The 144,179-nt window shown below is 40.5% G+C and overlaps 3 protein-coding genes across 4 annotated transcripts; 2 read left to right on the top strand and 1 right to left on the bottom strand.

The window, feature by feature from the left end:
- Positions 1 to 45,276: 45,276 nt before the first annotated feature.
- On the top strand, positions 45,277 to 53,658 carry fam83fb (family with sequence similarity 83 member Fb; the record flags this gene model as incomplete). The annotated part of the gene is made up of 4 exons (XM_083974094.1): positions 45,277 to 45,798; positions 51,983 to 52,150; positions 52,445 to 52,566; positions 52,866 to 53,658. The coding sequence occupies 4 exons, from the start codon at positions 45,277 to 45,279 to the stop codon at positions 53,656 to 53,658; spliced, it is 1,605 nt and encodes a 534-aa protein (XP_083830220.1).
- A 2,028-nt stretch (positions 53,659 to 55,686) lies between these two features.
- Positions 55,687 to 67,429, bottom strand: cyth4b (cytohesin 4b). The gene is made up of 13 exons (XM_083976756.1): positions 67,322 to 67,429; positions 65,178 to 65,260; positions 64,984 to 65,048; positions 64,148 to 64,214; positions 63,327 to 63,445; positions 63,123 to 63,203; positions 61,668 to 61,780; positions 61,248 to 61,396; positions 59,526 to 59,637; positions 59,019 to 59,095; positions 58,417 to 58,488; positions 58,127 to 58,281; positions 55,687 to 56,933 (listed from the first exon to the last, which is right to left on the bottom strand). Exons 1-13 carry the CDS (start codon positions 67,338 to 67,340, stop codon positions 56,852 to 56,854), a joined length of 1,194 nt encoding a protein of 397 aa, XP_083832882.1. The 5' UTR covers positions 67,341 to 67,429; the 3' UTR covers positions 55,687 to 56,851.
- A 1,889-nt stretch (positions 67,430 to 69,318) lies between these two features.
- rac2 (Rac family small GTPase 2) lies at positions 69,319 to 103,555 on the top strand. 2 transcript variants are annotated; one of them, XR_014595641.1, is made up of 8 exons: positions 69,319 to 69,471; positions 76,998 to 77,069; positions 78,008 to 78,125; positions 78,485 to 78,547; positions 79,212 to 79,371; positions 80,292 to 80,425; positions 80,575 to 80,728; positions 103,441 to 103,555. XR_014595641.1 is itself a non-coding variant. In XM_083979419.1 (7 exons), exons 1-6 carry the CDS (start codon positions 69,437 to 69,439, stop codon positions 80,420 to 80,422), a joined length of 579 nt encoding a protein of 192 aa, XP_083835545.1. In that variant the 5' UTR covers positions 69,319 to 69,436; the 3' UTR covers positions 80,423 to 80,425; positions 80,575 to 81,214. The 2 variants fall into 2 exon arrangements, 1 of the variants encoding a protein (XP_083835545.1); XM_083979419.1 differs by lacking the exon at positions 103,441 to 103,555 and having other exon boundaries at positions 80,575 to 81,214.
- The last annotated feature ends 40,624 nt before the right edge of the window (positions 103,556 to 144,179 follow it).

The following is a 144,179-nucleotide window of genomic DNA, read 5'->3' as shown; positions in this document are numbered from 1 at the left end:
AAACAACTGGCTATCAGATACTTTGCACTTTCTATATATATTACTAGAACTAGCTCCCACTGGATATCAAACCTGCCCAAACCTCGGTCATTTTGGTTTATTTATACCACTATTATCTTGCAACAATGGCAGAAAGAGAGCCTGTAAACAACATAATAAGCCAAACATCGTAATGTTTATGGCCAAAATACTCTTCTTTTTGGCCAGTGACCAACCTCTGCCTAATAGTAAACCCACTGTTCAAAAATGATAATAGTGAAGCTCTCTAAACGACATAAAAGAATATTTCATTGTCCTCTAACATCGATGTCCGTGACATTTCATTTGCTGCTGATTTTTTTTTTTTTGTCCTTCAAAAACTGATTCTGTCTGTTTAGAGAATACAACCGACAGCCAACTTCTTCTGCTCTCGGCCTACTTGCATTTCAAGCCAACCAACAATAAAGGGCAGTGAGTTATGAGCAAACACAGGCACTTGAAACATATTACACTCCACAGCCAGCTAAGCAAAAGACATATCTGGGGATGGAGCCAAATCTGAGTCCATTGTTGTATTTCTGTTTGCCAATAAAGGTCGATAAAGGAGAGATGGATGAGTTTCTGCAAATTTATATGGTAATTCAATCAGATTTTTTGCAAACACGGACGTGAAAATGGACTTCCATTGTCATCACTATCTCACATGTGGGAGGCCTACAATGACTTGGTGCAACAGTCATAAAATGTGTCTCACATCTATGACAAATATCCCAAAACCACAGGAGCTTTAATTCATGGTTGAATTTTCCCACCAACAACACAAACACCGTTGCAGGTGATGAACTTGCAGTGTAGTGTCAGCACACTGGAGCGTGTCCACTCCCTCTCCACTTCTTTATCTCACACACAGAAACACACAGAGAAGCACAGCGGTGGTGACAGCGCGGTTTATCAAAATCTTATTGGATTCCACCTTATTCCCCTCCGCTACTGCAAACACAACAAGGAAGGTCAAGCGTCCCCGCGAGACGCCGGCGAGCAATCCCACCCCGCAGGGTTCGGACCGGTCGTTGTGCATCTCGCTCACGTTCCCACTGTCCGCTCGATGCCCACTTGTCTCTTTTCACATCAGGTCCTCATACATACCGGACGGACGTTGGACCACAGGGAATAGAAGAAGAAGGTACACCACTGAAACACGGAAAGCAGCGCGACACGGTACAACACACCCCGATTGATTTTTATTCTGCGCACAGGCTTGTAAACTTGCAAACGTAAAAAGGAGAGGAACAGAAGAGAAGGCTAAAAGGAGCCAGTGGACAGGGCTTTGAAGGTCTAAAGTACAAGATCCAGAAAAAAGAAAAGATGTCAAAAAAATTTCACGGTGGGAGCTGAAGACCTGGTTTTTAAAGGGATAGTTCAACATTTTGGCAAATTGGCCCGTTGCCATAGTCCCTATAGTTTTAGGAGTAGGTTCGTTACCTTTAATTGTCGGTGCAAGCAATTTTTAGAACGGCGGAGCAGAGCCGCGAGCTGCTCAGAGCTACGGTACGGAGGCTAATGGGATTTCTTGGTTTCCCTCATCAAACTCATCAAATACACAATCCAACAGCTTGTGACTCTGCTCTGCCGTTCTAAAAATAGCTTGCACCGACAAATAAAGGTAACAAACCTACTCCTGAAACTATAGGGATTATATGGCAATGGGCCAATTTGCCAAAATGTTGAACTATCCCTTTAAGAGTAGTTGGTTTCTGCCACAGCTATCTCAACCTTCAACTGAGTCATCAATTAGCACCAAACTAAACCTATACTGATAAGAAACACACACACTCCCTCTGAAAAGACGATAAATCATCATCACATCGCTGTATACATAAGATGACACGTGTACATATGATAAACACGCACTGGAAGAAAATCTGAAGGAAGGTGTCTGAAATGGTTATTTAAATATAGCTGTATGTCAAAGTGAGAGCAGCTATTTTCCGTCTGCTCTTTCTATATTGAGAGCGACATTTACCAGCTTTTCTCGAGTTGCTGACACTGTCAAAAAGTGGGCTAACTGAAAAGAGGATGACATGCTTGGCAGTTTTGTTTCACTCAGGCGAATGATGACAGCCAGCCGGTTAATTTGGACCGAGATTTATCCAAGCTACGTTTAATGAGCTTAAAATTAATCAAGGTTAATGTTGAAAAAAAAAAATCAAAGGGAAAGTAATTTGGCATCAGCAGCAATGGTAGAAAATCTACTCATCCGAAGGCCTACTATGATAAGTGATGTACTGTAGATGTTTTCTTGACGACCTCTCTCAACTTTGCCACGTGTATTAAAAATATTCCAGCAATAGAAAAGAAAAACTGCTGATTGCACATAAAGAAAGCAGTTTGTCCTCCACCGGGTCACCCTTTCACCCCCCCTGCCCCTCGACTATGTGGCTGCCACACTGTCAGTCAGAGAGCTCAACTAGACAGGGCTTTTATCACAGACAGAGGCCACTTTGGTGCATCACCTTGACTCAACGGAGCCAGGTTTTAAAAGACTCCTCAGTTGTTGTCAAGTGCCTTTAAAGGGATAGTTCAACATTTTGGCAAATTGGCCCATTGCCATAATTGCTATAGTCATAGCAGTAGGTTCGTTACCTTTAATTGTAGGTGTAAGCTATTTTTAGTACAGCGGAGCGCAGCAGCTGGCTGCTCAGAGCTACGCTATGGAGGCTAAGGGAATTTCTTGGTTTCCCTCATCAAACTCATCAAATACAAAATCCCAAAACTCCACAGCGCTTTTGTAGACAAGTTGTGAGCTGCACAACCACCACGCTATGAGATAATGACGGAACGATACGAAACGGAGCCGTTTTCGAGGTAAATTCATACAAAACCGCTGATGCACGTTGCGTTCAGGGACAGTTTTTCAGCAAGCAGTCTCCGTATTTACCCTGTATTTACCTCGAAAACGGCTCCGTTTCGTATCGTTCCGTCATTATCTCATAGCGTGGTGGTTGTGCAGGTCACAACTTGTCTACAAAAGCGCTGTGGAGTTTTGGGATGTTGAATTTGATGAGTTTAATGAGGGAAACCAAGAAATTCCATTAGCCTCCATAGCGTAGCTCTGAGCAGCCAGCTGCTGCGCTCCGCCGTACTGAAAATAGCTTACACCTACAATTAAAGGTAATGAACCTACTGCTATGACTATAGCGATTATGGCAATGGGCCAATTTGCCAAAATGTTGAACTATCCCTTTAAGTGTGCTGTGGTTCTGCAGTAGAGGGTCTGTTTTCTCCACTAAAAAAAATACATTTTAACTTACAAAACAATGAGTTTTTTCTTACCTGGAAGGGAGCAGCTCACCCCATGTTGCCAGATGTTGACGGTTGCCGGCTAGATGTGTCAATGATCGGCCTCAGCAGTGGGAGGAGAGGGGGGGGCAGGGGGGTCCATTTCAGCTCACTTATGGCTCTGTGTCAGGGTGACCATGATGTCGCAGTCCTCAAACAAACGTGCCTTGTCAACTATTAAAAAATAATAATAATAATAAAGAAATGAGATAACTTGGAGACAAAGAGATGGGTAGGGTCCATGGCAACAATTCAGAAAGGCAAATCACAGCTAAATGACTTCCTAATATCATGACCTTTCTGGCACTTAACATATCGCCCCAGGGCTACTTATGTATTCCAAACCATGCTGGGACACAGTACAAACGAGATTTGCGTCATATGAAGTGATCAGTCAAAAAATAGACTTTTATCAATGTCCTTCTGACTGAAAAATCTATGATGATTAAGTCCTCCCTCCCCCCAAAAAAAAGAAAAAGCTGATACACTGTACATGCATCAGTGCTTCAAAGGTCAGCTATCACTCTCAAAAACTGCTCTGAAACCACAGCGAAACAAGACAGATATCTGGTCTAAAATGTCTTTTGTAATGGTTAAGCAGTCAAGAGGATAAAACTACCCGAAGCCGTGGTTAAATGATGATGTAAGGTACTTTAAGTAGCGGTGCTCACTTCGTTGTCTCTGTTCCATCTGTCACAGCTTCAGCCTCTGGTCCCCATCTCCCTTGGCCGTGTCTGGTTGGAGCGTGGACATGGCCGCAGGCTCAGCTCCCACTCGCCTGTCTGCCATCATCTTATCAAGCCTGCAAATACAAACACATCCACTCTTTATGTCCACCTGTCGCTGGGGTTGTCTTCCTAACCTGTCCTCGTCATCACCTCCTAAAAGCCAACTCCTCGACTCCCCTGCCTGGCTGCCACAACAAACCCACTGCCTGAACAGTCTGTTTTATTTAAGCAGAGAGGAAAGAGAAGAAAAGGAATTAAAGAGAACAAATGATTGAGATAGAGTGATATATTCCAAAAGTGTGAGCAAGTTATTTTAAGTAAGTACATGTGCAAGATTTTCTCTGACCTTAAACTTCCTCATATAAAAGCACCAGTGAACTGCCACGTATCCCATCGTTAATGCAGCTTTGATATCCATCACTGCGGTGGAAATGAGTTAATTTCATACAAGTCATATTAATTAATTGTAAATGCATAGGATCAACCTCGCTCCATGCCCTCAGCTGTAATATGTCTCTTCTTTTTTTATCGTACCTTCCCTTTCCCCATCATCACTCCAATCTCTAATCCCCTCATCAATATGCAGAGAAAGAGAGAAATGATGGTTCTTTTAAAAGGACACAGTGAGATACGCAGCTACAGTAGGCTACTCAGAGAGAGAGAAAAAAAGACCTATTGTAATGGCACCAATTATGTAACAGCAAAGAACCTAAATAATAATTTGAGCAAGATAGATTTTTATTTTTTCTTTCTTTCTTTTTTAAAACAAGTGTTTCTTTGTTACAGTCAAATTGTAATGACTGAAGTGTTTTGGTGAAGCAAGAGAAAACGGTAACTGCATACGTGTCAAACTATCAGGCATAACTGGGCTGTATATGTCTTCTATATAAAAAAAAAAGACTACATTCACATGTCTTATCAACCCATATCAAAATGGCTTGTCAATCCAAAGTGGGGAGCTCAAGAGGAAATGCATTTCCGTCCCAACCTCATCCAAATCACACAGGTGACACTTTACGTCTTCCTCTGGAGACTGAATGGACGTGTCCTTCCTTTCTCCAAGGACAGGACAGTGGACATGAGCATGAACAGACCTCTAAGCCTGCTGATAGTGCTCTAACATATTGCAATACTGTTGTCAAATGTGTAAAAAGTATACTAATTTCAAATTAATCTAACCCGCAAAACCCTGCTTGCATTAGCCTAATTCATTTGCTCTACAGTCTGATGAACTAGCTAATACAAACTTTTGATTATATTTCTGCATTAAAAAAACACATTTTTCTGTAGTGCCATGCTGGTATAGTGAAATTAAACTAAAGCTTTGTAAAGTGCACTGGTGTAAAACAAGTCTCACAAGACATACAGACAGGCTACAGAGCTTTTTCAAACATGTTGGTTAACTTAAATGCACTTTGAGGCTGCTAGCTACATTTTAAGCTAATTTTCGCAAATGTAGTTAGCTAGTAGGCTAGTTCATTGTATTTTGAGGCTTTAGGTGCTGATGTGACCAACAGCATTTTACCTACTGTAACAGTCTTTGAGGATAGTAGACTACACATCGCGTAATCTGTTTTTGACGTCTTACTTTTTTTGACCTACCGTAAATTTCGTGTCAACTCGAGCAGTTCCTGGCGTTTAGCATGCGAACTGTGAACGTCTCCAATAAGACGACGACGAAGAAGAGGTAGCAGCTAGTAATAGTAGAAGAAGAACAAGTAGAGGAGGAGGAAGAAGGTAAATAAACAGGTAGACTCGTTTTTTTTTTTAATGTAGTGAGTCAAAATCTCAGCTCACTCACCGACCTGTTGGTGGATGAAACGATCACTCGAACCCGTCTAAACTCCGTAATTGAACCCGCTGGGACACTGCTGTTTACTTCCTGCTTCTAAGTTTATAAAGGCGACCAAACAAACAAAAACACAACGATTTCTTCCCAGCGGAGTGATGGATTAAAAAGAAAACACTGATGCCTCTGCAGCACAGACAGGATAAGACAGGTAAGACTGTCGTTTTTTTTTTTTTTTTCGTTTTTTTTTTTTTTACAGCCAAAACAATCACAATGTCTTACGTTTCAGATGTAGCCTGGTGGTCAGTCATTGCTGTGTGTCTGTCAGAGTTATAGAGGTAGAACGCCTTTATATTAGTGCCATATTTCTGTATGGAAAGCAGGTCATGACCATAGACTGTAGCCTATAAAAAAGACATAGCCTAGAACCTAAGTCTTGTTTACAATTGAGAGTGAGGAGTCACGTGCCGATTTGAGCAGCCAGTCGGCCATGATGGAAGGAGACGCTATCGGTTGCCAGGGGCAACACATCAGAACAGCACAGAGACGGACTAAATTCTAGCTCTTTTTTGCGCCAACAGATGAACAAATTACAAGAAAGAATAAGGAGAAAGTAAATCACTGGAGCAGTTTTTAACACAGCAGTGATTTCCGGCATTGTAAAACAGTAAATTACGGAGTAGACGATTTTGTTTTGCCCATAGACTAGTATGGCTTTTGCCACCGGAATCCTTCCATCATGGCGGAGAAGGGGGGCGGGGCTCTGACATGGATGTATTGGGATTCTGAGCTGTGACGACAACTCCTCACTCTCAATAGTTTGTTGTCACTGTGTATTTTATGTGGTACTGTAATGTAAAAAAACTAAAAAATGAGAATATTTTACAACACCATTTAAAGTCTTATATCACTTTGTGATATTTCAGCCTTGTTTTCATTAGCTCTAGTTTGGATGTAGTAATAGGCCTATCCCTCATGCTGTGTTTCATATTGTCTGCTTCACTATCCAATCAAGCTAAATAGATCTACATGTAGTGCTTAGTGTTTTCTTTAATAGCAAAGAATGTAACCACAAAAATACTGCAGTCCTTACCTGTCCAGCTGTTTGCATTAGGCCTACATACAGTATAGATCTGCCATACAGAGGCAAGAGTTTGAAACTCACATCTCCTCCCTTCTCTTGCTCTCTCTCTCTCTCTCTCTCTCTCTCTCTCTCTCTCTCTCTCCCTCTTCGTCCTCACTGTCCCTTGTAATGACACTACAGTGAGACCATTAGGTAGATAATTAAATGTGAGACACATGCATCTCCCTGATGCTCTCCAGGCCCTGATGGTAGGCTACATGTTCGTCTGCATGTGTGCATGTGCGTGCGTGTGTGTCTGTTCTTTGTCCATCTGTCTATCTGTGTGTTCCTTTGGAGCCAAGTTGCTCTTTCTTGCAGCGGGGGGGGGGGGGAGGAGGACCAAGCTGCAGGAGAGACAGCAAACCAGTGGCTAAGAGCTGATGCAGTGATTCTCTCCTCTGCAGAAACACCACACGAGGTCAGGCAGAGGTTGGGGCCACTTTTTTTTTTTTTTTTTTTACTTTTTTAAAAAAATTATTCTTATTTAAAGGTTGAATATGTAGAATATTTATTAAAAGCTATATTTTTTCAAAAATAATACATCCATGGGGCCTTTAGAGGGGTACAGAATGAAAGTATTGCTTTTCCATAAAAAAAATTTTTTTAGTCTGAATTATTATTTTTAATTTTTTTGACGGGCTCGACAACTGACTATCTGTCAACGTTCTGTTTACATTCGTACCTGCCTGTAGCCGACATGTGGCTCAGTTCTCCGCTGTTTTCCTGCCTCCTCCCGGTCCTATGCGTTTGTTTCCAACCAAGCCTTTTTAATAATCAATCGGTGGATCAATGGATTATCATAAACTTGTTAGGATGGGTGTATTTGTGTAGTCTTATCTGTCATAAACACGTTTATCGTCGCGGACTTTCGGTGCCACGGAGCTCTTTTTTTTTTTTTTTTTCCCAACTTGACGAGAGCAGTGACAGCGGAGGCTCTGAGCAGCAGCGGTGTGGAAGGCAGAGAGCCTCCACTGTCCCTGTAACAAGCTACAAGTCATTTATTCTGCTGTTAATGACGGTAAAAATGAAACATCAGGTAAATATCCTGCTTAGTTCTCCTCCTCTGCTGTCCTCTGATCAGAGCGGAGTCCCTAGCAACGGCCCGTTTTACCTAGCAACGGTCTGGCAATCGACTGCTGGAATTCTTTTTCTGTTGTTTTTCTTGTAATTCTACATAGTCAACCTTTAATAAATAGCCTACATATACGTATGATGTCAGCTCAATAATAGAACTTTGTAGGGAGTAGCTTAACGGTCCTGTTGCGGTAGAGATCTCACTCATATTTAAGACACTTAGGAGACACTGTAGAGGGATTAAACATCTTTAAATCGGCCCATTTCCGATTTTTAATGTGTCTGCCAGAAATGTTATTCTGTGCAGAATAATCTTTTAAAAACCATCATGATCTCACTGGACTCTTTACCATCTGAAAGTCATTGGGAAGATAGATTTTATAGAGTGAGCCCTCTGCAGTGCAGCCGTTAGTTTGTTAATATCAATCTCACATATGGATGATGTCATGTTTAAAGGGATAGTTCAACATTTTGGCAAATTGGCATTGCCATAATCCCTATAGTTTTAGCAGTAGGTATGTTACCTTTAATTGTCGGTGCAAGCTATTTTTAGAACGGCGGAGCAGAGCTGCAAGCTACTCAGAGCTACGCTATGGAGGCTAATGGGATTTCTTGGTTTCCCTCATCAAACTCATCAAATACACAATCCAACAACTCCAAGTGGACAAGTTGTGACCTGCACATTCACCACGCTATGAGATAATAACTGCTAATGAGCAGCTTGCGGCTCTGCTCCGCCGTTCTAAAAATTGCTTGCACCGACAATTAAAGGTAACGAACCTACTCCTAAAACTATAGGGACTATGGCAATGGGCCAATTTGCCAAAATGTTGAACTATCCCTTTAACAACCACGTCTTCAGCTCCTACTGCTGAAATATTTTGTGAAATCTTTTCTTTTTCTGGATCTTGTACTTTAGACCTTCAAAGCCCTGTCCACTGGCTCCTTTCAGCCTCCTCTTCTGTTCCTCTCCTTTTTACGTTTGCAAGTTTACAAGCCTGTGCGCAGAATAAAAATCAATCGGGGTGTGTTGTACCGTGTCGCGCTGCTTTCCGTGTTTCAGTGGTGTACCCTCTTCTTCTATTCCCTGTGGTCCAACGTCCGTCCGGTATGTATGAGGACCTGATGTGAAAAGAGACAAGTGGGCATCGAGCGGACAGTGGGAACGTGAGCGAGATGCAGTGAGCCCTCTGCAGTGCAGCCGTTAGTTTGTTAATATCAATCTCACATATGGATGATGTCATGTTTAAAGGGATAGTTCAACATTTTGGCAAATTGGCATTGCCATAATCCCTATAGTTTTAGCAGTAGGTATGTTACCTTTAATTGTCGGTGCAAGCTATTTTTAGAACGGCGGAGCAGAGCTGCAAGCTACTCAGAGCTACGCTATGGAGGCTAATGGGATTTCTTGGTTTCCCTCATCAAACTCATCAAATACACAATCCAACAACTCCAAAACGCTCTTGTGGACAAGTTGTGACCTGCACATTCACCACGCTATGAGATAATAACGGAATGTTACGAGACAGAGTTGCTTTCGAGGCAAATGAGAGTGCTTGCCGAAAATCTGCCACCGACGGGAACGTGCATCAGCGGTTTTGCATGAATTTACCTCGAAAACAACTCTGTCTTGTAACATTCTGTTATTATCTCATAGTGTGGTGAATGTGCAGGCCACACCTTGTCTACGAGAGCGTTTTGGAGTTGTTGGATTGTGTATTTGATGAGGGAAACCAAGAAATCCCATGAGCCTCCGTAGCGTAGCTCTGAGCAGCTCACGGCTCTGCTCTGCCGTTCTAAAAATAGCTTGCACTAAAACTATAGGGATTATGGCAATTTGCCAAAAAGTTGAACTACCCCTTTAAAGAGTGTGTTCATTCAGATCACAAAGAAAATATACTTTTACAGTTGTCTCTTTAAAAAAAAAGTCTTTAGTGTAACATGGCACAACAAACATCCAAAAAAGCTCCCCCTGCTTGCAGACGGCGGGGATCACCTCGGTGGGACCTGTGTTTGCCTTTAGCTGTGTGAGGCAGAACGGTTCAGATAAAGTACACGTGGGTTTGGGGAAAAAAAAAAAAAAAAAGTGGAGGTTGCCTTAAGATACAAGATAATTCGTGTTTGCATGTGTGTGCTGAAAGATTTCTGTCAGTGCTTCCTTGAGGGGGAAACCGGCTCCGCCATTCAAAGTCAGAGAGAGCTGTGATAAGTGAGCGCTTTGCTGCTTTAGAGCTCCGTCACTGCTTCTTATAGCAGTTATGATAATTTGGTAATGTATCAGTGAGGCAGATAATCATTCCTCTGATGTCAAGAATGTGCAGTGTTGCCTGGATGTATTTATATCTTCTGTTTTTTTTAAATATATATTTATCATTGTGGTTTTTATGAGCGAGGTGGATTAGCCTGCTTCCCTCAGTGTGACAGCTTGTAATTCCAGTTATCTTCTATAGATAGAGAGATGGATCAACAAGACACACTCGATTCACTGTGATGCCTAAATGGACACTTGTACTCAAATTTTGCCCACACAGATACACCACATGTAGCTTCACAAAGTCCTGCCAACTGCAGACTCATCAACACCTACTGCCTTGGCCTACCTGGATGCGTGCACGCGCTCTGTGCACACATGCACAACCACACACACACACACACACACACACACACTGAAACGCACACCACAGTTAAATGGTGCTTTGCAGTATTGCTGGCGGGCCAAGTGGTGAGGTTGCTCTGCACTCAGCAGCACTGCATTTTTTACTGACTGCCAGCCAGTAGCTCAGCACTTCTCCCCTCTGTGTGTGTGCGTGTGTGTGTGTGTGTGTGTGTGTGTGTGTGTGTGTGTGTGTGTGTGTGTGTGTGTGTGTGTGTGTGTGTGTGTGTGTGTGTGTGTGTGTGTGTGTGTGTGTCCGTACGCACTCGTTTGTCATTTAACACCTGTCAACATACACATTATCCAGCACACGTGTGAGTTGACAACCGAGCATCTGCGGGCTGGTGCATGTATTATTCATCATGCCAGATGTGCAGTTATATTGTAAAGAAATAATAAAAAAAAAAACACACACACACAAATATGTGAGTAGCTGCATTATTAGTATAGTATTAGTATGAACACATAATGCTTCTCTTTGTCCAGTTTTGAAGGAGCTGGACCCACTCCAAGGCTGTAGCGGCTCACATTAGTGGCCCCTGACTGTGGGTTGCGATGGCAGTGAGAGCTGCCTCATCGTCAGAGAGCTCCAGGGAGGCTGCAGCCTCTGAGCTCCAGTAAAAAAAAAAAAAAAAAAACTCACACTGTATCTATCTCTCTATCAGCGAGCGGGGAGAATTATGCGCGCTTTGTCCTTGTGATGATACTTTGATGGCCAATAACGACGGGAGCGCGGGGCTTTGGTCTCATCTGCTGAGACCTTTTTACAGTCTATGGCTGAGACGTCCTGACGGCTGATGGCGTGCACACACAACAAGGCCGCAGAGCCTCTTGTTCCCCGCGCTCGTCTCTCTCCTCCTCTCTGCTCTGCTGTAATGGACGTGTGCTGAGGCTACACCAGGATACATTTACCAGACTAATGGCAGTCATTTCACTTCGAGTTGGTAAATTAGATTTTTCTATGAATAAACTTCAGCAAAGTCACGATTCAACATTTGAAAAGTCACCTATAGGCAGACAGAAAAGGCTGTGTGACTGATGTGGAAGGTGAACAAACAATGAAAATGAAGCTTAAAGGTTATATTTTATATTTTTTTCATCAAAATGATTAATTTTTCAAAAATAATACATCCACAGAACGTCTAGAGGGGTGCAGAAAAAAAGTATTAATTTTACAGAATTGTTTTAGTCGTATAGACGGGTCCAAAATGTATAAATATTTACATCTGGTTACGTTGGCAACGTCGGCATGGAATGATCTCTGCTCAGGGGTTGCCAGATCGTGATAGCTCTGTGGAGAAAATGGTATCGTGCTAATGCTAATGCTAACTAACGGTCAGCTGGTATAACGTTTCCGGTGCAGGTGTGATGCTGCGTGTCGCTACCCGATCTGCGACGCTACCGGATCCGTGACAAAACTGGTCTGCGCATGCGCAGACCGGCCGCCATCTTGGACAGCTGCCTACGGCAACTCCACTTGGACAAACTTCATTTGGGCACTGCCCGATTTGCGTACATGCTTTAAGTTCTGTGAATTTAAAATACGGTACTGTGAAAATGATTAAAAAATAAAATAAAATAAAATAAAAACCGCGTAGGTCCGTCATAAGACAGCCGCGGCAGACTCGTTTATTCAGTGAGTGTTGTGGTAGTTGTGATTGTTTGTGGTTGTCATGGTAATGAGGCCGGCGAGAAAAGAGGACAGTAAACATTAAAAGTCCGCCTGTGTTCCTGTTTTCTGAGCATCAAGATCCAGACCACCACAACCAACCCTCAATTTACATTACTAATAAAGTATTTAAAAAAATAAATAAAAAGATAAACCGTCTCTGGCGACGCACATAGGGCAGTGATCCTAATCCTGCGTGTCGCTACCCGATCCGCGACGCTACCGGATCCGTGACAGCCACGTACGGCAACTCCACTTGGACAAACTTAGTTGAATTGACTTAGGATCACTGCCCTATGTGCGTCGCCACAGACGGTTTATCTTTTTATTTATTTTTTTAAATACTTTATTAGTAATGTAAATTGAGGGTTGGTTGTGGTGATCTGGATCTTGATGCTCAGAAAACAGGAACACAGGCGGACTTTTACTGTCCTCTTTTCTCGCCGGCCTCATCACCATGACAACCACAAACAATCACAACTACCACAACACTCACTGAATAAACGAGTCTGCCGCGGCTGTCTTATGACGGACCTACGCGGTTTTTATTTTATTTTATTTTATTTTTTAATCATTTTCACAGTACCGTATTTTAAATTCACAGAACTTAAAGCATGTACGCAAATCGGGCAGTGCCCAAATGAAGTTTGTCCAAGTGGAGTTGCCGTAGGCAGCTGTCCAAGATGGCGTCCAGTTTTGTCACGGATCCGGTAGAGTCGCGGATCGGGTAGCGACACTGCGGATTTGTCGGGTTCGTCTGCAGGTTAGTTAGTGTGAAATGATTCAGATGTGTTTCCAGTCCGCTGTCAATACCTGAGCTGCTGCTCGTTAAATACAGTTAGCGTTAGCTTAGCTTTTGCTACTAGCCGCTCCCTATAGGCGTACCTGGCAACCAGTAGCCTACCTACAGTTGAAGGTTGGAGCGAGAGCGGGCAAGTGTGAGTGTGACATTTACTGGCCAGGAGGAATTAAACTTGTAGCTAACACCATTAATATGATAATTATAAGATGTTATAAGAATGTATTTATTTATTATTGCCCTTGGCAACAAGACATCACATTATTCATTTCTGAGAAATGCTGCTACATACAGATGGATTTTTGCCAAATTTAAATTCCATTGTGTTGTTTTATCAGTGCAATGACAGTAAAGTATCTTGACTCTTGGACAGAATAATCCTTATTATTACCATTACATTAATTATCCCAGTTTAGTTGCTGTATAGGATGCCTTTTTTAGTAGCACTGTTTGTCTTGATTATAGGTGGAAGTTCCTGCAAATATTTAAACAGCTTCAACTGAGTTCACGTTATACACAATTTGAATTTGCAAGATATAAAGTGGCCTTGAAAGCGTAATTCACTTAGTCACTTTGTGCAGGTCAGCATGCACCATGATTGTTTACAAACTGCTGACTGGACTGAGCCTTCGGTGTCTATAATCTCAAGTTTATTATTGATCTTGAGCTAATTGAACGGGCCGACAAGAAGGATGAGAATATAAAACTTGCAACTTGCCCTCACTTCAAATAGGATATAGTCTTTGGTAATGTGATGAGAGCTCTACAAGCTGCACCAGCACCCGGGGTAATCTGCAGCTTCTAACAACCCCAACATGAGACTGGGGGATGTTTGTTTCATTGCTTTGGTCTTTGTCTCTGACTCGTACCAACCCTGCTGACCACAGATCAGCTTGGACTGAGCATGCGCAGGCCACGGGCAGTTTACAGATGATTCTGAGCACTGACATCAACAGAGTTGCACATGTGGATTTCATCCATGCAGCTATGTTTCTCATTTTCATACTGAAAAGGCCACCCTCTCTGTTTCTGTCAGTAGGACCAAGTGTTTCAAAGGCATCCTGCCAGCTTCACACAAAAACCTGTTGCTCTCTCCTGCTTCTTTTTTCCTAAAGGGAAATCCATTTTATAATCTCAAAGTATTTTATTAGATTTGTCTCTTTTTGGTTCTTTCTGCACCTTGTTTTTCACAGTTAAACTGAAGTAAACTTAACCTTCAGGCTGCCTCTGTCTATCCACAGAAACGCTCTCTTCTTATCTGCTTTAACCTTTTGCTCTCTTTCTTTCAGCCTCCTCGGCCTCTCCTTCTCTCGCCTCTCAGTGCCGTAAATGAGCTGACACGGAGCCTGAAGTGAAGGAGACTGAGCTCCAAGCACCAATCTGGTCCTGGCTCAAATGTCACCCACTTTAACACACACAAACACACACACACACACACAACAAAACTTCCTCTGCATACCCTCCATTCTTCCACTTCTTTCCTCTTCATCTATTTTTTCCTCAACTTTTCACCTCCGTCCATCCACACATCCTCTTCCTCCCTCCCTCCCTCTCTCTCTCACCCTTCCTATTCTTCCTCTCTTGACATTTAAGAGTCTGCGCTCGTCTGCCCTGTAATTTCTTGTCATCTCCAGCAATCGAGCTATCTAAAGGGAGGTTAAGGATGGGGAGTTAAAATAGACAGGACGGGGTCGAGATAAGTGACGGTGACATTTCCCGGCGTGTTCACAGCTGCTGTAAACCGAGCAGATCTTTTGACGGAGCAGAGCACTCATTAGATCGCTGTACTTTAAACCAAGACATCAGTGAGCACATCATCCCTGCGTGACGCTGTCGCAGCTTCAGGTCCATCAATCAGAAATAATCTCAGCGCAAATAATTATAGGAGCTTCGTACTGTTGGCCTGTCTGTCACTGCTGCTAACTGGTGCTTTTTTAATTCCTATTTAACCACTTTTGATACTGGTGGTAATGTTACACCAGGGTTACTTATCTGTGTTGGCCTATGCAACACAACTCAACCATGTGAAGAGTAGATGGACTTTGAGAACTGAAGCAGTTCCAATCTAAATCAGACACTAGAGCCAAGAATAAGTAGCAAGGTTATCAGGGGTCCAGACTACCTTTTTTTTTTTTTAAGTATATTTTTTGGCTTTTTGCCTTTATTAGATAGCACATAGTGAGATAGACAGGAAAGGGGGAGGCAGAGAGAGGGGGAATGACATGCAGGAAAGGTCTGCCCGACGCGGGATTCAAACCGGGGACGCCTGCGTTGAGGATTGTAGCCTCTACAGGGCGGCCGCCTTAACCACTGCGCCACCCACCGCCCCCAGACTACCTTTTTTTACTTGGAGCACAGTGGCCCCTAACTTAAAGTTTTAGGAGTGCAAGTAGAAAATTTAGTGGTGCACGCTGTAATTTCACTTGCAAAGCAAATATTCACATTTCGCCTTGTTACTGATAAATACTTTAATGATGATCCTCATGATCCTCTACATCAGGATTTACCTCTGATACACTAGGGTTACCAGGGAGAAAGTATGCATCTATTGTTCGCTTAGCCAAGATCTAAATGACTGGTTGCACATACACCAGTACTCTAGGTGAAAAATTGACTCAAATTTTAGGGGTAAAATGCCCCCATTTAGAGGCAGTCTGGAGCCCTGGTTAAAGGTCTGATGCTGCATTCGATGGCAGCCTTTAAGTTCAAATAGTCTTTGCTTTGCTTTTGCTAGGTTTATAGGTGAAACAACTGAGAGTTTAAAGGAATAGTTCACCAAAAAATGAAATTCAGTCATTATTGACTTACCCGCATGCTGATGAATACTCGAGTAGTTTTTTATTCCTTTAAGTGCATCTGGAGATTCATAGTCAACAGGACTGTTTAGGCTGTAAAAATGTCCTAACTTACTTTGTTTCGAGTAAACTCTGGACTATATCCCTTCAGGACACTTGGATTGCAGTGGACGAGCAGTATGGAGGAATATTGATGCACTTTGAGGAATAAAAAACTACTCCGGAGTGTTCATCAGCATGAGGGTGAGTCATTTTTTGGCGAACTATTCCTTTAAAGATGGTTAGAGCTGGAAACATTGGAGATGTTTGATCCATGTTTAAGGTCACTGCAGTTCCCAAGTAGATACATGGTTAATGAGTTTGCACAGTTTCCAAAATTGAGGGAAACTACATATTCATCAAGAATACATTTTGGTTACCTGACTTATTAAATGTTAAAATTTAAACTTTAAAAATCCAATTTGCAGAAGGGAGAATGGCAATAGTGACTGAACACAATGCAATGATTCAATTAGAAGTCAATTTAATTAACAGACTGTGAGATCAAATGGAATTAAAGGTGCGTACACGCATGTACTGTAAATCTCTGGCTGCGCTAAAGTCAATGAGAAAATCCCCCAAATCCTCTCGAGAAAATACAGAGGAAACATTTTCCCCCACAAAAGATTAATCTTAACAGCAAATTTTGCGCTGTAATGTAGAGTAGAGTGACTTTTCTTTTTTTTTCTTTTTTACTCATGCTATTCGTCCATAAAGAGCTATTCAGGGTTTAAAGTGGAGTGTGCTTTGGGGGCATCTTTACCTTCATTAACAATCTCCCAGGATATAACACTGAAAGCATAAAGGAGATGTGAATATATTTGGATTATTGAAATGTATTACCGCACCGAGCCAAGGTCTCTCTCGTCATGACTGTAGTATCACACAGAATGCTTCACATTTCATTTTGCAGGTGAGATATCGGCGCTGTCAAAACAAAGACACAGCGCTGATATCATGACATGAATTACTTTGACAGTAAAAAAAAAAAAAAAAAGGTGGTGCAAATGAAAACACTCCAGATGACAACACAGGCATCAAAATTCAACAGTTGGCTGGGTTTAAAATACACATTTAATTCTACATGTAAATTCAGGATCGGTCCTGTGTGTGTGAAGTGCGGTGGCGTGGCGGAGGCGGAGGGGGGCCGAGGGCTGAGGAGCCAAGTGCTTCTCAGGGTGGGCAACCGGTGTTGTGCCATTGAGGGGGGATGGAGGTCTCGTGGGCAGGCCAACTCCTGCGGGTGGACCATCTGGTGCCCCTGGCAACCAAGGGCAACCGTGTGACCTGGACTGTGCAGACCAACATACAAAACATGATTCGCCGAGCAGCAACAGAGGGAAGGGTACAGACTAGTGGCTATGGGGGAACGCAGATTGGATTCATTGATAAAGATGAGCTTTATCTGATATGATGAAGAAGAAGGAGGGAAATATATGGTTGTAGGTCTGCTGAATATTTGATCACAGCAGCAAAGAAAGAGATCAATCAATCAATCAGGCTTTATTTGTATAGCACTTTTCATGCCCACGGCAGCTCAAAGCGCTTCACATGATAAAAACAAGGAACATAGGGGACACATGTTTGGGAGACACACATACATTCACATTCACATACACATACGCATTCACACAATAATTTTAAAAGATTGGATTTTAGAGACATTGAGGAAACGCTACAGTATCTTACACTCAATCATTTGCAAGTAAAATAGATAAAATGAGAAGAAAAAAACTAGATAAAATGAAGTAAAATAGATAGGTGTAATAGGATAAAATAGAATAGAATAGAATAAGAATGAATGAATTAAAATATAATAATAATAAATAAATAAAATTAAAGGGACAACGAGGAGTTTTGGAAAGCGAAGTGTTTTCACACTACATTTACCATGAGCCTTTGCGCGCACGGTGAAATTCTTGGACCGGCGAAAGACATTAAGCTGAGACTTTTTTATAACCAAATACAAACTCCTCGTGATCCCTTTCATTAAATTAAGAGCTTATTACCAAAAATAGAAATCAAACCCAGAAAATGCATCCTTTATGTTTGCACACAGTGGGGTGTGGTCTGTTTGGCTCGCTGGGCAAATAATACAAAGCACCGTCCAGGCAGCAGCCCTGAACTTCTCACTCCACCGCCGACCGGTGAGCCTCTAATGGACAGGTAGTTACGCTCAGTGAGAACCTCCTGACCTGCTCATTGGTGGTTTACACACAGCATCCATCAAGAGTGACCGCCAGTGTGAGCGTGAGAACGAGTCACAGAGAAGAAGGTGTGTGTGTGTGTGTGTGTGTGTGTGTGTGTGTGTGTGTGTGTGTGTGTGTGTGTGTGTGTGTGTGTGTGTGTGTGTGTGTGTGTGTGTGTGTGTGTGTGTGTGTGTGTGTGTGTGTGTGTGTGTGTGTGTGTGTGTGTGTGTGTGTGTGTGTGGTGGCTGACAGGTGTTGAGCAGCCAGCCCACAGTGTGACATCATCACTCTGCCGTGCATGTGTCTGATGGACAAGCTAGCTTCCTCTTTTGTGTGTGTGTGTGTGTATGTGGGGACCTCAGTGTTGATTGATTGAGAGTGTGTTTGTGTTCACACTTCACACACCTCCTCCTCTCATGCTCCAGCAACTCTGCTCATGCTCCAGTCTTTGGCGCTCCACTGCCCCCTGCTGGCCAGTGCCGGTCGTGCCTCCATCAGGATTCACTGCATGGAGAAAATATTTGATGTTATTCTGCCTCATATTGAATCTCATTTTGTAGAATTCACTTCCCAATCATCTCTGTCCATCTGCTTCTTTTTATCCAGATGTCCGCTCCTCTGATTGGTGGAGACTTAATGGGTGGGGAAGAACTTTTTTTTTAAATTCAGATTTACCTCCAGGTATATTATACATGAAGGGAATAAGGGTTAGGTTTTATAAGTGTGGGTGCATTTTAATCTAAATTGGCTCATTGGCTACCGCATAGATATTCATTTAACTTAACCCCTTGCATGCTGAGGCTTACACAGTATATCTCTTCACTCCATTCCCCATCCAATTTAAGAAGAACAGGACTAAATCAACTTTAGCTGTCGGCATTTGAATGTACAAGTGGAAGAAGAGAACCTTTTTTTTTTCAATGCCGTAAGTTTGGTTAATAAAATGTCAGCAGAGAGTTCCGCACACACTTCTTTGACATTTATTCCTTCCTCATCTGATGGGGGTGGGGGTGGTGAAACTTTTTTTTTCTGCATGGATGGTCTCAGATTGCTGCTATTTACAGCGGGAGACAGTTTTTTTTGTCAAACACTCTTGCTGTGGCTCGGCCAAAAATGGCAAAAAAAATGAGGCTTTTGTCTTTAAAGATTTGAGAGCTAGAACAGACAAATGCTTAGTGGCCCCAAGGGAAAAAAAGGACCCCCTGATGGCCCCTCATTTTGTCACATTTTGCAATGACAACCACTTTAAAAACCTCTTAAGTCTCCCCTGATGGTAGGTGCTGTAGGAGCTCGTGTCTACCTGTTCCTACACGTGTGGTATTCAAGGAACATCTGTAAACTTGGTCTGCATGTGAGGCATTTCGGGCACATCTGTAAATTGAGTTGTCTGCCTATACAGTATAGTCTATATGTTTCCTACAACTTTTGTTGCTTTGCACCAGTGTTTTGTTCTCAGTTTGTTTTCTTTGCGCCTTCTATTCCCTCTGATCACACACTCCAAGCCATTTTCCTACTGTATGTGGAAAAAACATGTGTAGCTGTGTTTGACATAGAGGACCGGTTTGTTTGTGCTCGGCCTGGCTGACGCTCTGAATGGTCTGATCCGTGCAAACCGACTCTTAATAGGTCCTAATCTGTCAAGAGTGTGTTGCCTCACTGGAGGATGTAGCTCACTGACAGTGTTTACTTTAAGAGCGAGTGAGATCAGCGATTACACGAACTGTTCGCTGTGGACCGGAGAGCAAGAAACTCGTTAGGCTTCCTCTCATCCTCGTTTTCTCCCATGCAGCCTCTTTCTGTCACCCCAATTTTCTGTTTCCAGTTTCTTGCTCTCTCTCTCTCTCTTTCTTTCTTTGTGTCTCCCACTGTATAAACCAAAAGCTGCTCTAACAAGGGTTTAAACCGCTCTAACAGCAACTAATTGGCACACAGTCCAGTCAAACAGATGGTGATTTATACAGGTTAAGTGGTTTCGCACACGGGGCAAAAAGCGTCGTGGTGATGAAAAGGTGCAGCTGCTCTCTCCGCTGACACACGGCGAAAAGTAAAACCGACAGGAACAGACGGCGTAGCTTTCAGAGGGAACAGCGAGGAGAGACGGATTATTCTAGTCTAGTGGATCTTCATTCTGATGCAAATTAAAGATGTGTTCAAAGGATAATGTCTATATTTTTGTCATAGTTGGCAGGTCCAATTAAAAGAGCACAACCAACAATGAATTGATCCCTCTAGGTAAAGTAGTTCCTGTGTAATCAAAGGCTGATTTAGCTCATACATCAGTGCCAGACAGCTCCGTTATTGTCTAGGTATAGAAACTATTAAAGACACATCAGTGATCCAGACTGTCGCACCGGGGAACAGGTTCCCTCATTACCAAGAACACAGGCTCTGCAGTTTACTTTGAATCGATCCCACATACACCGTCCTCATCATGCTGCCTGCAAGCACTTAAGTTAATTATATAAGGGATGTTGATTATCCCCTTTTTTTTTGTTTCTTTGTACTCTTGTTTGATAAGTGCTATTTAAATTAAGTTTATTATTTTTATTGGTTAAAGGTCCAGTGTGTAAAATGGAGGGAAAACCGTGATGTCTAACGTTCAGATTCTAGTTTGCAGCGCTCACTCCCTTGCACTTACCCCTCCCGTCGGCGAGAGTGACGGTGGCCTCCGAGGTAAAAAAATTTGTTTACCACGACTGGGACGACTGGAGTATTTCAGGAGCATGGAGCGATGAGGTGAAGATCTAAACCATTTTACGATATGTCTGCTGTTTCCTCCTCCTTCTTCTTTCCTTCCGCCTTTTTCTTTGTTGGTTTATTTATGAACGTGAAAAACGCTCTCTGGTTGGCTGGATTTTCCGTTCGGGCCGCCGTACGAAAATAACGGCGCAAGATGGCGACACTATAAAGCAAGACCCTTGCTATATAAAAGAATAATAACCAAACAAATATTATTTTAAAGTGATTATACACTTATACAAATATATCCATGGGTAATATATTCAATTTTGCCAATAAATATTGCCAATTACACACTGGACCTTTAAGCTGTGAAGTATACAAGATAATAGATTTTTTAAAAACCCAAAAAAAATAGATCAAAGTCAACTTTATTGTCAGTACCACAATACGTATATACACAACATACAGGGGATTTAAATTACGTTTCTCTCCACCCACACATTTTACTTACTGTAAATATATAAATATGTCCAATGTAAAAGATACACAAATTTAAACTATACAAAATATTAAAATGTGAAAATATATACTGTATATAGTGCAATGGATGAGAGCAAATTTGGGTGAGACATTTTGTTTCCAAATGGATACAATTATGGATGTATGCTCACTATAAATAGACAGTTCACATTGGAATCCAAATGAAAGCTATTAAAAGGCCACTATACAGCACTCTACTTTCACTTTTGTTTCTTTTGGATACTGGCAAAAACACACGACAGGTGTCCAGTAACAAAGCAAACTCCTGAAATCTTTATTTTTGACTGCTCAGGATCTGAGGATGGGAATGGATGGAAGTAGAAGAATAATCACAACAATGAACCTCAACTTGTCAAACACATGACAGACTGAGCAATACATTTTAGTGGGAGACTGACAGCGTATACTCTCCACACACCACTGCCCTCGGTAACCCCTCCGTGGGTGTGTGTGTTTTGCACGCTGACATTTTCTCCTATAGAAACTCTTTTGTCTGTGCAGCAGCGCCTTCCTTCACCCCTTCATCTCCGCTCCTCATCTCCACCTCCACCCACTCTGACCCAGTCTGTGTGTGTGTGTGTCATCCAGAGGAGATGAATATGCATGGTATTGAAATGAGGGGTCATTTCAGCACTGTTTGCAATAGCAAGACACTCATGGGAAACTGTTGTCATGGTGAGGGGAATTTAATGCGGGCTGACCCGTAACGTGAACTTACATACATATATTTTACATTTCCAAGCGAATTTGAATGAAAGCTGTGAACTTTAAAGGACAAAATGACACCTTAAATACATTATTGTCCATGTTTGATTAATATCTGGTGCTCAGAGGAGGGTCGCTTTGAGGGAGATGCATAGCGGTACTGTTAAGAGCTTTGGAACAAGAGGGAAAATGCAACGAGATGACCCACCCTGACAAACCCTCCTGAACTGTCCCAGCATCTTCCTGAGAGTCCTAAATCCACTTTACTTGATGGACTGTTTCTACGGTGTCACCCCACCCTGCAGCCCAGACACAACCATTCATTTCACAGCCGTTTAGATCCAACGGCACCATCAGCGTTGTGCGGAATGATGCATGGATATGAGCCCCTGATGTACGAGTTCAGTGGATGGAGGTGAGGTATGGACTCTCACTGACGGAGACGGACGAGCTCTTCATCCGTCATCATGTCCAGAACAAGGCCAGAACACTGACTGGCAGGAGAGGACTACTAATATGTGGTACTTCATCGATTCCTGAGGCAAAGTTATCGTTTCGCTTAGGCCCATTTTGCAAGGGTGGGTGGGGGGTGTCAGGGTCAACTGGGGGAGCTGTGGAGTTAATGCAGTCAGGCTGCTTCAATAGGGTCGATGCTTGAAACCTGGTCTTCAACAGATGTTCCAGTGGACCTTCTCTGGTGGTATTGAATGTCAAACAGGACAGTTTCTTGAACTTGGATTCCATCCATCCATCCATCCATCAGTTTTCCTGGGTTTAGATGGCGACAGGTCAAGCAAAGTCGTCCAGATGTCCTTCTCTGAATTCCTGGAGGTTCCTGAGATGTTTCCATGCCAGATCAGATATATAGCCAATCAGTTTTTTATGTCAATTGGACGTTCCTAGAGGGCGACACCTGTTTGATGATGCCCAAGAGTCAACTTTTTAATGTGAAGAACCAGCGAGTCCAGGACTGAAGGCCAACTTGCAACGGAAAACTCATCAACAACAGCCTCATTCTTGCAGACACTACCCTAAGCTTGTGATCAAAGTTTAGGGTGTGACAAAGGTCCAGTTCAGGCTCAGCTCTTTACCATAAGAGTTCAGTACAGTATGCTTACTTTTTTTTTTTTTGGACATCCTTGTGCTCCATTCTACCCTCTACCCCCCCTGCCCTTGAGAGTAAATGGTCATTTTCCGGACCACTGGTTATAACTCATTAGAATATATTATGATGTGAAGTATTGAAGGACTAAGCTTAACCCCCACTAGCCTGTGGGGTGCAATGCTTCTAATGAATGCTGGGTTTTAATTATTGTCCGTCAATTCACATCTTAGCACAAAGACATAACACACGTTTATATAATTCAGTGTGATTTACATTATCATAGATGTTCATTAGAAATAAATTCAATCAGTCAATCTACCTAGTTATGCAATAAGAAGATGCATCAGAATTTGCATGAGAATTGTCACATTTTAAATCAGTTGTCTGTACCCTCACGACCACATTGCAGACACAAACTATGAATAGCTAATTCTGCATGCCTTTGATTGTGCCAGTATGTTGATAGGAGAACAAACAGAGGCTTATAAAGCCTGGTGATTCTCATTTTTTGAAAGCAACCACATTGTTGTCATATGTTTCCATCTATGGAAACAAACTCCGACACCTTCTATAAAATACAAGCCATGCTGGAGGAGGGGTTGATGAATTACGAGAGGGACTATTTGCCAAAACATAAAAGATAATTATGGCTGTAATTATTAATGGACTCGGGGTAAAAAAAAACAAAGCATAAAAAAAAACATCCACACCAGCCAGGATTCAGTTGTGATTGGCAAAGATTTAAAAAAAAAAAACATCCCACATCCCCAAGAGAAATAAAGTCCAGATTCAGCTGTTCACTGGCCCAGACAACATCTGAATGATAACACCTGCGTTTTGAGCAAGCATAATTTACACACTCATTTGTTTTTCCTGGATAAGGAAAAGCAGACAAATGAGAAACAGTAATTACCACACCTCTTAATATTGTACCCTAATTCCAGATTGATTGTGCTTTTAGGTATGATGGAGTTGTTTTTTATTTTATAAAACATTATTTTACATTTCAGGTCTCTTATTTGTTTCAGCATGGACATATTACTCTCTGTAACAGGTTAATGTATAGTTCGATGATTTATCAATAAATAATGGGCCCAATATTTTATTCATCAGCTTTTGGGCCTATCGGTCATCCAATTTAGCACCCACTGTTTTAATTAAAGTAAAAAATGTGGCATCTTTAATGATTTATGATATTTAGATTGTACGTATTGACTGGAGCTTGTTTTTCAGTGTTAGAAGAGATTCTATAGCGCTAAGATCGTTGGTCTTGCTGATTTCAATTCCCTGCAGGATCTATTTATTTATTTAGGCTATCTGTTTATTCTTCTACTGTATTGTCTTGTTAGATTCTCAGAAAGCTGTTTTGTCAAAGAACTCTTTTCCTTTCTTCTTCAATTCCTTTCATTCCCTCAGACTTGGACAGAGGTTTGGGAGAAGTGGGGATGAGCAGAGTTACGTGAGGTGAACAAAATGAAATGTGATGTTTGCTCACAGAATATTTATCATACATCTCCGTCTCTCCGTCTCTGCCAAACTCATTCGTCTTGCGCTCAGTCTCTCCCTCTTCCATCTGCACTCACTCACTCCTGTAGAGTTTGAAGACCCTCGACTCCTAAAAAGATGCCATTGTCAATGTGGCAGAGTGTTAACACGCGCGGGCGTGCGTGCACGTAGTCGGGCACACGAGCCCCGAGTTAATGGGCCTTTTAATGCAGAATGGCAGCTCTGCATTGAGCCGTACAGGAGTCCTCTCCACCTGTTTAAACAGAGGTTTATGAGCTCTGTCATGAAGCTAGATGGGATATTTCACAGGCTCAGGACATTATACACAGTCAACAGTGTGACACACACACACATACACACCACAATACCTAATCTGAATAGATACACCTGTACATATTTTGTTTTTCCTGATGCTCCATAATCGGCTGCATAACAATAGATGCACGTACAACTGTAGGTCACCTTAGCAACAGGCATCAAGAGGTAGGCTAAATGATTCTTTTGGCACTGTAAAAAAACACACACGCATACACATAACTACGAGGGTACATGGAGTTCATTCATCAAGCCTCTCAGGGTGGGAATGCTGCTGCTGATTGCTTGAACCCTGTATCACCATTTTTTTTTTTCATTCAAATCACATTTGCTTTTCAGCCAAGTCTCATGATCAGTTCCCCACCAAACACCACATGTGGATCTGAGCTCTGATGGCAGAGGCAGAGACAGACAGAGGGTGTTGCTGCTATCAGTATTTGCTGCTTCACCTTAACACCTCCTGATTCTCTCCCATGCTAATCCCTTCTGTATCATTGCCTGTTTTAGACGACTGTGAGGCTCTGACCTCCACCCCCTGCTTTCCTTTTTACTACATGTCTTTTACAGAACACTGTACTTCCTTCCTCTTTCCTACTTAAACTCTTCCTCCTCACCCGCTCTCCCCTCCAGCCATATTCTATATTTATGTTTCTGTTACATTATTCACTTGACACTACAGGTGTGATCAAAGTCACAGTTTTTTTTCTACTTCACGGGGGAGAGCATGTTTTGTTTTTTCATTATTGCTACACGTTAAAGAAGGTTTTAAAGCCAAAAATCACAAGTAGCCTGCACAAATTTATAGAAAACTTGTGATTTCATGTTTTCATGTGATGAATGAAGAGGTGAAGAGCATAGAGTGTAGAATTTGTCAATCTTTGCATTTGTATATCATAATATTTGTTTCAATTTATATTTATTTATTGATTCACAGTACATATTTTAATTGAGGAACTATTAATATGCCAAAAACAGATGAAAGTGAAAGTCCTTTTATTTTTTGGCAAACTTTGGCAAACAAATTAATACTTGATGAATAGAGAAAACTTATTTAGAAATCATGTCAAATTCCAATAGTTTTATTCTGCATGTTCATTTGTAACTTTGCCCACAGTGACCCAGTGCATCTGAGCTGCCACTGTATAAATGACACGGTGCAGTCTTACTGGGGCCTTACCAAATGTTCCAGACATGATATATGACCATTGTAGATGGTGATGATGGTCGTAAACGTCCATCCACCATTCCAGACCGAAATATCCCAACAACTTCTGAAATATGGTGCATGTGTATCCACAGTGTATCTGCTGGCTTTTTCATATAGTGCCACCATGTGGTTGAAGTCGGAGTTCAATGTCTTTACAGCCATTGGATGGATTGCTGTGACATTTTTGGTTCACAGATTCATTCTAGGGCTGATATTTAATCAAAATCTAAATTCTGTTTTTGCTTCTTCTGTGCCTTGTGTTTATAGTGCTGAAAAGAAATTGTTCTTTTTTGTTCTGATGATATTTCAAAGGACTGATGGAACAGCATCTTTCTCTAATCTTTGGTTCAGTGGCATAGCTGCTTTATTTTAGACAGTTCTGATTTGTGTTTAAGTTTAATGTTATCTCTTTAACGTTTACAGTAGCACAGCCCTGCAGCCTGAGGGGGAAATAATCCATTGCTCATCCTGGAGGTGTTGGCTTTGATGCACTTACATCACCTCCCCGAGAGGACAGATGAGCTGTCAATGTGTGGACAGGGTGAACAGAGTCCCTCGCAGTGGCTTCCTGCCAATGTCTCTCCTGACAAATGTCCCAAACAGGGAGGTGAGGCACTCTGAGGATTCTCTCTTCTGCCCTCGCTGTCTTTTTCGCAGGGATCTTGCAATCGGCTGCATCACAGTTCCTGTACCTGATGATGAAGATGATGTTGGGCAGAACGCTTTAAACGGGGCCCTAAGGGCTCCAGCTTCAGGGTTGTGGCTAGATGGAGTACATGATCTGCAGGAAGTGACGTAGAACCTCACCAAAAATCGTCGAGAACTCCCGACTGGTTAAGTTTAGTAAAACTGACATGTACAGGTGTAAAATAGGGGGAAAAAACCTAAAAGTAAGTGAAGCCATTGGTTAAGTTTAGGCACAGATAAGTAAAGTTTGCATGGGTTATGCAACAAGTTTCCAACAAGTTTGTTAAAGTTTAAATACCAGGAGAGGTTGGTGGTGATGATTAGTGTTGTCAACGCACCGGCCGACTAGTTCATCCAGCTCCTTGCCATAAGCTGTTTGGTCATCATCGGCTCATCAGCTGATCAGTTCTGCTCACTCCAAATGCCCCAATGGCGGAGGAGATGTTTCTATTGCAGCTTTACAGCTACATTTTTGTCACTGCCACATGTTGTTTCTGTGTAAACAGTAGCAACTCGCACCTGGCAAACAAGTTGTGTAAACCACATCAGAAATGTCATCTTTACTGTAGAAGGCAAACTCATTTTGTGTTGACAGGAATTCAAACTTCCTGTTTTTATCACCACTGATACAATCTGATAACTACACAGTATCATTAGCATCGTTAGCCTCAGTGAGGTGGGTTGTTACCTGCTGGAAGATAAAAACTTTTAACTTTAACCCTTTAAAAGTTCCCTCAAACCCGTTCAACCAAAGAATAGGCTAGTTAGCCAGCTCATGTTAGCATTTAATGTGTGTGTAACCATGGTTACCACTACTGTTGTCACAGGAGTCACAAAATGTTAAATCGGGAGTGAAACTTTCTTGCTTAACGTGGAAACAGATAAATGAGTCAGTGTCTGCTTCCCAGCTTTTTGTGGAGGCGTTGACTTAGTGTGAAGTTAGCAAGTGGAAATTTCAGGTGTTTTTTTTTTTTTTTCAGTCACAGTTCCTTGTCTCTCTACACATGAAATGAAAAGTGACATATATAGGCCTACCTCCCTGTCAGATAATCAGTGAAATACGACTTTCCATGACAGCCCTTGTTTCCATGTGGATGGTACAGCACATGTCGTGCCCTTATCTGTTTTGTACATCTTTATACCTCCACATTTGGGTGCGCTCATGTGACGGTGCAAACTGGTCAGCACTGAGCAGTGATAGGCAGCGTGTTTCAGCAGCGGCTGCAGTCTGACTGCGCTTCCTGTGAGTCGGCAGCAGGACTTCTCTTTGTCAAAAACCCCACGAGCTCTGGGCTGCAGAGGGAGAGGGAGAGCAACACACACACACACACATGGTGAGTACTGTAACAGTGTTTCTTTCTCTCTTCAATGAGGCACAAGCGGCAACAGATTGTCGTTTTGAATTATGGTTTGTCGGGGAGGGCTGTCAGTTAGGAGCTCTCCACCTACTGCACTGACTGCACTGACAGCGCTGCACCTTAGATCCAATTGAACTTCCCGTGAAATAGGGAGTGTGGATGGAGCTGGTAGTGATAGCTTATTGATTTCTTCCGCCAAATCCTTTTTTCTGTGATGTGTGTGAAGTAAAGAATGAAAAGGAGGAGACAGGTTGTAACACTTTTTTTCAGGTGTTTGTGGCCTCCAAATAACAGGAATGTGTGTTTCTATGGATAAGAGAGACAACAGGACATATTTACTACACTACGGCCAAAACGCCTGGTGTCATCCTGGTTAAACCTGGGTTAAACGTTTAGATGAAACTGCTGTTGCTACTGTATGGTATTTACAGCCAATGGGGCTGCATGTACAGGAAATGAAACAGTTTTCCCACTCTTTCTTTTATAGGTCCTTTACCATGGAAGCTGTAGCCAAGTACGACTATGAAGCCACAGCTGATGATGAACTCAGCTTCAGAAAGGGAGAGAAACTGAAGGTGCACACACACACACACACACACACTCACACACTCACACACACACACACACACACACACACACACACACACACACACACACACACACACACACACACACACACACACACACACACACAGATAGACCAAACATGCCTTGACCTTATGCATAGTTCCTACTTTGTGTTTTCAACAACCCACCTAACCCTAACCCTAGTTATCGATAGCCCTTGATATGGAAACACATTCAAATGCGGAGTGCGTATATAGTCCCCCGGCAGCGTTTTCATGTAAATCAGTGTCAGCTGGTTGGGTGAACATTCAAAACATCTATACAACAAAAGCTGTTATTTGTGCGACTGTGTAGTAGTTGTTGCAGCTGGTTATAAAAAAATGTGTTACGAAACTGCATCCTGCTGCTCAAATTCAAGTTTGTTTCCTATTTCCACAGAACAGTGGTTGCAATGTTTATCTCTGTTTGAATTTTTCACAAAAAGTAAAAGTAAAATAGGTGTCAAAAAACATATGAACATATAAATATATACAAGAAACACAAATATTCAAATATGCATTAGATATCAATATCAACATTCATTCCTGTGTAGCGCTGCAAGTTGTTCCAAAACAGATTGACCTTGTAACCTTTGTTGAAAAATGCGATCTCACCTCTCATCCGCTGATTCAGTCGCTCTTGCTCAAGAAGTGTTTGTCTTCCTCTTAAGTCCAGTGGTGTTTACAGACCTTCAGTCTTAATTAGTGGTGAATTTAGTTACAGTCTAATAGGACCCAATGGGACATGTGACGTGTGTTAAAACACTAAGCCGAATGACCCAGGTTTCATTGCAAATGACTTTATCCCTCATGTGTTTACAGTATCAGTGGTGTGAAAGAGAGGTTTGCTTTACTTCAGGTTTACTGATCGTCTGTTCAATTCACAAATGTAGGTGTGTGTATATATGTGTGTAGATGGCATGTATGCTTGTTTGTTTATGTATAGGTACTGTATATACATATATTTACATGTACTGTATGGTTTAAAGATTAGGGCATCTATAAGCTTGTAGCTTCAGCCCTGACCCTTTCGATCAGCCTCATGCAGCCCTGCTCTTAGAGGGATGTGTTACAGTTTTTTTTTCTCTTGTGGTTCTATTTATTTTTTTGATGTGCTGCTGATTGAAATAAACTCAAACTCACACTCAAATAATAAGGCACTTTTGTGGTTTTGGTAAGGTATCATGGTTTTGGACAGGGAATCATTAGCTTTGTTCACTCTCTAAGTGCCAAATAAAGACTAGAGTTGCTGTTTACTTTATATAGTTTTATCTGGGTACTTATCAGGATTATGCAAAAAGTGCTGAGCCGATTTGTGCCAAACTTATCGGAGGGATATATGTTGGACCAGGTGAAGACACCATTGGATTTTGGAGCAGATCCAGATCATCTATTGTGATTTTTTTGTTTGTTTCTCTAAAGCCGTGGTGTACATGTACGTAGTTTGGCTTTGGAGGACATCACCTCTCTCTGAGCTCCTCTCTCTACTGTACTTGTTATGTGCTGATTTAATTTCTGCTGCACCTCCAAATCAGTATCATGGGTGAATCAAATTCACCTCTCGATGTGACTCGATGTTTCAAAGTCCGTCTTTCTCATGTGATTGTGTCAGATTTTGCAGACCAGCGGGAACTGGTACAGAGCAGAAGTCAGAGGGGTGGAGGGATTCGTGCCCAAAAACTTCATCAACATTCATCTGCCCAGGTAAAAAACAAAGAAAAACACATATTAACACAAAGCTGCAAGAGGAATAGACGGATCAGGAGAAGAGGTCATCTTCTCACGAAAGGAAACGCTGCACAGTGTCATGCGAAAACCATTCTTTGTTTAATCGTGTTATGTAAGTTCCACCTCTGGATGGTATGGTGAGATTGAGACGGTGGAAAAACAGTCGTCACATGATAAAAGAGTGGCCATTCCTCCTGCTTTATGCTCCACACATCTCTGGATGAGATGATAGATATTTATCTGACTATATGTTTCCAGGCTTTTAGCAACGTCACTCCTCCTTGTTCACCCTCGGTGCATCTCTGCATGCGCATTTGAATCACTAATAACCTTCCTTGTCTCACCCTCCGTCGTTTCCTCCGTGACTCCAGCTGGTACCAGGAAGATGCCAGTCGCAGTGACGCAGAGGAGAGGCTGATGTCACAACCTGTGGGGACCTTCCTGATCCGAGGCAGCCAGAGCGCAGGCCTGGGCGACTTCTCCATCTCTGTCAGGTGCACCCAGTGTGTTGTCTGTGTGTGTGTGTGTTGCCCTATAGTCTTAAGGGTAGGTTCATTAGCTTTTTCGGTGCAAGCTGTTTTTAGAACATCAGAGCAGAGCCATGAGCTGCTCAGAGCTATGCTACGAAAGCGTACAGTAATTTTGCTTTTCCCTCATCAAACTCATCAAATACACAATCCAACAACTCCAAAACACTCTCGTGGACAGGTTGTGACCTGCACATTCACCACGCTATGAAATAATCATGTAACATTATGAGACAGAGTTGTTTTCGAGGCAAATGCATAGCCGGAACTACATTCCAGGCATGGCTGCTGGACGGAGTGACTTCAAAACGCAAGTATTTGCTTCATGTGTCGAAATGTTACATAATTATATGTTAATATTTCATAGCGTGGTGAATGTGCAGGTCACAACTTGTCCACAAGAGTGTTTTGGAGTTGTTGGATTGTGTACTTGATGAGTTTGATGAAGGAAAGGCAAAAGTACCGTGGGCCTCCATTGCGTTTGCTGAGCAGCTCGTGTCTCTGTCCTGCTGATCTACAAACAGCTTGCACCGACAATTAAAGGTAATGAACCTACTCCTAAAATTATAGGGATTATGGCAATAGGCAAATTTGCCAAAATGTTGACCTATCCCTTTAACGTAATGCCAACAGACAGTAGCTCACAGCTACTGACAGTTTCAAGTATCCTGCATGTACCGGCATATCATGCCGTGGACAGGGACGGTCTGTGGCGTTTGAACGCACCTCCAAACAAAAATCATCGCGTGGTACTTCTTTTAGATGTTTATTTTCCAAGCAAGCAAAAATCATAGAAAAAGTTGAGTTCATAATGATAACAAATTCCAAAAGGTAACGAAAAAACCATCCAATCAACGAAATTGGTAACTTAAAGGTTGTAAATCAATAGTTGTGGTCAAAAACTATATGTAACCACAGTCTATCCACCTGTCCGACATTGCTCTGACTTGCCCCGCCCCCCAGTGACGTGTATTCAAGTAATGTGATGCTACAGTGACGCAATAAACTTCTTGTTTTTGGACTGAGGGAGGAAGCTCACAGGAAACCCACACAGTGATGAGGAGAAGATGCAAAGTTCACTCCGGTGCCTCAGGCAGCAGGAAGGTTCAACCCCATAACTTTACTGCTCACCACTGCCCCACCAGGCTGATCACATTCATAGCTAGGTAGTGCTAAATTACTATTATCACCACTATCCAACTTATCACACTTAGAGATTTCACTGTTTTGGTTGATGCCATATGTTTTCAATATACAGTAGTGCAGGCAAACTTGATACTGTGCCACTGCTTATGATGTTTTCCTGCCTGCAATTTTTCTTTTTCTTTCAAATACTCTAAGATTTTGTTTCAAGGTTGTCCATTGTTTTCACTTTTCCTACAACCTTTTGCTTTTTTGTGTTTGGTTCCTTTCAGTATCATCCCACTTCTTCTTGTTTTGCACTTTCAAATTCACTTTTGCACTTTCAAGTGTCCAAATTAAATTTGCACACTTGTAAAGCGCAAAAGTGGCTGGCAACACATCTACCTGTTATACAAACCTACAAACCTTTGTTACTTTCAGTCGATGACAGTCACTGGTACATTTTTTTTATAGATAAGGCCAAAATCACAGTGTGACTTTTGACTGTAACTCATGCTTTGGGTGATTTTTGTGAAACAAGGTTTTAATTTTAGCAGCAGCAGCAGTGGAAATGGCTCGGAAAAACAAAAAACATGTAAATGAGTTTTATTGGGGAAACAATGTGCATGTGAACACACACACAGTGGGAGATAAGCAAACAGATAACCACCTGAAACAGAATGCAAATTGCTTACAACACACACACACACACACACAGTCCAGCCTTATATTATGTTGTGACTTTGTCATGTTTGTATTTATAACCACCTGAACTCACCACTTCCTCCTGCAGACACATTCACAGTCTGAGAAACCTACAGCGGTATAATAACACTGTTACATGTTGTAGCTGAAGCCTGTAGCTTCACATTACTGGAGGAGATGCTTGTTAAAGCTTCCAGGCTTCCTGTCAAACGTGTGTGTTTAGTGACTCGAATAGGAATGGTTGACATGATGAACGTTACACAAACTCATCTCTATAAATCTGATGTTACAACTCTGAGTTAAAGATACAAATATGCTTTACAATACTTTACTAAGACCTGGAGACCACAGAGAATTATTATAATAACAGTATAAACCAGGTTTAATCTATACATGAAGACAACAACAGTAGCACTCAGCCAAATCTTGGTGCACAGGTTATATGAGTAACTACCAACGACAACAACAAATATAAATAGCTGCTCAGTCTGAACCAGGCAAATTGAATTTTAGATGTGTTTGATTTTTTTTTTTTTTTTTTTACAAGATCTTCAAATTAAATAACAGTAAGAGGAAGAACACAACCGGCCTTTCACAGGAGATTCAAAAATGTGATGAAGCCACTTTATCTGAGTGAGAGGGAGACGGAGCAATGCTCCACGCTGTGTGTGTGTGTGTGTGTGTGTGTGTGTGTGTGTGTGTGTGTGTGTGTGTGTGTGTGTGTGTGTGTGTGTGTGTGTGTGTGTGTGTGTGTGTGTGTGTGTTGGAGTGAGAAAGAGCTTTCCTGACATTATCTCTGCTGGGAGGTTTTCATGCCAGTGAATGTATTTTTGCTTTACTGGTTTTAAGACTTGTCAGGATTTAAGATAAAAAAACAAAAACATCATATCATCATAACATATGAAACTCTTGGCTCAGCTTTGCAAAACTCTTGTTCTGTTTAGCAAGATGTTACCTAGCAACCCGGACAACTCTGGGCCCCAGGAACCATATTTTATGATTTGTTTCAAACAGAAACACGAGGTAAGCGTTAGGTCTAAGTGTAAATTAACGACTGATTTGATTTGACTGATTTCATTTGATTGCACATGGCGCTTTGGTGCCGCCGGGTCGACAAGGAACGCTCAGTGGCTTCTTCCCTGTTTAATGTTGCTGACCTATGCACAAAACAAGTATTTTTCATGTTGATGTTGTAGAACATGTAGATGTTGTAGATGTTTTTCATGAGGTATTTTATTGTTGCTCTTTTTAAAGGTTGCCCTTTACAATCAGGTAGAGGGACTAACGATGAAAACTAGCTTTTTAGCTAACTCGGGTGCATTTACATTTGTTTTGTTTTTTACAATGTTTTAGTAATGTACACTGTCCCTTTTCAAATAAACTAAAAGTGAAAATGGAAAACTGCAACAGTTTAACTGTTTGAGAAAAAACTGTTGTCTTAGCCGTCTCTTTTTTATATATGCTGTTCCATCTGATTGATATTTCTTATATCTCCTTCTTAGAGTTTAATAGTCTGCTCAATAAGAAAAGACAGACAGAGATCGTTATGTACAGTATTAGAGAAATTGTAAATTTGTGGAATTTGTTCTTTTTTTATTTCACTCTCCTGCAGACATACGTCGGATGTACAGCACTTCAAGGTGCTGCAGGACGGGAGAGGACAGTATCACCTGTGGTCCGAGAAGTTCCCCTCTCTCAACCAGCTGGTGGAATATTATAAAAACAACTCTGTGTCCAAACAAACTCAGATATTTCTGCAGGAGACGCGACAACAGGTAGGAACCACAAACACGAACACTATTGTAACACCCGTCTCATGTACCTATGGGCGGGACCTGGGTTAAACTTATGATATTCCCTTTTTTGTTATGCTTAATAAATAAAATATGAATTGAGTAAATGAAAACCACACACAATAGCACTTTAAATGTAAATACTTTCTTTAGTTAGAGGATTTTTTAGTTCAAAATAGAAAAATAAAAAATATGAAATAACCACTTGGGTTCAGTGACAATAAAATTAATATTCAACAGAAATGATACCCGTTTTGATCACTTTAAATACTGGCAATCACTGGTTCTTCACACCAAATATCATGAAACATAAAGCGAGCGAATAATGCAATGAACCCACACACACACACCCACACGCACACACCACAGTCCACAACAGTCTGGGAAAAGCTACCCCAAAACCCTGTTGCAGGCCTGTTTCGTTGCTCGTGTGCGTTGAGGCCCAAAACACACTGGCCGCTTCGCTCTCTGAAAGCAAAATAAAAGGCACGTGCAAATCAACAGTTACTCACGACTCCCGACAACAGTCCATGCGCTCCCGACAGTCCGTGGGGAAACGGGGGATGAGGGGGGAATGGCGGCTCGCCGGCAGGCGCAGCCGAAACTCACAGTCCGCTCGTTAACGATTCCGTCCGACAGCTCTCGTCCACACCGGAGGGCGCAGATCCTCTCGACAGGGCACAAAAGTCTATATTATCCGGTAACAGTCCGTTCACCTTAAAACAAGAACTTTCAGCCTCTAAAAAGTCTCAAAACTTCGACGCGGTTGGGCTAACTCGTGTCTCTCTCTCTTTTCCTTTTTTTCTTCTCCCTGCTTTCTTCCCGGAACCACAACACAGTCTAAGTCCCACCCCCTCACGTCAGACTGCTCACGCGATTGGCCGGAGTCTCCGAGCTCTGCACAAGCCAATCACAGCAAAGACTTTTGTGATAGACACCTCTTAAAACAAATAATATTGTGTAAATAACGTAATTACACTTAAACACTGTCTCAGATGAACTTACTATTTTTTCTGTTAGGACACGACATGGGATGACATGAACTTATATTTTTAACACATACTTCTTGTAGATTTTTAACTTTTTTAACCTTTGTATTTTAACCATATTTCTGCATTTTTAAACATATCAATACACAATAAACTTCACATGAATTATGAATCTGTACATTATATTGTTATCAAAATGCAAATACACCCATTACTTTAGCAAGGGCTACATCCTCCCCCATCTAAGTGTCTGGATGTCCTCATCAGACCCAAATCAGTAGTTCAACACTCTACCTAATGTATCTGTATGGCGTCTGGGTCATAGCTAATCTGGATTATCATGCCTCGAAAACTAATAGTCACAGGTCTGTCAGTCGGTCGTCCAGGTTCATCATAACTGAGGCGTAGGACAGGTTTCACTTTCCTTTTTGCAGTAGGTTCACGGCGAGAGTCAGCATCCACAACCGAGGTGCTAGGGATAGGGACGTCTCCCTCGTCTAGCTCTGTGTCCACCACAGAGTCTCGGCGTGTCTGTGGACTTTCTTCCATTTGCTCCTCTGCTGCTGGAAGTTCATCTGCTGGTTCCTCCGCTTCAGGTAAGTCATTGACAACAAGATGATCTCTCACGGGTCTGTCGTGCAGGTCCGGAGCATCCCTTTTTTCAGCCTCATTGCTCTGAGAGTCTACACGGGCACGAAGTGTCAGTGGAGGTAAGTAGTATACATGTTCCTCTTCAGACTCTGAGTCATAATCATCTTGGCTTACATGTCTTGTGTTTTGTGTCTCATCTTCGTTTTCACACCTAGTTTGCTGTGCCCTGGTCACCGGTCTCTTGGGCTGTACTGTCCGATCTGATGGAGCAGACATTCTCACCAGGTAACCAATGGGTAGCAGGTGGTCTCTGTGTAATGTTTTTACTACACCCGTTCCTCTCTCAGGTTTTACACGATACACGGGAAGATTGGGCAACTTGGCGACCACTACATAGGGTAGGGAGTTCCAGCGATCCTGTAGTTTGTGTTTTCCTGTGATGCCAAGATTGCGAACCAATACCCGGTCTCCTACCTCCAAGGTCTGATTCCGAACTCTTGTATCATACCGTTTTTTGTTCCGTTCATGGTTCTTGGAAGCTGCATCAGCGGCTAGCTGGTAAGCGTTCCGTAGCTCCTTTCTCATGTTGGCCACATACTGATGATGTTTCAAATCATCCTCTTCCTCGGATCCAATGCCAAAACACAAATCAACTGGTAGCCGCGCCTCTCTTCCAAACATAAGGAAGTAGGGCGAGTACCCAGTGGCATCATTTCTTGTGCTGTTGTAAGCATGCACTAGCTGACTGATATGCTGGCTCCATTTTGGCTTCTGAGCTGGATCAAGCGTGCCAAGCATTGCCAGAAGAGTGCGGTTAAACCGCTCAGGCTGAGGATCACCCTGAGGATGGTAAGGTGATGTTCTGGACTTGCGGACGCCGAGTAGGGTCAAAAGCTCTTTTATGAGTCTGCTCTCAAAATCTCGGCCCTGGTCACTGTGGATGCGGGCAGGCAACCCATAATGCACGAAGAACTTTTCAAAGAGGACTTTGGCTACAGTAAGTGCTTTCTGATCTTTTGTGGGAAATGCTTGAGCATATCTGGTGTAATGATCAGTGACAACTAGCACGTTAGCTATGCCTTTTGAGTCTGGCTCAATGGAAAGAAAATCTATGCAGACCAGATCTAGAGGGCCACTACTTGTGATCTGCTGTAAAGGGGCAGCTTTCTGTGGGATAGTTTTCCTAGCTACGCACCTTCCACAGTTCTGGATGTATGTCGCGATTTCAGAGGCCATTTTGGGCCAGTAAAACCGGTCCTTAATGAGCTCTGTGGTTCGGTCTGTACCGAGATGACCAGCATCATCGTGCACTGATTTCAACACCATCAGCCGATATTTATCAGGTAAGACAAGCTGACTCACTTCTCTCCCAGAGGGTCGTTTGGTGACTCTGAACAGAAGGCCACGCTTTATCTTAAGTTTGGAACTTTCTCTCTGCAGCAAGGTCACGTCTGGGTTAGGATGCTTAGGAGCTGGAGCACCTTGTCCTCGCTCAACTTGAAGCTTCACTACACCTATGACCGGATCAGAGTCTTGAGCTTCTGAGAGCTCCTTTAAGCTCAACTGCTCCAGTGGGCTCATTTCAATCTGAGTAAGACCAGCATACACAGCAGGAATGGCGTCAGGCGAAACACCTAGCTGGTCAACGAATCTGGTGGTGTGTTGGTGGGAACCACCTGTAGTGATCCTACGACACAGGGCTTTGATGCCAGAGGGAGGTATATCCACCCACCCATCTCCTGTCTCCTGCAGACTCCTGGACAATAAGTCAGCATCAATATTTTCCCGGCCGGGCTTGTAGCGGATGCTGAAGTCGTAGGTGGAGAGCGCCGCTAACCACCGGTGGCCTGTCGCGTTCAACCTGGCCGTCGTCAAGACGTAGGTAAGGGGATTATTGTCTGTTCTTACCGTAAACTTCGCACCATACAAATAGTCATGGAACTTATCAACGACTGCCCATTTTAGAGCTAGAAATTCTAGCTGATGGACTGGATAGTTCCGTTCGGCTTGACTCAACTTGCGACTGGCAAAAGCGACTGGGCGGATCCCCTCTGGATACTCTTGATTAAGCACAGCTCCCAGCCCGTTTAGACTTGCGTCCACATGCAAGATGTAATGTTTAGCCGGGTCGGCAAAGGCCAAGACCGGTGCATGTGTGAGTTTGTAGACAATGTTCTGAAAGGCTTCATCGCAAGCTGGAGTCCAACGACTACCAAAAGGCTCAGAGACTTGGAAGTAAGTCTCTTTCTTTCCTTTGACGACATCCTTCCTGCTCCTCTGTGCAGGAGGATAACCTTTGGTCAGTTCGGTGAGTGGGCGGACGATGGAGGAATAGCTCTCAATGAACCGCCGATAGTACCCACAAAATCCTAGAAAGGATCTCAGGGACTTCAAGTCGGTGGGTTTCTTCCAGTGGGTCACAGCCCTCACTTTCTCGGGGTCAGTGGCAACTCCAGAGGCCGAAACAATGTGCCCTAGAAACTTCACCTGGGGCTGGCAAAATTGACACTTGTCAATGGAAAGTTTGAGGCCACATTCCTCTAGCCTATCCAGAACCTTTAATAGTCGCTCCTCGTGCTCCTCTAGGGTCCTACCGAAAACAATGAGATCATCAAGGTACACGAGAACTTGTATCAGGTTCATGTCTCCGACGGCTTTCTCCATTAACCTTTGGAAGGTTGCAGGAGCACCAGTGATACCTTGAGGCATTCTCTCAAACTGAAAGAAGCCAAGAGGACAGATAAAAGCTGTTTTTTCTTTATCTGCCTCTGACATCTCCACTTGGTAATATCCACTTCTCAAATCCAATACAGAGAACCATTTGCTCCCTGTCAAACAATCCAGTACATCATCTATGCGCGGCATAGTATACTGATCAGGAACAGTTCTGGAGTTCAGCAGCCGATAATCAATGCACATTCGCACTTTGCCACTCTTTTTTCTTACTATGACAATCGGAGATGCATACGGACTCCGCGACTCTTTGATTATTCCTGCTGCCAAAAGTTCCTGAAGATGGCGGCGGACATCCTCAATGTCGGCTGGGGCGATCCTGCGGGATCTCTCCCTGAACGGCCTAGCGTCTCGCAGCCTTATGTGGTGAGTCACACCTTTTGCTAGACCGACGTCCCACTCCTCCAATGAGAAGACATTGGCTCTCTCTGCTAGCTTTGTGGCTAACCTGGCTTTCCACGCCTCAGGTATGGGAGAATCCCCAAAGTCAAACAGCTCAGGGTCAATAGACTTCTCTTGGACTGAGGTCTTCTTTAACTCAGTGACCGTGTCTACCAGGTACACTTGGGCCAGCACTGTGCCAGTAGGGACAGCGGTCTCCTTTTGGGACTCATTTCTTAGCAGAAGTTTGAAACCATTGGTATCCATCGCAGACGCTGGCAGTACAACAGGTGGAACCAGTACACCAGCTGGGAGGTTTGCTGTTTCATCTACCTCGACCATCAGGATACTTTTACCCAAGGGCTGCTGCTGCTCCACTTTACAGACAGCATAACGCTCTCCCCCTGGGGGAATGGTGAGAGACCCGGGGCCTTGCCACTTCACCTGACCAACCACGCCCAGTGGTAAGACGCTAGGTGATGAGAGGTGTTCTGGTGTGAGAGTATCTATCCTCAGTGAATGAACCTCACCGTTACCTTTAAACTCTCCACAGTGGGTGAGCAAAGAATGCAGTTTCTTTGAGTTGGTGCCAATAATGGCGGGAACTGGGTCTGGACTCTTTGGGTCGGGACATACTAGAGCCAAGATGGAGACTGCCTCTTCAGCTCCCTCTGTGTTAGGGGGAAACCCCAACTCAACGGCCACATACCCCTTGTATGGGTAAGTAGAGTCACTCAGGCCCCATATGGCGAGGTCTGTGAGCGGAAGGATGGGCACATCGGGGAGGTAACGGGAGTACCAGCTCTCGAAAATGATGGTGACTCGAGAACCACTGTCTAAAAGAGCTCTACATGGCTGCCCTTCAATGGTCACATTGGCCATCATGGATGGACCAACCAGCCCTTCTGGCAAACCACTGAGTGAAGGTGTGTGCACTGAGCTTTTCCTGACTGAACCAACCCCTTTAGACTCAGCAGAGCCTTTTGAAGCCCCCTTCTCCTCCTTACTCTTGCGCAGCGCTCCGAGCAGTCTTTGGATTACTTTGGCTGTGTTCTCTGGGGCTATGCAGTGAGTGGCGATATGGCCGTTCTCGCCACACCGGTAACAGAAAAAACTGTCAGGATCTTTTACAGTGTATGGTTTCGAAGCTTTGCCGTATCTAGCTCCCCCATCTTTCCTTTTTGTGTCTGCTGAGGTTGCACCATGTGATACAGACATGACAGTTAACTGGTGTTGTAACTGTTGCACTTGCTGCTTTAACTGCTGGACTTCACTTTCTGTTCCAGTATCTGTACTTTTCTTGGTTGGTTTTTGTGTTAGCTCAGCTTGTGTGTCTTGTCGCTGGTGTGTTAGCTCTTTAAGCTGAGAGCGTAGCTCTTTAATCTCTGTTTTTAACTCTTGAACTTCTGTTGATTTGGTTTTTGTCTCCTCACCAACTTTTACTTGTCTCACTGTTGTGTTTAACTTACGTCGTGCGGTCTCATATTCTTCCTCCTCCCGGATCTCATTCAGGAGCTTCAGGAAGGTAGGGGGTTTCTCCTTCCTTTCTCTTAGTCTCAGCTGTAAAAGCATGATGTCAGACTCAGCAGCGCCCCTTATGAGTTGGTCGATGCGTGCACGATCAGCTCTGTGACTCGGAAGACCTCCTCTTTGCACCACTTTGGTCAGTGAGCGTTCCAACCTTCTCAGGAAGTCTGACAGCTTTTCTCCTCGCTGTTGGTGGAGACTCCTGAAAGCAAAATACAAATCTTCACCAGACTCAGGAGTTCCGAATGCACTTTCTATAGCTTCTACATAACACTCAGGGCTAGCATCAGGATTATTTAGCCGCACAGCTTGGATAATTTCCAGAGCAGGCCCCTTTAAACTCTCTACTATTCTCTTTCGCTTCTCTCTGGCAGAACAGTCACACTCTTCAATCATCAGGCGAGCCTGCTCGAGCCAGTGTTCAACGCTCTCCTCACCTGCTGGTGTGGGGAGATGACCAGAGAACGTCCGAAGACGTCTAAATGCATTGTTCTCACTGGTAGGTCGCATAGTTTTTTCTAACAGATCTCCAACTGCACGTATGATCGATTCAGGTGAGTTACCCTGTGGAACATCTGTAGACAGCATGGCATGAACATCATTAACTGATTTTCCCTCCTCTTTCATTAGCTTGTTAAGCTTGGCTAAGAAGTCATCAGCCGGACTCTCAGATTCAACAAAGAGGGATATTTTCCAGGCAGGACCTCCATCCAATGTCTGAAGTTGAGATGGTATGCGGTCTGGGTGAACTTCTTGACGACATTCACAAAGTACTAGACTATTGCCGGTCTTAACGTCAAGTACTGTCTCTCTTACTTTCACTTTTCCAAAAGCTTTCACTGTCTCAGCGGTCTCTTCAATGGCTGTATGGTCAGTGTCAGCAGGAACGTCATGCAGTACAAAGGCCCGGTTTGGGTCTATGCCTGCCTCACTGCACCAGCTACTAAGCTCAGGTGCTGGCTGAGAAGCTGTCTGGGTAGTTGTCTGAGTAGTCGTCTGAGTAGTCATTACTCTAACCTACTACTGGTGCGTAACTGTGAAAGACTTAAAACGAAATGCACCTTTAACGGGCAAAAACGAAAAAGATTAAGCATGGGAATATCCCAGCGGTGCCTCCATTTTGTGTAACACCCGTCTCATGTACCTATGGGCGGGACCTGGGTTAAACTTATGATATTCCCTTTTTTGTTATGCTTAATAAATAAAATATGAATTGAGTAAATGAAAACCACACACAATAGCACTTTAAATGTAAATACTTTCTTTAGTTAGAGGATTTTTTAGTTCAAAATAGAAAAATAAAAAATATGAAATAACCACTTGGGTTCAGTGACAATAAAATTAATATTCAACAGAAATGATACCCGTTTTGATCACTTTAAATACTGGCAATCACTGGTTCTTCACACCAAATATCATGAAACATAAAGCGAGCGAATAATGCAATGAACCCACACACACACACCCACACGCACACACCACAGTCCACAACAGTCTGGGAAAAGCTACCCCAAAACCCTGTTGCAGGCCTGTTTCGTTGCTCGTGTGCGTTGAGGCCCAAAACACACTGGCCGCTTCGCTCTCTGAAAGCAAAATAAAAGGCACGTGCAAATCAACAGTTACTCACGACTCCCGACAACAGTCCATGCGCTCCCGACAGTCCGTGGGGAAACGGGGGATGAGGGGGGAATGGCGGCTCGCCGGCAGGCGCAGCCGAAACTCACAGTCCGCTCGTTAACGATTCCGTCCGACAGCTCTCGTCCACACCGGAGGGCGCAGATCCTCTCGACAGGGCACAAAAGTCTATATTATCCGGTAACAGTCCGTTCACCTTAAAACAAGAACTTTCAGCCTCTAAAAAGTCTCAAAACTTCGACGCGGTTGGGCTAACTCGTGTCTCTCTCTCTTTTCCTTTTTTTCTTCTCCCTGCTTTCTTCCCGGAACCACAACACAGTCTAAGTCCCACCCCCTCACGTCAGACTGCTCACGCGATTGGCCGGAGTCTCCGAGCTCTGCACAAGCCAATCACAGCAAAGACTTTTGTGATAGACACCTCTTAAAACAAATAATATTGTGTAAATAACGTAATTACACTTAAACACTGTCTCAGATGAACTTACTATTTTTTCTGTTAGGACACGACATGGGATGACATGAACTTATATTTTTAACACATACTTCTTGTAGATTTTTAACTTTTTTAACCTTTGTATTTTAACCATATTTCTGCATTTTTAAACATATCAATACACAATAAACTTCACATGAATTATGAATCTGTACATTATATTGTTATCAAAATGCAAATACACCCATTACTTTAGCAAGGGCTACACTATCATACACACAGCGAAGTAAGTGACCTGATGTGCGGTTCAAGAGTTATTTTGAGATGTGTTTTCTTGTGTGTATGATCCTCTGAACACAGTGAAGACAAACACAGGAACTGATCAAAGAAAAAAAAGAAAAAAAAACTGCAAAACTTTTCATGTCCCAGCAGCAGCGAGGACGCTCAGACAATCCCCCTCGTCTCCCTGCCTCTCTCCCCGCTCCTTCGGTGAATGACCGCCCGCGCACACCTGCAGCACAACAGGTACTCCACAATACAGTGTGTGTCTGCTGATATGTGTGTGTGAGTGTGTGCACAAAATTCAAGCTCAAAATATGCACAACTCTGGAACTTCTTGCAGCTGCAGTATTGCGCTTCAAAAGCAAAACGTGGATTGACCGTTAAAAGGTCACCGACGCTGGTCTTTCTGTCCTCGCGTCTCATTTTGTGCGTCCTCCTCTGTGTGTGTCCAGCACAAAGCGTCCTCCTCCAGCAGCAGCAAGCAGGTCAGAGCTCTGTACAACTTCCACGCCGAGGACACGGACGAGCTGGGCTTCAACGCCGGCGATATCATCGAGGTCCTGGAGTGTCCCGACCAGGCCTGGTGGAGAGGCCGGCTGAAGGGCAAGACGGGCCTGTTCCCCACCAACTACACCAAACCTGTCTGAGACCAGCACACACACACACAAACACACACACACACACACAAGTGTAATATTGCAATAACCTTTTATTCCAATGAATGCCTTAATAATAATAACACTCGCATCTTAACCTGAAATTTGTAATAATTAATTCACAAATCTACAATATTAATGAATGTGACTGAAATTGACATAAAATAACCTACATATATTATTGTGTCACAATAACAGTAATGTATTTATTCTGAAAATGTTTTATTTTAATAAAAAACATTGTTCTTTTACATTTGCATTATATTGTTATATATTACACCATGTTATATCTATATCTATATACATATCTGGATCAAAATATCTCACTCAGTGGTTTCATGAACTGAGATTTATCTCTGCAGCACTGCCAGTATAACATGAGTTACTATACTGTTGTACATGTAACTGAACACACATTGTCATGCATGTACGGTATATTGTTGTTACACATAACCTATAGATTATATATTACATATTTTACATCCACACCCTTAATAGCTAACAAGGTAATTACATTTCAAGATTTAAAATCCAGAGGATCACCCTCCAAAGTACAGAGAACATATTCATAACATAAAACTGATTGGTAAACATCTGTCTGATTGAGCTGCAGATGTGTCACATGCTCCACGAGCCTTGAGTCTATCTTGTTTGACCTACATATAAATTGCTCTTTGCTCAGTTTTTTTCTCTCTTTCCAACGTGAACACAGGGTGGCAACTAAGTGAAATAAAACTCAGCCCTGCTCCAACTGAACCAGCCCTTTGCAAACATCTGCTGCATTCAAGTTCCGTCTGTAAATTTGACATTCTGAACACAAATACTACTCCCAAACTCATTTATTTTAAAGAATGAATAAAGTTTACAGTTGGGATAAGCTCGGTAATGGTACAGAATTGAATTATAAACATAGGCTGCAATAATAAAATTCAAATAAGGCAGAGTTTAGATAATGTGATATCGGCTATTTACTTGTTGAATATGAAAATTGTGAGAAAATAGCAGAAATTAGTCTCAAATTAAAAGCAACAGTAGTTACAGATGTTATTGGCTGACAGTAAGTATTTGCTTCAAGGCTTAATTTAACCATTTGACAGTCTCTTCGGCGTGTGTACACTTTAGTCTTCCTTTTTCCGATAGTCCCTGAAGGCAGCGTAAGGTTTTCCGCCTCTCTCGCTCCCTGACAGGTAAAAAGTTTCTCAGGATAGTTGGAGCTTCTCCGGCCGCGGTGTCACGCGTATTTGCGGGTAGGTCCTTACCGGAGAGAGAGGGAACCGCGGCCGCAGCCATGGCCGAGTCCCAGCTGATGTGCATGGAAGACGGCCACATCGGAGCCACGGTCCCGGAGACCAAGCCGGAGTTTTACTACAGCGAGGAGCAGCGCGCTGCCATCGAGGAGCTGCTGAAGAACGGCGACGGTGCGTTCAAGACCCGGCTCAAGGATGACAAGATGAAAGACTTTCTGTCAGCCAGAGAGGTCAAATTGTTGCTGAGCACTTTCAAACAGTTCGACTCTGGGAATAATGACAAAGACAACAGCAACACCAGCAGCAGCAGCAAAGCCTCCCCCCGGCCGGACCAGGGAGCTGCTGCTGCTGCTGTGTCCGGCGCGGACGCGGAGGAATCGGGGGACCATTCCACCTACTGGCCCCAGATGTCGGACACCGAGGTGCCGCCGCTGGACATCGGCTGGACCGGCGGGGGTCTGTTCAAAGGGGTGACCCGGGTGGCCGTGCACACACACCCGCCCAAAGATAATGGACCTCACATCAAAGAGGTGGTGCGACGGCTCATACAGGAGGCCAGCAAGGTGAGAAGGTCCGGTCCGGTCCAGACATTACACACTGTGATGTCATGCATAGGTGTCTTTACTTGAACTACACACAATAGGATAGGATACCCAATCTGTCCCACTATAGGGTCACAAAGTAATAGACAATCAATCGATCCGAGTTCAAATCAACAGGTGACAGCACAGGTGAGCTCATAGTGACAGATAAATACATTCATACAAAGAATAACATATGTTTAATGTAAATGTGACTATTATACTCATTATAGAGACTATAAGAGGGCAAAGGGGCAAACGTACAGATTGATCAATGAGATTATCTGTGTGGATGACAAGACAGGTTTCATTTTCTGTATTATCTGCCCCTTTACAGGAAATGATGCGTTTATTACCTGTACAGTAATCAGTCCTGTAATTCTACCTCAGTAAGAACAGGTCATCACATGATCAACCCTATGTACTATAGGAACTGGGTGCTGCTGCAGTAGAAATAACTTTTTCCCTCTTTGTTTTTGGAAACTTAAGTTGAAAAACCTTCTAGTCTACTTTTTTTTAAATTAACTTTTTCTTTCTTTTGTAGCTGCCACCAACATTTTTCGAAATTGTAATCTCCTGGTTCTCTTTATGTAGTCTACATTTCAAACGCATTTGAACAAACCTGATCAAATATCAAAAAACTAAACCATGTGGTTGTTTGTGTTGTGCATTAGTCATAAAGGCCAATCTGAGCTGCACACTTCCATGTCCAAATTAATGATTGGTGGTAATAAAGCTGCACCACATGGCCAAAAAAGTATGTGGACAGCAGAAACATTACACTCTTATATGACATAATTCATGAACCGTGGCTGTTAAACATGGTGGCGACTTATAACAGATCTGCTGATTATTCCTCAGGTCATTTTCTAATCGATTAATTGTTTTGTTCATAAAATACACAGCTGACATTGTTCTTCTGCCTCGAGGTAAAAAACTTTAATTAAATTAACTTATTTTTAGAGCAATGCAACAAAGCAACCTCAAAATATCCACATGTAATGCTTTGGTTTTCATCATCTGTCTTTTGGTTTGGAGGATTTCGCAGCACAAAGCCAGGAGCAAGACAACATTAAAATCTGGTTTAAAGGGATAGTTCAACATTTTTGGCAAATTGGCCGATTGCCATAATCCCTATAGTCATAGCAGTAGGTTCGTTACCTTTAATTGTCGGTGCAAGCTATTTTTAGAACAGTGGAGCAGAGCCGCGAGCTGCTCAGAGCTACGCTACGGAGGCTAATGGGATTTCTTGGTTTCCCTCATCAAACTCATCAAATACACAATCCAACAAATCCAAAACGCTCTGGTGGACAAGTTGTGACTTTCACATTCACCACCCTATGAGATATTAACAGAACGTTACGGGACAGAGTTGTTTTAGAGGTAAATTCATGCAAAACCACTGATGCGTGTTTTTCCAAGCAAGCAGTCTCTGAATTTACCTCTAAAACAACTCTGTCTGGTAACGTTCTGTTATTATCTCATAGCGTGGTGAATGTGCAGGTCACAACTTGTCCACAAAAGCGTTTTGGAGTTGTTGGATTGTGTATTTGATGAGTTTGATGAGGGAAACCAAGAAATCCCATTAGCCTCTGCAGCGTAGCTCTGAGCAGCTCGCGGCTCTGCTCCGCCGTTCTAAAAATAGCTTGCACCGACAATTAAAGGTACTGTAACCAACCTACAGTACTGCTATGACTATAGGGATTACAGTATGGCAATGGGCCAATTTTCCAAAATGTTGAACTATCCCTTTAAAGATACCCAGATCTTTTCTGAGAAATGATTCACAGATCAGTCACTTAAAATCCTCTAATTTTTAACTAATAATGAGAGTGATGGTTAGTTACAGCTAAGGGAGGACAGTGTGGTGCTGAATCAGGATGAAGTTTAGAAACCTTCACTGTTGTTTTATAAATCATTTAAGAAGAAGAGTGTGCGCTGGTGTCAGTGTACTTCTGGCCATGTTCGTTCAGCTCCCACACACACACTGTTTCCTCTGCTTGAAGATAACACGTCCAACAATAACTTCAGAGCCAGTCTTTTGTGTTGGGTTGCATAAGGTCCAGGGGAGGTGGGTTCATGTGTGAGTGATTAATACCTCCTCACACAGTAACTAAGCACCCTGAAGTGGGTCTCTGTGTGTGTGTGTGTGTGTGTGTTTACTCATAGACCGAGCTGAGTCATCCGCTCCGCCTGCCCACAGTGTCGGGCCTCCCTGCCTCTTTAAGAACCAGGTCAGGAGCGCGTTTCCAAATAAGTCCTTCTGAGTTGTTTAATTGAATTTATTAAACAGAACTCTTTTAGCATTTCCTGGGAATTATCTTCAGAAATTCCCCCTTCCTCCACACGCCCACTTTCTTTCTTTTCAATTTTCACATTCCTCTCTTTAATGTGTTTTTCTTTCTGTCTTTTCTCTTCCCCTCCTTTCCTTCCTTTTCTTCCTGGTAGCAAAGTTCACATTACAGTACACCTCAGAAGTCCTGTGAGTGGTTGAGCTAGATCAATGTCCCCCGACCTATTGCTCTATTCCCTGTTTTTATGCTTTTATTGATGAAGTGATTTGCGGTCTTTAGTGTGTAAACATTGAATCTGGTGGTTCCACCTTCCAGTTATTACCATGTTACATGCAGGAACACGTCAGCAGCAGCACATCTGTTTTGTTTACTAGCCCAAAGGCCTGCCAGCTCTCTATACACTTCAAAATAAAGGTACTTTTGAAAAGTTTTTCCAAAGGTTATGTTACGTACTTTAAATAGACGTCAGGTGTTTACGCTACGCTCGCTACTGTTTGCACTGTGCGTATAAAGTACTGTGAGAAACCTACCAGCCGTGTTGTAGCTACCTGATCAGAAATGCCAATGTGCTATTGTTAAAATAAAAGCACAAACACAAACACAAACGTTACACACGCTGAGAAACCAGTTTTCTTGACGCTGACATGTTCGTGTTTGCAGATGTTGAATTTCCTCTCCCTGCATGTTTCTTTGCCCAATGTCAATTTGCGCAATGATGATGATGATGATAATGATCCGGCTTGTTTGAGCACCGACTCCCCCAGCATCGACTCTCCTCTCCCCTCCACGTGCCTCAGCTTGTATCTCTGTCGCTACCCTCGCACGTCTGCTCAGCATTTTTCCTCAGTGAGACACTGAGTGGAAACAACAGGCCGTCTCTGAGAGGAACAGAGCAACTGTTGTTGTAAGTTTAAAGCCGACACTTTTTTTCCATGACTTTGGTTTTCGGGGTGGGGGGTGAGTGATGAGAGTGGTGCACATTTCCCAGGCTCCCAGGGCCTTCATCCTCCGCTTTGACGTAACATGGCTCGACATGTTTTAGAGGACACACTCTGTCTTATTGTCCCTTTTGTCTTTTGTCCTGATACTTCTAATGCTTTGACTCTTAAATTGAGTCCCTGCAACACTTGGGATTCACAGACTGTGCCTTTATGTGACACTTTCTGTACGTCAATAGTTTTATGAATGAAGATGAACTTGGAACAGTCCGTCATTTCTTGCTAATCAGACTATTTGCTCTCTGAGATTATGTACTGTAGAAAAGGGAGTGCACCATGACAACCACTGCTGTGATACATGTGGTATAATGTTCCTGGTCTGAGGGTGATTTGTTAGTCAAACAGTTGCAAGGTCAATGAAATAAAATGTTCCTCTTTTGCAATGTTCTCCCTCTGTATCAGCCGACATCATGGAAAAAATATGGACGGTGTCTGACTTTGCAAGAGAAGGGAAAAATACTGAAAGAGATGCTGTTTCTTCCTCTATATCACACTGTATAAAGCAAGAAGTCGGCTTTGAAAATAACAGAAGCAAAATAGTCAAATTGTTGCAGTTAAAACAAAAAAAAACATACAAAAGTGAAAGAAAATGACCAATGATAAAAAGATGTAAAGTCAAAGTCAAAGTATCTTTATTGTCCCAAACAGACAGCCAGGAAGATGCACACACAGAGACATTCAAACACACTGTACAATAAGCTGGTGCATATTCTCATTTGTCTCATTTGTCCAACACTGTACAATACGGACAACAACAGATAGCATGTCATAGTGGGCAGATTAAATAGTATGGATAAAATATGATTAACAAGTAATATATCAGTACATAAACAGCATGAAGCGTAAAGAGCAGATGCAAAGTGCCCATAGGTGTAGATTTCAACAGCCTGAACTATCTGTGCAAATAAACACATGAGCACCAGACAGTTATAAACCATTGTAAAGTTATCTGCTATGAAGCAACTGACTGGCAGTGGGGACAAAGGAAACATTAAATCTGTTAGACTCCATCCAACCATGAATACTGTATGTGTTGGACCTGGTATCTTTCCCCTACATCAACACCAAAACTAAACTGTATAGAAATAAAGGCATGAAAAACAAATCCCAAAATGTACCCCAAGATGTACAATGAAACAGACTCACAACACATCAACACAACCTGCTGCATCAGCAGCAGGAAGGTGGAAGAGAGTGAGTCCCCCCTCCCCTACTTCCTTGCAGGTTTCTTCTCAGTCAGACCAAACTCACATACATTGGTCAATTGCACATCATGACCAGCAGGGGGAGGGGGAAAGTGTAACACAAGGCTTTTATAATGTTTACACCACTTTATGGTGAATGTTGTGCTCTCTAGACTTTGAAATGATCCTGATGTTTATCACTTATTAGCAGAACACAATACTACAGTATATAAAACATATTCAGAGCAGTATTATGGTTTTAACCACTGTATCCCACTGGTTTCCATCGAAATGCAGCTGTTATTTCTCCCAGATAAAGGCCTGTTAACAGCCGTCTTGTTTTGCCTACCCACACAACTATGTGGTCTTTTATTCTGATGAAAGCTACAGTAAGAGCTCGTACGAATCCCAGCAGTCAAACAGAGGAGAAAGCAAAAGCTGTGCGGCAGCATTCCTGTAACACATAGACGAATGCAAGTCTTAAATTCCTCAACATGTCTCCTTTTGTTGTTGTGGAGCTGTGTGTCTATGATCTGTCAGCCTGACAGGAACACTGCACAGGGATAATACTGGGGTTTTGTCAGACCCAGCAGCTAAGACTCTTTCATGCGGCTGCACAGCGCCCTGGGGGTGAGCGTATCCCTTGGTGGCAAAGTGCTTCAGTTAGACAGATTAGCTTCACCTGCTGGTTTCTTTGCTTCTTGTCTAAAAAGACATTCAGCCTCTAAGCATTTTATTGATTCTTTTTTTCCTCTCTTAGCTATAGAAACGTAGCATGGATGAGAAACAGAGCACAGTGTGGTTTTCTTCCTGCTACAATATGATTGAAAAACTGACCCAGTGCTGACAGAAATATCATAAATGTACATTTTATAAAATGTAAATCCAGTTTTTGTTAAAAAATAAAATAAAATAAAAGGGGTTTTGTGAAAATTTGCACAGCCACAAGCGATGAAAGTGAAGCCAAGTCATTCTGCTCTGCCATGCAGAATCATCTGCGTTGTATGATTAATTCAACTAAATTAAAGCCAGTGCAAGTGTCTTTTTTTTTTTTTTTTTTTTTTTCCCACTTGACAAATTGTGGTTTACAGTCTTTCTTTGTGTCAGAGCTGCAGTTGGAATTTAAAAAATGTATGTGGTTCTATTTTTTGTGAATAGGCTGTGTTGGGGCTGTGTAAAAATACTTGTTATGATGAGTTCTGCATGATATTTTGGTTCCAGTTCAGAAAATTATTGGAAAAAAAAAAAACCCTATCACTATTTAGTTGTGACCTAAATACAGGGCCAGCATCCTTCAGCGGATGTGGTCTATTGAAGGTGTGGTCCTTATCGAAGGCCTGACCAACCGCATCTGAAAGCACTGTTCACCTGTTACCTAGCAACCTTGTCAACCTTGGCTCTTGAACTTAGCTGAAACCAAATAGGCTACTTACATTGAAAAACATAATCCTTGGGCTGTGTCACCATTGTTTGCTGTCGGATTATTTTCATCACTTCTGGACAATGAATCTTGGGATAGGTTTGGTCACAAAGTTTCCACCTATTCAGGCCTTTGTTGCCCTCGAAGTGGGACAGCGCAGTTGCACCAGTGTGACACCATTGGTTGACTTGTTTTAACTTGCACAACAACCAATTTCTCTCTGTTACTAATTGTCGTAATTGCCCTTAAACTACCTCTCTTCTCTGGCAGGTGATCGCGATAGTGATGGACATGCTCACTGACATCCAGATCCTGCAGGACCTGATGGATGCAGCCTGGCGACGCTCGGTGCCTGTTTACATTTTGCTGGATCACCAAGGTGTGCCGCACTTCCTGGATATGTGCTCCAGGCTGCAGATTGGCTCGCAGCACCTACGGGTAAGGAGATAAATGTAGCACAGACTCTGAGCCTGAGAAACATACAACTGCATCCATGAAATCCAATTATTTAGAGCTCCCTCCTCGCATTACCTTAGAAATAGTACATGGGCCAGATCACCCATCACCCATTTCAACAAATCTGTACCAAGTGTAAATTTGTGTGTCATCAAGATGGTACAGAATATGAATGCATTTATTTAAACATGTTTGCATTGATGTTGAAGCTGATATTGTTTTAGTCTATCCTCCTAGATGTTTAAAGTTAAAGTGTGTTATCCCCTCTGACTACAGAACTTCAGAACCAGAACCCTGCTGGGAACTGGGTTCGGACTGTCCTTCGGTAAACTTGCTGGTTCACTCCGTAACAAGTACATGCTGGTGGATGGAGAAAAAGTTGCGTTCGGCTCCTACAGGTGAGGTCTAAACCTAACTAATCCTCTGTGGATCAAGAATAGTCATCCAAGATGTTTTGATAGCTCCTTTGAGATATTTCACTAAAGGACCTACTAAGCACCTAGACATCCCTAGAGCTATGCCTCTACAAGGGCTAAAATAAGAACATTAGTCCTGCTAGAAATAGAGACAAGTAGCAACGCTACAAAATAAATCAATTTGCAATAAAGTGGAACTCTTTAATTTTGCATGATGATATCAAATGATTGTAATGTTTGTTGGGGACCAGTGAGGCTGATAACTGGCTTCTCTGTTGCAGTTTCTCTTGGTGTACGTCTCGTATGGACCGAAACATGATCACAGTGATGACGGGACAAGTGGTCGACATCTTTGACCGGGACTTCCGCGAAATGTACGCCATCTCTGAGAAGGTGGACCTCTACAAGGAGTTCCACGTCAGTCCACCTGCTGCTAATAATAATATAACTGCGTCAGTGCGCTCCAAAGCGGGGCCCAAACGGCCGCCTCTACCCGCCACGACATCCCGATTCCAGGTCAGCTTAGGTGATTCACGGAAAGCCAACATCCAAGTGCCTGCTCACAAGTACTACAATCCCAAATACTCGCTGGTGTTCGGGGACAACCCACGTCCAACAGGGTCTCTGCAGGGGCTAGGAAATCAGAAGGGGTCGTTTTTGGCTGAACTTCCCGAGGAGACGCAACAGGCGAGGCCACGCCTGGCCAGCAGCGAGAGGATGGGCCAGCTGAGTCCGCTGCCGTCAGAACCTACGAACGACAGCCTCAAGAGGCCCAACGGGTTCACACAGGACAAGAAGGGGCAGCTCACATGGACCCAGAAACTATTCAAGAAGAAAGCGTCCAGTAAGCATTCCCCTAACAGCCCCGCGGACAGCACATGTACTACACCCACAGAAACCAAAAGGACAGATGAGAACGAGGACAACTTCGATGTGATCGTGAGAACTCCCACATCCAAGTGGAAGATGAAGAAGTCGTCTAAACTGAGCCAGAGGACGGAGTCTCAGCAAACTGTCACGACGACACAGGACAATGACAGTAAGTTCCAAAAGATGTGGCTGTCTGAAATTTGACAAATTATCTGATTTACTTTGATTTTAATTGCAAATAAATTTTTCTTTGGTCAAATGTTTCATATTATAGTGTTGCTATGTTTACAGACTGTTCTTTTCTTTTATACAGGTGTTAAGGGTCGACGCCAAAAAAAGAAGGAGTGTAAAGTGTCCTGAGGTGAACCTGCTGTTCTCTGATGACAAAATGCCGCCACGCAGGCTTAATAAGGATTACACAATACATCCTCAACGCTAATGCCACCTGTGATTGTGCAATATTGAATTTTTACCCAATGCCTTACAGAAAGAAAAAACTAATCAGGTACTGACACATTATGTTCAGAGCCATGTGTAAAATAAATGTTTAAAGTCTTGAAGTGTATCTGTCTCCCTGGGAGGGTGCAGAGAGGTTTACATGAGATATTTCCCGGTGATCACTTGTTGTTTTGTTTGCTCTAAGCCTATTTTAGGGCTTTGGGGATGTAGGAACAGTGTGTATAGGTTTATTAGTGTACATTGAAGTGCACAGAAAGTGAAGTAAGTTTGCACACATCTTCAGCTATTTAGAGATTATATGAAAAGCAGTTGTGTGTGTGGTTGCAAAAGGAACAAAACAATTCAAACATCCAAGTTATAAATGATTTTTCCCTGATGTGGGGTGTTTGGGGTGTGATGTTTTTAATCCTCAACGGTCTCCACTTAAAGATCCAAAAATGGGAGACAACCACTCTGATCATGAACAACTCAAAGAACAAAATTGTCAGACTTTGGATGATTGTTTGAATTACTGAAAAGAGAAAAGAGCCATTATGTGTCGTTCTATGTTGTCTTTTCTCTGCAAGTCAATTTTACCAACTATTTCTGTTAATGTCTTCTTGTTGCATTAATCCATTGTGGGATCTTTTCTTCATTGTTGTTGCTCTATGGTCCCATAAGGAAATATTTTAAAGGTGCTTTGAAGAAGGTTTTTTCAATGGGCTGAATTGAAACAGCAGGGCCAACACTTAAGATTGTTTTTTGTTTTTTTTGTTTTTTTTAAACTTAAGTGAAAAATTAAAATGTTTTTGGAGAAAGACAAGATGTTGTCAGAGCTATCTGTCTGTTAAAACACGATGCATCACTTTGACTGCAGCTCCATCTAGTGGTGACACAGCAGTATATAACTCCAACTTTAATGATGGCGAGTCGGATGTTTGCACTGTACTAAGTGACCACTAGCTGACACCCTTGTCCACCCTCTGCTACGCTTGAGTGTTTGCACTCAAGGGTGGAACCACAGGCATGATGGGAGCTCAGGGTTGGGTTCAGCGGTAGAGGTGAGGATGTGAAGTAGGAGGGTTTCTGAGGGGGTTGTGGTGCAACACTGAAACAGGAAGTCAGCTGCTGCAGGAAGAGGCGTTCTCGCACTAATTTATAGTCTAGTGTTAGTCACACAAAGAAGGGCTGAAAATATGTTGTTTCCTGTTTTAAGTCCATCTCAATAACACTGCTACTGTCCGTTTAACTTTCCTGTCATATCAGAGACGTTTCTGTAAGATTAAGTGACTATAAACAGCCAGAACATCCTCAAAATGTGACACCTCGAAGATACAGATTGAAGAGTTGACCAAAACAAACGTGCAGTGTATGGCAGAGCTGTTTTTTTTTATTTATTCTGACACAAATACAGCTGCATGCTGATCAAAAAAGAAATAGTTTAGGATGTTTACAGTGTATTTTATTCAGGAACATTAAATAAAAAAATGTATCTTAAAGGTGCCATAGACAGACAGGTGATGTTTTGCAAGAAGCAAACAAGTGAAGCTTAATTTGATCATTTCCAAATAAAATATGACTTTGTTAAAATGCAGATTACGCATTTGTTCTGCCATCTTTTAAAATGTTTACATTCATAATTTTAGATCATAATGTAATAGCAAACCACGAGTTGGTTGATGTAGGAAGCCAAAGGAAGCTGGTCTAAAACCCGTGAAAGTCTGACCAAATGGTTTAAATGAGATGGTTTCAGGGCGTGTGTATATGATATGCATTAAACCACAAAGGTGTAGTTGTTGGTGCTTCAAGTATCACAAAAAAGGATATGATCATATCAACACAGATCGTGTCAACATACTCAAAATACGGAAGTGAGGTGTGGTCGTATGGTTACAAAGTGCACTCATCTGAAAAACACAGCTGTTGATCTGCCCTTTAAACCAAAATCTGGATCCAGTCTGACATGTAAACAGGCCCAGAATACTTTTTTTTTTTTTTTTTTTTTTTTTTTACTTTTTTTTATTAAATAATTATTTCATCAGATAGATCAAAACACATACAACATTTACAATAATACATACTACAGTGTATGAAGTATAGAAGTTACAGTGGCTTACAATGTAAGTACAGCTAAAGTTATTAACACACACAAAAATTGACCTATTGCATATTGCACTTGAAAATTAAGTGATGCACTAAAAAAAAAGAAAAATCAGGCCTCTACATTTCAATGTAAATGTCATATAAAGTATTTTGTCATATAAAGTATGACAAATTATGAAGCAACCAACAGAGTGAAAATTATGTACAAACTTAAGTATTTTATTAGCAAATATCTTAAGACAACATCCAACCTAAACATCCAACCTTACCTTTGTTATTAAATGTAAAATCACTGGACAGAAAGAAGATTGTTTACTCTTACTGTATTTGCCAGTGGCTGTATCAAAACCTTGTGAAAACTGAGAAAGACACTGCCTTTTTTTTTCATAGCATTATAGGAACTGCTGAGACGTCACATGCGTGATTTGTCTACAGTAGCTGATCCCAGGAGCTATATCTCTTCTCTTCTCTCTCACCATGCAAAAAGTGTAAATATGCAACCATGTCTTCAGCAATTATGCAAACAGAAAAATACAAATTACACAACATGTACCACGAAAGAGATTTCACTAACACCTTATTGTGGACATATGATCCGTGGCTTGTCACGTGAACAAAGAGGGCAACAAAAACGAGTCCATGTTTTTCACCTTTGACACTGTAAGCTCAGTCTGTAAAAGGAGAAGTGGAAAGAGAAGTCCCACTTTTAGCTGAAACGCATCTCGTCAGTGTCAGTCTGTCTGGCCCTCAGTGTCCGCACTCAGTTGCACTGCACTGTTGCACAGTGTTTAATACAACTGTAAAGGGGGCGCAGGTAAACTTTCGTAGGCATACAGTAGAGAGAACAGTGGGCAGCTCAGTCCTGAGGCGCCTGGTTTATCACCTTCTTCTTACGGACAGAGACCAAGTCGTAGAACGGGTCTTTGGTGATACTTGCTCTGTTTGAAGTAAAGGAGACACAACCAGCAATATTAGTGAATGTGTGTGTGTGTTTAGCTAACTATTTTCAATTGCTGAGGACATTCTTGCATGACTTGAAAGGACTGTTTGAATGTGAAGATCTTGTTTTGGTTGGTTGGTGAGGTTAGAATTAGTTTGGGGGTTAAGGGCTACACTATCTTAACAAGGGTCCTCACAAGTATAGAAAGACGTGTGTATGTGTATGTAAAGTGTGTATGTGTGTACATATTTTCCTGTGATCGTGAGGACATTATGGTTTTAAACAATTGTTGGTTAGAATAAGCCTTAGATTGGGGTTCAGGATAAAGTTAGGATTGGTAGTTAATGATTCTTGCATGACTTCAAAGGACTTTTTGAATGTGAAGATCTTGTTTTGGTTGGTTGGTGAGGTTAGAATTAGTTTGGGGGTTAAGGGCTACACTATCTTAACAAGGGTCCTCACAAGTATAGAAAGACGTGTGTATGTGTATGTAAAGTGTGTATGTGTGTACATATTTTCCTGTGATCGTGAGGACATACACGTATGGTTTTAAACAATCGTTGTAAGAACATTTGAGGTTCAGGTTAGAATTAGCCTTAGATTGGGGTTCAGGATAAAGTTACTGTAGAATAGGTAGTTAATGATACTGTAATTGGGCCGCCGTGTGGCGCAGTGAGTTGAGCAGGCGTCATATACTGTATGCAGAGGCTATAGTCCTCACTGCATTGGGCCCCGGTTTGAATCCTGCATTGGGCAGCCTTTTACTGCATGTCATTCCCCCTTTCTCTGCCTCCCCATTTTCTGTCTCTCTCAACTATGCTATCAAATAAAGGTGTAGACCAACTCTGTAGTCCTTCTCGGTTCTTTAGAGCACTTCAGTGGCTTTCAGCTCATTGTTTAAAAAATATCTTTACTGTTTTGATGATTCTTAGTGTGACCATCATTTCCCTCATAAAGTAATGTATAACCTACTAACAGCAGACAGATAAAAAAAAAAGCTTAGGCTTCGGGATAAAGCTAATTAGAGCTAAATATTAGCTTAAGTGCAGCAGTGCTTTTCTTCACCCCCAATCTCTCTAACAACTCTCTATGCTGATTATCATGTGAGTAATTATCATGTGTCTAGTTGTGCTCATACTTTGTGTTGCTATTTGCCCAATCATGCACATGTACACATGCTCGCAGTCTGACCTGATGGCCTCGATCCAGGAGTCTCTCTCCTCTGCACTGGCAGCACAGATGGTGTAGGACTGATGTTTCCCTTCCACCACTCGGCCATCCGTCTCTGTTTTACATGCTTTGATCTTCTGCCCTCGACTGTTTGGGTTGTACAGTTCCAGGCAATACTAGATGACACAGGAATCATATGATAATCATTTTCCAAGCCTCTCTGTAGATCCATCGGTACATTGTTAAATTTGATTTAGTTAGATTTTCAAACATGTTTCTGATAAGAGAAAGCACAGCTTGTCGAAACTTACCGGTTTGCGGGGATATGGCGCTTCTCTCACACAGAGGTTCTCCAGAGGGATGATGCCTCTGGGCTCTTTATCCTGCACACACATTGAAAAGAGATGGACAGCATTAGTGGTTGTATCAGGAGAGCAAGGCTAAATAAGGTTTCAAGGGACAAACAACAGAGGGTGTCATAATACTGTACAGATTGTGATGCCCCTTGAGGCTAATTTGGGATTTGCAACACTGGGTTATTCAGCTAAGAAACAACCTGTTAACCTTTTCTAATCAGCCACCTCTATAGTTAAGTTCTGGTGTGACTTTCATAGCTACAACTTCTTGCCACCAATATGAACAGAAACCTGTATGTGGTTAAAATTACAGACTGCATGAGCTCTGCCATGAATCATCACTATTTATCGCGCGGGGTTTGCAGCAAACAACTTAATAATAGACCACAGGAGTTCATTTTAAGCATCTGTACAAATGACTGTTAAGTGTGTATTGCCATGTATTGTCTTTATGTTGAACACAGTCTTCATGTCACTTGTGGACAAAGGGCTTGATAGACTTTTGTGTGTATTTTATTTGCTGAAGTGACATGGGGGGAGCAGTGCGGAAGCCTTACAGTGGTGAACTCAAAGTAGTAGAGGCAGTTGTCCGTCAGGATGAACCATCTCCTCTTCCACGTCTTCACTCGGCCTCCTGAGGGACAGAAACAACAACAAAAAGAAAAGTGCGACTTTTTAGAGATTACAAAAATTCAAAAGTTGTGTCAGTTCATGACAAGCTGACCAACATACAAATACTAGAGGTTTTTTGAGTGAAGTTGAACTTCTGTGTTTACAACCCCTATGATGCTGTGCGGTTTGCGTGCACATGTACAAGGGTATGCTCCAATATTGGGTCATTTTCTCTGAACTTCCTCTCTACTTTCCTGTTTTTAAACCTTATTTAGCAGATGTAATATAGCACAGCAGCAAGAATCATATTTAGACCTTTATATTGGTTCTTTCAGGTTACATTTGTGATGATGGGGTAGGGTTAATAGATTGAATGGTGTGGAAATGTGGTGTTTGCATGTCATGGTTGTTTGTAACTATTCATAAAAAAGTATGTAAGTGTTGTGTTTTACCAAGTTTGAGGAGCCAGCCTTCTCTGTCAGGGTTGAAGAATGTGTGAGTCAGATCATTCCCATCATCTTCTGGTATTTTGAAAGGTTCATTGCGGATGCTCTCATACAGTTTCTGAGTAGGAGGTAAAAGAAAAAAACAAATGAAACATGAAAAAATGGGGCACCATTTAATGTCTGGCATCATCTGCTGAACACAAGCTACAAGCAAAAAAAAAAAAATCATTAAATGCTAAAAGTGTTAAGATGCAGTTATTCCATTCACTCATTCTGAGACCCCTAATGTGTGTGAGTGTGGGAACTTTTATATGTTCACATGTCTTTAACCCAACAGCTGCCCACAGTCTGGGACACTGTTTGCCATTATCACCTCCCACTGGTTACTGTGACCTACAGGTGGAAACACTGGCACAATAAAAACCTGGATGTGGTTATATATGTGTGTTTCTGTTCCAGATGATGCGGTGTTTGTGAGACAGTGGTGAAAGCAGGGAAAGTACTGTCTGGTCCTGAAAAGTGTAACTGTGTTTAATTTTGACATTCATTTTCTGTTTCATTTTAAAATATCGAAAATATATCCGCATCTGAAATGGTATGCATAAACTTGTTTATTCTAGAAAAGCTAACCTGCAAACTTGAACTCATATTCAGCACCACAGAGAAGATATTTGTGAATTTTCTCCATCCAAAATTGGTCATTCATCAGGAGCAGCTGGTGGTGGCTGTCGCTGGATACAACCCAACGTTGTCTTTACAACATAAGAGGTTATAAATACGCCCTTGGAGCTGAGTTTCTGTTATCGGAAAGTGATGTAAGCTAGTTTACTCAAATAGAGGAAAAGCTGCTGACTACAGAAATTAACTTTGATGCTGAACTCTTTCGATTTCCCATAGATTAGCTAATAAAATGTTCTTAGTGCTAACCTTGGCTATGTAGCATTAGCCAAATTTAGACACTGCTCCTTTACATGCACATTGCACTGCAGTCGGTAATTTAAATAACACAGTACATGAGTACTTTTTAAGTGATGAAGTCGTATGAGTCATCAAAATTCTCTGCAATTGGACTTTTAGTTATTTCACAATCTAAAAAGTGAGTTCATGACTGACATGGGCTAAATAGTTACAGTAACTCTGGCTAACAAGGCAACAATGAATCAATCCTAATAATAATTTTTCTTATCTATTGTCCTTGCACAGCTTATTAAACCACATCATGGGGCCATACTGTTGCACTGGGTAATGTGATGATTCTTTATGATGAACACTGCTGCTGTTTATTCTCACTCAATCCCACGTACACCTCCCTGCTGCCATTAATACTCCTTATAACATCAAATGTGTATTTATCTGGGGTTGAAAATAGTCCCCAACTAATATTAATATTTACTGTTGGTTGAGTAACATTTGCCACAATCTACAGTTGTTTTGAGGAAATATAAATAACCGTCAAACAATAACTATTTTTCTGACCATGTTTGAGTGTTTTACATACACTGTTTGGGTCTTCTCCTATAGACAAATACTTTTTTGTATCTTAAGGTTAGTTATTACAAAGACAAAAAAAAATACACTGGACTTTGAATTAAGTATTGTACCATGATCTGGCTGTATGGTTAATTCTTAAGGGTAAAAATAGAGGCTGAAATATCAGCTGTGTTGACATCTGGGGTTGATGCTTCCCTGTGTGTTAACTGGATGCTGTGATTGGCTGGGGGTTCTCACCGAGAGCAGATCATTGGGTAGATCCTCTCCGTTGTTGATGCCTCTGTTCATGGAGAAGAATCGCTCCAGGGTGGTCTTGTCCTTCACGTTGGGGTTGTGGAGGCTCGTGTTCAGCATGATTATGGCGAAAGACAGGATGTAGCACGTGTCTGGTGGAAGATGCAACAGGAACACACACAAAAATAAGCAGAAGTTTTAAAAAAAATCTGGATATATTTACATAATAAACCCATAATATAGTTAACATAGATATAGAGTAGAGACAAAATCTGACAAAAGAAGAAATGAAAGTCAGAAGAACAAACTCAGAGCGATGTTGTGGTCAGTCAAACACATCCACTGCGACGCTAACACAAAAACATTTTCTCACACGTTGAGCTCAGAGAGGAAGTGGACACACGTGTATTTCTTGCAGCTCACCAGTCGACTGGAAGACGTGAGTGTTGCAGTCACAGTAGCGCGTGGCGAAGGCCTCCATCATGCGGTCGATCTTCTGGGCTTCACCAGGCAAACGGAAACTCCACAGAAACTGTCTGTCACGAACACAACACAACACAACAAAATAAGACCTCTACATGACAGACATGCGAGTCCGGAGGTGTGTTTGGACTGTGGCTCGCACGTCCAGAGAATGAGTGTACACAGGAAATGTTATTAATTCAATTCTAGATAATTCAAGAGAGACTTATTATGACTCTACTTCCTCTGAGTCATGAAACTGGTTGCGATACGAAGCTTCGACCTGAATATTTATTTCCTTATTTCTTAATTCACTTCCGTGGAGTCGGTTGTCTTGCAAGAGACAGATTAACAAAGCCAAAAAGCAATCAATTGATGTTACAACTTTAAATTAGCAGTATTTGTCAAGCATTGAAAGCATTTCCCATGATGCAACTTTTCATAGAGAACCAAGTCCTCTGATTTCATGAGTCTGACTGAAATGATGACGTGTTCTTGCTCAGGGTCACTTTATTTCCATCCACTACACCAATCTCTATAAGAAACTCTAACTAAAGAACAGAAAAACTGTGGTCACCTATGGCCTCATTTCATCTGTCTATAAAACCCACAGTCGCACTCTCTTCTTCTGTCGTCATCGCAGATACGTCTGAACTAACCATGACCTCTCAACTTAATTGAGGACTTGTCTGTAGTGCTGTAACATTTAGTACCTGGTGCTTGTGGTGAATGGTGATTGTTTTAAAGGCTGTGCCATGCTTTTAAACTATCCATGTTATTGAGAAACTTGTGCTGAAACAGGCTGCATTTTCTTAGCCATTGGCATAGTTTTAATTGATGATGGGAATTTGATTGGGGTTTCTACAGTATACTTCCGGAGCAGAAGCAGAAACCTCTGGTTTCACTTTGACGCTCTGTTAGTCTGGTAAATAAGTGCCCACATGTTTCAAACTTCACACCCCCAGTTCGTGGTGCAGGATTTCTGTTATGCAGTCTTAGTGACCAAGATTAGCCTGTTGACATTATCAGGATCCTTATCTCAGACCTGATAAAGTCCCTGCAGAGCCTCAAACAACATCTTCCTCCAGACTGAGAAGTTCTCTCCATGATGGTTTTTTTTTCTTATTTTTTTTTATTTATCTACGTAGAATATCTAAGTACTTTTCTCTCCACTGTTCACAATTTGCCCTCTAACTCTGCCAGCGACTGACACCATGACTTTCCACTGATGTGGTTGCTCATACTGTTTGAGGAAACCCAAAAAGTTTGTGGTTGCTGCTCAATGTTAAGAACAAAGTGACTCTCAGTTTTTTCTTCTGTTTTTACATGATGAACATCTTCCTCATTTATGTTCCTTGTTATTTAGTGATCATTTGTGTTTGTTATGAGACAGGATGGAGGATGAGGAGGCCTTACCTGAGGGCCTGGACCAGGTTGAGGTCAGAGAACTCATGCAGATCCACAAAGGCCTTCAGGGTCTGGAGGTGGAGATCCTCCCTGTAGGACAGAGGCGGAGGGAGATGCATGAAACCAGAGTGTCCATCTCGTTGGTTCCTTCACCCCTCTTTCTTCCTGAGTATCTCGTCTTTCTCTCCCCCCTCTTTTACCTTCCTAACTCACCTTTCTCCAAGAAACTCTCCGATTGCCGTCTTGTTGAGTCCCTCCTCCTTGTAGAGGAAGTCAGCAATGGACTGAGCGCCTCCATCCAACAGCTTGTTCTCCACCAGGTAGTTGATGCCCTGCACACACACACACAAACACAAACACATGCAGACAAAGCAAAGTGTTGCTTAGCATTTTTTTTTTTTTATTACATAGCGCTCTTGACGCACACTTCCTATTGTGCTGTGGTTCAATGTGTTGAGTTTAAGTTTCAGAATGATCTCATCGACAGTTGGTAAAACCAAGCGATCTTGCCATTTCTGTAATCCTAATTCCTTAAAACCAATCTCTCTTCCTCTTTCTCCTCTGCCTGAGGGGCTGACGGGGAAAGGAAAGCATGATTCAAATTTGTTCTTGAAATAAAAAAGAAAGATCCGGTTGCAGGAACAACCAATGCAATGTTATATTATCCCTAGTAACTCACATAAACTAAAGAGATGTGAACCTCTGAAGTTCCAGTAGACCAAAAACACCAAAAGTAACCTTCCTTTTTCAAAAACCCAAACTGGTACTGTTATGTTGTTGTATTTGTTGATGCAAACATTTCTGTTCCCAACAGTGACAGGCTTGACCTGCCACTGAAACCACTGAAAGTGCGATCTGGGCCTGTGACAGTGTCATTTCGGGGAGTCTCAGCAGCTCCATTGTGGTGTAGGACTTCCTCCTACGCGACAAGAGGGCTGCTCGCTAAAGGTGCTCAGTCGACATGTGGTGTTGAAGCTTTTCATGATTTACGTCTTTAAGGTCGACTGACTGACTCGCACATGACATGAACTCACCTTCTTGGGGTCCATGTTGAATTTCTTCTTTCCATTTGAGAACTGTTTGCTCTTCTCTATTGTCTTGCTGCAGGTACAAAAACATTGAAGAAAGAATAATAAGCATGCATGATTAACTGAATAAATGATGCTATACATTGCATACACTTTAGTTTATTGAGAGCACCTATATCATTTTCAGCTACATGATGTTTATACAGGTGGTTTTATAGAGATGTTGATTCAACTGTATGATCATTGTGGAAGCTGTAGTTTGTGGTGCTGTGTCACTGTGTTGTGACTAAATATACTGTATTTGTATTGTATAACACAAACTGCAGCCACACTAATGGTCATACAGTTAAATCAGCAGCTCCCTAAAACACTTTCAATGAGACCAGAACATCAAAAACTTCATGAAAAAGTGTTTATCATAGACTAAAGCGTTTCTGGCAGGGTCTAATTAGGTGTATATTTTGGAACATACTCCACTATCTATATTCCAATTCCAATTTTGAAGTGAAATAAATCCACAATCTCAAATTGGCAATGCCCTTTTCAAGTTAGGATCATGAACTGAATGTATTGTGGAGACCAATTGTTTAATGAAAAGCTACAGCATGGTGCTGATGATTTTGAGTCCGTGTTTTCGGTGTGTTTATATACAGTAAAACAACAACTTCTTATGGGAGCACCAGGTGACGTGGGAGGTGTGAGGCCACAATCATGTGGCTTTAACGAATCATGAAAAAGCATTTAGTGACTGTAAAAATGAAAAGGTCTATAAGAGTATCACTGGTTTCTATGGTACTGTAGGTTTTTAAATAGGTGCGGGGCTTCCCCAGAGTCAAACTCACTTTTCCTCTGCAGACTCGAAGCTGAGTATTTCTGCCATCACATCGTCTATCTGCAACTTTAGCTTCTGGAAAGAGCAGAATGTAAGACAAATAATTAATAATTGTTAGCTCAGCCTTAGAAGCAGGGCAAGCAACAGAAACATCAAGATATTGTGGTGTCTGACTAACTGTCCATATGGGCTCTTGTGTGTTACCTGGATATCGTCCAGAAGGTCGTCCTTATACGTCCTTATGCTCTCAATCTCCATCTTCTCGTCTGCTGTAAAATCTGAGGAAACTGTTGAGAGATCAGGACAAAAAAAACAAAAAACATTAGCACAGATTCTCAGAAACTCTGCACATTTCTCAGTTACTCTTAACATTTAAAATAAGCAACACGGCTTTCTTCAAATACATTTTGAAAATATGACATCAACTTTTATGACCTCATCATCCACTATGTCATCTCTATAGTATAGAGTAGGCTTCCTTCAAGGTAGAAAGTGAATCAGGCTGATATCACCTTTTATGTCAGCTTCTCTACTGTAAAGTAATTTGAATAAAAATCTGCACAAGATATCACTATATTCACAGACAAACCACAGAGGAAGAGAGGTTTCTCTGGAAAATGTGTGAGACAGGTGTTGTGGTTTTTTTCTTCCTTTTTTTTTTCTTTTCTTGAAAAACACACACTTGGATATTTGCATGCAAAAACACACTGATCTATATTAAAACTAAAGAGGTTCCTGTCAGGTCTCATGTGAAAGCTAATGTCTTGACACAATCATAATATATCATCATTTTTATCATCATCACCATCGATTCAAAAGTTGGCTGGTTGCTAGGTTATCTCCGCAACAGAAAACATCACCATCGGCAACCAAGTAAAACTACATCCTACACTGGTTTCTGTATCAACAATCCCACGCTGTCACTGGATTTATTGATGAGGTAAAGTTCCCTAAATGTGATAATGCAATCATGACGACCGGAGGCCATTTTTAGATCATGGATTTCCATTGGTATAAATGGCAACAAACCCATCCATCCATTCAGTAGCATTACAATATCCATCCATTACAAGGTGCAGGGTTGATATTCAAATCTATGTTTTAACAGAAAGCTGCAATATTACTTATTGTTTGTCTCACACACTTCATTTTCCAGCAGCATATGCCAACTCTTGACCCACCAATGTTACAGCCTGATGTGTTCGGGTTAAAAACTCATTGCACAAAGGATTTGTTTATTGCCAAATGACTTGTTTGCAGGTGTCTCACTGTGTTTTAGAAGCGTAGCGGTGGGTTGTGCATGTGGGTAAAGATAGAAAGCAGCAAGCAGAGAGAGACAGAGAGAGACAAAGAGGTTCCCATGAGACAAAAACAGAAGTAATATAAATGTACATGTATTTCTGAGTGGCAGAGACGGTGTCACGTTGAAACACAGCCAGAACTGACAACTCCACTCATCTCACACAGGTATAGGCACAGAGACATGTCAGAGTAAAAGTTTGACAGCAATGAAAACAAATCTGCAGCAGTGTAAAGTCAACAAAATGGTGACTGCATGGCAACAATGTACTTGTATGTGTTTTTGATGATGATGTGACCACAGCACTTCCACTTCCCCACCCTTCCTCTCCATCTGTTTTGTGCAACCAGCTGATGTCATAAGCCCTCAAACTCTTCTCGTCACTTTATATCATTTACTGTAGACTTTAGGTCCAAATATAAAAACCAAAGTTATTTGACCATTTTTGACTATTTATAAGTGGATTATTTCAACCTGTGCCCAAAGATAGCAGCCTCTGCTTTTAACCTGTTAGTGGTGATGATGCGGTTCAGTGAGGTGTGAACGGTGCATCAGTGCATCGCTTCACTACAGGGTGCAGAACGTGATATGTGCGACCCTGAACGAGATAATTCAACATCTGCTTCCCTGACAGTGAACCAACAGGTCACACTAGAAAGAATACAACTAGCTTTTACCTTATTTTATTTTTTCAAATGTCACAGCTTTTTCTAAATTAGACAGCTGAAAGTGACCAGATGGATGCTAAGATAAATGACTGTGGATTAATGACTACTAATTAGGGTTGACCTATTATAAACATTGAGTTCACAGGATGGTTTACTCATTCATTCAGAATTGGGATAAATTAAAAGGCAATATAGTGATAAAATGTCATAAAACCATCTCATTCATCAGCTTATCGAACAGAATAACTAACATAAAAAAGAAAATACAACTTTTACAACAGTTTTAAAGTCTTGGTGGAGATTTGAAATAAAAATTTACAAACATTTGAGGACCATCAATTTAAAAAAAAATACAGACGGTAAACAAAAAAGGCTCTTACCCATTTGGAAATCAGTCATTTATATCCAATAAGAAAGAAAACAGAGGCGCAGTATGAAAAGAGTGACATACAGTCAAGATGCACAGGCTGCCTCAGCGCATAGTGAAGTGTCACTTGAATGAAGTAGAGGTTTTCTTTTGACCACACCTCTTCCCCATCCATCACTATGTCGAGCCAGAAAGGAAGACAGATAGACATTCCTTTCAAAATAAAATGGTCTTTACAACAGAACAAATAACCGTAGTGGTCCAAAGTGCAACACAGGCTTTTAATTTGTAATTGAGAATGTTTTTTTGACAAACACTGGTACTATAGCACATATTCAAGTCTGCTGTAACAATGATGTTGAAACTATGAGTGGAAGTGACGGGGAGTGTTTTGAAATCTGCACACAAAACCCAGCTCGGTCCAGGAAGTACATTTTGAAAGCTCAGACTCGCATCACACGGTGTGAGTGAGCATCGAGCCTCTTGACACTTATCAGACGCTGCTGAAAATATTGACCAGGCTGTGTTTTATGTTCATACTTTAACGCCAAACTAGACACTTTTATTTTCGTAGGTGTCTTCACTTCACTCTTCACTTGTTCTGCCTTTTTGTGTGGACTCAGTGCGGCTGACTTGACAACTGAAAGCTGGCTGAAAAGCAGAAGTCTCATGGGGTCAAAGTGGGTGGTTCTGCATCCAGAATCCTGAACAGTATCTAATGTCACTGGATCATCGGCCAAATGACTCAAATATAAATACAACTTCATCAATAAAGGGATATGAGTAATGAATAGATAACTCGTTAGAAAAGGATGAGCCAGTTACTGCAGGAACAGTTTTTACGTGACAGACAGATTCAGACAGATAACAGCATTAAATCATGTTAATTGATCAGGTTAATTCAGGAGGGTCACATGGTCAATCTAGTCTGATGATCTAAAACCAAAACATTTTCTTTTATCTTATTAGAGATTGCAAATTAAAGTTAAATTTAATTAAAATTAAAGTAAGAAACAAACTAGTCCAACAAACACTTCCTCTGCTGCTTGAGTTGAAAAATTAATGACAGAAACGATGCTGAGGCGACATCTAGTGGTGAAAAAACTGTATCACGGCTATTGAAGAGAAGATGCATTTGTGTGCTGCTGTAGTTTACTTTCCTCCTTAAAAAAACATTTTACAAATTACAATTAAACTTCAACTAAATTCAAAAAGGTCAAAAGTTTACAATGCACTTGAATGTCCGGGTAAAAAGGAGAAGAAAAAAAAGAAAAGTAAAAATATGTGGAAAAACCAGAAATTATAGCAGGAAACATGTAAGAAGATGCTCAACAGGAAATACACAAACTGCTGTGCTGCACATTTGTACATTATACTTCGTAATGTCTTTGCTAAGATTCACAGCTACATGCTAAAGCTAGCATTGTGCCTCAAATGTCAAGAAGAATTAACTCAATAATAATAATGATAGTCAATAATAAATAATCAGTTTACTTTTTCAAATGAAAAAAAATCACAAATTGATTTCAGAATTTGATTCTGATCTACATTTAGTGAGTTTGTAGTTGATTCCAGTTAATTTCCATTTTTATCGCTTTACAAATTAAAATCAATTCATTTATCATTGGCTCTGATACAAACATGCATGCAAATATCTCTCTCTCTCTCTCTCTCTCTCTCTTGTTCTTGCTGCATGATTGCAAAAGGAGGAAGTTTTAAATAAAGTCCAGCGCTATTATTGTCAGTGCACCACCTCCTCCCTTTCAAAACCCTTCATGAACATTTCACAGCTTTTAATCAGTTGCAACAGAGACTTCTTATAACACCTCATTTATTCTGTATTTTACACCACTTGGCCTACGTTGTTTGCATAAGTTCCGTTGTTTAGAAGCAGCAGCGACTCAAGCAAACACAAAAAAACAGGAAGAAGAGATGTGTGCAAAAAAAAAAAAAAAAAAAAAATGAAGGAAGAGACTCTGAGAGAGAAAAAGAAGTAGCCGAGGGAGGGAAGTGAGGGAGGTGTGTAACAATTTCCTGTAGTTGCATGCTGCTCTGCGTCTCTGCACCTTCCTCTCTGAGTCTGTTTCTGTCAGGGTGAAGAGCAGCAGACGAAGCTGAGCGGAACAGGATGCAGGCTATCAAATGCGTGGTCGTGGGAGATGGGTACGCCATTTATTTCTACTTTATCTACATTGTTATAACTTAAGCTGCCACAAAGTTGTTGATACATGAACAGTTAACGGACCTGATGAATGATGAGGGGGTGGTTTGGCCCCCAGGCTCTGGATTTTTCATTTGATAGAAACGTCAACGGTTTTTTCTGATCAACCTCGAGTGACAGTTTGCTCAACTTCCGCAGTGATGTGGCTTTTTAGTCTCTCAAAAAACTTGAGGCTTGCTGTTCTCTTTGACGCGCTGAAGAACACAGGGGCTGTCCAGGGGAGACGTGTAAACCTTTAGGCGTGTGTTTGACAGCGCTGAGCCATAGTCAGCAGCGCTGGATGAGTTAAGTGCAGGCCACAACATGCAGGAAAATGTTGTAAAAGCTGTAAGAGCACACACTCTCACTGGAGATGGAAAACCAAGAAATGCCAAAAAAAAAAGGTGGTTTCATGAAGAAGGTCTTAAGCTCTTAAGTCAAATTTGGATGTTGTGGGTTTTTACACAACTTGGTTCACTTTCTCAGTACTTTCTGAGAACAAGTTTGGACAACACGTCGTCCACCACATCAGGAAAAAATACCTACTATAGCCTACAGTTTTTTTTTTTGGTTCTTGAAGGTGGGGCAAAAAGGCCCGTTGTCATGATGGGGGTGAAACGGTAAAGCGGAAGTACTGCAGTTATAACTGCACAAGAGATGTGTAAACAGATAGAGAAAATTAAACATTTACAGGTCGGGCACAGGACAGGTACAGCCTGAGGTGTGCTGAAGCTTCCTGGTGTTTGCTGAATGTAAAACTGTGATTTCAAATCTACAGAGCAGCGAATGAGTGAAGTCTGTCATCACTTCACATAACTCAAATTTTGAAGGTGGACACCTGAATAAACTTCACTATATTCTCACAAAAACATTAATCTGTGTCATTAAATACAGCCTGAAAACTTTATTCATTTATATTCAAGTGACAAAGCCCTCAAGTGGGCCTAAAATGAAAGTCTGGCTGATTGAGACTTAACTGCATTCAACTGTTTCTTGTTTCCTGGTTACTGAACAGTTGGTGTTGGTTTTGCTTAATCATGAGAGTGGTAGTTTCCCATACCATAATAACCAAGTGTTTGTCACTATGTGTAACCAGGAGGTGCTGTAACTTTATCAAAGTTGTAGTAGCCCCAAGCATGCTTTTATTACCAGATCACAACCAAGTACGGCTTGTTCGTCCCCGAATTAAGGATCAAAAGGATTTAATTTTAAGATTTCAGTGTGGTGTCAGGTCAGGAATCCTGGAGAAAATGTTCTGTCACTGTACTTTAGTGTTTGATTTGGATAGCCAAGCCAGAATGCAGCTCACAATGATGCACCCTGAGGCTTTTATATCTGACAGGGCCTCTGTGTATTCAAGATAAATTCCTGTGTGAGGTTGGATTGCTGTTCTCATGAATTAAAACCACATGAATGACGAGCTCTTATATCAAAAACACAACCTCATGTGTTCTCTTTAATCACAGTGTTTATCTTGACTGCCAACCAGAACGTGACGCAGATTTCAGTCAAACTCTTCTTCCCATTTTTTATTTTGTTTTGTTTTGGACCACACCATCAACACATATTTAAGTCATGTAGTTCAGCTGTGCACGCAAACCATGGAGGACATAAATGTAAGGAATGAGAGGGGGGAAATCTGGGCTTCACACCTGTGGAAAACAATTTTGTTTTGGTTCCCCAAGAGGAGGTTGTTGGAAAAATGTGTAGTTTAAAGCAGAAGTAAGTGATATATTTGTGTTAATATAAGTCTTAAATAGTTATATCTTCCGACAGCAATCACTTACATAGAGTGTTTGGACCGAAACACGGGTCTGTCAGTCACTCTGCTCTGCTCTGAGCCGAGGAGAAAACTTTTATCGTATCCTACAGTTTTTATCCAATGAGGAGAGAGAACGGCATGCAGGGCTGTGTGTGCAGCCAAGGGACGCCGTGAATGTGGTGACGTAGGGACGAGGACTGTTATGGTGCGTTCAAGGAAACTCGTAAGTCGTGTTTTTCCGACCTGTGAAGTCATACCAGTTCAATCTGGTACGAGTTCACGGGTCAGAAGTTACGAGTGGCCGTTATAGTGACTTTCACAGGTAAAACAGGTCGGAAAAACACGAGTGGGTTGCCTGAAACGCTACAAAGTCGTAAGTTGTGACTTGAAGCTGTAATTTACGGTTTCAAAAGCCTACCTGGAACGCAGCATTAGCGAAAACGACCGGACCGCTTACTTCTGCTTTAAATGATAGTTTAAACGTCTGAAAAGGCCTTTACAGATGGTCTGCCTGTGAGAGAGAGTGTGTATGAGCTGGATGAGCGCTGAGAAGCTGTCAGTTGAAGTTGTTGGTGCTGGTATGAGTAATTTCTTGCTGTCTGACTTTGTCCCAGTGTGGCACATTGTGTTGCAGGCAGAACCTGCAAACATCCTTTTTCCATGTGTAGCAGCATCTTGATGTTTTTCAATTTCTACTGTTGAGTTCAGGACACAAGTGGAGCTTTGTGGAGACTGTACCAAACGTTTTCAAAGAAACACAGCAGCTGCACTTTCCTTGCACTGTATATTGTCCACACATGACTTAACCAGGTGTGAAAAAAAGAGATATAAAGCTTCTATTAACAGATCGAGAAGGGGAAGTTGTTCTCAAGTTGTGAGGAAGTCTGTGTAAATACAAGTAAATGTGCTGCTGATATATAGCCTAGTTACAGTAAACCATATATCCATGTTATATCAACAATAATTCACTGATTTATAATTTAGCAGCAATAAATATTCGTTTTGAAACCCTTAGTCAGTCAGCACAAACTCATGCTGTCCAATAAACGTAGATAAAAATGTATATAAACATATAGAACACATAATATTTCCATTTATTTGACTAATGGCAGAGCCTTGTGGAGGTATGAGGTTTCTTGAAGGCCAACCAGGAAGTCAGCACACGTTTTCCATTTTTGGTATCAAAATTGATAATACTTGGATGTTTTACTGAAGAAGATCATTTTCACAACACACCTCCCGTCCTGTGACGACAACTGCCAGAGGTAAAAAGCCACTAGAAGGCTACAAACAGACGTATACAGACATAGGCTACTGTATAACAGTTGCTCTTTTTAAAAACAGTTTGTTTTTTTTGAAGACATTGATGATACTTTGAAAGAGTGCATCTATGAATATAACAAGGGCATAAAAGTGAACTTTTTTTTTTGTTTGCTTTGATGAGATCTAGGCCTAACGTCTCCAACAAACCCTGTTATCTCATTTAGCCTGTTAGCAGTTTTTACCTGAGTCACGTTAAATAGACACATTTTATGTCATGGAAATAAAGGTGAACATTATTTACACTTTTGTTGACTACATATTTCAGGCTCCTCATTTAAAACCTATTTTAAACACAGTACATGGACTTCAAGGTGAGGGAACGAGAACTAGCTAATGTTGCAGCATCAAATTCCCTAGCTTGAGTCAAGAGATGGCACAAACTGAGATGGTTCTATTATCTAAACTTTTTCTTTTTTAATCACAATTGAAATGCAGAAATGATTTAATTCACTCAAGTAGATGTACTAAATATTTCTCCCCTGAATCTATTGATACAGGGGTTGTAGTCCTACTAGCTTACCATTCAAGCATCTTGTCCTGTTAACAATTGAGCTAATCATCTTTTACCTTTTGTTCCTCCCTGAGTAAAATGATGAATTCAGCAATTAAGAATACATTTGTAGTGCTTTTCTTACTGATTAGCACTAGCATACTCCTGACTAGCTGCTGTGTTTGCGTTTACCCTGCTATACCTACAGTATATTACATTGACTAGCTCTGTGAAGTATAGCCACTGTGTCACCAAGCCTCTTGCATGTTTTACAGGGTGAAAAGTAAAATATCTAATAGGCTACGTAAAACACAGTAAACCTAATCAGAATGAGCCAAACTAAGCCTTCAGAGATCAGAAGCTAAATTAGAGGAACTAATTTTAGGCCTATGTGATAGTAAAGAGAGGACAGACAGAGAGAGAGAATGAGTCTCCTTTGAAGAGTTAGCCAAACTAAATCCAGATAAGGTTGGATGGTGTCAGAAGGGGACAGAGAGTTGATGGAAAACCAGATTAAGAGCAAAAAGCCAGAGAGATCAGAGGTGGAAGCTTTTTTTTTTTGTCTTGATAGCTCACTTTGGCTGGTTCCTGTTTTCTGCGCTAACTGAAGCTTCTGAAACAGATCAGTTCCTTTCTGACTCACACACACACACACACACACACACACACACACACACACACACACACACACACACACACACACACACACACACACACACACACACACACACACACACACACACACACACACACACACACACACACACACACACACACACACACACACACACACAACCACAAAACACATTCACACACTTATATGTCTCTACACTAATGGGAGCCTTCACTGACAAAATGCGCCCGTTTGGCCCATAACCTCAACCAGCACAACTTTGACATTTCATCTGAAGTAATCTAGGTGTAGCCTACATGTTAAACCAAATTTGAATCCTGAGAAGTGATGACCTGACATTTTGTCATCAGGCTCAACCTCTGAAACCCAGACGGGTCCTCACAAAGATAGAAGTCCTGAACACCACTAACCACTATTGAGTCATTTTGTCCTTCAGCCATTTTAAAAATGCCAACTTTATGTGACAAAGGCGTTTTTAGACACTAGGTTAGTTCTTAAATTGGTTCTTTTTACCAGAAAAAAATTGGATTTTGATGATTATTTTTGACTTGAATGTACGAATATTATATTACTAAAGCCCCTGTACAGACTTTTCATTTAGTGTTGATTTTGGCGGCCCGTGTGGACGAAAACGGTGGTGTTTTGCTGGAATGAAGACTGCATTTCCGACTGTCATAAAGACGTTTGTCTGGCCGGCGCATGTAGATTTGTTTTGGAAACATCGAAAAGAAGACTGGACCCGACCATGCCTTCCAGACGTATAGAATTAAACTACTTGGAAATAGTGTATCTTCACACGATGGGCTCATTTGCTGTTGTAGGCACATTAGCAGAAACCAGAGACTTTTGCGTATCCTGTTAAAAGCTCCGTACAGGGGCTTTAATTATCATTTTTGTATCTATAAAAGGTGAAGTGTTTGTGTTACTATTATAATTTTTTTGTAGTTTAGAAGGTATGGACACTACTTTTCATACAATGTGTTGTTTTACACTAATTTGACACTGAGATTCAAGTGGACACAGCCTCAAGTTCATTCAGTGTTGGGAGCATTAGATAATGGCATTACTGTATATGTGTGGATGAGTATGCAAAACAGGTCTGTGGGTTTTTTTTCTTCTTTTGTGTGTGTGTTTGTGATTTAACTGACACGTAGAAACCAAGAAAGCAGGTGAAGCCCCAGCTCATCACTCTGTGTCACACTGGTATCAGTTTAGACACAACAGACACACGTACAGTATAACCATGTGATTTAATTTTGGTACCTGTGTGTTAAACTTACCACATACTGTGACATCAGGTTATTAATTATACCTGGTTTCTGTTTTCTATGCCTGACTGTTGATCAGACCCACCCCCATTACATGCTTTATCTGTTCTCCAACAGTCCTAGACCAAGTATACATTTTTATTCCCCATGTAGGCTACTATATGAGAAATACAACAACAATGAGCAATCCAACTTGGAGTAGATCAAATTCATCATTCTTGTGCAAGCAAATAATCTGCACACAATCTAATATTAATCCACCAAGTCTTATTGAGGATGGTATTATTAAATTAGGTATTAAATGTTATGTTATGCTTATTTTATTTGATATGGACATCACAAATACATTGGGACTGTTCCAGTGGACAGACCAGATGCTTTGCTTGGGTGTGTTAGCACATGTGCTAATTTTCAACACCAGTCCATAGGCGGCTATTCTAAAAACACAGAACATATTATCAACAGTATGAGATAAAACAAAGTGCATGATCGCAACAGTAATATTCTGGAAATACAGAGCATATGATCAGCAAAAGATAATAAAACTTACAACAGTAGGCTAATATGCTGACCTAAAAACACAGAGCACAAGATCGGTGAGAAGAGATGAAGCAAACAGAAATCATGATCACAACAGTAATATTAGTAACAAGGAGAAAGTCCGTATTTATACATGTGAGCATTGTTGTTTCGCTTTTAACCATAAATGCACCCTTAAATAGTTAGGATTAAGGTTAGACTAATCCTAACTCTAAACCCTAACTCAATTTGCGGTCAGTTACACCTTCATTTGGAGCTTTTATGATCATCATTCGAGGATTAAGTTTTTTTTTGTTTTGTAAAGACAAGTGACAACAACAAAAGACAAATGAGACCAGCTGACCAATGCTCATGACTTCTGATTTGTCTCCATCCACTACTGAAGAACATGAGATGTGGTTAAGAGCTCTGGAAAAAGATTGCAAATTAATCTTGAGTAAAGATTATTTTTGTCAAATGTTAACTTATACGGACATTTAATTTATAAATCATCCATAGTTATAATGAACAAATAAACAATCACCTATGATTCAAGCACCAAAATCTTTAATGCGATCTCTTCTGTAATGTTTGGTAAAAATTTTTGTAGATAATTGCTGTATTGATTATACCTCAGAGTGAGAGGCTGATTGAGGAAGTAGGTTCTTCAGGGGTTTTATAGGTGGCAGTGAACCACCACCTGTGATTTTGTGTGATTAACAGATGGTTCTTTGAAAATTGGGCACAGTCTGGATCTGCTCGGGCACGTCTACATACATTCACTCTGTGAGCGAAGGAGTAAGACTTACCTGACATTTTAAGACCAAATCAAAGAAAACAAACAATAAAGCAGCAGTCAGTTACATTAGCTAGAGGGGAAACAACACAGCTAGAACATTTGGAGATTTGTTTACCTGAGCTTCAGGTTACACCCAGCTTCATAGTTAGTGGGCTTTCTACTGTAGCTGTTCTTTTCATTAATCAGGAAACAGTGTGAAGCTCTTCAGTGTCCTGGTGAAGACGGGGGCACGAGCTCTGGTGTTGTTGATGAAATGCTGACAGCAAAGCTCTGGAACAAAAAATAAGAACAAGGCTAGTTGATACTTGTTTGATCATCTGCTGCACCACGCCGCTCTGCAGTCTTCAGCATGTTTCTGGCTCAGATGTCTCGATTTTCAAAAAGAAAAAAAAGTGGTATTAGCACTAAAACTGCTTTTTCTCTGTAAAGCTGCAGTGACATTTTAAGTCTGAGGTGTGACCGATGTCTTGCATCACTTCCTGTTAGCTCATGGTGGAAAGTCTGTCCTTGTATGCTATAAAAATAAACAGTAGCCTACATATGTAGAGTGTAGAATAGAAGTGGGACAAAGTTTATGTCTCCTGGTAAAGTCCCATCCACATTTAATCCGTCTCTCACCTCCAGTTTTACTCCCTGAAACAATGTCATTGTCTTCTCATTGTGTCTCTTTGTGTTTTTTACTTGTGTTATTTAGAGCTGTGGGAAAAACATGTCTCCTCATCAGCTACACAACCAATGCCTTCCCCGGGGAGTACATTCCTACTGTGTGAGTATGATGCACACCAACACATCTCATCTCAATTCTCTCTCTCTTTCTCTCTCTTATAAAAGGGCATTTCTTTCTACTTGGATGTTCACATACTGTAGAAGAGACTCAGTATGACATAACACACACACAAAGACAGTTGCAGTACACGTGCACGTGTGTGCCGGTGTTGATGCTGACATGTCCAGGCTGGCAGCAGCAGCAGCAGCAGCAGCAGTAGCTGCAGGTTATGAAAACACACTTCTTCCTAAGAGCCTGACAGCTCAGAGCTGAACTGGTACAGGAAGTAGAGAAGAAGAGAGTAAATGATAAACACTGTCCTCCTCACCACCAGTTGTTGTTGCTCTGCCCACGAGCAAGGCACTGGTCCTGTGTTTACTTACACTGAATACAGTTCAGTAAAAGAGAATGAAATAAAAAAAAGTTAAGTTGAAAATCTAAAAATCATCTCCAAACCAGACACTGTTAAAGAGAAGAAACATCAGTGTTGGCTCTGTTTTTTTTTTTAATTTTTAAAGTGTAAACATTTTTTTTGCTTCTCTGATTCGATGTAAATATGTGACAGATACTTGATGCTACTAAAACAGTCTTACATGAAACTTTTCACAATGATTTCACAAGTCTTTTATTGTCTCATGGAACAAGAGGACATAGCACAAGTCCAGGTTAAAGTGACACACAGAGCTCATACATCAGACTGTAGTGTTTCAGTGTGACCACATGGGGGCAGTGATGATTAAATGTTATAATACAGAGCACTGCAGTGGTGAGTTCACTTAACACCCAATGATACACACTTTTTTCCAATCTGAGTGTGCTCAACACAAGAGGATGAAATAATTTGATTGATTGATTGATTGATTGATTGATTGATTGATTGATTGATTGATTGATTGATTGATTGATTGATTGATTCACTGATTTTGCTTGCTCCACAGATTTGACAACTACTCAGCTAATGTGATGGTTGACAGTAAACCAGTCAACCTGGGACTTTGGGATACAGCGGGACAGGAAGACTACGACAGGCTCCGCCCACTGTCTTACCCACAGACGGTAATATAATCACAGACACACAGACATAAATACAATCCACACAAACAGTATCAAGATTAAATTCATTAGACAACAACAACAAAAAAATCTCCACATGTATGTACACAACACTGCTTCATATTGATGCTATATCTCACTGAAGAAAAGAAAAAAAGCAACAAACCAACTAACTAAAAAGATGTTATGATGTTTCAACATTTTGGTGCAGTTTGAATCAAGTACCCAAACATTCAGGATGAGCCAAGTGGACATGTCCACAATCCAAGAGGGAAATATTGCCCCCTGCAGTTAGATGAGGGAACAAACTATTACCCCAGCCCTGATACAAACACTTGACACTCTCTCCCTTATTCATCCAGGATGTTTTCCTGATCTGTTTCTCCCTGGTGAGCCCAGCGTCCTATGAGAACGTCAGAGCTAAGGTGAGTATCGTCTTTAAAGGTGCATCTTTCTAACATACAGTAGCCTATCTATCTAGGAAGTCAACAAGTCAACATGCAGTTTCATGAAATCTCGTAACACTGACCACTATGAAGATGTTTTATGAATTGTAAAGAATCTCAGATCATACAAGTCCCAAGGGAATTTAGACTGTAAAGATTCCCAACAGGTAACTGCTGTATTAGACAGAAATTTCAGCACACAGTTGCTCAAAATTTTAAACTTTTACAAACCAGTTAAAAAAACAGGCTCAAAAAATCAGCATAGTGATTCATTGGCTATTACTCATGATGCCCAGCCGTGTATCAACTAACTGCTTTGAGAGGCTAGGAAGAGAGAATTTGTGAAAGTTCAAGGAGGCAGCAAAACCGTGTAGTCCATTAGTACAGGTCTGAAACGGAAATTTTCACTCAATTTGCAAGGTTGCATCTTAAACCAGGGCCACTTGATAGAAAAAGGCAAATGTGAAACCTTCATCCAATCACAAATCATTTTTACAATTTCAGTTTCAGACCATCCCTTTACCAATTGTCAGGGTGTGGAGAAGACATTGAGTAAAACCCAACAGGCTCAGGGCAGATACAACCTGATAGGACTCTAACACGCAAATTCATTGCGTTTGTCTTTGAACCTGTCCTCTACCAGTGGTACCCGGAGGTCCGTCACCACTGCCCCTCCACGCCCATCATCCTGGTGGGAACCAAGCTGGATCTGAGGGACGAGAAGGAGACCATCGAGAAGCTGAAGGAAAAAAAGCTGGCACCGATCACCTACCCCCAGGGCCTGGCTCTGGCAAAGGAGATAGGTCAGTGACACTCATGGGCGACCGACTCTGTGAATTCCAATTCCTATCTTAACCATCAATCTCAACCCTCAAGCTCAACTCTTAATTTTAGTAGCCCTCAAAACAAAGTGTTAAGGGTAATTTTGTGACTTAGAAACGGGACACCCCTTAAATGCAGATACATCTTAGGACCCCCCCCCCCCCCCCCCACCTCATAACTGGATGCGCTGGGTGATAAGTTTCATTTTCTGCATACCACAGCTTATTGAAAGGTAAACACCAACTGTAACTATCATTAGATAACTCTGCGGCTACGGGTGATGACATTAGCCCAGTCACCTTGTACGTAGGCTGTAAACAACTTAACAATTACATTACCACAGGGAAAAATGACCATTTTGTAACTAAACGATAGCAACATGACTTGTCCGCACCGGCCTCCTATTAAAAGATCGTAACATTTAAAAAAAAAAAATGTTATGCAACAATGAGGTAAATAATCCATAAAATGGCCCTAAAGTTAGATAATACAATGGTTTTCGTAATATTTATATCTCTATTAACAAAGAAAATACTGCATTCTGGATAGCCCTTGCTCCCAAGGGTGGTGTTGGAAAATCTCAATATTGGGGGCTATACAGCCCTTAAACTTGCCCCTCAACTTAATTTTTCTGAGAATCGGGACAGCACTAGCACTAGCACTAGCTGGAGCGCACATTTTTGAGATTGAGGGTCAACATTGAGGGAGAGGGTTTTGTTTGACAGTAGACAGTAGTTTGTGGCTCAGGAGGTAGACTGGGTTTTCCAGAAGGTCGGTGGTCCAATCCCAGGCTCTTCCAGTCAAAGTATCGTAGGCCACTATTGTGCAGGAAGTGTGCAGGAACATAGTTTAGAGACTAGAAAAGCTCCAAATAAATGCAACTCCTTTTTCACTCATACAGATGCAGTGAAGTACCTGGAGTGCTCGGCTTTGACCCAGCGTGGTCTAAAGACTGTGTTTGACGAGGCCATCCGTGCCGTGCTCTGCCCCCAGCCCACCAAGGTCAAGAAGAAGCCCTGCTCTCTGCTGTAGATGGTAAGACTGACATCAACAGAAATAATCATTGAGAAGTCGTATTGAATGAGTGAGGAAGATCACGAGTGCAATTCAACCATTGATTGGCTTTTCCTGAATCTTAACCTCATGCACCAACTTCTACATGTGTGTGGTCTTCATTGTTCTAGGTTCCTCCAGGACCAGAGAGAAGACACAAAGAGATTCAGATGGTTGAACCCAGGTTATTAGAAAATGAGAAGAGCATTTGAAACTTTGAATGTTTCTAAAAGAAAAATAAAACTAGATTTTCCACTAGTTAAAAAAAAGAAGAAAAAAAAAGCAGTGATAATAAAATGGTACAATATTTTCTGTACAGAATAGTCTATGACTGAATTATAAAATGCATAATACAGCAGCACCAGGGAGGACTGCACTGTAAAACATCCCATTTTATCAGAATGAATCACTAAACGTGGAAGCAACAGACTGTCCCTCAGACTGTCACACACTATTCTCTACTGTAGATTCACCTGCAGCTTCACCCAGTTCACCACAAGTCCTGCACACGTGTCACTGCCCTTTGTGGAGCTCACCAGTATATAAAGTGTCCTGTGCAGCCTTAAATGATGATAATACATGTAAATGCGTGAAAACATGGAGTTACAATGAGATGAATTGATCATGTGCTATACAGCTGTTGTTCTGAGAGTGATGAACAATGATTAAGAATAAGGATCAGGAATGTAAGTTTGTATGAGCAGGGAGCTGAACAATGTTATATTTCAATAAAAGTTATTAACAAATGTGTTCTTTGTTGTGATATTAAAATAAAATGAAAGAATCTTTAACTAAGTTGAACGTCTCCAAAACAATGTGTGTTGATGTTGTGTTTTCAAAGTCGACTACTGACTGTTTAGGAAAGTCAGGATCAAATATTTGGTTTCATGACTTTGCAATTCTTGAGGGAGAGACACCAGGACTATTAGAAATTGTATAAATATGACACAATTATGAATATTCAGAGCCAATGCAGGAGGCACTGAGTTCTTCATAGTGGAAAGTAACGGCCCAGATCTGAGACAGGTCTGTTAAGTTTAATCAATTACATTTACTTTGGCTCTGGTCATGACAGAATATCATTGGATGTAACCTCTATGTGTTCTTTTGCACAATTCTCCCATATAAATGTTCTGATTTGGAAATAAAAGAAAATCATTAGAAATACCTGAAATGATGCTTCATAAAGGGAAGATAGAACACAATTACCATATAAACCTTCCTTATAAATCCAGATTTTCTAACATTTGTTTCATGTAATTTAATTTCTAAAGCTGTCTAAATGCACGATAGTGATAAGTGAAGCTACTAAAATAGTCTTACATGTAACTTTTGACAATGATTTGTGGACGTAGCACAGGTCCAGGTTACTGTAAAGTGACGCACAGCTCATACATAGTTCAGAGATCAGACTGCAGTGCTTCAGTGTGACCACATGGGGGGGGTCAGTGCTGCTTCAGTGTTCAAACACACAGGTGTGTAACTATCAAGGGAAAGTCTGATTGTGTTCAAGATGAAGACAAGAAATCAATAAGTGATGTAAATAAACACTCTGCTTTTTTCTGTCTTCAGTATTTTCTGATCGGGTCTCTTTTTAGACATAAATATTCCAGTTCATTAATTAAACATTAACCAAGAGATATACTGGTTCATCATGTCTGGAAACACAGACTGAGCACAGGTCCACATCAGACTGTAGTGCTTCAGTGTGACCACATGGGGGCAGTGATGATTAAATGTTAGGATACAGAGAACCGCAGTGGTCATTTCATAAACAACCCCAAGAATGATTTAAGGTTTTTCTCTCCACAGGAGACATATTCGAAAAACAAATAAATGTAAGTGTAATTTTACAAATGTGGTTTAAATAAGGTTACAGTGGAAATAAAAGTCAATAATCTGAAATATCTCAAATGTTGCTTCATCAAATATGATACAGCAAACAAATTCCAAAACTATTGATATGTAACGCTTTATATTTCAAAGCAATTTAGTGCCAATTTCCCAATTAACGATCTAAAGATTGTTACGTTTGTAGTTTTGATATTGTTTAAGATAATAATTTGTTGTTAGGATTGTTAAAAAGACAAAAAATGACAACAGAAACAACAGACATCACACACGGTTCACTGAAGAGCCAAAGTTTCATGGCATCTTTATTATTAATGTTCAACATGAGTTGTTGTTCATGTTTGACATGTTCAGTTTTTGGCAATAGTAGAGTCAATCCATGAGCGGTATTGGCAGACTCTCAAGAAAAAAAATGGTTCCACAAATACATGTAGGGGATTACCACCAATGGCGATCCCATATATCTTGCCTTTGAACACTGCTCCTCCACCAGAGTCACCCTGTGAGAGAAAAATACAGATTATGAGATTATGACAAAAAAAATACATCTACCTTAAAGTACTTGTTCTGATAACAGAATATGTCAGATTAGAAAACATGACAACAACTCACTGTAGCAGTGTACTTGGTTGGCTCTTGGGCACAGAAAGCATTTTCAACCGGTAGGATTTGGGTGAGTAGTTTAGATGATTTTTTAATGCTTTCTTTCGCAGCTTTATTACATTGAACGACAGGCACTTCATTGATGCATTGAAGCTCTGTTGGATACTCCTTCCCTAAAGAAAAGAAAAACCATTAATTCATTATTTTTTTTAAATAAAACTGAAAACTCATGTAAAAACAATATTGAATCCAAAAACATGACCATTGAAATAAAAAGGCAAATTTATTATTGTCTAAACAATGACACATTTTACTTTAACACATAAATATAAGAGATCATATTCCAAAAGTGATCAAAAATAATCTCACCAAATTCATTATTGGCATCTACGACATTGATCCCAAGACCTGCGACCTGAAACGTATCTCCTCTGGAAAATAAGAAAAGACATCTTTTCAAGAAATGAATTTTATAAAAAAAAATAAAAAATCCCCCTCTCCATCCCTCTGGACCAACCGCCGCCTGCATCACCCCCTTTCCCCTGCTGTTAGACCGGCCTGCACCTCCCTTCTCATGAACAACGAACCAGTCTGCCACCCACTACTCCCGTTAAGCTGACCTGCTCTCCCTGCCTTTCCTAGAAACTGCCTTCATCAGCTCTTGTTTTCCATCATGGAAACATTGCTTTCCATGTTTCCATGTTTTTTTCCCCATATTCTGTGTTATAAACTGTTTTCTTGTCTGTATACAACATCTATCCCTCCTCTGTTGCTCACCCTGAGGTTTCTCCAATTGTTTTCCCTGTTAAAAGGGTTTTCTATGGAGTTTTTCCTCAGTGGATGTGAGGGCCTAAGGGCAGAGGAGGCTGATATGATGCCATGAAGCCCTTTGAGACAAACTGTTACATTACTGGTCCGACCAGACAGACAGACGGACAGGCAGACAGACAGACAGACAGACAGACAGACAGACAGACAGACAGACAGACAGACAGACAGACAGACAGACAGACAGACAGACAGACAGACAAAAACATAATATCCCTCTTAATCAGGTACATTTACAGTATAGTACTAATAATAATAATAATAATACATTTAATTTGGTTAAGTGCAATGATTTGATAATTTGTCATAAGTTAACTAAGGAAATCATGTGATTAATCACACTAGTCCTTGAAAAAATATTGATTACAGTAATACAGTACAAACTCTATCCTGAACCCTTAAGGTTAATTATAAACTTAACCTAATTCCTAACCCTTACCAACCAACCAAAATCTGATCTTCACCTTCAAACAGACGTTTGATGTCAAACATGTCCTCACAACATTTTATAACTGATAACCGATGTTGGTCCTAAGATAGTTAGCTATACAAACACATGCACACACATATACAGCCAATATAAAGGACCAAGAGTCACACAATCTGAACTTATTACAGAGAAAGAAAGGGAAATCACAACTTACTCTTTAATGTCATTTTTGCATTCAGCTCCGGTTGGAAGATCTACTGTATGGATGTTTTGGGGTTTCTTAGACAGTTTCAGCAGCATGATGTTGTGTTTCTTCAACGTCCCATAGACCACATTTTTTACAACATCAATTTCCTCTTTTTCACCACCTGGGTGGACATTAACAACTGCTTTCATGGACCTACAAGTAGAAGAAAAGGAGGAACATCACCTAAATTAATACAAACATTTGAATGTTACAGACAAGACTGTCTAAGACAATAACATGCATTTTGATGTCTGTGGTGTTTATGCAATCTGCATGATATCATTTTTCATTTTGGTTACATCAGTTGTCAATTTAAGATCACAGAATTCAGATTGTTTTATTCATGAGTGATAGTTGTGTTACTCACCCAAATGTCTTCCAGCAGTGAGCTGCAGTCAGAACCCACTGGTCTCTGATCAGAGAGCCACCACAGTGTGAAACAAATTATTTTCCTTTCCTATTTTTTGGTGTCAAATCGACATGATAGAGACCTTCATCAGCACCACAGGGTTGACCTCCGATGATCCTCTTCTCTAGATTCATGGCTGAACTCAGTGTGACACCTGGAAGAGAAAGTGGTCACCAGGTGAGTGTGAGTTAGAAAACAACAGTAGTGAGTGGCCACAAAAAGTCAATGAATTCATGGAACAGTCAAATCTTTGTGTTTGTCAAGGTCCAGAAGTTGAAAAGTCTTTGTTCCTGTAGCTCCATGATCCAAACCAAACCTCCCCCCTCATCACAGCTGGACTCAGTAAATCAACACATTGTCACAGGATCATTTCTAACTGGTTGAAACAGTAACAGTTGTTTCCTACTCACCGAGCCACAGCAGGAAGTAAAGAAGCGCTGGACGAGCCATTGCTGTCATTGACCATCTGATGACTGCTCTGCTGGTGCCACAGCTCTGTCTTCTTATATGTTCACACCGTCCTGTCCTCCTATGAGACAACTATCAACTCATTAACATAGTCTGATGGAGAAATTCAACACAATCCAAATGGCTACTCAGGACGGGACGTTTACGCAAATTTATGATCCATCATAAACAGTAACTGTCACTGACTTCCATAAAGTTTTAAGATGGATTGTAACACTGAGGAGATTAAAAAAAAAGTTCACTCTGACCAGGCTGGAATATGACGGAGGAAAAGCTTGTGCGCATGTTAGTGATGTAAAACAGAGAAGAGCTCTGTGTCTTTCTGTTTTAAAGAGAAACATAATGATTCTTCAGACTGAAGTTTCTGATCAGAAACATGAAGGAGTTGTTGGACTGTGTTTTATCATCACAGTGACTCCAGAGGCTTTGGTCAGTGGATCCGTGTTGGTTAACACGTATATTAAAGTCGCCAAAAATGATGATGTTATCCGTATGGGTCACAAGGTCAGAGAGAAAATCAGAGAACTCATCCAGAAAAGAAGAATAAGGTCCTGGTGGGCGATATAACATGACTGAGTAGAAGGAACCAAGGCAAGTTGTAGCAGAGGGTATAAAGAGAATCTCACAGGATGACAGCTTATGTCTATGGTTGTGTACAAGACCTAGACTTGGATTGAAGATCATGCCAACATCCCCACCGGCTTTAACTGATCTGGCAATATGTGAATAGGAATAATTGGGTGGGGTAGCTTCAACTAGAGAAAGAGCCTCATTTGGTTTTAGCCAGGTTTCACACACGCCTAGTACGTATATCCATGCCATGGTCAACAATCATGTAATTGATAAGAAGAGCCTTGTTATTGATTGATCTGATGTTGATGAAACCAATATGAATAGGTTGTCGTTTCTTTATCTTGAATGTCTTCACTAACGAACACGTGTCCATGCAGCAGCAGCCTGTTCAGCTTCTCTGCCTCCTGCAGCACGTTCCACATAAAACAATAAAATGTTTAATGTAAATTCACCAGGACCATTATGTTCTGCACAGTAACTAGTTTCACTGTGTCATTGTAAGTCTTGTATCTAATTTGACTAAATGAGACTCAGGTCAGTCCATATGTTTCTCTCTTTATTGTTGCTGAGCTGACTGAAACTAAACTTGCTGGTTTTGTGCAGCAAAACAATATAATCAATCATTTTCTCACTCGTGCAGGTTTATTTTACAGTTTTACATTTCTTTTACTTGCTCTGTTTGAGCGTCTTCACACCAACTCAGTGTGGAATTTGTCTTATTTATTACTTTATCCCAGTTGCATGAATGAGATTTTACAGTATATATTTTCATGTGTAATTTGAGATCTGCAGAGAACTGGTTAAAAATAAAAAGCGTCAGTTTGTTGACTCTGGAGTCTCTGGAAGAACCGGTCACTGACAATGTGTCAAACCCGTCTCCCTTCTTACCACACTTGTGCATCATACTGTGTAGAGCCTATCCTGACTGTATTTGAGATTATATTGCTGTGTCATAGTATTCAACTGAAATCCACATATTTTTTTTAATTGACTTTATATATAATTATTTGATGAAGTTTTAATTGCTGCACATTGCAGAATGATGTAATTTGTACTTATTTTGCATATATTGTCATTATTTCCACTGTTATTGTTGTTATTGAACCAAACTCAAATGATAAGCCAAACATTGATGGAAATAAGGTCACATCATGACTGAGGTAAGGTGGTGCAGCTCAGCTTATGGCCTCATCATAACTGTATTGGTGTGTGTCCTCACAGCTCTGTAACAAGATTACAGTAAACACCAGGTGAGTTGATGAAAGTCCATAAATTCACACGTTGAATGTTTTGCATCCTGAATTTGACTCTGCGATACAGCGCTACGTTCATGGACTATACAGAGAGTCTGTACCTGACATTACCTGTCAATTTACAGTAAATCTTGTTATCTCACCTTTTACACAACGGTCTTTATGTTCAGACACTGTTTCAGTGAGCGGTCATCTAACAGACACATCTGTGTAATTTCCTTGGAAGTTATGATACAAGGCTACGCCCCTTAGCTCTGTCATACTTCCATGTCACGTATTGTTTCTGTACTGGATGTGATGGAGAGGAGGAGGAGGAGACAGCAGGTGTGAACTGGGGAGAGGAGAGGAGAGGAGACCTTATACTTATCCTTTAATGGCTTACATGACTTACATAAATGAACATGCATAAAAATCACTCAACATGCACAGCAAAAACAAAACGATAACAGACATTCAGAAGTTAAGACCCAGAGATTGGTCTACTACAGAACATAAAACATTTCCATCCCCCCAATCAGAAACAAACTCTTCTAGACTAGAGACCATTCTGTAAAATGTAAACTCAACTTTCAAACAAATGGCAACCAAACCCTTTAACATGAGTGTAGCATCAGTACCCAGACCTTTCATCATCTACTCAGACAGATGCTCAGTTATGCTTCACCTATCAGGAAGTTTAGATAAGTTTAGATTATATACTTTATTGTTGCAAAGAAAATTTGTTGTGGGCTAAAAGTACCAGATACCACGGCAACAACAGTAGAACAACACACATAATACAGTCAAGACACATTTACTTTATTGTTGCAAAGACCATTTGTTGTGGGCTAAAAGTGCCAGATAACAACAGTAGAACAACACATATGATACATTCAAGACACAGATTCAGGTAATAAGGACAGAAGTTTCAAGATGAAGAAAGAAAGAAAGTGCCTAGTGCCACAGGTTTACATGCAGCAAGGTGTAAGTGCACATGAAGGGCAGAGTGCACTTTGTTCACTATTGTACAATATCAATGTATTAAAACCAAGGAGAGCAGCTGCACTGTGCTGCTGTGAACCGAGGCCCAAAAACAAAGAGACGATCCTCCAGAACTTCTGCTGAACCACTCAACAACTGCTACAGCACCGAGAAAAGACCACTCAGTCTTGGACATCTGAGCCACAAGTGCTGCAGAGATTCCTCACTGTTACAGAAGAAACAACGACTCCCAGCCCTCAGATCTCTGTGTGTAACATGTCTGTCTGTAGCCACAGCCCCGTGCACTGGACGCCATCTACTGGAAGAGACAGAGCGTCTCTTTTTACTCAGGAGCTTCAGGTCCTGCACACGTTCTGCCACTGACTGACATTCAACTATGACCCAGAGAGGATTCACTCAGTGTTTGTCAGAAACACGTGCTGAAATGTTAAAATGTGAAATAAAAACAGCCGACGATCATGAAGAACTACATAGGTATGACAGAAATGTGAACATTATGAGTCAGTGAATGTAAAGGGTCAAAGGTCAGAGTGGTGGATCAGTGTTTTTGTTGCTCTTTACCAACTTTACCAAAGGTTTTTATTTAGTTATCGAACCTGAACCAAGTCTTAATTACATTTAATTTGGCTGTCCACATTAACCAAATTATCATTTTGATTTGGAAATATGAGTTACAGTGGAAATAGGTAAAAAAACAAATCATTTGAAATTATTCTGGATTTATGCTCCATAAAGAAAAGAAGATATGGCACAGTTTTTTTTTTTTTTTTACATTTATGTTATTAAGGTGGAATTTAACAAAGACTCTTAACTGAAGACTTTTTACTGCAACAATCTTGTGCCAATTCCCAAATAATAGTTGTCACATTCACATACTCTATTAAATATTCTTTATAGGAAGCTGCACAGAGGTACTGTAAATAAACATAGAGTGGAAACAATGTTATAAATGAAAACAACACATTTAAAGAACAAGAGATAATTAAACTAAAACATAGAAATATGTTATATGACATTTCAGTCTTTAGGAAGATTAGGGATATAACAAGGAGACACGCTGTAAGGTAATTAAATGAAATCAGTCATAAAATGAGCTGTAAACCCGACTGGACACTGTTAAAGAGAAGAGAGATCAGTGATGATCAGTGTCGTCTCTGTGAATTATTTCTAACTGTCTAAAACACTGAAGCAGTGAGACGACTGTGAGTCAGAGACAATACATGACAGTGATACATGATGCTGCTGAAACTGTTTATTCATCAACGTTACATGTGGGAAAAATGATGTCAAAAATAAATGTTGTATTGTCTCATGGAACAAGTGGATGCAGCACAGGTCCATGTTATGTAAAAGTGACACACAGAGCTCATACATCAGACTGTAGTGTTTCAGTGTGACCACATGGGGGCAGTGATTAAATGTTATGATTCTGAGCACTGAAGTGGTGATTTCCTTTAAAAATGTCTTATCTGTAGTATTATTGAACACAGACAAGTGTGGGTATATGTAATTTACTCTAATCTAATAATAGTTGTTTGTTTATAGAACGTATCATCTGATGTGACTCTGTTCATGCTTACTATACAGACGGGGAGATTTAGATCATGAGATTATTTTCTTTAATAACAAAAAACAACAAACATCACACAAGGTTCAGTCTCATGGCTTCTTTAGTGATGATTAAATGTTATGATACAGAGCACTGGAGTGGTGAGTTCACTAAACACAATGATCTAAGAGAGGCAAAATGAGATTTAGACGGTTGCACCCGAGTTATTTAAAAAAAAAATGCATCTAGATTTCCACTAGTTAAAAAGAAAAGCTTCTGCAGTGATAATAAACCAGTAGGCTACAATATTTCCTGTACAGCATAGTCTATGCCTGAATTATAAAGTGTATAATATAGGCAGCACCAGGGAGGACTGCTCTGTAAAACATCCCATTTTATCAGAATGAATCACTAAATGTGGAAGCAACAGACTGTCCCTCAGACTGTCACACACTATACTATACTGTAGATTCACCTGCAGCTTCACCCAGTTCACCACAAGTCCTGCACACGTATCACTGCCCTTTGTGGAGTTCACCAGTATAGAAAGTGTCCTGTGCAGCTTTAAATGATGATAATACATGTTAGTGAGTGAAAACATGGTGTTACAATGAGATGAATTGATCATGTGCTATACAGCTGTTGTTCTGAGAGTGATGAACAATGATTAAGAATAAGGATCAGGAATGTTTGTATGAGCAGGAAGCTGAACAATGTTATATTTCAATAAAAGTTATTAACAAATGTGTTCTTTGTTGTGATGTTAAAATGAAGTAAAATAATCTTTAATTGAGCCAAAAGTCTCCAGAGTAAAATGTTTTTTTGTCAACTAATAACTGTTCAGTAAATCTGAATCAAACATGTGGTTTTCCAGTTCCTACATTGTCTCTAAAGCTTCATGTGAGCAGCATCAGACACATGTCACTGTCTGCATGAGTTCTCTGAGGGAAGTTAGCAGATACATTTGGTTTTATCTGAGTTACAGTATGTAAGTGTAACTTTTAATTCTGACTCCAACTGAGTTTAGTATTACTTTCCTCCCATAAGGAAAATTAACATCATTTGTTTGAAATGTACCCATAGTTGATGAGATATTTCAGTGTGGAACAAAGTGTAGGACCGAAGGCCAATATTGTCATTAACAAAGACTTGAAATGACTCATTTTACATTATATTACATTATTTACACATATGGTTTTCTTTTTCAGTTGTTCAGATATGCAAACTGATATACTGTTGAATCACCATTATGCTTCGTCAGTGAAGAGACACCGTTATTCCAGGACGAGGCACATGTTCAGTGAAGTCCTCAGGTGTCAACAATGACCCAGAGAAGTTTCCTCCCATGTTTAAATTTGACACAAATCTATGTGCAATGATCTCAGGCAAATGTGTGTGGAGGAATCATTTCTCTATTTGATGGCAGATCACAGTCACTTCAGTGTTATTACTGTTATGCCCTTTATTAATGCCTTTTGGCCCTTTGGAATAAATATTCAGTGCACTGACCTAAGTTGCAATGAATCCTTTTTCAGTATCAGAAATACACATTAATAGTCAAACTTCACAAATCACACAATGTTCATTGTAGAGCTGAAAACTCATAATTCATTTATTATGAATGTTTAGTTGTTTCATATTGCAGTCGTATTAATCCAAACAAGGTATGGACACACTCTCAGGGCAAATGCTGATATATCACATGGATAATCACCACCATTGCTATAGACACCATATATCACGTTGTCCTTCACCGCTCCACTCCCAGAGTCACCCTGAGGGAGAAAAAGATTATTTTTCATCATACATTCTATATGTAATTTTTATTTAAACATTGAAGAGGCTATTTATTAAAAATACGAAACATTGCCTGACTAGAACATAAACAGAAGCCAGGACAACTCACCCCGCCTGTGTCCACATTGTTTCCTTCTCCACAGATCCAATTCTTCTGTGGAATATGTGAAAGACATTTTGGCACTCTGCCTTTACACGCAGCAGCTGTCAGAGTTGCACATTGGAGTTGGTGGTTAGATGACAGGAGAACTGGAGATGGAAAGAAAATACAACATTTTAAGAAGACAAACCTGCTAACTCTTCATTTCATGTCATTCTCAAAACCCTCATTACACAAACAAGAATCAAAAGGGATTGCATCAAATTTTCTCCCAGTAAACAGAAACTGAAGAAGGGAGGTGGGTGACAACATGTGACCAACCAGATTAATTTGATAATGATTTCTTTAATTATTTTCTCATGTCTCATTGAGCTCCATTCCTCTGCTACAACAGCATCTTAGCAAACACTACTTCCATAACATTTTACAGCAACAATGGTTTATTTCAAGCTCTTTTTAACTTTTATTCTGAAATACTCTAAAAGGAAGTTCTAAAGATGATGTTGTTTGCTTGACAAAGGAGACGTGAAATGAAAAAAGACACCAGTTCCATGAATCTATCAAACTTGTCATCTCACCTTTTACACCAGACTTGGGATCTTTACCATGGATGTAGCCTGACATCTGATATTTTTCGCCTCTAGAAAATGCAATGAAGAATAAATTGAAAATTGAAATAGAAGGAATTCATAAGATAGTTAAACAACAATTAAAAACACATTCTGTCCCTCAAAAGTAGAACAATAACCAAAGTATGACTGAAAAAAAATAATTTGTTTCTTTTAAACTTGGACTCTTGTTTCATTTCAGTTTAATTATTTCATTCATTGTTGCTTCCCCACTGTCCCTAGACAGTAGAGGGAACGTAACAAGGACAATAACCTCAAGACCTGTCTTGGTGGAGCACAGGTTAATTAATTGTTTTAATCAGTATTTTTAGGGGGAGAACTCTATAATTTGCTTCTCAAAAAACCTGGGTACATAGCTACACTTAAGAAGTTTCGAAGACAAAGTTAGTCATTGAATGGAATCAGAGGTTTGAAAAATATAATGTTAATGTTGTTGAAATAATTGGTGAAGCTGTAAAAGTTACTGTTGCAGATATTATTAATTGAGTATTTCCTCTTGTTACTAAACATCATTATCATCAGGGATCTGTCTAATCTCTAACTGAAGCGTCTGAGCTGTGGTGGACATGTCATATTATCTAAACAAATAAACAAAGAGATAACAAATAAAGAATTGCAATTATTTTTTGGCAGAGGGAGAGAGAGGGAGAGAGAGAGAGAGAGAGAGAGAGAGAGAGAGAGAGAGAGAGAGAGAGAGAGAGAGAGAGAGAGAGAGAGAGAGAGAGAGAGAGAGAGATCATAACTCACACTTTGATATCTTTGTTGTTACAATCATCTTGGGTTGGAAGCTTTACTGTCTGGTGGTAGCCACCAGGTTTCTGAGGCAACTTCACCAGCATGATGTCATGATCACCTGGTTCCTTCTGGATGCATCCTTGATCACTGGTGTCAATTGTCATTTCCTCTCGTTTGTCACCTGGATGAAAATTTACAATTGCTTTGAGGGTCCTACAAGAAGGAGGAAAAAGAGAAACATCACTGACATAAATGTGAACATTTGAATGTAACAGATCAGTCTGTCTATTATCCATATTTTCAGTATTATCAACACAAAAACATGTGCTTCACATGGTGTTTATGTAATCTACATTAAATTGTCATTTTCATCATAGTTAGTCAATTGTCGATTCAAGTAGAAGATATTCAGATTCATTAGTGATTAATGCATTAGTTATTATGTATTACTCACCATCCTGGCTCCAAGCAGTGAGCTGCAGTCAGAACCCACTGGTCTCTGATCAGAGAGCCACCACAGGTATACTCCTTTCCTGCAGTATCTTTTGGTATCAGCTTGACATGATAGTGACGTTCATCTTTATCACAGGTAAAGAAGATCCTCTTCTCTAGATTCATGGCTGAACTCAGTGTGACACCTGAAAGACAAAGTGGTCACCAGGTGAGTGTGAGTTAGAAAACAACAGTAGTGAGTGGCCACAAAAAGTCAATGAATTCATGGAACAGTCAAATCTTTGTGTTAGTCAAGGTCCAGAAGTTGAAAAGTCTTTGTTCCTGTAGCTCCATGATCCAAACCAAACCTCCCCCCTCATCACAGCTGGACTCAGTAAATCAACACAGTGTCACAGGATCATTTCTAACTGGTTGAAACAGTAACAATTGTTTCCTACTCACCGAGCCACAGCAGGAAGTAAAGAAGAGCTGGACGAGCCATTGCTGTCATTGACCATCTAATGACTGCTCTGCTGGTGCCACAGCCCTGTCTTCTTAAGTACCTTCACACCGTCCTGTCCTCCTCTGACACAATAGTCATCTCATTAACATATAGCTTGATAGAAAAAAATGACACGCCCACATTTATGCAAATTTATGATTTCTTTGAACAGTAACTGACACTGACCTCCATAACATTTTAGGTTGAACTTTAACTCTGAGTTGATTAAAAAAAAAGAAGTTCAAGTTAAGAACTAGTACTCCTATGTGACAGATGTGAATAATTGGTGATCCTTGTTAACTTTTTCATTATAGAAACAATCTAGACATTAGACAGACTGACTTCTCTGACATGAAGTAGTTTTTGGACTATGTTTTATCAGGAGACAGAAAATAAATGTCCTTCATTTACACTGAAATAGTTTAATGTTTTTCCCGACACAATAGTCTGTTCCATGAGACTGTTCACTGGTCAAACTGTGAACAAGCAGCTGATGATCTTTGATTGAAGAAGATTCCTCCAGTGGCTCCAGAGTTTGTTTGTTTTTCTATGCAGAGACATTTCTGGTGAAATAACTTCGTCTTCCCTTTAACTCTGGTATAAAAGCACACAGACAGAGACTGAATGTTAAAGTTGAGGGGGTTTATTATCAAAGTGGTAAACAGTCATGGCCTATAGGGGATCTTTTAAATATTCAACACCCGCAGGTCGGACTGGGTCAGGTTTAGAGCTATAGTTGGTTTGCAAAGACAGGAGCAGCTCCTGTATGGAGACGTAGCTCTGACTTGACTTCCTGTCGGTGGAAAAGCAAACTGGTTCTTTGGAGCCATGTGAGTTGAACCAGCAAAGAACTGGCACCAGGACTAGGACCCGGTACTTTTAGGTGGAAAAGGGGAACATGAGTGCTGCAGGTGGAGGTCTAATCTTATTAAACACCACATCCTCCTGTCCTGCTGCTTCATGTGCTGTCATTCACTCAGCTCATAGTCACAGTGCTGTTAGACCATGTTTAAACTCTCAATGCTCCATTCATTCAGTCTGATCTCTGTCAGTTACGTTCACTATAGTCAGGTTGGTTCACTATTTGTTTATCTTGATCCATGAAGCAGCAGTCTATTCAGCTTCACTGCCTCCTGCAGCACATCTCAGATAAAACTAGCTGACATAACGTGGTGCTGTTTTATCTGAAATAAATGTAAATTCAAACGAGCTGTGAGACTCTGCACATTAAAGTGACCACTATCTTTACTATGTGTCATTGTAAGTCTTGTTTTCTAACTTGAATTAGATCAAACTCAGCATACTCCACTGTTTTCTCTCTTGAATGTTGCTAAACTGACTCAAACTAAACTTGGTGGTTTTACTTTTCTCTGTCTAACAGTGTTTCTTCTCTCTCATGAACCTGTTTGGGTCCAGTGACCTCGGCTCGTTGGGTCGTTACCTGCAGAACTGAGCTGCCAACAAGAACCAAGAGGCAGAAACACATTAGTTTACTGTAACCTACTGTAGTTTAACCTAGTTTCCACTGACTGTGTCTGTTCTGGGGTTGAACTTTAGGATTATGTTCTCCTTCAAGTTACACACATAATCTTTTAAATCACTCTTAGAAACACATTTTTACAAATGCACTTTATGTTTGAGTTTGTGATGTTTCATGTTGTCTTTTTCTGTCGTACCTTGTGCTCTGTCCAGACTGTCTCTCTCTCTCTCAGGTTTTTTTCCCTCATGTCTCTGCACCAACCTCCTCCTACGTCTCCTCCTCTCCTCGGCTCCTAAACCTCCTCCCCTCCCTGTTTATGAACCAGCCTGTCCACCAGTTTCCCAGTAGAAGCTGCTGCATCATGACTCCATACTCCATGTTGTAAACTGTTTTCTTGACTGAACAAACAGTTTTTCCTCAGTTGATGTGAGGGTCTAAGGACAGAGGATGACTTGTCTCATTATATGGTTTTAATTTCCTTTACTCGTTTACCCTTTTGTTGTTGTATGTTGTCAAGCACTTTGTAACCTTGTTTTGAAAAGTACCATATAAATAATGTTTATCATTATTGTTTTAGGGCCATATGGCCAAGTAAGTCATCTTATGTCCTCAGGCAGAAATATTTTATCAGTTATGGAGACCTGGTTCTAAAGTATAGAGGGGACAGATCTTATTTTGAGTTTTCAGTTATCTCCATTGTATCATTTCTTTTTCTGAACTGCCTCCATCTCTGGTTTATTTTGCAGCACGATGTCACCTGATCCTGTGTTTGGCTGAACGCCACAACTGAACCCAGTCCTCTGATCTCACATGTCCCTGACTGACTGACTGACTGACTGACTGATGGAGGTTGTTGATCTATCAAAATGCTATCTATCAAACCTGCAGTGTTGTCTACTCATCATGTTTTGTTCCTTGATATAAAGACTTTGTATAAATGTGGAACATGAGCTACACCTCTTGTTGCAGGTTCTCACTTTGTCCTTCTGGTTCCCAGCTGCTCAGGAGCCACAGGAAAGAGGAGCAGCACTGCAGCTCACTGAGCCTCATACTGTAGCTGTCTGAAACACTGATATTGGCCGCGTTTCCCAGATTTGTTAAGAAGCTCTTAGCGCTAAGATCTTCTTTGGAGCGCTCTTAAGAACGCTGTGAAAGAAGAACGTGTTTCCCAGAGTCGCTCTTAGCTTAAGAAGATCTTTCACTAAGAAGGAAATGTAAGATCGAGCTGACCCACTCTTTCGAGTCTTCTTAGCGACTTTTTAGCACTTTTTCAAGGCAAATCAATATCACACTAAGCAAGATTTAAACAGTGCACATCGTATGTTTAAAACATATTAAATATGTGCCGAAATAAAAAATAGAGATAAAAAATAAAATAAGAACAATAAATAACCTAAATATGAGGAATAACGTGTGCTCTGCACATCAGGCACACAAATAAAATTAATCATCATGACTATCATTTATCATAATTTTTACGCACACATCCACGTCCCATATCTGCATGAACATCAAAAACACAGCCGTTCTTAAATCAACCCCTAGTGTCGCTGTTTCATCGTGTTTTTATGCAGTGGGCAGCTTCTTGGTGTGGTGAGGCATCGCAAGCAAGGGTCAGTGTCACGGAGTGTGGCAGCCGTGACACTGATCCTCCCGTGCCATGTTATGCTGGCACCAAAAAGACTGTCACGCATTAACACTCCACTGCCTAAATATATATGTAGCCTATATACATATGTATAGCATTGATCATTCAGTGATGATGAGAAAAGAAAAACGTGTTGACCACCAAAATAATTTTCTATTGGGTGGATTTGAACCCAGATCACAGCAATGCTTCAACTTGCAGTGGGGATACTCTATCAAGTGAGCTATTTGCTACCTTGTGTTTTCATCCTTTCCAGAGTTGTCTGGCTGTAAACCAGCCAGCCCCTGCGCACATTTTTATTTTTATTTTCACACACATCAATCACATGGTCACGCAGCCGTCTGGCCGCATCTTTACGCGGCTGTGCCGTGTCACCTACGGCCAGTCCGTCACTGCCCGTGACCAACGCGGCAACAACAGCGGAGAAGTTTCTAATCAGGCCCGCCGACACCTGTGTTAACCCCGTGTTTGACAAGTGGAAATCCCGTTTTCGGTTTATTCATCGCCCGTCGGTGCAGCTGCGCTTGTCACTATGTGTGATTTATGCGCGTAATAGGTGGCGTGTGATATAATAATCGATTTGCCTGGCATCGATTGATTCAGTTTCAGTACTGTGGTGGTGGACAGCTCCCGCTAAGAGCTTCTTAAGAAGCTTCTTTGGCGTGATCTTAAGAAGGCAGTTAAGAACGCATCTGGGAAACACCCGTATCTTAGCGCTCCTTCTTAGCCGAACCCTTCTTAAGAGCCTTCTTAAGTCCTTAAGAAAGATCGAATCTGGGAAACGCGGCCATTGTCTTTTCTTTTTGAAGTATATTTTTGGGGCATTTTTTTATTTGATAGTTGAGAGAGACAGGAAATAGGGAGGCAGCAAAGGGCCACCCTATGCGAGATTCGAACTGGGGCAGGACTGTAGCCTCTGCATATGGGGCGCCTGCTCTACCCACTGCGCCACATGGCGTACCGATATTGTCTTTCTGTGAAAACTATTTCCACAGTTTACTATTATATACTATGATACTATAACACATGAACTTGAAGAACATGTCTCATCAGTTACACAACCAATGGGAACTGTGTCATACACACAAACACATGCTCACTCTCTCCTCTAGCTCTCTCTCGCACGCACACGCACACACGCACACACGCACGCACACACACACACACACACACACACACACACACACACACACACACACACACCAGCTCAGGATATAATCTACTTTATCTATTAAACACTCATTAATTAAAGGAAGCAGCATGGAAGTAAATAAACATTAATAATTGAGCAGTAGCCTATGTGTGGAAACAATTTGATAAATACAATCAAGTAATTAAAAAAAGATGAGACAAAAAAAAGTATGTTGTAAGTTGAGTCACTGACCATCTAATGATGTTTCTCCTGGTGCCACAGCCCTGTCTCCTTAGTCTGTCCACACCGTCCTCTTGTCCTCTGAGACAACTATCAGCTCATCAGATAAATTAACAGAGAAATTCAACACAATCCAAAGGGCTACACAGGATGGGACGTTTACGCAAATTTATGATCCATCATAAACAGTAACTGTCACTGACTTCCATAAAGTTTTAGTAGGGACTGTAACACTGAGGAGATTAAAAAAAAGTTCACCAGTCTGAAATATGATGGAAGAAAAGCTTGTGTGTATGTTAGTGATGTAAAACAGTGAAGAGCTCTGTGTCTTTCTGTTTTAAAGAGAAACATAATTATATGAAGGAGTAGGACTGTGTTTTATCATCACAGTGACTCCTAAGTTTCTTTTTTTTATGCAAAGATGTTTTTTTGACAGAAATGTCTGTTAACAATCTGACCAATCAACAACAATGTGGTTGTGTTTTTGATGGAAGATTGCATTAGGTTGTGAGATGTTTGTGATACAATACATCTTAGTGAACTGTGCTCACAAATCTGCTGAACCTTAAAATGATGTGATGTAAGTATGCACACGCACATGTGTGTGTGTGTGTGTGTGTGTGTGTGTGTGTAACTTCCATGGTAAGGTCATTTACTTGTCGTCTCTTTATCTTGAAGGTCTTCTCTAACGAACACGTGTCCATGCAGCAGCAGCCTGTTCAGCTTCTCTGCCTCCTGCAGCACGTTCCAGATAAAACAATAAAATGTTTAATGTAAATTCACCAGGACCATTATGTTCTGCACAGTAACTAGTTTCCACTGTGTCATTGTAAGTCTTGTATCTAATTTGACTAAATGAGACTCAGGTCAGTCCATATGTTTCTCTCTTTATTGTTGCTGAACTGACTGAAACTAAACTTGCTGGTTTTGTGCAGCAAAACTATAAAATCAATCATTTTCTCACTGGTGCAAGTCTATGAGAACATTTTACAATCTTAAATTTCTTTTACTTGCTCTGTTTGAGCGTCTTCACGCTGTGTTTTGGAAATTGTTTAAGTTCTTATTTATTACTTTATCCTATGCAGTTGCATCAATGAGATTGTATTTCCATGTGTAATTTGAAGTCTGCAGAGAACTGGTTAAAAATTACAGTAAAAGGGTCATTGTGTTGACTCTGGAGTCTCTGGAAGAACCGGTCACTGTCCTGACTGTATTTGAGATTTTACTGTTGTGTCATAGTATTCAGTTGATCTGATCATTTATTTTCTGTTGAGTAGGTTTAATTTTTTTTCCAATAATTTTAGTTTGTTTTCCTGCACATTGAACAGCAATGTAACTTGTGTGACGCACTCAAATGTATTTCTCATATATTGTCATTATTTCCACTGTTGTGTATTGTTGTTACAGTATTGAACCAAACTCAAATAATCAGCGTTGTGTTGATGAAAATAAGGTCACATCATGACTGATGAGGTGAAGTGGTGCAGCTCAGCTTATGGCCAATTTAAACTTCACACAATGGACATCGTAACTGTACTGGTGTGTGTCCTCACTGCTCTCGTAGTTTCTTTAATACATTTATTCCAGTTCATCGGTCAAACATTAACCCTTACCGTTGGCTCGTTAAAACAGCAGAGCTCTGGTGAGTTGATGAAAGTCCATAAATTCACACGTTGAATGTTTTGCATCCTGAATTTGACTCTGTGATACAACGCTACGTTCATGGACTATACAGAGAGTCTGTACCTGACATTACCTGTCAATTTACAGTAAATCTTGTTATCTCACCTTTTACACAACGGTCTTTATGTTCAGACACTGTTTCAGTGAGCGGTCATCTAACAGACACATCTGTGTAATTTCCTTGGAAGTTATGATACAAAGCTACGCCCCTTAGCTCTGTTATACTATTGTTTCTGTACTGGAGGTGACGGAGAGGAGGAGGAGGAGGAGGAGGAGGAGGAGGAGGAGGAGACAGCAGGTGTGAACTGGGGAGAGGAGAGGAGAGGAGAGGAGAGGAGAGGAGAGGAGAGGAGAGGAGAGGAGAGGAGAGGAGAGGAGAGGAGAGGAGAGGAGAGAGGGGGTGGAAAGGATGACTGAAGGTAGAGGATGACAGAATGAGAGGCGACAAGAAGAGGGAAACAGGAGAAATTAGAGAAGAAGATGAAGAGAGAAGATGGGATATAAAGGAGGAGAGGAGAGGAGACCTTGTACTTATCCTTTAATTGACAAAAATATGACTTACATAAATGAACATGCATAAAAATCACCCAACATGCACAGCAAAAACAAAACAACAGCAGACATTCTGTGTTTCAGAGGTTGAGAACCAGAGATTGGTCGACTATAGAACATAAAACATTTTCATCCCCCCAATCAGAAACAAACTCTTCTAGATTAGAGACCATTCTGTAAAACGTAAACTCAACTTTCAAACAAATGGCAACCAAATCCTTTAACATGAGTGTAGCATCAGTACCCAGACGGTCAGACCTTTCATCGTCTACTCAGCCAGATGCTCAGTTTTGCTTCACCTATCAGGAAGTTTATAGATTACATATACTTTATTGTTGCAAAGACCATTTGTTGTGGGCTAAAGGTGCCAGAAAACAATAGTAGAACAACACATATGATACATTCAAGACACAGATTCAGGTAATAAGGACAGAAGTTTCAAGATGAAGAAAGAAAGAAAGCGCCGAGAGCCACATGCAGCAAGGCAAGTGTAAGTGCACATGAAGGGCAGAGTGCACTTTGTTCACTATTGTACAATATCAATGCATTAAAAACCAAGGAGAGCAGCTGCACTGTGCTGCTGTGAACTGAAGCAAAAACAAAAACAGACGATCCTCCAGAACTTCTGCTAAACCACTCAACAACTGCTACAGCACCGAAAAGACCACTCAGTCTTGGACATCAGAGCCACAACAAGTGCTGCAGAATTTGCTTTCGGCACAACATAGTAGCACATAGTACTGTGTGGCACCAGACATCAATTATACATTTACCATATATAAACAGACATCAACATCAGACCAGACATTTTACATACAGACTATACATTTAACACAGACGAAGTTTGGAGATGTTTTTGTTGATATGGACCTAAAGCGCCTACCAGAGGGCAACAGTTGAAACAGGTGGTTAGCTGGGTGTGTTGGATCAGAGATTATTTTAAGTGCTCTTTTTATTGTGCGTTTATGGTAAAATGAGTCAAGTGATGGGAGGGGAGTGTTTGTGATTAAGGATGCTTTTTTTTATGATACGTTGGAGTTTGCTGCGTGAGTGAATGTCCAGTCTGTCGTGCGAAACTGTGATGGATGCTGTGAGGATGCTTTCAAGGATGGCTGTGTAGAACTGGAGGAGGAGATTGCATTTGACTTTGTATTTCTTGAGTTGCCTGAGGTCGGTGGAATAGTCTTTGGTTGGCCTTTTTTATTATACTGTATGGCTTGTGTTAAAGTCCCATTTGAGTGTGTTGCTGATGTGGGTGCCATGAAACTTGTAGGAGTCTGTGATCGTGATGGGTTGTCCAGAGATGAGGAGGGGTGTTTTGGGGGGTGGGTTGCGTCTGAAATCTGTTATGAGTTCATGACTTTATCCTCACTGTTACAGAAGAAACAATGACTCCCAGCCCTCAGATCTCTGTGTGTAACATGTCTGTCTGTAGCCACGGCCCCGTGCACTGGACGCCATCTACTGGAAGAGACAGAGCGTCTCTTTTTACTCAGGAGCTTCAGGTCCTGCACACGTTCTGTCACTGACTGACATTCAACTATGACCCAGAGAAGATTCACTCAGTGTTTGTCAGAAACATGAACTGAAATGTTAAAATGTGAAATTAAAACAACCGACGATCATGAAGAACTACATAGATGTGACAGAAATGTGTTTATAGTCAGTGAATGTAAAGGGTCAAAGGTCAGAGTGGTGGATCAGTGTTTTTGTTGCTCTTTACCAACTTTACCAAATGTTTTTATTTAGTTATCGAACCTGAACCTTAGTCTTTATTACATTTACTTTGGCTGTGGACATTAACCAAATTATTATTTAGATTTGGAAATATGAGTTTCAGTGGAAATAGGCAAAAAACAAACGAACAAACAAAAAATATATGAAATTATTCTGGATTTATGCTCCATAAAGAAAATAAGATATGGCACAGTTTTCTTTACATTTATGTTGTTAAGATGGAATTTAACAAAGACTCTTAACTTAAGACATTTTACTGCAACAATTTTGTGCCAATTTCCAAATAATAGTTGTTACATTCACATACTCTATTAAATATCCTTTAGCTGCACAGAGGTGAATAAACATGAAGTGGAAACAATATTATAAATAAACCTCGCGCCTACTCTCACGAGAGAAAGTTGCCATATGAAAAAGTGTCAGAACAAGCTCTATGTTTGAATTAAAAAAAAAAAATGTTTCCAATAAGTTTTAAGAACTGATTCAAAGCAATTTAAGGGGGATTGGATACATAAAAAACCAGGTGATGACTCCTTTAATGAACAAGAGATAATGAAACTACTAAAACATTGTAAAATACAAATATTTTATATGATACTGATCCCTCCTTTAGTCTTTATTGGAAGTTTAGGGATATAACAATAATTAAATGAAATCAGCCATAAAATCAGCTGTAAACCAGACTGGACACTGTTAAAGAGAAGAGAGATCAGTGATGATCAGTGTCGTCTCTGTGAATTCTTTCTAACTGTCTAAAACACTGAAGCAGTGAGACGACTGTGAGTCAGAGACAATACATGACAGTGACACATGATGCTGCTGAAACTGTTTGTTCATTAACGTTACATGAGGGAAAAGTGACGTTATCACTAAATGTTGTATTGTCTCATGGAACAAGTGGACACAGCACAGGTCCAGGTTAAAGTGACACGGAGCTCATACATCAGACTGTAGTGTTTCAGTGTGACCACATGGGGGCAGTGATGATTAAATGTTATAATACAGAGCACTGGAGTGGTGAGTTCACTAAACACACAATGATCTAAGAGAGGCAAAATGAGATTCAGACGGTTGCACCCGAGTTATTTAAAAAAAATGCATCTAGATTTCCACTAGTTAAAAAGAAAAGCTTCTGCAGTGATAATAAACCAGTACAATATTTCCTGTACAGCATAGTCTATGCCTGAATTATAAAGTGCATAATATAGGCAGCACCAGGGAGGACTGCTCTGTAAAACATCCCATTTTATCAGAATGAATCACAAGCAACAGACTGTCCCTCAGACTGTCACACACTATACTATACCGTAGATTCACCTGCAGCTTCACCCAGTTCACCACAAGTCCTGCACATGTGTCACTGCCCTTTGTGGAGCTCACCAGTATAGAAAGTGTCCTGTGCAGCTTTAAATGATGATAATACATGTTAGTGAGTGAAAACATGGTGTTACAATGAGATGATTGATCATGTGTTATACAGCTGTTGTTCTGAGAGTGATGAACAATGATTAATGGTGCGTTCCAGGCAACCCGTAACTCGTGTTTTTCCGACCTTTTCCTATGGTTACCCGTTAGAACGTACAGTCAAAGTCGTAACTTCCCACCTTACTCTTACTTAGGCCTACACTTACTCGTACTAGATCGATCTACTCCCAGTTCCCAGTTAGTAACTCGTAACTGCCTGGGACGCTACAAACTCGTAACTGAGTCAATATCACTGTGGAGTGCCTTTGGTGTCCTCATCAGAATCACTCAGTCATCATGAAAATGTAGCAGAATAATTAAACTCTGAGGTCTTATTATAAATGGCCAAACATTTACTCACATATTGGTATAATTATAATTCACTTAAAATATGTTCCCTTTATTTTATACCGTTTTCTTGCATTGGATGTACGTGATTTTGGCATGTCCCACACAGTGCTCTGCTAACTACAGCGTGTGTAATAAGTGCTTACATGATACTAAATCAAAACTTTTTTTACATGGTTTTATTGTCCACAACAGCCTATTTGAGAAAAACAGTAATTTTGATCATGTATATTCTATTTTCATAATTATATTGAACATTTTGTGTGTGTCCCTGAAATCGCTGTCCACCCTGTCATTTTGGGGTAACTGCCCCTTTAAGAAACCCTATGATGTTTTCAGTGACATTACTACCATCATTTTGTCTTTCTTCAATGGAGCCTGACACAGTGGCTATAGTTGCATAGTAAGTATTTACACATATATTTCGTATTTGTTCTCGTATTATGTGTGCAGTTGGATGTTGTCAAGCTTAACATGTCCACTCTGTCATAGTGAAATATCAATTAATATAAATACCTTTAAAAAATTTGAAACATATTTGTTAAAAAGTACACAGTCAGCTTGCTAACTGCATCATGTTGCTAACTGAAGGTCCACCATGTGCTTAAAATGTCCACCCTGTCATTGTCCACCCTGTCAGTACAGTACTGTAAACCTCCCATGACAGGGTGGACATGGTTCATGACAGGAAGGACATGTGCATAATTTTGGCCTTATGCTGATAATGTTACACACTACTATATATTTTATAACAGTACATGCTGTACTGTACATAGTAAGAGTGGACAATATGGACTTTTTTGGTGATATTATTACAAATTGTGTTTCAGGCAACGGTGTCAAGGGGAAAGCATTCGAAGGAGGAAACTGAAAAAACAGCTTGCAAAAGAGAAAACTAAAACTGAGGAATATAAGAAGATTCAATTGTTCAACTTGTTTCCCCCTATATGGGAAAAAGACCTCTGACATTTTTTTAAACATCATTTCTTTTAGATTTATTGCATTTATGAGTGTCCACCCTGTCATGCCCAATGTCCACCCTGTCATTGTCCACCCCGTCATTTTCATGTTTTATTAAAATAAACAAATTATTTTCACAAGTTATTGAAACCTTTTGTGTGATTCTGTTATAAACAAAAGAGGGCCAAATAGAATAGTTTGAAAGTTTGACCAGATATCATTGCTGTTAGATTTTATTTAGAAAAGAAAGTGCAATTCTCGCAGATTTTATAGAGAAACAAAGAGTTTGCCATAATTTCATTAATATCCAAATACTTTTCTAAAATATAGTGTTGAGAAAGGGACTAAAAAGCTTTCTAAAAATGTACATTTTATAATCACTATGTAATTACAATGTATTTATTCTACTTTGAATGTGTCCATGACAGGGTGGACATATTTCGCTGTTTGCATATACTTTGTTTGCTTTCAGTTTATTTCTAAAAAGTGTGGGAGCTTGACCATCATGCATTTCTAATAGCTTAACATCTACTTAATACAATTAATATGAAGTTACATGGAAAATCTCAGCTTTTTTTTTTGGAAATGGGGAAGTCTCAAAGGCACCTTATAGTGATATTGACTCAACTGGTGACTTGAAGTCGTGACTTACGGGTTCAAAAGCCTGCCTGGAACGCACCTTAAGAATAAGGATCAGGAATGTAGGTTTGTATGAGCAGGAAGCTGAACAATGTTCTATCCACCACTTTCCGGAGAATGACGCTGGGTGTCTGGTAGTCGCCATGACACTCTATTCCATCGTTGCTGTATTGTTGATAGCATAGACTGGTTGATAGACATTGGCCGTGATGACTTTATTTATAGTCATCACGTAATTTTAATGAGAACAATACGGACGAGGTTTTAGCTATATGTCACTATATCACCGTTGCGACTACTATGAAGTCTATAAAATGAATTATTGAACAAACATTTTAGATTAGCTGGGCTAACCGTGAGCTGTTATTAAAATTATATATTTAACGGTTGATGACTTTAGAATATTTATCATGAAATAAGATCAGCTAATGATCAATTACACAAATGATGATGATGATGAGTTATTGTTTTTTTTTCTTTTATCTTAAATGACATTGTTTATGTTTTAGGATGATAAACTTTAAGATGAAGATGGACAAGAAAAACAAACAATGAGAACAAGAACAACAAGCATCAGACACGGTTCACTGAAGAGCCAAAGTTTCATGGCTTCTTTATTATGAATGTTCAGATATGAAGTTCAGGGTATGGCAGTTTGTTCAATCCAAACCCTGTAGCTGCAGACTCTCGCAAAATGAAATGGTCTCGCAAATGGAGGTGTAGGGACACTTTTGACGACACCATAAATCTTGTTTCTGAACAGTGCTCCTCCACCAGAGTCACCCTGAGAGAGAGAAATACAGATCATGAGAAGAAAAAAATTAAATTTTCTCAAACATCGTCAGATTTATGATGACAGAGGAGATTAGAAACCATGACAACTTACTGGACCGGTCTGCCTTCCTTGATCTTGGGCACAGAAAATGTTTGCAATTGGACAAGGACCTACATTTGTAGACTGTGCACAAGCAACGACCGGCACATGGTCCAGACACAGAAGCTGTGCTTCAGACGGATTAACTAAAGAGAAACAAATCAAATGTATTTAATTAAATCTGCCTGATCGGCCTCATTTCAATAAACTCTGTTTTGTTTTTCCAATAAAACCAAAAACTCAACTAACAACAATATTAAAAAAACACATTTTAAAAGATAAAATTCTAAAAAGTAATAAAAAATTATCTCACTGTATCCCTGATTTTGGTTATAAGCAGTTGTCCCGTGACCTGCAACATCAAATGTGTCTTGGCTGAAAAATAAGAAAAACATTCAGGCACAGTTATTTTCTTGTCAGAGCACAACAACAACAAAAAAGGGTTCTTCTTTGAAGAAAGCCAAAGGAAAAAATAGTGAATGTTTCATTTAGTTTGTAGTTTCCATCGACTCTGAGGCTTGTGGTCTGCAATGTTTCCAGAAAACACTGTTGCCTCCTCCTGCCTCCTCAGCTTCTACATGTCACCAAACTAAGCAGCGGTAATACGTAACTAAATATATGTTCATATGAGTTGCTCGATTTTCTGCTATTTACTGAAAATAATGCAGCAGCACATGACGATCCAACACAATAAAAGTGATTTATAAAGATGAATGTTGCACACTGCTTTAGTTTCAGATCCAACCGAAAGAGTTGAATTCCTTCTGAAAACTACAACAACTTTACGCATGTGAAGATTCAGACAGATTCATATAGTCAACAGTTTACTTCTGAATAGTCTCTGAACAGTCCATCCATCATCTGTACCACTGTTTGTTAACGGGTCACAATCTCTGCTGACACAGGGTGGAGTACTCACAGAGAACCCACAAGGGAGAACATATAAACTCCACCCAGTTAGAGAGAGAGAAATCACAACTTACTTTGCTCTAATGTCATTTTGGCAGTCAATTGCGTTTGGAATTTCTATTGTATGGGGGTTGTTGAATCCCTGTGGCAGCCTCAGCAGCACAATGTCATGCTCATGTGGTTCCAAATGAATGTCAGCAGGTGCGATATCCATTTCATGTCCTTGACCACCTGGATGGACATTTACAACCACTCTCACAGTCCTACAGTACAAGGAGAAGAAAATGAGGAACACCCCATTAATTAAAACAGACATTTGAATGTAACTGATCAGTCTCAGTTTCATCCTTATTATTATCAAGACAAGAACTGAACTTCAGATGTTTGTGGCTTTTATGTATCTGAGTTTCAATGTCATTTTCATTACAGATACATCAACTGTCAAGTTTAAGAGATTCAGATTGTTTTCATACATTAGTGATAGTTGTGTTACTCACCCTCCCCTTGGCACACAGTGAGCTGCTGACAGAACCCACTGGGGTCTGATCAGAGAGCCTCCACAGATACACTCAATGCCAGTACAAGTTACTGGTATCACCCTGACATGATACAGACGATCAGTGTCAGGACAGTTTTGACCTCCGATGATCCTCTTCTCTAGATTCATGGCTGAACTCAGTGTGACGCCTGAAAGACAAAGTGGTCACCAGGTGAGTGTGAGTTAGAAAACAACAGTAGTGAGTGGCCACAAAAAGTCAATTAATTCATGGAACAGTTAAATCTTTGTGTTTGTCAAGGTCCAGAAGTTGAAAAGTCTTTGTTCCTGTAGCTCCATGATCCAAACCAAACCTCCCCCCTCATCACAGCTGGACTCAGTAAATCAACACAGTGTCACAGGATCATTTCTAACTGGTTGAAACAGTAACAGTTGTTTCCTACTCACCGAGCCACAGCAGGAAGTAAAGAAGAGCTGGACGAGCCATTGCTGTCATTGACCATCTAATGACTGCTCTGCTGGTGCCACAGCCCTGTCTTCTTAAGTACCTTCACACCGTCCTGTCCTCCTCTGACACAACTATCAGCTCATTAACATAGTCTGATGGAGAAATTTGACACTCCCACATTTATGCAAATAAATAAATGAGTTCTTATCAACATTAACTGTCACTGACCTCCATAATACTTTAGGATGAACTGTAACACTGAGTTGATGAAAAAAAAAGTTTCCTCTGATCGAACTGAAATATGAAGCCAGTAACATTCATTTCAAGAACTTTTACTCTTTTGTGACAAATGTAAAAAAAAAACAAAAAAAAAAAACCTTGACCTGGCTGTCTTGTTAAATGAGAAACAACATAGATATTAGACTGACAGATCGGTCACAAAGTAGTAGGAATGACACAAAACTGATGTTCTACATTCACATTGAAATGTTTGTTTCTGTGACCATCCTCCCTTTAACTCTGGTATTAAAACACACAGACAGAGACTGAATGTTAAATTTGAAGGGGTTTATTATCAAAGTCTCTAAAAGAATCAGGGCAGTAGGAAACAGTTTTGGCCTATAGGGGATATATTTTCTTTCCAGACCTGTTGAGAGCTCTAGTGGGTTTGCAGAGACAGGAGCAGCTCCTGTATGGACACATGGCTCTGACTTGGCTTCCTGTCGGTGGAAAAGCAAACTGGTTCATTGGAGTCATGTGAGTTGAACTATCAAAGTACTGGTACCAGGACTAGGACCCGGTGCTTTTCGGTGGAAAAAGGGAACATGAGTGCTGCAGGTGGAGGTCTAATCTTATTACAGTAAACACCACCTCCTTGCTTTGCTTATCTTGAAGGTCTTCACACATGAAGCAGCAGTCTATTCAGCTTCACTGTCTCCTGCAGCACATCTCAGATAAAACTAGCTGACATAACGTGGTGCTGTTTTATCTGAAATAAATGTAAATTCAAACGAGCTGTGAGACTCTGCACATTAAAGTGACCACTATCTTTTTTTCTTCTTCTTTTTTTTTAAACAATATTTTTTATTGAAATTTCAAATGTATTTAATGTACAAACATTTTCTCCCATATCCCCTCGAACAGACAAAAAATAAATAAATAAATAAAAAAGCAAATGGACAGTGACATCAGACATCAGACTAATGGAGTAAATTAAATAAATAAATAAGAATAAAATGGGACAAAAATAAATAAATAAAATACAATACAATACAATACAATTAAATTAAAAAAGTGACCACTATCTTTACTATGTGTCATTGTAAGACTTGTTTTGTAACTTGAATTAGATCAAACTCAGCATACTCCACTGTTTTCTCTCTTGAATGTTGCTAAACTGACAATTGACAGTTTGCTGTTTTTTAAGACTGTGTTTAGAGTTTTGACAATGTGATTTCATTTCATTCCATGATAATTGTGTGTGTGTGTGTGTGTGTGTGTGTGTGTGTGTGTGTGTGTGTGTGTGTGTGTGTGTGCGTGCGTGCGTGCGTGCGTGTACGTGTGTGTGTGTGTGTGTGTGGACAGAGGTAAGTTTAGCTTTTCTTAGTTGTTAGTCTTCCTCTTCTCTCCACTGTCTTCTACTCTATGTAAATAGGCTTATTTCAATTCATTGGTCCAGTACTGTCTCTTATCAGGGAGCTCAGGTGAGTTGATGAAATGAACCCTCAGACTCAGCATACTCCATTGTTCTCTCCCTTAAATGTTGCTAAACTGACTGAAATTAAAATAAACTTCATGGTCTTTCTCCTCCTAGTTACATGAATGATATCTAGAATCACTCCATAAATTTGCTTTATATTTGAGTTTTATTCATTCTATGTGATGTTGTTTCATGTTGTCTTTTTCTGTCGTACCTTGTGCTCTGTCCAGACTGTCTCTCTCTCTCTCAGGTTTTTTTCCCTCATGTCTCTGCACCAACCTCCTCCTACGTCTCCTCCTCTCCTCAGCTCCTAAACCTCCTCCCCTCCCTGTTTATGAACCAGCCTGTCCACCAGTTTCCCAGTAGAAGCTGCTGCATCATGACTCCATACTCCATGTTGTAAACTGCTTTCCTGACTGAACAAACAGTTTTTCCTCAGTTGATGTGAGAGTCTAAGGACAGAGGATGACTTGTCTTTTTAATTTCCTTGCAGCACGATGTAACCTGATCCTGTGTTTGGCTGGACACCACAACTGAACCCAGTCCTCTGATCTCACATGTCCCTGACTGACTGACTGATGGAGGTTGTTGATCTATCAAAATGAATGTGTGCAGTCTCTACATGTTGTCTGCTCATCATGTTTTGTTTCTTGATGTATAAATGTGGAACATGAGCTACACCTCTTGTTGCAGGTGCTCACTTTGTCCTTCTGGTTCCCAGCTGCTCAGGAGCCACAGGAAAGAGGAGCGACACTGCAGCTCACTGAGCCTCTACTTGTTACGGCAAAAACATTCACTGCAAAAAAAAACTAAACATGAGGAGACAGAGGAAATGAGCAGATATGACAGCAGGTTACTGTAACATTCAAAGTGGTTGTGTTCCCTAAAACACTACAGGGCTTTTATTTTGAAATGCTTATAGGAAGTGCTGGGTTTAAATTAATATACAGTAAGACCCTCCTCAGATAGAGACCTGTCACCTCCTGCAGGAAACAGACTCAGACTGTGCACTGTGAGATAAACTACTGTACTTCAAACTCTTTATGTTGACAACAGAAAAATAAAAACATGTTAAAAATGTTCTTGGTCAGGTCGACGTAGTAAAATATGTCTCGTTGCCGTTGTCTTATCAAAGCAGTGGAGCTGAGCAAAGTCGGTCATTCATGTCCTGAATTTGCATCATGGTGAGACACTGGACTACGCTGAACTTCCACACATGTTTTACTCCAGCAACAACTTTATCTCATGTTCAGTTTACTGTAGGCTAAGGCAAAATGGTCACAACGTGTTTCAGCTGTTGTTACAAGAAGTTTTGGTTTTGAAGCTTTGGTCTAAGCATTCACTTTTTGGGTGTAAGCGATTGGCAAAAACTGTAGGAAATCATTTTCCTATTAGATGAATACACATCTCTCAGATATTTTGTTTTTACCTCTCCCGATGTAATAACACAACACACAGACTGGTACATAATAAAAACGTAAATGATGCAGCAGCACGAGAAGCACCAACACAATAACAGCCCATTAAGAGGACAAAGATACATATTACACAGTATGCATCATAGTTTCAGATCCAACAGAAAAAGCTTATTTCCTTCTAAATACATCTGTAACAAAATTACACATGTGAAGATTCAGACAAAATAATACACTACAAAATATACACTAAAACACTTAAATACTGTGTCTGCTGAAACAGAGTGGACTACACACCCTGGAAAGGTGACCAGTCTTTACATCGACAGACAACTTCAGTGAAAAGTCAAGCTACTGCACATGTCTTTGGACTGTGGGTGGAAGCTGGAGGATCTAGAGAGAATCCACACAGGAACAGAGAGAACATGACTGACTGATCTTTTAAATCTTCAACACCCGCAGGTCAGACCGGGTCAGGTTTTAATTTTCAGACCTGTTGAGAGCTCTAGTGGGTTTGCAGAGACAGGAGCAGCTCCTGTATGGAGACGTGGCTCTGACTTGGCTTCCTGTCGGTGGAAAAGCAAACTGGTTCTTTGGAGTCATGTGAGTTGAACCAGCAAAGAACCAGATCCAGCACTAAACCAGGACCAGGTTCTTTTCAGTGGAACATGAGTGCTGCAGGTGGAGGTCTAATCTTATTAAACACCACATCCTCCTGTCCTGTTGCTTCATGTGCTGTCATTCACTCAGCTCATAGTCACAGTGCTGTTAGACCATGTTTAAACTCTCCATGCTCCATTCATTCAGTCTGATCTCTGTCAGTTACCTTCACTATAGTCAGGTTGGTTCACTATTTGCTTATCATGAAGGTCTTCACACATGAAGCAGAAGTCTATCCAGCTGCAGCACGTCTCACATACTGTAATGTGGTGCTGTTTTATCTGAAATAAATGTAAATTCATACAGTACGTACCATTATGCTCTGCATATTAAAATTCTTAACATCTTTACTATGTGTCATTGTGAGTCTGGTTTTCTAGTTTGAATTAGATAAAACTCTGTTTTCTCTCTTGAATGTTGGTGGTTTTACTTTTCTCTGTCTAACAGTGTTTCTTCTCTCTCATGAACCTGTTTGGGTCCAGTGACCTCGGCTCGTTGGGTCGTTTCCTGCAGAACTGAGCTGCCAACAAGAACCAAGAGGCAGAACCACATTAGTTTAACCTACTGTAGTTTAACCTAGTTTCCACTGACTCTGTCCGTTCTGAAATTACTTTCTCCTTCTATTTTTTTTTCTTTTGGTAAAATCTTTTAAAATCCTTCTTAAAAACAGACTCTCTTACATTCTCTTTTTTTTCAGAGCTGCATGTCTCTGCACCAACCAACACCTCCAGCCTGCTCACCAGTTTTCCCAGTAGAAGCTGCACTGAAATACTCCATAATTCATGTTGTAAATGTCTTTCTTTCTGGTACAAACAGTTTTTACTGAGAGTTTTCCCCCTTCAGTGATGGTCTAATAGCAGAGGATATTGTTTTGTCAAAATAAATGTGTGCAGTCTCGACAGCCTTCAGTGATGCCACTGCTCTTGTACAAGAGGTGAGGGTGTACAGATATTATGCATTTGCTTGATTTTGTTTTATCAGGTCTGTGTCATCTTTGACTCTTTGGCTGCCAGTTAAAGTTTAAATTGAGTTCACTGAAAGGCTAGAGGGCTTTTAATTTGAAATGTTTATAGGACGTGCTGAGTTAAAAAATAATAATACAGAACAGATGAGCACAGCTGAGTCAGTCTACACATGTTGGATTTTCACTGAATTTGCCACATGGTGAGACACTGGAATATGCTGAACTTGGATCTCACCAGTATATAAAGTGTCCTGTGCAGCTTTAAACAATGATAATATGTGTGTTAATGAGTGAAAACATGGTGTTACAATGAGGTTAATTGATCATGTGCTACAACTGTTGTTTTTAGAGTGATAAACAATGATAAAGAATAAGGATCAGGAATTCTTTGTTGTGATATTTAAATGAAATAATAATACAATACATCAATACAACATCACCTTATTGTCACTTATTTTTTGCCACACAAATGTGACCAGAATCAATTACTCTTATGTAGAGAACCATGCTGAAATGTTTATCATGAGATGAGATCAGCCAGTGATCATTATAGGAATTAAACAGAAATGGTGATGATGAAAGATAGATAGAAAAGATAGATAGATGAGCGGTGTCCACTGCTCAGAGAGGGGCAGGTACTATACGTTTTCTTCATCCTGCTCCTTTTCATTCATGGTGACAATGTGTACATTATGTAAATATGTGCAACCATGAATGGAATAAATCAAATTGAAATGAAATGAGTCCTTCATGTAACTTCAGGACAAGTGAAGGACTAGAGGTCAGAGTGGTGGATCAGTGTCACCACAGCTGATTTCCTCCTTAAAAATCATACTCTTTATGGTTCTGTATATGGTTGAATTTAAGATGAACAGGAAGAAAACAATGCAAACAAAAACAAAAAGCATTAGACATAGCAAATGTTTTCAAGGCTTTTTTATTATGAATGTTCAACATGAGGTTCAGTGATTTTTAATATGAAATCCAGGTATTTGCAGACTCTCACAAAATAAACAGTTGTATCATCTACATCCGTAGAATAACCACCTTTGTAGATGCCGTAAATCTTGTCTTTGAACAGCGCTCCTCCACCAGCGTCACCCTGTGAGAGAGAAATAGATTCTTATTTATCTTAAACATCTTCAGACTTATGATGAATGAAGATGTCAGATTAGAAACCAGGACAACTCACTGGAGCAGGTTCCTTTCCTGCAGCTTTGGTACAGAAAGCGTTGTCAGGTGGTAGGGGATAAGCTGTGTTTACGGTCATCTTACGTATAGCTGTGTCGTTACATCGAACGACCGGCATATCGTTGAGACACTGAAGCTCTTTTGGATACTGCTCCACTGAAGAAAAGAAAAACAAATAAATCTGGTTAGTTAATTCTAAATTCTGCCTTATTTTAAGACACTGTGTTTTGTTTCTCAAATTAAATAGAAAACTCAAATAAAAACTGTGTTGAAATAATAAACCATAATCATTGAAACATCTTAATTAAAAGGAAACATGTTTTTGTCTTTCGCTAATGTAAATAATTTTAATAATGACACATTTTTCTTCAACACATAAAATATAATATTCCAAAAATAATCCAAAATAAACTCACAGAATTTTTTATTGCCATCAAGAGCATTGATCCCAAGACCTGCAAACTGGAACCTGTCATTTCTGGAAAAGAAGAAAAGATATTTTGACACCGTTATTTTCTTGTCAGACCACAAAAACCCAAGTGGTACTCGCTGCAGAACCACAAGGGTGGAGCTGCTCCAGAATCAGCTCCGTCCACCAGTTCCTTTTCTGTCTGGAGGTAGTTTTTTTTATGTGTTAAAAAAAAACAAAAAACTTTATTGCAAATTAATCAATTTACAAACTAGTCACCTGATATGATCTCCTCTACACAGGGCCGTTGCTAGGAATTCTGGGCCCCCTGAAAGAATACTAAAGTGGACCCCTGCCCCCTGACTTTTCCACTTTTTTTTCTTAGATTACATGTGTATTATCATTTTTTATTTAGCCTACTTTGTTTTGATACTAATGCAGCATTACTATGAGTATTAGTCAGGGTCTTATGCAGAATAATTCAGTCATACAAAGATTAGACAACTGGGTTTTTTTTGTGGGCCCCACTGGGCACTGGGCCCCTAGAATAACCATCACCTTTCTCCCCTATACAACGGCCCTGCCTCTACATGAGCCAGCTCCTCCTGACTGGGTTTTTGTCTGCACATTGATATAGCTGACAGACAGACAGGCAGGCAGACAGAGAGGTAACAACTTACACTTTAATGTCATTTTCACACTCTGTTGCGTCAGGAAGATCTATTTTATGGAAGTTCTCTGGTTTCTTCTGCAGCTTCAGTAGCATGATGTCGTGGCTCTTTGTTGCCCTATAGACGTCAGTAGGTGTGAAATCCATTTGTGTTTGATTGTTATCTGGGTGAACATTTACAACTACTTTTACAGTCCTACAAGTGGAGAAAAAAAGAGGAACGTTATTATTATCAAGACAAAAACATGTACTAAAGATGTTTGTGGTTTTTCTGTAGTTACAATGCCACTTTCATTATGGATACATCACATGTGAATTTAAGTTCAAGATATTCAGATTATTTCATTCATGAGTGATACTAGTTGTGTTACTCACCCTCTATTCGGCCAGCAGTGAGCTGCAGTCAGGACCCACTGGTCTCTGATCAGAGAGCCACCACAGACACACTCAATGCTATCACACATTACTTTTATCACCTTGACATGAAACTGACGTTCATCTTTACCACAGGGTTGACCTCCGACGATCCTCTTCTCTGGATCCATGGCTGAACTTAGAGTGACACCTGGAAGACAAAGTCATGGAACAGTTAAATCTTTGTGTTCGTCAAGGTCCAGAAGTTGAAAAGTCTTTGTTCCTGCAGCTCCATGATCCAAACCAAACCTCCCCCCTCATCATAACTGTACTCAGTAAATCAACACAGTGTCACAGGATCATTTATTTTCTTTTTTAAATTATATTTTTTCCATATTTGATTACGAGGTATACATAACCCCACATCTCATGCTCCCTCACATGGGATAAACCAGAAAAATCATATTAAACACACAATAAAACAAGCTTGATAACATAGAACACTTCATATCACAATTTTCCAATTCTAAATGGGGGCTGGTCCCTTTCACATCACCAAAATAATATCCAAAACAAAAATAAGATGCAAATAAAACAAACAAAAAAGTGGAAAATGACCGACTGACAAAAAAAACAAAAGAAAAGAAAACTACCACAACAAAACAACGACAAAAACTATTACACTCAGATCTTGCCACTTTTACTACGCCTTATATTGACCCGGAACAGTCAAATTCTATATGAGATTACCAGATGTTGACCAGAGGACTATCATATTACTGGGGGTTCGGATTCCAGTTTAAAGTTAAACATTTCCTGGATTCCCAACATAGCAAGATCTATATACCTGCTCTAAATGTTTGTTCCACTTGTCGGACATGTAGGCCTAGTTCCCAAAAGAAATAAACAAGGTAACAATGGAATATGTAAACATTGAGATTACATCTCACTGTACAGTATGTATCATCTTAAATAGTGCTAGTTTAGGACTTATATTGTAAGAGCATTTATGAACTTGCCTAAAATCATAAGACCAATCCTCTTTCTGAATGTCCATATGAAGATCTTGTTCCCACTTTTGTCTTAAATTATTAGTATTTACCACAACAAAATTAATACCAACATGATATAATTTAGATGGTGAGACAATTTTCTGATGGTGTGGCTGTTTAAAATAACAGGATTATTGGCTGTTTTACCCACTACTTTGAACTTGATATATGGGAAATGTTTCAAACTGTATGGATGGATAGATATCAAAGGATTCTATTATTTTCCATGAACATGAGGTATTTAAAAACCATCGTTTAAACTGGGTAAGCTGAGATGACAGAAAATAATAGTGAAAGTTGGGAAGCTTCAGTCCACCAGACTCATGTAACACTGATATACAAATCCTTGGGGTTTTATTGTTCCATAGGAAGTAACTAAACTCTGTACTTAAACAAAAAAAAGGATGGAGTAGTCGGAAGATTTTGAAATAAATATAAAAGATTTAGCAAAACAGTCTAAACAGACATTTCAACTATGTTAAAATCATTTCTAACTGGTTGAAACAGTAACAGTTGTTTCCTACTCACCGAGCCACAGCAGGAAGTAAAGAAGCGCTGGACGAGCCATTGCTGTCATTGACCATCTAATGACTGCTCTGCTGGTGCCACAGCCCTGTCTGTATGTTCACACCATCCTGTTGTCCTCTGACACAACTATCAGCTCATTAACATAGTCTAAACCACATTTATGCAAATGTATAATTTCTTATCAACAGTAACTGTCACCAGTGTCTTTACTGTATCATTTTAGGATGAACTTTAACAGAGTTTATTAAAAAAAAGTTTCCTCTGATCAAGGTGAAATATGAAACCAGCAATGTTCATCTTAAAAATTAGTAGCCTACTCTTTTGTGACAGATGTAAAAAAAAAAAAAAAAAAAAGACTGGTGACCAAATGAGAAACAACATAGACATTAGACTGACTAACTTTTCAGATCGGAAACACAAAGTAGTAGGAATGACACAAAACTGATGTTCTACATTCACATTGAATTAGTTGAATGTTTTTTTCTCTACACGAGAGTCTGTTTCATGATACTGTTCACTGGTCAAACTGTGAACAAGCAGCTGATGATCTTTGATTGAAGACGATTGAAGTTTCCTCCAGTGGCTCCAGACGTTTGTTTGTTATATTTTTCCCCATGCAGAGACATTTTTGTTGCCATAACTTGTAATGTCTGTCTCAAGCACACAGACTGACACTCTTTAAGATGAATGGGATTATTAGCAAAGTCTCTAAAAGAATCAGGGCAAACACTCTTAGATCATGGCTTATGGGCATCTTTTAAATCTTCAACACCCGTGAGTCGGACGGGGTCGGACTTTAATTTTTAGACCCATTGCAGCGCGAGTGGGTTTGCAAAGACAGGAGCAGCTCCTGTATGGAGACGTGGCTCTGACTTGGCTTCCTGTCGGTGGGAAAGCAAACTGGTTCTTTGGAGTCATGTGAGTTGAACCAGAAAGAACTGGCACCAGATCCAGCTCTGAACCAACCAGGACCAGGTTCGGTGCTGCAGGTGGAGGTCTAATCTTATTAAACATCATATCCCCCTGCTGCTTCATGTGCTGTCATTCACTCAGCTCATAGTCACAGTGCTGTTAGACCATGTTTAAACTCTCAATGCTCCATTCATTCAGTCTGATCTCTGTCAGTTACCTTCACTATAGTCAGGTTGGTTCACTATTTGCTTATCTTGAAGGTCTTCACACATGAAGGAGCAGTGTATCCAGCTTCACTGTCTCCTGCAGCACGCCTCATATAACTTAGTAAAATAACATGGTAATGTTTTCATCTGAAATGAATGTGTCATTGTAAGTCTTGTTTGATAAAACTCGGCATATGTTTTTTCTCTTGAATGTTGCTAAACTGACTCAAACTAAACTTGGTGGTTTTACTTTGTCAAATAGTGTTTCTTCTCTCTCACATGGACCTTCCTGTTTGGGCCCAGTGACCTTTGTCTTATTTACCTCACGCTGACACTCGACTACATTGAACTTGGAACTCACCAGTATATAAAGTGTCTTGTGCAGCTTTAAACAAGTATAATACATGTTAGTGAGTGAAAACACAAATTGATCACGTGCTATACAGCTGTTGTTCTGAGAGTGATGAACAATGATTAAGAATAAGGATCAGGAATGTAGGTTTGTATGAGCAGGGAGCTGAACAATGATTTATTTCTTATTTCAAATTGTTTTTTATTGAGTTTTCAAAAGTGTGAGAGAAAACAAAACAAAACAGTTTAAACTGACAGAGTGCTATTAGACACAATTGCATGAATACCATACATGGATCCCATCTCCAGTGTGCGTCATTATTAATATACATACATACGTACTTTTTCTTTTGCTTCAATTTGTTACATTTTCAATAGTCAACCCATGTACAGATACATGCCCAAAAAAAAGAAAAAAGAAAATCAACAAGAGAAAAGACAGGAAGAGAAGAGAAAGGGGGGGGGGGGGGGGGGGGGGGTAGAGAGCTACTGATCTAAGGTGGTTGCATCAAATTCACTTGTAAAGTATTCTAAAAAATCACACCAAGTTTTTTTGAACCTTTTTACAGAGCCCTGAATTGTGCATCTGATTTTTTCTAGCTTAAGAAACGCCATCACCTCACAGACCCAACGTGAATGGGATGGAGGTGTGGTTGACTTCCAACCAAAAAGGATAAGTCGGCAGGCTAGTAATGTTGAGAATGCTATAAAGTCTGAATGATGTTTTGATAGCCCGCTGTTGCTAGGGGTAACCCCGAATATTGAGATAACTGGATCTGGCTCGATTCTTTTTTTACAAATATAAGAGAATGTATTGAAAATCTCTGACCAGAATGTGTGTAGTTTTGAGCATGTCCAAAACATGTGTCCCAGAGTGGCAGGGGCCTGATGGCATCTAATGCAGTTTGGATCTGAGCCGGGGTATATCTGGGCCAGTCTGACTCTACAATGATGTATTTCAATGAAAGTTATGAAATAATGTGTTCTCTGCTGTGATATTAAAACATTAACATTTGATTAGGGGTCAGAGTGGTGGATCAGTGTCACCACTGCTAATTTCCTCCAAACTTAACCTTTTTTTTAATGACACTGTTTATGCTTTACAACGATGAACTTCAAGATTAACAGGAAGAAAACAATGAAAACAACAACAACAAAACAAACATCACACATGGTTCACAGAGGAGCCAACAGTTCCATGGCTTCTTTATTCTGAATAATAGTAATAACAGGCTCACCAATAGTACCTTTAATGAAATGCATGAATTGGCAGACTCTCAAAAAAAAAAATGGTTCCACAAATGCTGTATCAGGATGACCATTAATGTTGACACCATATATCTTGCCTTTGAACTGTACTCCACCACCAGAGTCACCCTGTGAGAAACAAAAATACAGATTATGAGAGAATGAGAAAAAAAGAAAAAGGAAAAAAAGAATGTTTTTTATCTAAAATATCTACAGATTTCTGATGACAGAATATGTCAGATCAAAAACCCTGACGACTCACTTTTGCGGTCTCCTTCCCTTCAGCTTGGGCACAGAAAGCTTCTCCAAGCCAGAGGAGTGGAACTGAACCTTTAATCCTCCTTTCTGCAAGTGGTCCACACTCAACGACAGGCACATCGTTGAGACATAGAAGCTCTGTTGGATACTGCTCCACTAAAGGAAAGAAAAGACAGTCATACTCTTTTCGTATGACTCGTTTTGTGTGTGTTCTGCCAAGAGACTGCAGATGTAAATGAACTCCTATAACTCTGGTACAATGCATCAAATGGTAACATTTAAGGTCGATACTGTACGGTCACTTTACAAAAAATAAATGAATAAATAAATAAAACTAGTTAATTGATTCAAAGACAATATTGACATCAAGAAACATTATTGTTGAAATGTTTAAATAAAAAGACAAATATATTATTGTCTTTAGCTTTGGATACACACACATTTCTCTTTATAATATAAAAGATAATATTACAAAAATAATCTCACCAAATTTATTTTGGTTGTCAATAGCATTGAACCCCTGACCTGCAACCTGAAACATGTCTCCTCTGAAAAATTAGAAACACATTAAGACACAGTGTATGTGTCAGTGTAGAAGAAAAAGACAAAGAACAATATTTATATATACACCAAAACCTACATTATATGATGCAAATATTCATATTCACATACTACATATTCATACATTCATATGTGATTTAAATCTTGTGACCTTCTGGAATATATTGCCCTTATATGTTACATTACAGGGAAGTAGCAAGTTTTTTTTGGACAGTTTTTATAACTTAGTTTCTACTTTAAAGAAAAATATGAATTTAAAAATCCAAATTTGTTGTTGAGTTTTGTTCATAGTGTTCATATTTCTTCCTGTTTATTATTATTAGTATTCACCAGTACTGTGTGCAGCATATTTAATAGTGTTTGCAGTGCTTCCAGAAAACATCCAGTGACACATACAGTATGTGCACATATAGCACACTGCTTTCTGGGTTTAGATCCTACAGAAAGAGTTGATTTCCTTGTTAATACATCAACCACAACAATATACAGATGAATATTCGGACGACATACTGTAATAAACACTCATCAAGTCTATCACAGGGCCACATACTGTATAGAGACACTCATCCTACAGCCAGTTTAAGTGACCATGCAGTCCACATACTGCACGTGTCTTTGGACTATGGCTGGAGGCTGGAGTATCCAGAGAGAGGTACAGAGAGAACACAGAGCCACACAATCTGAATGAGACTAAAAGCTACATGCTAATGAGAACAACAGTATCATAAACATGTTTTTTCATTCAGTCTGATAACACTCAGCTCTGACAGAAATAGAGAGATGACAACTCACTCTTTCAGATCATTTTCACACTCGTCTGCGTCTGGAAGATCGATCTTATGGATGTGTTTGGGTTTGTTCTGCAGCTTCAGTAGCATGATGTCATGACTATTTTGTTGCTTATGGATATCGATATCATCTGGTGGGATATTCACCTCCTCTGCTTCACGACCTGGGTGGACATTTATAACTACTTTTACAGACCTACAAGTAGAAGAACAGGATGAAAATCACTTGAACTAATACAGACATTTGAATATAACAGATTAATCTGTCCATCACCTGTCTCGTTTATATTATATTTATTATCATCAAGGCAAAAACATGTGGTCCAGATGTCAGTGGTGTTTATGCAATCTGGGTTACAATGTCATTTTTATTTGGCATCAATTGTCATTTCAAGTTCACAAACTTCTAATTATTTCATTTAAGAGTTTTAGTTGTGTTACTCACCAGTGTTCGGGCACACAGTGAGCTGCAGTCAGGACCCACTGGTCTCTGATCAGAGAGCCACCACAGATAGTAGGCCTATACTCCATTCCGTCAGCGTTTGGGCGACTGGCTATCAAACGAACATGATACAGACGTTCAGTTTTATTACAGTCATGACCTCCGATGATCCTCTTCTCTAGATCCATGGCTGTACTCAGCGTGACACCTGGAAGAGAAAGTCATCACCAGGTGAGTGTGAGTTAGAAAACAACCCCCTCATCACAGCTGGACTCAGTAAATCAACACAGTGTCACAGGATCATTTCTAACTGGTTGAAACAGTAACAGTTGTTTCCTACTCACCGAGCCACAGCAGGAAGTAAAGAAGCGCTGGACGAGCCATTGCTGTCATTGACCATCTAATGACTGACTGTTCTCCTGGTGCCACAGCCCTGTCTTCTCAAGTTTGTTCACACCCTCCATGTCGTCATCTGAGACAACACAGTCATCACATCAGTGTAGTTTTTTACAGAGAAATTTGACACAACCAAATTTTATGCAAATGTGTGATTTCTCATCAACAGTAACTGACACTACCGTCTACAACATTTTAGGAGGAACCTCAACACTGAGTTGATAAGAAAACCAAAACAATCCTGGCAACAAGAACAAAAAACAAAAAAAACAACAACAATCCCATTGGGCTGACATGTGAAGCCAGCAACGTTCTGTCAGGGTTGTAGGAGGAAGGACCCAAATGCAGGAGCATATACAGGCAGATTTCTTGCAAACTGAGGATTTAATTGCTACAACAGCCAGGAGAACAGAACACCATGACAATAAACAATAATCCAACACGGAACGGAAAGAAACATGAGACTAAATACAACAGAACTAATCAAACCAACAAGCAACAGGTGAGGAGACAGGAGGGCAAAGAAACCTGATTGGTGGAGAACACACAAGGAGCAGGGCTGACGATGTGAAACGCAGGACAGGTGTGCAAGGAGACTGAGGAGGGAAAACACAGGAAGACAAGACAAGGACTTCAAAATAAAACAGGAAACTAGGACAAGACACAGACCATGACACAGCACAGAACTTCAAAAATAAAACAGGAACAAAACTAAAACAGGGGAACACAGAAACTAAGAGTCCAATAACAAAACAGAACAGAAAACCGAGCCACTAAATGGCGGAAGACCAAGGGCCATGACACGTTCAAGTTAAGAACTACTAGTACTCTACTGTGAGAGATGTAATAAATTGTCGAGCTCTGTAAGTGTTTCATTGAATGAAAAACATTATATTATATATTATATTATAAGATGTTAGACAGGCTGACCTCCCTGACTGGAAACATGAAGTAGTTGTTGGACAGTGTTTTATCAGGAAATTATATAAAAAAAAAACTATATGTTCCTCTGATGTGAAGCCTTGGGAGCTAGTTCAGGCAGACAGCTGATCAGTCACATGCTTCCCAGACTTTTTATGTGCTCCATCATTCCTCCTCTGCTGCTGCCACTACTCTTGTGTTGAAGGACCGCCTTAACAGCCTAACCCTAACCCTAGAAAAGGTAAATGGGAGATTGAGTGTCAGAGCTCCGCCCCCTGCTGTTGGAAAGGAGCCGTCGCAGAGTGAGCTGAGGCATCAGGGGAAGCGTGTTGAGAGAAAGAGAGACTTTCCTCTACAACAACTCTGCTATCACTGCTGCTGCTATTACTCGTGTCATCATTGCTGCTGCTAACTGCTGCTCTGGCTGCCTATGAGGTTTCTCAATCCCTCCTCCTCCCCAGCATCCACCTGCAGGTGTCGGCTATTCATTCCCTGTGATGTTGGTCAAGCAGATCATTTATTAGGGAATGAATTAAATGAACAGAACCTGACATCAAACTTGCTTCAGACATGCTAATATTATAAATGCTCTGCTTCAGTTCAGCAAATATTTATGCTCTTAAATATTATTAGAATCCATAGTTGTTTGACTGAACTTTTACATTGAAATAGTTGAATGTTTTTTTTTCCTTCTGCAAACTGATCAAACTGTGCAAAAGCAGCTTATGAGCTTTGATGGAAGAAGGTTCCTCCAGTCCAGTTTTTTTTTTTACATTTTTTCCAAGCAGAGACATCTTTATTGACGTTTTGTTGACAAGTGTAATATTTGTCTCTGTGCTTTCACACCAGAGTTAATAAAGGGAAACCTGTGACAGACAGAGACTGAATCCTAAAGATGAATTGGTTTATTATCAATGTTTCTAAGAAAACAATCACAGCAGTCATGGCCTATAGGGGATTTTTTCCAATGAGGCCTGGAGGTTGGTGGTCTTCAACTGGCCAATGTTCTGTATACAGTACCTTATGGGCTGCAATGCAGTTAGGCCCCTGAATCAGACTCTGCTTTAGTTTTATTATTATGCACAGCGCTCACTTGACCTGATGTGTTCAATTTCCTTGAAGGAGAAGAGGTGAGCCACGAGACATACACATGTTCACATTACAATATATTAAAGATACAAGAAGCTGCACATAAGTGAATAAACATAAACAATTACGAAATAAGTGGAAACAATGTGATCCTTAGACAATGAAACAAACTAATAATATTTTGTAAAATAGAAATAATCAAAAGTGAGAGATGACAGTGATCTCTCCTTCAGCTTTTATTGGGGGTTTAAAGTGACACAGAGCTCATACACCAGACTGTAGTGTTTCACTGTGACCACATGGGGGCAGTGGTGATTAAATGTTATGATACACACTGCAGTGGTTTAAGTTTTTTCTCTACAGAAGAGACATATTATAATGAAAAACAGTGTCATCTTGAGTGTGTGTGTGTGTGTAGGTGTGTGTGTGTGTGTGTGTGGGAGAGGAGAGGAGAGGAGAGGAGAGGAGACCTTATTCTTATCCTTTAAAGGTGTAGAGAAAAGAAAACTGAATTTGAGCCCACTCTGGATCATAAAATTAATGTGATAACTCATCTTTCAGATGTTGTAGGCCAAACTTTGTGCAAAATTCTATTTTTGAGTAAATCCGGGATGAAAGTGTGTATTTTTTTTTCGCATTGGATAATGCAGGCGCACGGATTATACGTCAGCCTGTACACGATTCATCAGCCACTGCTATTGGATCCGTAATCCGTCATTCAAACGTCTGAGACACGCACACACACACGGAGCTCGGGCTCGCCTCAAGCTTTGAATATCCCGCCCGCTCGATAACGACCAATCAAATTTGTTTTCCTCACTCGGGTAAACCCGTGTTGCAGCTCGTGACAACTCGGCGCGACAAACAGGACAAACGGCCATTTCTGTACACCTTTAATGGCCAAAAATATGACTTAGATAAATGAGCAGATGCTCCGTTTTGCTTCACCTATCAGGAAGTTTAGATAAGTTTAGATTACATATACTTTATTGTTGCAAAGAAAATTTGTTGTGGGCTAAAAGTGCCAGATATCATGGCAATAACAGTAGAACAATACACATGATACATTCAAGACACAGATTCAGGTAATAAGGAGACAGAAGTTTCCAGATGCCGAGGGAATTCAATACAAAATACAGTTTCAAGTAACAAAAGACAAAGATAGAAAGTGCCTAGGGCCACAGGTTTACATGCAGCAAGGTAAGTGTAAGTGCACATGAGGGGCAGAGTGTGCACTATGTCCACTATTGTACTAGCCTGGTTGGCACGACTTTCCAATGTTGATACTCAGCATTGGGTCTGGCCAAGACGTTAAGAGAATCCATTTCTCAAAGCGCATCCTTCAAACCTGGTTTACCCGCCCCCCTCAAATGCCTCAGTCTGCTATTGGTCGAAGCCAGAATAGGCGGTGTCGAAGCTTAAACCAATCACACCGCTCTTTCCGCTGCTCCATGCTGCTGTTTACAATGAGGTTCCGGTCGCTGCTCTACTGCGTCACTTACTTGAACACGCCTCTACCCAGAGCCGTTGGAGAGGCTCGACGTTGATTGGCTCTCGAAAAAGAGGGTGGAGTTCCCGAAAATTCGGGAGACAGAAATCCAGTTAATAGCACGGTTGGCCAGACTAGCAGTCAGCAGCGCTTTTGCGAGGCGTGACGTCACTAGTGTGGGCGCGACCAGGCTACTATTGTACAATATGTATTAAAAACCTAGGAGAGCAGCTGCACTGTGCTGCTGTGAACCGAGGCCCAAAAACAAAGAGACGATCCTCCAGAACTTCTGCTAAACCATTCAACAACTGCTACAGCACCGAGAAAAGACCACTCAGTCTTGGACATCTGAGCCACAAGTGCTGCAGAGATTCCTCACTGTTACAGAAGAAACAATGACTCCCAGCCCTCAGATCTCTGTGTGTAACATGTCTGTCTGTAGCCACAGCCCCGTGCACTGGACGCCATCTACTGGAAGAGACAGAGCGTCTCTTTTTACTCAGGAGCTTCAGGTCCTGCACACGTTCTGTCACTGACTGACATTCAACTATGACCCAGAGAGGATTCACTCAGTGTTTGTCAGAAACATGAACTGAAATGTTAAAATGTGAAATAAAAACAGCCGACGATCATGAGGAACTACATAGATATGACAGAAATGTGTTTTGTCAGTGAATGTAAAGGGTCAAATGTCAGAGTGGTGGATCAGTGTTGTTGTTGCGCTTTACCAACTTCACCAAAGGTTTTTATTTAGTTATCGAACCTGAACCAAGTCTTAATTGCATTTACTTTGGCTGTCGACATTAACCAAATTATCATTTAGATTTGGAAATATGAGTTACAGTGGAAATAGGCAAAAAACAAATGAACAAACAAAAAATATATTAAATTATTCTGGATTTATGCTCCATAAACAAAAGAAGATATGGCACAGTTTTCTTTACATTTATGTTGTTAAGGTGGAATTGAACAAAGACTCTTAACTTAAGACTTTTTACTGCAACAATTTTGTGCCAATTTCCAAATAATAGTTGTTACATTCACATACTCTTTATAGGAAGCTGCACAGAGGTAATGGACATGAAGTGGAAACAATATTATAAATAAAAACAACAAATTTAATGAACAAGAGATAATAAAACTACTAAAACATTGTAAAATACAAATATTTTATATGACACTGATCTCTCCTTCAGTCTTTATTGGAAGTTTAGGGATATAACAATAATTAAATGAAATCAGTCCTAAAATCAGCTGTAAACCAGACTGGACACTGTTAAAGAGAAGAGAGATCAGTGATGATCAGTGTCGTCTCTGTGAATTCTTTCTAACTGTCTAAAACACTGAAGCAGTGAGACGACTGTGAGTCTGAGACAATACATGACAGTGATACATGATGCTGCTGAAACTGTTTGTTCATCAACGTTACATGAGGAAAAAGTGATGTTATCAATAAATGTTGTATTGTCTCATGGAACAAGTGGACGTAGCACAGGTCCAGGTTAAAGTGACACAGAGCTCATACATCAGACTGTAGTGTTTCAGTGTGACCACATGGGGGCAGTGGTGATTAAATGTTATGATACAGAGCACTGCAGTGGTGAGTCTAAGATCATCCCACACAGGAGAGACATAAAAAACAACATCTTGAGTTGGTGTGTTAAAATATCTCTTCTACATGTGTGTGTTCTCCATTGTTGGTTCCTTCAGGACCAGATCAGTGAAGACAAAAAGAGATTTGGATGGTTGAATCCGAGTTATTAGAAGATGAGAGGAACATTTGAAACTTTTAATATTTCTAAGAGGAAAAATGCATCTAGATTTCCACTAGATGTCCGATGGAGGTGCGATCTGTGCGAGTCCACGCACTATACAGAGATGAATGAACGGAACAATATTACGTTGGTCGAGCCAATAACAGAAAAATCTATTCATGGCGGACTGCTTTATTTGTGTATTTTTAGTAGGCTAAAACATATTGCAGTTGGAGGAAAATGCCGAAACAGAGACTACAATGCATAGCCAAAAAAATTGGCTACATGGAGCCAGGGTTTCCGGTAGTTTTTCCTCAGTCGATGTGAGGGTCTAAGGGCAGAGGATGTTGTTATGATGCCATGTAAAGCCCTTTGAGACAAGCTGTGTAAAAATGGGCTATACAAATAAAATTGCCTTGCTGCCTAATGTCTCCTCCTTATTGCTACTTATTGTTTGTTACACAAATGGGATCAGAATGATAAAGACATTTAATGGTTGATGACTCTGGAATATTTATCATGAAATAGGATCAGCCAGTGATCATTAGGGAATTACATAAATGATGATGATGATGAGTCATTTATGTAGCTTTGTGGAAAGTAAAGGACTAGAGGTCAGACTGGTGGATCAGTGTCACCACTGCTGATTTACTCCATACTTAACTTTTATTTTTTTTAATGACACTGTTTATGCTTTAGGAGAAAAAACAAACAATGAGAACAAAAACAAAAAAACATAAGATGTAGTTCACTGAAGAGCCAAATGGCTTCTTTATTATGAATGTTCAGATATAATGCACATAGGAACCGACAATAGGTTCAATCCAAACCCTGTAGCTGCAGACTCTCACAAAAGCAAATGGTCTCTTAAAGGGAGGTCTAGGGTAACTTTTGAAGAAACCATAAATCTTGTCTCTGAATAGTGCTCCTCCACCAGAGTCACCCTGCGAGGGAGAAATACAGATCACAAGAAAAAAATAAGAAATTATTATTTTTCTCAAACATCTTTAGACTTTTGATGACAGAAGACATCAGATTAGAAACCATGACAACTCACTGGAGCAGTCTGCCTTCCTGTATCTTGGGCACAGAAAGCATTAGCAAATGGTAGGGGATAGACCCCGAGATCTTGAGGTCCACATGCAACGACTGGCACATCGTTGAGACATTGAAGGTTTGCTGGGTAATTACCTAATACAGAAAAGAAAAACAAATCAAATAAATGTAGTTAATTAATTCTGCCTGATCGGCCTCATTTCAAGAAACTCCGTTTTGTTTTTTTTTTCAATAAAAAAGAAAACTCAAGTAACAACAACATAAAAAAACACATTTTGCTTTGATACATTAATTAAAAAGATAAAATTCCAAAAAATAATTTTAAAAAAATCTCACGGTATTGATTTGTATTTTCGTCAAATTCAGTGAAACTGAGACCTGAGACCTGGAACTTGTCTTTTCTGAAAAATAAGAAAAAACATTAAGACAGTTATTTTCTTGTCAGAGCACAAAAAAGTTCTTCTTTTCAAAAAATTATATATTTAAAAGCAAAAGGAAAAATAAGAATGAACTTTGTTTCATTTTGTTCATAGTTTTCTCAGACCCTGAGGCTTTACAGCCACTGACTGAATATTCAACTTTTCTTTTATCATTATTAGTATTAAACAGAACTGCATGAAAAGAGTGTGTTGTGGTCTGCAGTGTTTCCAGAAAACAGCCACACACTCAGACTGTGAAGTCCAACAGTGAGAAACACTGTCACCTCCTCCTGCCTCCTCAGCTTCTACATACATCACACAGGCTGCTGTGTTCACTGTCACTAACCTGTCAGCTCCACTTCATCTGGTTACTGCTGCTGACACAAGCTCACACTCACTCATCTGATTTAATGGAAATCATTTTCTTACATTTTGATGAATACATATCTCTGGAAAAATGTTTACTTCTGCTGATGTAATAACACAGCACACAGCATGGTACATGTAGATATATGTTCATATGAGTTGGTAGATTTTCTGCTATTTACTGTAAATACTGTAACGCAGCAGCACATGAAGCTCCAACAACACAGTGCTTTAAGAGGATAAAGATAAATGTTGCACACTGCCTTAGTTTGAGTTTTGATAACCCTAACCCTAACAGAAAGAGCTTATTTCCTTCAAAAACAACGTTACACATGTGAATATTCAATAGAAATAATAAATCAACACTTGTTTAACACTGTCTGTTAAAGGGTAACAGGGGGTGGAGCCAATCTCTCTGCTGACACAAGGTTGAGGCTGGAGTTTCCAGAGAGAACCCACAAAGGTACAGGAAAAAACAACTCCACTCATTAAGACCCCAGACCTGGGAATCAAACCCAAAACCTGCTTGTTGGAGGCCACAGAGCCACACAATCTGAATGAGACCTAAAACTTAATGTAAATGAGACCTGAGGAGGATCTGTGACATAATCTGATAAAACTATAAAACTAAGCCCTGACACAGAGAGAGAGAGAGAGAGAGAGAGAGAGAGAGAGAGAGAGAGAGAGAGAGAGAGAGAGAGAGAGAGAGAGAGATCACAACTTACTCTTTAATGTCCTTTTTGCAGTCATTTTCGTTTGGAATATCTATTGTATGGATGTTATTGGGTTTCTTCGGCAGCTTCAGTAGCATGATGTCGTCAGTTCCGTGCCGACGAATGTCAGCATCTGCGATATCCATTTCCTGTCTTTCATTACCTGGATGGACATTTACAACCACTCTCACAGTCCTACAAGTAGAAGAAAAGAAGTTAAGTTAATACAAACATGATGATGTAACAGATCAGTCTGTCTATTAACTGTTTCATCATTATTTTTAATCAAGACGAAAACATGAACTTCAGATGTCTGTGGCTTTTATGTAATCTGAGTTTCAATGCCATTTTCATTATCGATACATCAATTGTTAATTCAAATTCAAGAGATTTAGATTATTTTATAAATAAATCACATATGTTTTACTCACATTCCTGTCGGCACACAGTGAGCTGCAGTCAGAACCCACTGAGGTCTGATCAGAGAGCCACCACAGATACACTCATCGCCAGTACAAGTTACTGGTATCACCCTGACATGATAGTGACGATCATTGTTATCACAGCGTTGACCTCCGATGATCCTCTTCTCTAGATTCATGGCTGAACTCAGTGTGACACCTGAAAGAGAAAGTGGTCACCAGGTGAGTGTGAGTTAGAAAACAACAGTAGTGAGTGGCCACAAAAAGTAAATGAATTCATGGAACAGTCAAATCTTTGTGTTTGTCAAGGTCCAGAAGTTGAAAAGTCTTTGTTCCTGTAGCTCCATGATCCAAACCAAACCTCCCCCCTCATCACAGCTGGACTCAGTAAATCAACACAGTGTCACAGGATCATTTCTAACTGGTTGAAACAGTAACAGTTGTTTCCTACTCACCGAGCCACAGCAGGAAGTAAAGAAGCGCTGGACGAGCCATTGCTGTCATTGACCATCTAATGACTGCTCTGCTGGTGCCACAGCCCTGTCTTCTTAAATACCTTCACACCGTCCTGTCCTCCTCTGACACAACTATCAGCTCATTAACATAGTCTGATGGAGAAATTTGACACTCCCACATTTATGCAAATGTATGATTTCTATGAACAGTAACTGCCAATGACCTCCATAACATTTTAGGATGAACTGTAACTGAGTTGAATAAAAAGATATTCAAGTTAAGATCTAGTCCTCCTATGTGACAGATGTGAATAATTGGTGATCCTTGTTAACTTTTTCATTATAGAAACAATCTAGACTTTAGACAGACTGACTTCTCTGACATGAAGTAGTTTTTGGACTATGTTTTATCAGGAGACAAAAAATAAATGTCCTTCATTTACTTATTTACACTGAAATAGTTTTTCCCGACACAATAGTCTGTTTCATGATACTGTTCACTGGTCAAACTGTGAACAAGCAGCTGATGATCTTTGATTGAAGAAGATTCCTCCAGTGGCTCCAGAGTTTTTTTTTTTAGTTTTTTTTTATGTATGCAGAGACATTTTTCATGAAATAACTTTGTTTGTTTCTGTCACTGTCTTCCCTTTAACTCTGGTATGAAAGCACACAGACAGAAACTGATGTTAAAGTTGAGGGGGTTTATTATCAAAGTGGTAAACAGTCATAGTCTATAGGGGATCTTTTAAATCTTCAACACCAGCAGGTCGGACCGGGTCAGGTTTTACTTTTCAGACCCGATAGGAACTCTAGTGGGTTTGCAGGGACAGGAGCAGCTCCTGTATGGAGACGTGGCTCTGACTTGGCTTCCTGTCAGTGGAAAAGCAAACTGGTTCTTTGGAGTCATGTGAGTTGAACCAGCAAAGAACTGGCACCAGGACTAGGACCCGGTACTTTTCGGTGGAAGGGGAACATGAGTGCTGCAGGTGGAGGTCTAATCTTATTAAACACCACATCCTCCTGTCCTGTTGCTTCATGTGCTGTCATTCACTCAGCTCATAGTCACAGTGCTGTTAGACCATGTTTAAACTCTCAATGCTCCATTCATTCAGTCTGATCTCTGTCAGTTACCTTCACTATAGTCAGGTTGGTTCACTATTTGCTTATCTTGAAGTGTTCATGAAGCAGCAGTCTATTCAGCTTCACTGTCTCCTGCAGCATGCCTCAGATAAAACTAGCTGACATAACGTGGTGCTGTTTTATCTGAAATAAATGTAAATTCAAATGAGCCGTGAGACTCTGCACATTAAAGTGACCACTATCTTTACTATGTGTCATTGTAAGTCTTGTTTGATAACTTGAATTAGATCAAACTCAGCATACTCCACTGTTTTCTCTCTTGAATGTTGCTAAACTGACTCAAACTAAACTTGGTGGTTTTACTTTTCTCTGTCTAACAGTGTTTCTTCTCTCTCATGAACCTGTTTGGGTCCAGTGACCTCGGCTCGTTGGGTCGTTTCCTGCAGAACTGAGCTGCCAACAAGAACCAAGAGGCAGAACCACATCACCTGAGTTTAACCTGGTTTCCACTGACTCTGTCTGTTCTGGGGTTGAACTTTAGGATTACGTTCTCCTTCAAGCTACACATATCTTTTAAATCACTCTTAGAAACACATTTCTATAAATGCACTTTATGTTTGAGTTTCATTCATTCTATGTGATGATGTTGTTTATGGTGTCTTTCTTTCGTACCTTGTGCTCTGTCCAGACTGTCTCTCTCTCTCTCAGGTTTTTTCCCTCATGTCTCTGCACCAACCTCCTCCTACGTCTCCTCCTCTCCTCAGCTCCTAAACCTCCTCCCCTCCCTGTTCATGAACCAGCCGCCCACCAGTTTCCCAGTAGAAGCTGCTGCATCATGACTCCATACTCCATGTTGTAAACTGCTTTCTTGACTGAACAAACAGTTTTTCCTCAGTTGATGTGAGAGTCTAAGGACAGAGGATGACTTGTCTCTTTATACAGTTTAATTCCCTTTACTCATTTACTCTTTTGTTGTTGTATGTTGTCAAGCACTTTGTAACCTTACAGTATATTATACTGTGGAAGTTCATTATGTCCGAATGTAGTATTTAGTTTTCCTTTTTTCTTTTCCAAAACAACTTCTTGTCTTGGCAAAGAAAAAAGGAAAACTAATACTTTGTAACCTTGTTTTGAGAAGTGCCATATAGATAAAGTTTATTATTAGCATTATTGTTTTAGTGCCATTTGGCTCAGTAAGTCATCTTAGGTCCTCAGGCAGAATATATAATACAGTAAGACCCTCCTCTGATAGAGACCTGTCACGTCCTGCAGAAGACATGGACAACAGACGGCGAAGACAGTGAAGGAGCAGCTTCACTGTCTCCTGCAGCACGTCTCAGATAAAACTAAGTGACCAAGGGCCGGATTTACTAAGATCCCAGATAGCGGGCGCTATATTGTTTGCGCCCTCTAAAATATTGCGTGTTTGGTTAGTGCACGCAAAACAGGTGATCTACTAAGAGTAACCCGCTAAATGAAAACACGTGCAAACCGCAATATGTAAATGAGGGTTTTGCGCGTGGTAATCGTTTCCGCCATGGAGAGAGTGGACAGAGAGCTGGACGGACGAAGGGACAGAATGACATTTGATCCGATGCATACAATGACAGCATGTGTGTTTATCTCTCTCGCGCTCTGTTTAGATAAATAAACACAAATCGCTATAGGGCCCAACTCGTCATATAGTGACGAACAGGCAGCAGCTGCAGCGACAATCACACACCTATAACGTGTGTGTGCCGCCCATGATCCAGTGGATTAATAGAGAGCTCAGGTGGGACACACGGATCTAAACGCTCTGACCACTGACTGACCAAAGGGGTCAAAGACGGGTGAAGGCAGCGGTGACGTGTCTCAGTCCGGGACCGGGACTGAGAGACGGAGCTGAGCAGCCAGGTACTGGAGAGGGAGGAGAGGAGAGGAAAAGAGAGGAGCGCACTGCAGGACAGACGTGCCCCGTGCGTAAACGGCGCGTAAATGACTTTTAACACGGCTGAAAAACTGTTACAGAATTACCCAGACGTGAGGAAATGCAGAGATGTAAGATCACGGGGCTCTGACAGGTATCAAACCAATAAACGCATAAGTTTTGGCAAAGTTGTATCAGTTAGTACATGGTTTTCAGACGTGGTAAATAAAGACGCAAAAACAGCCACCGCAATCTCTTCCTGGTTTGGTAAATCACATTGCGCACGCTAAATAAATCGATTTGCATCTACTCCTCCCAGTATTTTGCGTGTTCTGGCAGAACGCCCATATTTACATATTCATCAAGGCAAACACGCTAAATGGATTGCACGTGCTATATTGCCCTTTTGAGAGACGCAATCCTCGGTGCGTCCGGTTAGTAGATCAGGTTCCACGTGTGTTTGCGCGTGCAATCACGTTTGCACACGTTTTAATACACGCAAACCTTTAGTAAATCCGGCCCCAAGTCTTGTTTTATAATTTGAATTACTGTAGATCTAACTCAGCATACTCCACTGTTTTCTCTCTTGAATGTTGCTAAACTGACTCAAACTAAACTTTCCTCTGTTAAACAGTGTTTCTTCTCTCACACATGAACCTCATTGTTGAGCTTTTAATTTCAAATGCTTAGAGGAAGTGTTGAGTTTAAATTAACATATACATTAAAATTCAAAACAGTTCCTGGGAGCAACTGACAACCAGCTGGTGGTCAGACCCTCCTCAGACAGAGACCTGTCACCTCCTGCAGGAAACAGACTGAGGCTGTGCACTGAGAGAAACTGTTCCAAACTTTTTACGTTGACAATAGAAACATAAAAACATGTTAGAGCAGAGCTTCATTCTGTCTTCATTCTGCGCCTGGCTCTGCTGTCCTCTGTTGTCATTATCTCTGAGGATGAAACAGGTTTTGGTGAGTTTATCTCGTTCAGGTCGACGTAGTAAAATGCTTGATGTGGTTGTCTTATCAAACCAGTGGAGCTCAGCTCAGTTCACACATGTTGAATTTTCATGTCCTGAATTTGCCTCATGCTGAGACACTGGACTACGTTCAACTTCTACAGATGTCTTTGTCCCGGTAGCAACTTTATCTTATGCTCAATTTAAATCTCATTATCTCTTTGTCTGTGGTCGTCCAACAGACACATTAAATATTCTGGATCATTTGTTTATAACTCACTTCCACTTTAACTGCCTGAAACATTGATATTGTCTTTTCTATGAAAACTATTTAGTTTACTATTATATACTATGATACTATAACACATGAATTTGAAAAACATGTCTTCTCATCACCTGCACAACCAATGGGAGCACATCACTACTGTGTCATACACACAAACACATAAATTAAAGGAAGCTGCATGGAAGTAAATAAACATTAACATTTAGCAGTATGTGAAACAATGTGATAAATAAAAATCAAGTCATTAGAAAAAACAAGAGACATTGAAACTAATAACAGTTATGTTTTATGTTGAGCCACAGCAGATGAGTGTCGTCTTACTGTAAGTACGTTCACACCGTCCTCTTGTCATCTGAGACAACTGAGACCATTGAGATAAATTAACAGAGAAATTCAACACAATCCAAATGACTACACAGGACGTTTATGCAAATTTATGATCCGTCATCAACAGTAACTGTTACCATAAAATGTTAGGATGGACTGTAACACTGTGGATAAAATTCACAATTACAATTAAGTTGTGAGAAATTTGTGATACAATACATTCTAAGATGTGACGTATTACCTAGTGAAGGTGTGTGTAGGCAAATGTAGGAAAAATGTGCTCTATCATTGTGTGTGTGTGTGTGTGTGTGTGTGTGTGTGTGTGTGTGTGTGTGTGTGTGTGTGTGTGTGTGTGTGTGTGTGGCTTCCATGGTAAGGTCATTTGGTTGTTTCGTTATCGAACGATTAACAAACACGTGTCCATGCAGCAGCAGCCTGTTCAGCTTCTCTGCCTCCTGCAGCTCGTTCCAGATGAAACAATAAAATGTGTTTAACGTAAATTCACCAGGACCATTATGATCTGCACAGTTCAGTCAGACAACTCTGAAATGAGAACAAATCATTTATTGAGTGTAAGCATGACAAGCTGAAACATGCATAGGCAGCATATCATTGAGTATTGCTGCAGCAGGTTTGGCATCAGGCTCTGTCTCAGTTATTCCTTCCCTGCTTTGCCAGATATTACAGGGAATGAACTAGTTGAACTAACTAGTTGCTCCTTGTATCTAATTTGACTGAAACAAGGCTACATACATTTCTCTCTTTAATGTTGCTGAACTGAATGAAACCAAGCACGATGTTTTTTTGCAGCAAAACAATAAAATAAATCATTTTCTCACTTGTGCAGGTTTATGAGAGCATTTAACAGTCTTACATTTCTTCTATTTGCTCTGTTTGAATGTTTAGGGAATTTGCTTTAAAGGGATATTTCAACATTTTTGCAAATTCGCCCATTGTCATAATCCCTATAGTCTAGGTTTGTTACCTTTAATTGTCAGTGCAAGCTAGGTGTCGTGCCGCAAAGAGACTGCTTGCCGAAAAACTTCCCCCCAACTGGAACGCCCATCAGCGGCTTTGCATGAATTTACATTGTTTCTGTACTGGAGGTGGCGGAGAGGAGGAGACAGGTGTGAACTGTAGAAAGGAGGGGAGCGCAGAGGAGGAGACTTTGACTTTATCCTTTAATGGCCCAAAATATGTCTTAGATAAATGAACATGCGTAAAAATCACCCAACATGCAGAGCAAAAACAAAACAACAGCAGATATTCTGTGTTTCAGAAGTTGAGAACCAGAGATTGGTCTACTACAGAACATAAAATATTTCCAATCCCCCAATCAGACACAAACGCTTCTAGATTAGAACCATTCTGTAATACATAAACTCAACTTTTAACAGTGCTGCTGTGAACCGAGGCCTAAAAACAGACGATCCTCCAGAACTTCTGCTTAACCACTCAACAACTGCTACAGCACCGAGAAAAGACTCAGTCTTGGACATCTGAGCCACAAGTGCTGCAGAGATTCCTCACTGTTACAGAAGAAACAACGACTCCCAGCTCTCAGATCTCTGTGTGCAGGGCTGGACTGGGACAAAAATTCAGCCCGGGCATTTTCTGTCCAGACCAGCCCACTACATTATCACACAGCGTAGAAGTCCACAATTCTTGCGGCGTCTTCTCTAACGCATACTACAAAGGAGAGTCATATTCCTTGATAGCAGTTAACAAATAAAGCGTGTAGCTATGAACTCAAGGACTAAAACTGATCAATCAATACATCTTTATTCATTATAGTGTCAAATCACAACAGAAATTATGTCATGACTAGAGGTGGGCGCTACCTCTACTAATTGGGTGGCGAGAGAGAGAGACAGGGAGATAAGGACAAACAGGGACAATAATAACATAATATCCTGACAAATAATCTAAATAGAAACATATTACAGACAGTAGCAGCATTAGAGATGGAACTTATTAAAAGGTGACTCAGTCATTATGAAACCATAGAGAATTGGGGAAAAAAAGTCTAAGAATTACAGGTCTGAATAGATATGCATTCTCATATGTGTATGTGCACAAGTATGTATTGCCCTACTTCCTGGTCCGCAGCCAGCCAGTTCCACTCCTCACCAAATTTGTGACCTGCAAGAAACAGCAAACAGAACTTGTACTCAGTATTTGTGTACTGACAAGTATATGTAGCCAAATAGCCTTTTTGTGACGTGGTGACACCTAGTGAACAAATGTATCTGTCATGAAGGATGACTTAAAAGTCTCAAAAGAGGCCTAAGGCCTACCTGCATTCCTGTTAATTGAATTTAAAAGATATGCAGATCATCATCTCTAATGCTTCAACAAGGATATACCGGTAATCATAATCAAACCTTTTTTTTTTTCTTTTTTTTTTTAAATCTGAGACAAAACAAGTTGCATAAACTCACAAAGTCAAGATGAAGGTCTCAGATATGATGGATGACTCACAGCCCTTCAACTAATGGGCTAATATGTTGTCACATGTTAGAAAAATAACTGCTTCAATCCCTGTGGAGCTACGTTAGCATTAGCGGCAGCTGCATTCACCAGTATGCAGTTAGTTATCACATTCAATGTAAAAACGTTTTTTGTTTTGTTTTGGACATGTCTCAAAAGTGTAGCCTAGCCAGCCCCAGGCTAATGTTACTTGCCTCCACTCGCTCATCATCGTCGGGTCCTCCTCGCTCGTCTCCCGGCGCAGCAGCACCTGTGGCTGCTGGGGGGTCGGGGGGCTGTGGTGATCCCCGGCACAGACAAATGATCAAGAGGGAGGGGAGGGGCGGGCCAACGAGAGCTGAGAGATTTCATTGGACTAGCCCAATGTCCTTCAAGAAAATCAACCAATGGGGCACGTTTAGTGTCTCAGATACCGTTGCGGTCGATAAAAAACTATATACTTTTTTTTTTTTAATTATGACAGTACTGGGCCGGCCCAAATATGTGCATCGGCCCACCGGGCATTGCCCGGTATGCCAGATGGCCAGTCCAGCCCTGTCTGTGTGTAACATGTCTGTCTGTAGCCACAGCCCCGTGCACTGGACGCCATCTACTGGAAGAGACAGAGCGTCTCTTTTTACTCAGGAGCTTCAGGTCCTGCACACGTTCTGTCACTGACTGACATTCAACTCTGACCCAGAGAGGATTCACTCAGTGTTTGTCAGAAACACGTGCTGAAATGTTAAAATGTGAAATAAAAACAGCTGACAATCATGAAGAACTACATAGATATGACAGAAATGTGATTAGAGTCAGTGAATGTAAAGGGTCAAAGGTCAGTGTGATGGATCAGTGTTGTTGTTGCTCTTTACCAACTTTACCAAATGTTTTTATTTAGTTATCTAACCTGAACCAAGTCTTAATTCGACATTAACCAAATTATCATTTTGATTTGGAAATATGAGTTACAGTGGAAATAGGCAAAAAACAAACAAGAAATATCTGAAATTATTCTGGATTTATGCTCCATAAAGAATATAAAATATGGCACAGTTTTCTTCACATTTACTGTATGTTGGACCTTTTTACTGCAACAATTCCAGAAGAGGAGCTTTGAGAAGTTTCCGCTAAAAAACAAGCTTGAAATACAGACTTTTTTTTTCGGGACAATTTCGCATTTTGGGGCGCAATACAAGACAGACAATACATACGTGCAGCATGGAGGTATTTGGATGTTTTTTGGTGTGTCTTTTTGTGTCGAAGACCGCTGGTGTCCATTTGCAACCGTCATATGAACATGCACTGCTACGCCGAGACCCCCTGTAACTCAGAGAAGCCACGGAGGACTCTGAAACTTCTCCCAGCCCTTAGTCGACTCAACATGAGGGTGAGTAAATAATGAGTGAAATTTCATTTTTGGGTGAACTATCCCTTTAAAGTGACACACAGAGCTCATACATCAGACTGTAGTGTTTCAGTGTGACCACATGGGGGCAGTGATGATTAAATGTTATGATTCTGAGCACTGAAGTGGTGATTTCCTTTAAAAATGTCTTATCTGTAGTATTATTGAACACAGACAAGTGTGGGTATATGTAATTTACTCTAATCTAATAATAGTTGTTTGTTTATAGAATGTATCATCTGATGTGACTCTGTTCATGCTTACTATACAGACGGAGAGATTTAGATCATGAGATTATTTTCTTTAATAACAAAAAACAACAAACATCACACAAGGTTCAGTCTCATGGCTTCTTTATTATTCATGTTGAGACATATGAAGTTCAGGGATTGTTGGCAATGGTTTGTTCAATCCATTGCAAGTAGCTGCAGACTCTCACAAAAAAACATGGTTCCACAAATGCATGAGTAGGATGACCTCCACTGACGACACCATAGATCCTACCATTCATCACTGCTCCTCCTCCAGAGTCGCCCTGTGAGAGATGGACCAATTAATACAATTCTCCTACATCTGGAAAACTTTTCAGATTGCTAATGACAGACAAACTCAGATTAAAACCATGAAAACTCACTTTTGCGGTTTGCTTTTTATCAAAAAATCCATTAGCATAGGCACAGAAGAAGTTTGCAGGAGGTACATTTGGAAAGTACATTCTGAAATGAACTTTAAGTGGCCTGCAGTCCACAACGGGCATTTCAATACACTGGAGATTTTCTGGAATCTGATAAACTGCCAAACAAAGGAGCAAAGGATGAAATAGAAAAAAAAGAGAACAGCATAAAAAAAACACATGAACTGACTGTCTTAATGAGAAAAACTAATCTCTGTTTGCTGTACAATACACACAGACATTGTCATCATAAAACTGTAACAAACTATCAAACCTTACTGTACAAGTATTAAAGCAGAAGTAAGAGGAATGTTTGTATTAATATACGTAAGTCTTAAATAGTTATATCTTCCGACAGCAATCACTTATATAGAGTGTTTGGTCCGAAACACGGGTCTGTCAGTCAGTCTGCTCTGCTGTAAGCCGAGGAGAAAACTTTTCTTGTATCCTACAACCTTTATCCAATGAGGAGAGAGAACGGCATAAAGGGGCGGTCCTCTCTGTGTGTGCAGCCAAGGGATGTGCATGAATGTGGTGACGTAGGGACGAGGGCGGGGACTGCTAACTCCATCGGCTGACAAGAAGTTAGCCAAAACGACCGGATCGCTTACTTCTGCTTTAAGTATAAATCAAAAATGTCCTCACGTAATTCTTTGTCTGTTATCACAGCACTGTCTCCATAACCTGCAACCCTAAACGTCTGCCCTCTGCAAAATAAGAAAAAAAATGTAAGCACCAGTGAATCAGAGAAAAGACAGCATAGACATGATGTGCAAACATGCTGCTTCATATGTAACAGCTGCTGAACTGTGGTGCATATGTTTTATTATATCAGGGATTCCCAAACTTTTCCATGCCAAGGACCCCCTTTGCAAACCCACAGAGTTTAAGGCTTGATGTCAGGCACAAACCACCAGGTCAACTGTTTAAGACGTCATGAATGATATTTTGACTGTCAGGCAATTAGAAAGATAAGCATGGGAAATAAAGTTTTGATATGTTATATTACTATGAGTTATATTTTTTAATAATGCTAATATTTTTTTGGGTTTAATAAAATAAAATAAATTCTAAAAATAATAATAAAACTATATTCTGACAGAGAAAGTGTGTGTGTGTGTGTGTGTGTGTGTGTGTGTGTGTGTGTGTGTGTGTGTGTGTGTGTGTGTGTGTGTGTGTGTGTGTGTGTGTGTTTGTGCGCAGTGGTGGTGGTGGTGGTGGTGGGGGGGGGGGCAAACTCACGGTCGAGGGTAAGGATTAGGTCCACACTCAGCTGCGGTTGGAAGAGCTATATTACGTCGGTTCAGAGGTCTCACTGGCAGCCGCAGTAGCATGATGTCATGACCGTTTGGTTGCAAATGGACGTGGGCAGCATCATTTGGAATTACAATTTCCTGTTCTTGTTGACCTGGGTGGGCATTCACATATGCTCTGATGTGCAGACTGTATCAGCAGAGGAAAAACAGGTACATCACTTAATTATATATAAAATAGATACATTTTAATTTAGTTTTGTCTGTCTTATTTATTTTATCATCCTTAAAACAATAGTGGCCATGTCTGAATATTTTGTTTTCGTTTTGTTTTTTAACAAAACCACCAGTTACTTGGACATAACATTTGTGCAACAATGTTGTGATGATTCTGGATACAACATCATGGCAATTAAAAAAAAAATCAGATTGTTTTATAAACAAATTATCCGTAGATGACCAAATAGTCGCCCGCGTGCAAATACGCGCCTGTGCTCTAATAGCTGCCGGGGTCCGAGCTCATTTGGCATAATAAACGCCGGTTCAATTAAACCCCCTGGGCGATTAAGTGTTTACCATAGTCTTGCACAGAACTGCTAGACAAAGACAAATAGATTAATGCGCTAATGTACAGTGTTGAAATTACCGCCACCCACTCCTCCCGCTTTCGTTCATAACACTGATCTGATTGGCTGCTCTGATCAGCTCCCTATTATTGTCTGATGACAATAAAGATGTGTCGGGAAAAAGGTAATTTTGTTCCAGTGGTCCTATGGTGACCTCCTTGTTCTTTGGATGATGGTCTGGTGCTGCTCATTGCAAAAATAAATTGTAGCCTGTAGCAAATACACGCCTGGTTCTTATAAACACCTGGGCTCCAAGTCGATTTAGCATATTACTGTAAACACCCGGGCTACTAAATGGTCATCTACGGTATGTTATTACTCACACATTTGGGTCCCAGCAGTGAGCTGCAGTCAGAACCCAGCGGTCTCTGATCAGAGAGCCACCACAGAGGCTGCCACCAACTATCAACATGACATAATGCTGATGTTCATCATCATCACAGGTTTTACCTCCAACAATTCTCTTCTCTAGATCCATGGCTGAACTCAGTGTGACACCTGAAAGACAAAGTCATCACCAGGTGAGTGTGAGTTAGAAAACAACAGTAGTGAGTGGCCACAAAAAGTCAATTAATTCATGGAACAGTCAAATCTTTGTGTTTGTCAAGGTCCAGAAGTTGAAAAGTCTTTGTTCCTGTAGCTCCATGATCCAAACCAAACCTCCCCCCTCATCACAGCTGGACTCAGTAAATCAACACAGTGTCACAGGATCATTTCTAACTGGTTGAAACAGTAACAGTTGTTTCCTACTCACCGAGCCACAGCAGGAAGTAAAGAAGCGCTGGACGAGCCATTGCTGTCATTGACCATCTAATGACTGCTCTGCTGGTGCCACAGCCCTGTCTTCTTAAGTATATCCACACTATCCTGTCGTCCTATGAGACAATAGTCATTTCATTAACATAATTTAACTGAGAAGTTTGACACAACCCCATTCATGCAAATGTATGATTTCTTATCAACAGTAACTGGCACTGTTTTACCATAATATTAAAGGAGGAAGTGTAACTCTGAGTTGATAAAAAATTCCCCACTGATCAGGCTGAAATATGACGCCAACGTTCATGGCAACTTATAACTTTTATCAGTTATGGAGACCTGGTTCTAAAGTATAGAGGGGATGGATTTTAAATGTACTTAATGTTTTGTGGTTTTCAGTTTAAATCTCCATTGTATCATTTATTTTTCTGAATTTCCTCCATCTCTGGTTTATTTTGCTGCACGTTGCAGCACGATGTCACCTGTTCCTGTGTTTGGCTGGACGCCACAACTGAACCCAGTCCTCTGATCTCACATGTCCCTGACTGACTGACTGACTGATGGAGGTTGTTAATCTATCAAAATGTGTGCAGTCTCTACATCCTGCAGTGTTGTCACCTCAGCACATGTGCTTCTTGATTTAGACACTTAAATGTGGAACATGAGCTACACCTCTTGTTGCAGGGTCTCACTTTGCCCTTGTGCTTTCTCGGCTGCTCAGGAGCCACAGGAAAGAGGAGCGACACTGCAGCTCACTGAGCCTCTACTTGTTACGGAAAAAACATTCATTGAAAATTTAAAAATCACTAAAAAACTGAACATATTGACACATCAAGCAAAGAGAGAGGGGGGAGGGAGAAAGAGGAAACAAGCAGGTGTGACAGCAGTTTACTGCAAACTGTTTGTGTCCACCAAAACACTACAGGGCTTTTAATTTGAACGCTTATAGGAAGTGACACTGTGAGAGAAACTATTTCAAACTTGTTGCGTTGACAGTGGAAACATAAAGACGTGTTAGAGCAGAGCTTCATTCTGTCTGTTGTAATCTCTCTACATGTGATGGCGCCTGGCTCTGCTGTCCTCGGTCTTCACTCTGTTGTCATTATCTCTGAGGATGAAACAGGTTTTTGATGAGTTTATCTCAGGTCGACGTAGTAAAATATGTCTTGCTGCCGTTGTCTTATCAAACCAGTGGAGCTCAGATGAGT

The sequence above is a fragment of the Trachurus trachurus genome, assembly GCF_905171665.1.
Source record: "Trachurus trachurus genome assembly, chromosome: 1".
NCBI lineage: Eukaryota > Metazoa > Chordata > Actinopteri > Carangiformes > Carangidae > Trachurus > Trachurus trachurus.
This window is presented reverse-complemented; position numbering and strand designations above follow the sequence as displayed.

Coding starts and splice junctions, on each gene's coding strand:
- cyth4b (XM_083976756.1), bottom strand. Junction 63,204..63,326: donor GGAGAGTTTCTTGGAGAAAG/GTGAGTTAGGAA, acceptor TCTGTCCTACAG/GGAGGATCTCCACCTCCAGA. Junction 58,489..59,018: donor ACTACTTTGAGTTCACCACT/GTAAGGCTTCCG, acceptor ATGTGTGTGCAG/GATAAAGAGCCCAGAGGCAT.
- rac2 (XM_083979419.1), top strand. CDS start 69,437: ATGCAGGCTATCAAATGCGTGGTCGTGGGAGATGG. Junction 77,070..78,007: donor GGGGAGTACATTCCTACTGT/GTGAGTATGATG, acceptor CTTGCTCCACAG/ATTTGACAACTACTCAGCTA. Junction 78,548..79,211: donor ATGAGAACGTCAGAGCTAAG/GTGAGTATCGTC, acceptor GTCCTCTACCAG/TGGTACCCGGAGGTCCGTCA.